At 41.9% G+C, this 107,082-nt stretch overlaps 10 protein-coding genes across 18 annotated transcripts in view; 5 read left to right on the top strand and 5 right to left on the bottom strand.

Moving 5' to 3' along the window:
* Positions 1 to 9,305: 9,305 nt before the first annotated feature.
* LOC119013560 (globoside alpha-1,3-N-acetylgalactosaminyltransferase 1-like) lies at positions 9,306 to 15,719 on the bottom strand. 2 transcript variants are annotated; one of them, XM_037088221.1, is made up of 11 exons: positions 15,550 to 15,719; positions 15,314 to 15,427; positions 13,324 to 13,356; positions 12,938 to 12,973; positions 12,272 to 12,325; positions 10,859 to 10,891; positions 10,636 to 10,770; positions 10,424 to 10,556; positions 10,018 to 10,213; positions 9,703 to 9,922; positions 9,306 to 9,613 (listed from the first exon to the last, which is right to left on the bottom strand). In XM_037088221.1, the coding sequence occupies exons 2-11, from the start codon at positions 15,370 to 15,372 to the stop codon at positions 9,472 to 9,474; spliced, it is 1,041 nt and encodes a 346-aa protein (XP_036944116.1). In that variant the 5' UTR covers positions 15,373 to 15,427; positions 15,550 to 15,719; the 3' UTR covers positions 9,306 to 9,471. The 2 variants fall into 2 exon arrangements, with proteins under 2 accessions (XP_036944116.1, XP_036944115.1); XM_037088220.1 differs by lacking the exon at positions 15,550 to 15,719 and having other exon boundaries at positions 15,314 to 15,508.
* Positions 15,720 to 16,589: 870 nt separating this feature from the next.
* Positions 16,590 to 32,091, bottom strand: fus (FUS RNA binding protein). Its single transcript, XM_037088208.1, has 16 exons — positions 32,067 to 32,091; positions 31,591 to 31,789; positions 30,868 to 30,892; positions 30,032 to 30,216; positions 29,748 to 29,934; positions 29,438 to 29,661; positions 29,082 to 29,268; positions 24,849 to 24,883; positions 21,720 to 21,755; positions 20,781 to 20,890; positions 20,413 to 20,542; positions 19,972 to 20,070; positions 19,219 to 19,393; positions 18,391 to 18,488; positions 18,174 to 18,306; positions 16,590 to 17,272 (listed from the first exon to the last, which is right to left on the bottom strand). Exons 2-16 carry the CDS (start codon positions 31,775 to 31,777, stop codon positions 17,233 to 17,235), a joined length of 1,851 nt encoding a protein of 616 aa, XP_036944103.1. The 5' UTR covers positions 31,778 to 31,789; positions 32,067 to 32,091; the 3' UTR covers positions 16,590 to 17,232.
* Positions 32,092 to 32,249: 158 nt separating this feature from the next.
* On the top strand, positions 32,250 to 36,774 carry LOC119013571. 4 transcript variants are annotated; one of them, XM_037088242.1, is made up of 5 exons: positions 32,250 to 32,459; positions 32,800 to 33,032; positions 33,122 to 33,280; positions 34,588 to 34,813; positions 36,587 to 36,774. In XM_037088242.1, exons 2-5 carry the CDS (start codon positions 32,889 to 32,891, stop codon positions 36,697 to 36,699), a joined length of 642 nt encoding a protein of 213 aa, XP_036944137.1. In that variant the 5' UTR covers positions 32,250 to 32,459; positions 32,800 to 32,888; the 3' UTR covers positions 36,700 to 36,774. The 4 variants fall into 4 exon arrangements, with proteins under 4 accessions (XP_036944137.1, XP_036944136.1, XP_036944139.1 ...); XM_037088241.1 differs by having other exon boundaries at positions 32,797 to 33,032; XM_037088244.1 differs by having other exon boundaries at positions 32,445 to 32,518; positions 32,797 to 33,032.
* Positions 36,775 to 38,177: 1,403 nt separating this feature from the next.
* arl6ip1 (ADP-ribosylation factor-like 6 interacting protein 1) lies at positions 38,178 to 46,140 on the bottom strand. Its single transcript, XM_037088237.1, has 6 exons — positions 45,980 to 46,140; positions 44,823 to 44,956; positions 44,089 to 44,208; positions 42,047 to 42,164; positions 41,552 to 41,636; positions 38,178 to 39,241 (listed from the first exon to the last, which is right to left on the bottom strand). Exons 1-6 carry the CDS (start codon positions 46,013 to 46,015, stop codon positions 39,123 to 39,125), a joined length of 612 nt encoding a protein of 203 aa, XP_036944132.1. The 5' UTR covers positions 46,016 to 46,140; the 3' UTR covers positions 38,178 to 39,122.
* Positions 46,141 to 47,127: 987 nt separating this feature from the next.
* srrm2 (serine/arginine repetitive matrix 2) lies at positions 47,128 to 56,938 on the top strand. Of its 3 annotated transcripts, none has more exons than XM_037088180.1 (15): positions 47,128 to 47,370; positions 48,416 to 48,667; positions 49,433 to 49,528; positions 49,979 to 50,164; positions 50,344 to 50,427; positions 50,513 to 50,578; positions 50,671 to 50,700; positions 50,972 to 51,088; positions 51,654 to 51,792; positions 51,910 to 52,562; positions 52,629 to 54,149; positions 54,784 to 55,485; positions 55,636 to 55,707; positions 56,259 to 56,366; positions 56,514 to 56,938. In XM_037088180.1, exons 2-15 carry the CDS (start codon positions 48,420 to 48,422, stop codon positions 56,566 to 56,568), a joined length of 4,077 nt encoding a protein of 1,358 aa, XP_036944075.1. In that variant the 5' UTR covers positions 47,128 to 47,370; positions 48,416 to 48,419; the 3' UTR covers positions 56,569 to 56,938. The 3 variants fall into 3 exon arrangements, with proteins under 3 accessions (XP_036944075.1, XP_036944074.1, XP_036944073.1); XM_037088179.1 differs by having other exon boundaries at positions 51,910 to 52,595; positions 52,662 to 54,149; XM_037088178.1 differs by having other exon boundaries at positions 47,129 to 47,370; positions 51,910 to 54,149.
* A 2,161-nt stretch (positions 56,939 to 59,099) lies between these two features.
* On the top strand, positions 59,100 to 67,335 carry si:dkey-16l2.16 (ras-related protein Rab-35). 2 transcript variants are annotated; one of them, XM_037088247.1, is made up of 7 exons: positions 59,100 to 59,420; positions 60,783 to 61,689; positions 62,853 to 62,903; positions 63,581 to 63,704; positions 63,799 to 63,923; positions 64,578 to 64,702; positions 65,501 to 67,335. In XM_037088247.1, exons 2-7 carry the CDS (start codon positions 61,635 to 61,637, stop codon positions 65,648 to 65,650), a joined length of 630 nt encoding a protein of 209 aa, XP_036944142.1. In that variant the 5' UTR covers positions 59,100 to 59,420; positions 60,783 to 61,634; the 3' UTR covers positions 65,651 to 67,335. The 2 variants fall into 2 exon arrangements, with proteins under 2 accessions (XP_036944142.1, XP_036944143.1); XM_037088248.1 differs by lacking the exon at positions 59,100 to 59,420 and adding an exon at positions 60,521 to 60,660.
* A 408-nt stretch (positions 67,336 to 67,743) lies between these two features.
* anapc2 (anaphase promoting complex subunit 2) lies at positions 67,744 to 74,164 on the bottom strand. Its single transcript, XM_037088198.1, has 14 exons — positions 73,624 to 74,164; positions 72,741 to 72,990; positions 72,331 to 72,652; positions 71,732 to 71,864; positions 71,407 to 71,644; positions 71,078 to 71,197; positions 70,762 to 70,879; positions 70,397 to 70,575; positions 70,170 to 70,311; positions 69,976 to 70,051; positions 69,525 to 69,728; positions 68,958 to 69,090; positions 68,400 to 68,641; positions 67,744 to 68,302 (listed from the first exon to the last, which is right to left on the bottom strand). Exons 1-14 carry the CDS (start codon positions 73,720 to 73,722, stop codon positions 68,093 to 68,095), a joined length of 2,466 nt encoding a protein of 821 aa, XP_036944093.1. The 5' UTR covers positions 73,723 to 74,164; the 3' UTR covers positions 67,744 to 68,092.
* A 1,241-nt stretch (positions 74,165 to 75,405) lies between these two features.
* Positions 75,406 to 79,983, top strand: rnf25 (ring finger protein 25). Its single transcript, XM_037088212.1, has 10 exons — positions 75,406 to 75,487; positions 75,751 to 75,822; positions 77,128 to 77,224; positions 77,384 to 77,451; positions 77,549 to 77,618; positions 77,749 to 77,820; positions 78,027 to 78,173; positions 78,250 to 78,339; positions 78,467 to 78,604; positions 79,053 to 79,983. The coding sequence occupies exons 1-10, from the start codon at positions 75,471 to 75,473 to the stop codon at positions 79,734 to 79,736; spliced, it is 1,455 nt and encodes a 484-aa protein (XP_036944107.1). The 5' UTR covers positions 75,406 to 75,470; the 3' UTR covers positions 79,737 to 79,983.
* Positions 79,984 to 80,809: 826 nt separating this feature from the next.
* Positions 80,810 to 85,546, top strand: kat8 (K(lysine) acetyltransferase 8). Its single transcript, XM_037088210.1, has 11 exons — positions 80,810 to 81,225; positions 81,763 to 81,837; positions 82,035 to 82,213; positions 82,311 to 82,364; positions 82,482 to 82,646; positions 83,008 to 83,097; positions 83,205 to 83,345; positions 83,477 to 83,570; positions 83,848 to 83,998; positions 84,100 to 84,254; positions 85,341 to 85,546. Exons 1-11 carry the CDS (start codon positions 80,907 to 80,909, stop codon positions 85,403 to 85,405), a joined length of 1,488 nt encoding a protein of 495 aa, XP_036944105.1. The 5' UTR covers positions 80,810 to 80,906; the 3' UTR covers positions 85,406 to 85,546.
* Positions 85,547 to 87,802: 2,256 nt separating this feature from the next.
* The window catches only part of LOC119014553 (xylosyltransferase 1-like), a 32,679-nt gene continuing 13,399 nt past the window's right edge, over positions 87,803 to 107,082 (bottom strand). For both annotated transcript variants that reach the window (XM_037089843.1, XM_037089844.1), the window contains exons 3-11: positions 106,482 to 106,654; positions 105,945 to 106,147; positions 102,868 to 102,948; positions 102,405 to 102,621; positions 100,283 to 100,459; positions 96,927 to 97,195; positions 94,428 to 94,623; positions 93,496 to 93,832; positions 87,803 to 91,983 (exon numbers count right to left, since the gene is read on the bottom strand). In XM_037089843.1, the coding sequence (XP_036945738.1) occupies positions 91,661 to 91,983; positions 93,496 to 93,832; positions 94,428 to 94,623; positions 96,927 to 97,195; positions 100,283 to 100,459; positions 102,405 to 102,621; positions 102,868 to 102,948; positions 105,945 to 106,147; positions 106,482 to 106,654 (1,976 nt within the window). In that variant the 3' untranslated portion in view covers positions 87,803 to 91,660. The remainder of the gene's footprint in view (positions 91,984 to 93,495; positions 93,833 to 94,427; positions 94,624 to 96,926; positions 97,196 to 100,282; positions 100,460 to 102,404; positions 102,622 to 102,867; positions 102,949 to 105,944; positions 106,148 to 106,481; positions 106,655 to 107,082) is intronic.

Raw genomic sequence — 107,082 nt, 5'->3', positions numbered from 1 at the left:
GTATCTGTACAAACAGTTTCCACAAGTCTTCAGACCAGTTAATGACATTGTGTGTTTCCAGTGTGAAGGACGAGGAGGGAGGAGGTTTTGTTCCTAAACGTCTTGGACCCCCCGGACGTTCTGAACAATGCTGACAGACTTCAACAGACTGACTGTCGTTAACAAAACTCACCTGACGACATTCCTGCATCTCTGCTCAGGTCTCCTCTCAGCCGATCTGTCAGGTGGCTTTTCTTCTTTACACCTTTCAGGTTTGAGTTCATCTGTGTACTGTTTTATGTGTTCTCATCTCACAAATCATGTGAACTGTTTTAGAAGAAACTTTTTGGACAGATCTCTGTACCTGTTGTCAGGCAGCGGCAGAACAGCTGGACCATGACATTTAATGTGCTGCTGAGTGATTTGTGACTGTTGGCTCATGAACATGAGACCAAACTTAACGAAGAGATGATGATAACTTTAGTTTCAACTCAACAAAATGACTCGTACTGATCAACCTGACAGGTCAGCCATAAAAACAGATATATTATTGTAAACAGTGTGTTGGAGTATTGATATTGATTATTAATTGTAAGCAAACTCAAACTACTTTCATCTTTGAGCGTTTCATTTACACAGCTCATCATGCCAGCAACATCTGACCTGACACAGTGACTAAAGATGTAAATAAAACAGTTAAGAAGAAGTAAAAGTAACACTGGAAATATTCAAGCAGACTAAAAGAACACCACTGAACTGCAGTAACTGTGTGAATGTTGCTGTCAGCGTCTGTATGTACATTATAATTATCTGATAACACAGTGATTCATTTTATATCAGTGAGTCAGACGTGATCAGCTGAAACCAAACAAAGGAAACTGACCTCAATCCTCTGACCTAAAAACACGACATGGTTACTGTTAAATTAATACATAACAACAGAGATGGCAGCATCATTTCATTGTGCACTAAACCAGTGGTGTCAAACTGATCCAGTAAAGGGCCGCTGTGGCTGCAGGTTTTCATTCCAACCAAGCAAGAACACACCTGATCCAAATCAGATGTGTTCTTGCTTGGTTGGAATGAAAACCTGCAGCCACAGCGGCCCTTTACTGGATCAGTTTGACACATGTGCACTAAACGATATAATAATTTGGATACATGCAGAAGAAAGAAACTAAAAGAATAATTAAGTGAAACATGAACAACGACACAAAGCAAACAGGACAAACAGAACCAGGTCAAAGAAGAAGAAGGAACTTACAATCAGAAACAAACTATAAAGAGTAAACATAAAAGACTAAAGATGTAAAATGTCTGAAGTGAATCAAAGGTCAACAGTCTGTGTTTTAAATGTAGAAGTGAACTTTCCACCGACACACAGGCAGGAATGAATCCTGCTGCCACTCCCACACTGAGTTACTGGAAATAAATGAACTGGATTCAATGTTTTGTGAAACACAAACAGAGTCCCGCCTGATCCCAGTTCACCTCTTACACCACTGTTTCTCAAACTTTTTCAGATCGAGGACCACTGAACCAATAAATCCCTCCTGACAGACCTCTCAACTTCCCAACATCCCCCAAAACAGTCGACTTAAACAGAAGTGAGTCTCAGGCCTCGTCCACACGCACCAAAACGATCTTTTTAAACGAGCTCTGTAGCCCGGACATTGAACTGCTAGCTGTGGGAATGTGCCCGTATTATTTAGCGAGAGAATTCAAGGCTACCATCGTCATCGCTGTTTACATCCCTCCGTCAGCTGATGCAGCGGTGGCCTGTGAGGTCATCAGCTCCGCTGCTGCCAAACTACAGACTGAACACCCGGATGCATTCATGGTTATTACAGGTGATTTTAATCATGCCTCACTGGACGAAACGTTAAATAACTTCCACCAATATGTTGACTGTCCCACAAGAGACAATAAAACGCTGGATCTCCTGTATGTTAATGCCATGGATGCATATGATTCCACAGCCCTTCCCCCCCTCAGCAGGTCAGACCACAACTTGGTCATGATGACTCCCAGATGTTCGTCTCGTGAGAAGGCAGCCTGTGCACACCAGGACGAGGAGGTAGACACAGGAGGCTGCTGAGGCACTGCAGGACTGTTTCGAGTCGACTGCCTGGGATCTACTCTGTGAGCCTCATGCGGAGGACATGATCTGATGACTGACTGCATCACCGTATACATCAGATTCTGTGAGGACACCAACATGCCAGCGCGGACTGTGCACTGCTCCTCCAACAACAAGCCCTGGATCACCAGTGACCTGAAGGCACTTCTGAACAAGAAGAAGAGGGCTTTCAGGTCTGGAGACAGACAGGAGCAGAGGAGAGTGCAGCACGAACTCAGAGAGATGCTGAGGACATGTCAGGAGGAAGCTGGACTCCAGCAGAACAGTGTGAGAGATGTGTGGACAGGAATGATGAACATCACAGGGATGAAGGGGAAAGACAGGCAGACATCAGGGAGCCTGGATAGAGCAAACCAGTTCAACCAGTTCTTGAACAGGTTTAGCTCATCTCCTGCCACCCTGCCACAGTTTGTCCGTCTGGCCAGTGTTCTGTCTGATGTGGTGGTCAGTGATACAGGAGCTCCACAGGGATCTGTGCTTTCACCCTTCCTCTTCACCGCTCCACCCTGAGACCCGGTTTGAATAAAGTGCGTTTTCAGGCGCTGCATTTTCAATATCCGTGTGGACGGTCGGCCAAAACCAAGCAATACGTGTGCGTTTTCGCAAAAGACCGTTTTCGTGTGGAGGTTTCACAAGCCTGCTAGTGATGAGATCAGTGTGTGAATACAAACTAAATCAACTTGTACATAAATTCAAACATTATTTTCAGATTTTGAAGTCAGGCTTCAGCAATGTAACATTTAGTGATTGTATGTATGATTTGTGTCAAAAACAATCAGCTGTTTACGGCTCCATGAGACTGACATTCACCACCCTGACCTGTGTTTACTGCAGAGGCAGCTGACCGGGTGTAAATGCAGAGTTTACACATTGGCATTGCACACATGATCCTGATCTGAGCGGGTTTCATTGGGACTTTTGACCAGTGGAAAAAGAGTTCTGATAACTCATCACCCTCCTGAGTGCCTCAGACTTTTTCTATGATTCTGAAAGAACAAATCTGTAAATCTGTAAACCCGAGCAGCTCTCCTTCTCCTTCTCTAGTTTGACCTTTGAATACTTTTACTCTGACGCCACAACCTGACTTTCAACCCAGCAAACGGAATTTTTGAAAAAAGTTTCTTCCGTATGAGTCATGATGACATACTGAAGTTAACGTACACAGTAGGTCTGTTCAGAGCCGCTGAATGAAGCCCATCGATCTCTGCTGACAACCAGACAGGAAGTGCTGGCTGCTCAGGGTGAACTGGTCAAACAGCATCTGGCCTCCAACCAACACACGAACTCTGAGTTTTATCAGATATTGATCGTAAAACAACAACAACCAGGAGAAACTTTCAACAGCACCGAGGCCAAACGTCTCCGTTAACTAAAGCAGTCAGCGTGTGACGAGTGTGTCGATCATCTGAGATTCAACGAGACCCAAACGCCTCCAAAACTAGATATAAGATAACTGGGATGTTTCTGTCGTAACAAACAAGACAGTGACTGAGGGAGGTTTGGTTCGTCTCACCTGATTAAACCTTTCAGAAGAAGAAGTTCAAACATTTTTCTTGAGTTCAGAAAGTCAAAATTCTCTGTTCAAATTCATTAATTTCTCTGTGAACGTGCAGAGGAATTATCAGTTAATTGTCCTGTAAAAATGCTGGCGGTGTTCTGACTCCATGTTCGTCATTTCTTACACAGTGACTGAACTGAAACGAACTGAACTCCACTAACTTTGTTTTCATCACTCATTTTCTCAGAGTTGCTCTCAATAATTCCCGACTAGAAGATGATATGATTATTATTATTCTGTTGATGTTGAAACATAAATGTTTTCTAGCTTGCAGGTTTGATTCCTGAATCAGTTTCCCTCAGTTCAATAACTTCAGTAAATTAAAACCACTTTTTGTGGCCTGAGGAAACCTGAAGACACCCGGCTGGATCGAAGGCTGATAACAGAGTCTAACGGAGCTCGTTTGCAGTTGGACGTGTCCTGACACGGACGACTGAAATCACCAAAATCAAAAACAAATAAAGACAAAAATGACTCAACACATAAATGAATATGCCATTGGGTGCATTATCAATAACTAACTAACCTCTGGAGAATTGTATTTATTATTCCGCGGTGTTAACTGCCCCAAACGTCTGATATTTAGCACATTCATATTACAGTCATCTGAATTTCCCTGCTGCACACAGCTGATCTTTAACTCTCAGTTGTATAGATGCTCACAGGGGAGAAGAGGGATTAGTGTTGTCATGGAAGTGTGTGTTTTTCCATGAAACTCACACAACATTGAACCATGAGGGCAAACTGGATCAGCCAGTTAAAGACTACAGGAATCTCAGGCACATACGCAGAAATGTAGAAGTGCAAAGTCATGCAGGGGAATCACACAGTACCAGGAAATGACGTCATGGGAGACAGAAACGATTGAGATCTGGACAAACCAGTGAGCTGAACTTATAATAAAAGCAACAGTCTAAAGAATAAAGAATACTTCAGAGACACGCGGATCAAACAACAGAGTGCTGTTACCAAGATCTCCAATATCTGACCCAGCTGGTGACGATAAGATTCATCCTCTGAGGACCATGAATCCTAGTAGGCGGACTGTGACAGGTATGTGTTGCTGGCACACCTGTGCTGAGAAGCCAATACTGTCTAGGATTTAATTTGAACATTTTACAGTAATGACTCATTAAAAGGAAATCATTTAATCATTAAAAGCCTGAGGTGACATTTGGAAATTAACTGTTTAACATAAATTGAAGTATCCAAATAACTGCTCATTAAATTGTTAAAGAATTTCATCAGGTCTGAAGCTAAAATCCTCCGCGTGGGGCCGAACTGGCTCTTCAGTGCAGTGATGTGAGGGCTCAGTGATCAGCGCCGTGGTTCTGGATTCAGTCGGAGTCAACATATGAATCCTGTGAGCAGGTTGAATTCTGAAAGTTTCCCTCAAACTCACACAGATGAAACCTGCGTGTCTACCGCTCTGAGTCGAGCTGCTTTTATTTCAGCGTTTGGGTAAAAACACACTCAGCAGACGAGTTGAGGTAAAAGACTTGAAACTCTCTCTGTGCACATCTGAGGTTGACAGCAGGGATGTGTACAATAGTTAACTGACACCCGTTAAGAAGCTCCACCTCCGGCTTCATTGGAAAAGCTAATCTCTCTGGTTTTGATCTGGAAGAACCTGTTTGAAAGGTTTCAGACTTCAGGTTACAGAGTTTACTCTTCCTGAGAATAAAACACTGCAGTCTCTAAGATCAATGGCCGAATGACTCTTTGATCTGAAGCTTGTTTTTCATAAGTAAAGAAGAAGATGGAGTGGACGGACGTCAGCGTGTTGACTGGCAGGAATAAGAGCAAACACAAAACACAGCGAGTCATGTTTTCCTTCACTCTGAATAAAGAGGACCAAAGTTTACTAAGTTATATAAAAGGTGAAGTTGTGGGCCGGGCCGGTGCTGCAACACTTCACCCATGGTATCTGTACTGAGGTGGGACGGGGGAGACTTTGTCCTCGAGGCACCGCCGCTTCTGTCGGCAGTCAACTCTGTAAAAATCAACATATGGATTACACAATAATCATCCAGCCAGCAGGTGTGTGTGTTTGAACAGTGGATGATGTGCTGATGGACAGAGAAACACCAGACATTCAGCTCACATCCACCCAGAGACGATGGGTGATGACTTCAGACTGAAGAAACGTGATTTGCACATGGGAACCATGTTTCATTTCACAGTGTGTACGTGAACCCCATATAATAACCCTCATGTGAAACCTGGATTACAAATTAAACCTATGGGATTACATGTGAAACCTTTGGCATTACTCATGTTAAAGCCGTCAAATTGTCCTTGTTGTGACGTGGGAGATTCATGTGTTTTTTCCAAGTGTTCAAGTTTTCAAAATTGAAACACCTTCGACGATGTTCGTTGTGCTACGTCCCGACACATTTTGAAGGATGGTCTGAATTCTTTGGCACCAGAAGGTTAATCTACCTGAGTTTCTGGAACTGGATTAACTTCCCCCTCTTTAAAACAAACAGTTTAAGTAATGAATAAAAACCATTACTGAACTGAAACCGGCCGAACCCTTTTCCAGTGATCTGATCACAGATCAGTTTTCCTGGTACAGCAGGTGGAGGATGACTCAGCACCTTTCATCCTGCCGGTGTGACTGATATGAACAACTGGCAACATGCAGCTTATCTAATGTCTTTAATGTATTTAACAACTTGAAAATCAGGTCTTCATTCATAAATGCCAAGTATCTCTCTGAGTCCACAGATTAAAACCTAAATTGACTAAGGCCGTGCCTCCACCTCCATCCACCCAGAACATTCTGGAGACTAAAGTATGAATCTCTGCATTTTGACACGACCGATAATCACTTATGGAATAATATCAGTGGCAGCACGTTGATGAAAACTGGACTCAAATTCAAACAGAAGAAGAAGAAGAAAGGAACAAATATGGTCTAATAGTGGAGCAGATACGGCCATTTTTCAAGATGGCCGAGTTTAGTTTAGTTTAGTTTTTTTGGGGGTTTTTTCAGCCATTAAATTTGTCAAATAAATGCTAAGGGGTGGAGAAACAAAAACTGACAATAAGGACAGATCCTGAGGCTACAGGACACAGCCAAGGAACCATGACAAACAGAGAGTATCTCAAACAGGAACTGTTCGATATAGGCAGTGGAAGCAATGTCACAAACATTTGACAGTAATACGCTGGTGACAAAGTAAAACATGATGCGCCGATGTGGCGAGAGGAAGCCGAGCTGCAGGCCTACACCTGAAAACACAGAGGACAACAGGGAATAAAACTGGCAACAGAAACATGCAAACAGGCTCTTGCAGAGTCCAGAAGACTTTCCACTCCTCGTCCTCTTCCACCCATCCCCAGTCGGATGGGCTCGGCATTTGTGGATGTCGCTTCAGTGCCTGTGCTCACATGTATCCAGCCTCATAAGAAGCACATTTGGCAGGTTCTGTGAGTGCTGCTTGAGTTGGTGGGATCGAGTCATATTGTCTCTCTGGCAGAGAGATCAAGCTCGGCCTCGTTCACAGTCTCTCCAGCACAGCCTGTCAAATCCAGGCGCAGCTATCTAACTGTTTTGGGGTAAATTAAATAGCATTTGGGATACTAACTTTCAATTAGCTGACACTGAACTCTGAGTTTAACAGCAGTGATATATCACCCGTGTGCCCTGGCAGTGCAGATATTCACTCTTGTCTAATATATCTATGATCAACAAATCAACACAACTGTATTTTGATGTGTTAAAAGTTGTTCCTAAGCATAATCTAAAACACATAAAATAAAATGACACCAAATCGTCCTTAAAAAAAACAAAACACAATACATTTCTCTGAGAAAATGTATCTTTTGAGGATCCAGGGGGCGGCCATCTTGAAAATAGAAATTTCAAGGGGCTGGGAGTGTTCTCTTGTCAAGCAAGACTGTTTATGCCAATTTACATGCTTGTGTCACTAATTAAACAATTATCGCTTAACTGCTCCATTTAGGTGGTGGCCATCTTGAAAAATGGCCACCATCTTGAAATTTCAAGTAGCTGTGGGTGGCTTATTGTCAGGCGAATTACAGAGACGGCTCATGCCAATTTTCATGTTTGTATCACCAAATAAACCATTATATCACTTAACTGCTACACTAAGGTGTCGGCCATCTTTAAAAATGGCCGCCATCTTGAAATTTCAAATGTCTCGGACAATTTTCTTGTAAAGTGACCCATAGAGACTGCTCATGCAAACTGTCACGCTTGTATCATCAAGTGAAAGATTCTGATGAAAATTAGCACTTAGCTGCTCCACTATTTAATGAGGTTATTTGGGAAAAGTGAAACAGCTCTTAAAATGTAATTCAAAGGTTAAAAACAGTTTCAGCTCTCTAAAGGAACCAAATGATGTTTGTAAAGGAACAAATAAATAGTGTCTTGACATGTGATCATGCTGATGGTACAGGGAGTCGTGTCATTCAGAACAGCTGGTCTATTGTTTCATTCAGCACTTTGTTGAGTTCAGTTCACGGCACAGTGTGCAGAGTATCAAGTTACAGGTTCTTGATAAAACAGCTGTGCAATCAAACCAGTTCTTAGACATCAGATCATCACTGAGCAACACGTCTCCACTTCCTTACACTTCATGAACATATAAATCAACCTCTGATGTGACAAACAACCTGCTGAATCTTTTTTAATTTGATCTCATTCTTTTTAATGATTTAACACAGTACGGGTCACAACTCATAGAAGACTGTTCTCATATATCTTCATCTGCTGGACACGTTCCAGCCACTGATCACACCTGCAGTACCTGAGGTTTTAAAGACAGATGAGCCTTTTCTGTTACCGGATGTGTGTTTTGTTACGTAATGCTCAGAGATCGCTGCATGTTGGTGACCTCGTGGTGGAGGAGACTCTACATGTATTCTGTTTTTCTAGTGACGTGATTCTCAGTTGACGAGAAGAAGACATTACACTGATCTCATCAGAACGTTTGACCTGTATTTACGTTTGTTGTTGGGCAGATTAATCATTGATCGGCTTTCTGATGTTTGATAATAGTGATAGATATGTTACGTGTACGTCTACAGCGCTGTAATGATTATGAGCTGTTCTGATGCTTCTTGGTCTGATGAGTGGGAGACTCACAACATGATGTTATTGTTTCATGATATGTTTTAATTAACAGATGCTCACATTACAGGTTAATTAAGATGCCAAAAGTATATTAAAGGGATATTCCGGCGTAAGTTTAATCCATGGTCTAACACACCGTGACACCAAGTAAGACCCCCCACCCCCCCAGAGATCAAGTTTTCCGACCTCTATCTTATGTTGTATTAGTAACCTCAAAAAAGACAGCACGATAACAAAACACTGCAGTCTATGCCTCCACCGAGAAACCGCCATCAAAAAGCCACAAATAATGCTCAGAACAGCACCAGACTTCAGCAACAGTACAAATAGGGTCCCAGCAAAGAGTTCAAGGCATCAAACAACTGCTAGCTTAGCTGGATTTCTACTGAGTAGAGAACACAGCTCATCACTGTCCTGCAGCAGCTTGCTCGTTGTGGGGAAGCCCTGACGAGTCGATTACCGATTTCCATTTGTGCATTAAAAATATTATTTTATGAAAATTTAGATAAATAGAAAATACACAAACCAAATAATATGAAACAAAAGAAACAAAAAAAAACACTTAACAATACAGATAGACATGAATACATGTCAATAAAGACAATAACATGAATGTGGTCAGTTAAATCCAAAGAGGAGAGAATCTTCAGTTACGCTGTGAAGAAACACAGGCCACTTCAGTCAGGACTCTCATTTGTTGGGTCGGATGTCAGCATAGTTCTTGACAATTCCAGAGAATCTGACGATTTGAATCTCAGGTTCTCTAGCCGCAAAGTCCTGCCACAGGTACTCAGGTGACAACAGCTTACTAGGTTTGTTAACCCACATGTACCTGAACACAAAGGGACAGGAAGTATTCAGTAAGTCATCAGAGAACACAGTCAGGGTCATCACCTGCTCAGAAGACTCTCTCCTGCTTACCTGTTCAGGTGACTCTCCTCCTGCCAGATAGCCTCGATGTTTTCCTTGGCGTCAGCCTTGAAGTTCTCGTAGCAGGTTTTGGCGAGCAGGCGCACTTCCTTCAGGGAGCCTCCAAAGGCCCCCCCACAGTAATAGAAGTCCCCCTCTTCAGGAGAAATGTAGGCTCTGGATGCAGGCCTCCGCTCGTAGTCTAACCCGCCGCGATCAGCTTTGAAGTAACCTGCAGACACACAGGTAAGAGGGAACAAACTGCACACATGGCGCCACGTTTACAAATGTGATTTTGGTGCTGGAGGGCCAGTTCTGTTTACTGACCAGGATGGATCACAGCGACCAGGTCACCCAGTGACTCGGTCCCCCAGCGGGCGTGGAACAGAGAGTCAACGTCCAGACAGAAGATGTAGTCGGTTTGGTCAACCAGCTCATCCTCAATCAGCTTCTGTATGATCTCCATCCTTCGGGCAGAGATCTCCTGCCAGCGGCTTGAGCTGGGCACCAAACGCACCAACAGCTGAATGGGGACGAAGACAAGAAGGAAATGAAAAGTTCAGAAGAACTGATGTTCTTTTTGTGATAACTCATCTCTGAAAATAAACCAAAACTCCAAAAGGTAGAAGAGTTAAAGAGCTGAGGTGAGTGTGAGGTTGTTTTTACTGGTAATGAATCTGTTGAACCTGCAGTGGCTTTAGTAACTGTATCTTTTTATTAAACGTGTGTTAACCTGTCTGCCGGCGGCCATTTTGACTGGTGGCACCTCCACTGGCCGGTCAGTGAACACATACATGTTCACATTGAAACCAACGAAGAAGTGCTGCTCTGCCGTCTCCAGGAATTCTTTCAGGAACTTGACGTATCTGTGCAGGACACAAGCCGTCACCAGAATGCTGCATTTAGGGTGGCGTGGAAACCACAGCGTTATGATTTTAAACTTACTTCCCAACAGCAAACACAGTGGCTGCGACAGTGATGTTGTGTGGCCTGTAGATGTTGTCGAGTAGAACCGGGTTAAAGGTTCCCTCCCAGATGACAGGAGCCAACCAGGGCGTGATCGTCATCACGTCGGTACGACTACGATCAAAGACACAGATTGACATTACCAAGATACAAATGTCAACAACATGGAGACGCTCAGACAGCAACAGCAGGTGATGCTTACCCCTTCACGACACTGGGCTTTTCATACTTCTGCCTGGAACACAAACAGAACCAGAATCTGAGGAGCTGTTCACACTGTTAGCTCTGTTAGCATTGTTAATGCAGGAACACACCGGCCCAACCGTTGGACGTCTGACGCGTTTGGAGAGACTCGGACGAGGTCGGGAACAAATATGTTTGGTGTGTTCAGCTGCGTTGGAAGCTTTCAGAGCCGCGCGGACGATGTCTGATCCGATTCAACATGCGAAGTCTGAGGAGGGCCGTCAGCTGTCTGAGCCATTGGACCCTCTGATTGGTGGTGTGCTAGCGAATCAGCGCGGTGTGTGGGAGGGGCAGAATACTGTGTGTGCATTGGTTTTCTACGCACTCCATTCTGTCATTTCTTGTTTTGATGTTTTGCAGTACTGGCATGAGACTAGTTGTAATTATGTCCGTCCAGGACAAAATTAATCTGTGTTCGTTTGGTAATGCCTCGCTGCATGTTTAGTATGGAGCTGTTTTTGTCTGAAATAGTTAAGTTGGATGTCTGGATGGTGTCTGGGGGCCTTTAGCTCCATTAGCCCTTAACCTAATGCACCAAAGTGTTGCAGGACCCTACAAGCATATTTCTGTTTCACTGCTAAGGATTTCATTACCCAGAATTCCTCGATACTGAGAGGTTTACTTCAACAGATAATACAGAGTTGTCTCTACTGTGTTTATGTGATGTCGCAATATTTAGAATAATGTTTTTCCTCTAATCAGAGCAACGATTTGTAACATCAGAGAAAATTTCACACAAGTTCACATGAGGCTGAAACATGGCGGACAAAAGTAAACATTGGGTTGATTCTATTGTATGTATTTGTAAAATATATTCCACGGCCTACATGATCCCTTCATGATCGTTGCTCTTCTTTGTCACTTAAATACAGGACACAGCTGTAATGACGGCGTTTAAATGATCCGAGCGATGAACTGCAAAACATCGTCCATGACACTCCCACATTCTTAACCTACTCAGCATGAACTCACAGAATGACAACCCTACATAATAACTGGTTTCAAACTTGTAAATAGTTCATGTCAAGATGGGAACTCAGAGTTTTAAGCGATTCAGCTACCAGGGCTCTCACTGGAAAGCAGAGGATGTAAGCAGCGTGGGATGTTTGTCTTCACTGTTTAACAGCCATTGCTGATGAAATCTGTCCGAAATGTTCACCAAAATGTTCATGGACAAGCTAATGTTTATGTTATGTTCGCTGACTTCCGTTCTCTCTCTCTGACCCTCTCCTGGAAGTTATACCGACGGGCGACCTGAGGAAACGCAGCTTTACCTTGAATAAAATTTAAGTTTCCAAGTTTGAACATTGTTGAAAACATTTGAGATAATGTAAGAAAACAACTCAACAAGGATACTGAACAGAGCACTTACTGGTCAGCAGCCACGTGGCGGAAGCTGCGACTGCTAGCATAAAGCTCAGCATATCTGCAGGACACACACACACACACACACACACACACATACGATCATCAGCATTAGTTTGTGACACTTACATATTGATCATTAATAACCAAGGGAAAGTATTGTTTGTATTTCAGTTTCACAGTTGAACAGTCCTGGTTGAATCAGACTGCAGGTAGTGACAGAGGCAGGTTTTGTTTCCTGACGTCAGTGAAGCTCTCTGTGACTTCAGGAACATCTCAGTGTTTGTGGTTCTGCCATCTGTCACCAGGCGATCACACCTCAACCTCAACCTTGCTTTCGACTGACTGCTGTTTATGTTAAATGTACATTTTATTATAAATTACCAGGAGACCTAAAATCCAATAAAAGTCAGATATGTGTCATTCAGTCAGTACAGGAGAAAATCTCAGCACTGATCTGGAGGATCAGAAAACATTTTCATTAAACAAAAAGCTCGTCAACTTGTTTCCTGCTTCTGTCTCTTCTGTGTACTTTGTGTCTGGAAAACAGGTTTCTGGTCGTATGGAAATATGCTGCTAACACTTTGCATAAGATGCACACAGAAGTACAGTGGAAACGGCTCAGGTGAACACATAGGACCTGCACAGTGATAGGAGCGTGTCTGTCACCAACCTGAAGATAGCTGGTATCTCCTGCACATGGGACTCTCTGCAACACACACACACACACACACACACACACACACACGCTCTGTCACAATCTGTCTGTGTGATTAGTTGTTAGAAATTAATTAGCAACTGTTCGTACAATCAGTTCAATCGTTTTTTTATATTTGATGATTTCAGACGTTCAGCTTTTGGCTTCATGATATTAAATATAAACTCTCAGTGTTTCAGTTTAAACAACATTTTACTTTTTTAATCATCAACAACTTTAGAGATGTGAGAAGCTGAATATTCTGTGTCGACTTTGTTCTTTAAATAAAGGGGATGTAAAATATACAAAACCTGAATACCTTATTACGTGTGTGCGTGTGTGTGTGTGTGTGTGTGTGTTACCTGTCGGACTGAGACATGAAGCAGTACAACACTCTGTGAATTGAAACAGAAACAATCATTCATCATCATGTAGAGGATCACTTGTGATTCATGGCACAATTCAAACAGGAATTGTGTATAAGTGTGTGTGTGTGTGTGTGTGTGTGTGTAATATATATGACAAAAACACTTTATACAAAAAGACTTTATTCTAGAACAGAACCCGGAAACACCACAAATGCACCTGAGCAGAATCACCTTTTCCATCTGCCCATATTAAAATGTAGAAGGAAATCTTTCGTTTCACATTCAAATCCGGAATGAGCTCATGAATGTGTGGTTAACGTTATGTAAAACAGTCACAGTACCAACCCTGGTGCTGTTGTTTGTGACTCACTTTTCAGTGTACCGTCTAATGGCTGCTGCTCAACCAAAAGATTTTACTCAGGTTATCAACATGTTCTGAGTTTACTGACGACTCGTCAGGTCCAACCAGCGACTCTTCTTTTAAACTAGTTGTTAGTTAACATGTCTGTTGTCTCTCCTGTTATAAAAGTACACAGTTCTTTGGCTGAGAGGTTCTGCTACAGAAATAAGTAAATATAAAGTATAAAGAAATAAAAAATATCTTTGGTTCGAACATAACTGAAATGCTGTTGCCCGTCAACACTGCCAGCAGCACTGCTGTAAGACATGCAACCTTAAAATAATTAGAAAGTGTAACGCAGGTCGGTAACAGTATTAGAAATCACAAGGTGTAACATCATTGTATTCACAATGAGTAAATACAAAGTGTAAAGAAATAAAATAATGGGGAAAAATAGTGAAAATAAGGTATGAGGAGATGGAGATCAGCTAACATGTTCAAGTAAAGACAGCTGAGGCTCTTCATCCCTCGAAAACCAGGCACGACTGTAAACGAGGAATCCAGAAGCCTGACATGTTGACAGATGATTAAACAGACTTCAGTACTTGTTCATCCAGTTTTAGATTCACTCAGACATTTACAGTCAAGAGCTGCCGTGTCTCATTTCATCTGAGCTCAAATGAGAAATTCATTAGAAACATTCAACATTATTGAATGATAATAAAATGTATTACAGGCAGAGCTGTTGCAAGAGTTTTAGAAATATGATCAGGAACAATTTAATAAATCGTAATTATTTTTATTTGTAAAAAACATTTGATTTATTCTTTAACTGTCCGCCTTCATTTTCTGTGCATTTCAGTTCCCGTCTCAGTGACTTCACATTCACTTTTGTGCCATCAAAAAAATCCAGTTCCAGCATCGTGACAAGGCATTTCAATAACCCAGTGGATTTTCCAGTTTATCATTCACACAAAGTTATCAGATAATTCCATCAACCCATGAATAAACACCAGTCACTCCTTCATTTGTTTGATTATTGTGATAAAACAAGTCAGATTTCATGTATTTTGTCTAAACAATACTGCAGTGAGCCTGAGGGCAGGTGAACTGCATCTTACAGAACCGCCTTATTTATTTTATTTATTGAAATAAATAAACCAGAATGAGCCGATAACTGATGAGAGAACCAAAAAGTTTAATCATCAACAACTCTGATGATCGTTTTCACTCATTTTTCTGGCACAAATGCTGAAGATTTGTTGGTTCCAGCTTCTTCGAATGAGGATTTGCTGCTTTTCTTTTAAAGAACGAAAGAAATAATCATTTGGGTTTGTTCACTCAGGGAAGACGTGACGAACATCTCACATTTGTTTTTAGACTAAGTCATTATTTATCAATGATCTGTGAAAATAACTATCAGATAAATTGATGTTAAACTCACAAGCAGCTGATAATTAGTTTATTGTCTGTCTGAAGACAATTTGTCCCAAAAAAATAATGGGACAAATTATGGATTCTCATTAAGAACAGACTCGTTCAGCCCTGTTACTATAATAACATGATTCTTAATTAGTCCCACATCAGGGGACAAGTAGTAGCAGAAGATGCAGTAACAGTGGCAGCAGTCGTACATGTACTCACCCCAGCACCACAGCTGACAGCAGGACCACAGTCAGAGTCTTGGTGACGATGAAGTGCATCTCAGTGGGTCAGACCAGCACAGTCCTGAAGAAACCTTGATCCAGATAAATTGTTCTGTGTAAATCAAAAGGCCCCACTTCAGATAAAGGTTTGCTGAACAATAAGAAATCCCCAGAAACCTGAGAAGAAGGAAACTCAAACTGCGGCTGTGCAACTGTGGCAGCTGACTGTATTACCTGAGATGTCAGGTTAGCAGGGTTTCTGTCCCCTCCCTCCTGTCATACAGGTATCACGTCCTCCTTCATTCACCTGATTCCAACATATCAGCACGCACTGACTTGCAGAAGTTACATCTTGAAACAGTTTGAAGTCTGCAGTAGAAAACAGGATTTTAACACTAACAGTAAGTGAATTAAACTTTAATTTCAACCTAAAATGGTGCCATAGGGTTAGAAAAGAGTTCAAATCACCTTTTCTAGAGAAACCAGTTAACCCATTACAGAGAACAATGCTGCCGAACAGGCGAGAAACATAAAGCTGCAACGTAAAGAAATGTTCGGAAACGTGTTATTCTGGTTCTCAGTGTGAAGAAACAGTGATGGACACTTAGCGTGAGTCTCAGGTAAACTTTGAGATAAGTCATCGTTGTTAACACTGTGAACCATGATGAAGTTTGCTATTCACTTCAGTCTTTAATCCCACAAGTTCAGGTTAATAAAGCAGCTGCAGCGCACCTGAATAACCCACCTGTCAGAGCAGAGCTGTGGGGCTGCTGCTCCACCAAAAGATTTCACTCAGGTTATCAACATGTTCTGAGTTTACTGACGACTCGTCAGGTCCAACCAGACTCTTCTTTTAAACGAGTTGTAAGTTAACATGTCTGTTGTCTCTCCTGTTATTAAAGAGCGGTTCTGCTACAGAAATAAGAAAATATAAAGTGTAAAGAAATAAAAAATGTTTTTTTGCATCTTATTTCCACCTCATCACTGGTTAATAAGTTAATAATAATATTTATCTAATAATAATAATCTTGCCTCAGTTTTTGGTTCGAACATAACTGAAATGCTGTTGCCCGTTAACACTGCCAGCAGCACTGCTGTAAGATATGCAACCTGTTGACAGATGATTAAGAGGATTTTGACTTGTTCATCCAGTTACTGGAACGGTGTCAAGACCAACATTACCAGAAAGAAGTGATGTGTGAGGCAAACATTAAAACGCTGTTGCTTCAATCTGATTAATGTACAGCTGAAACAAAGAAGAGTGATTCTACCAGTCGAGCCTGTCAGACATTTTATTTGGTTGTTTCAACACTTTCATCTGAAAACCAGCACATGCACAATACAAAACAACTCATAAATAATAAATACAACAACAACAGTTCTATCTAAACATCTGCAGTGACATGAGACCTCATTTAATAAAGTGGATTTACTTGATCATAAATTATGATCTTTTCCAACAATATGCTGAAGATTTGAGTGAGAGTATTAAGAACCAGAGTGATGCTGCTGATTTATTGAGGATGGAAACAGTCGTTAGTTGCTGCTCTTACATGTAATCCTGCTGTGAAAACTACTGAAGGGATTTCCACAAAATTTGGCTGAAGGATGGAATAAACTCTGTTAACTCTCTGATTGGATCCGGATAAATAAACAGATCCAGGAGGGCTTTGGCGGAGGTATGCACTCTACGAATATCCACTCTAGTTTTTCTAAATGAGGCCCCACTGAGCAGCAGAAGGAAGTGGACAGATGTGAAGAACACACAAAACAAAACACAGCCAGACACTTTTCTGCACACTGAATAAAGAGGATCAAAGTTTACACACAGTTATATAAAAGGTGACGGTTTGGGCCGGGCCGGGCCGGGCCGGGCCGGGCGACGGTTCACATATGGTATCTGTACTGACGTGTGAGTTAGTATGGACGGCCCCGCCGCTCCTGTCTGCGGTCACCCCTGGAAAAAACAACACAACGATGACATAATCATCATCCAGCCAATGAGCTGCGTCCACATATTGACAGATGTGTGTGTTGGAACAGTAAATAACACGCTGGTGAACAAAGAAAACATGACTTCTTCATGTCACATCCACCCAGAGATGGCAGAGTATTTAATCTAATTCGTGTGACTGTATCATCATTAAACAAACTCCGTTTTCATGATAGAATCATTTCAGATAAAACAAACATGGTGGAAACACGTTTGGTCATCAGGGTCTCTGGTTTGAGGTCACACCGAAAAAAGTGTGATGTAGTGACAATACTCTCTCAGCAACTGGAGCTTAAACACTGTGTACAACATCATACCTTCATATTAAAACAGACAAATCTAAATACATAATCATATGATATTCTGTGCTGATGCGCTACTTTCTACTACTTCTCTCACGACAATGTCACTTTGCTTTAGATGGTATTGCAGTTTTAGTTGAAGTACAACACTAGTCACCAGTGCTGTGTGTACTGTAACTGCCTGATTCCCTGCTGGAGAATCAATAAAGTTTACATTTGAAGCTAACTCACAATTAACAGACTTGTTAATTATATTCTGACAGAGGAGCTTTAATAAAACTGGATGGTGTCACACAGCTGGTGAGATACGACAGCTTCCTCCGTTCTGGACTGTCCTGCTCTGACTGTCAGCTCTGACAACACCAACTTATTTGAGCATTTGTTAAAAGTCAAAGTTGAACTCAATGTGAAAAGTCCGTAGAATATTCACTCACATAAATCACAAGTTTGGGCCATTTTATATGCTGCTGTGATCATCCTCATACAGGCTTCAGCTGGACTTATTTTTACACTACAGAGGACTGTGGAGTTTGTCCTCCGTCACTTGTGTGAGTGTATCTCACCTTGCGTCCATCTTCCCAGGGCCGTATCCTCCCCGGTCGCCTCCTCTCCCCCCTCTGAAACCTCCGCGGTCGCCACCTCGACCTCTGAAGCCGCCACGCTCAAACCCGCCTCTGCGCTCGCCTCCATAACCTCCTGACAGCAACAAAAACTTGGTCACGATTTATAAATCTCTGACAGAAACAGCCAGTTTTACTCCATTCTAATGACGCGTCTAACCTCTGTCCATCGGGGGCATCCCGCCAGCATCCTCAGGTTTCGGGGCCTTGCACTGGTTACACTCGTTACGCCACGAGAAGTTCAGGTTGCCACAGTTGCTGAAGAGACACAAAATAAAAATTGGAATTTGTTGTGCATTCTTGAAAATAACTTATAATTATATTAAGGGATGGGACAATAAAATAATTAATTGCCAGTCACTATAAAAAGCACTCTGAATTTCTTTGAATTTTCATTATCAGGATGATCATGAATCAAGGTAATGGTGAATATCCTCACATGCGTGACTGTAAAAAGCTGTCCAGCTCACTGACGTACAGACTCATATTGGTTTCCTGATTTATTCTGAGTTGCCTAATCCTGTCAGCACGACTGAGGGCTCGGCTTGCATTTTGTATCATCAACAAAAAGAGGTTAAATCTGATGTGTGTAAATGATACGAAACTAGCGAACAATGGGGAAATTAGGTTGCCACCATTTATCTGTGCAGGACAAAGAATGATGTGAATCCTCTCTGTGAAGCAATAACAACATTTGTTTCTTGACACAATGTGAAGTTTTAGTGATTCAAGTGTGTTAAAAGTGCATTTTTGAGAGTTTTAAGAAAATGTTGAAGTTTCTCTTTCATGTCGTCACATGCTGAATTATACTTTGTTTGCGATCTATCTGTCATGTGTTCTGTTACCAAAACAACACAATCTGTTTACAGTATCTGAATAGCTGTATTAGGAACACAGTTTCTGCAAATATAAACTAGTATAAAAAGTGAGATTTCATGAAAAAGACTTTACTTCCATGTCCCTCTGCAAGTGAGAAGTTCTGACTTACGGGTTTGAACACTTCCAGTCTCCGGCTCTCTGTTGGCCGCCTCCTCCTCCTCCACCTCCACCACTTCCTCCTCCTCCTGCACCTCCACCACTTCCTCCTCCTCCTCCTCCTCCTCCATTGCCTCCTGGGAAGCCTCCACCTCGACCCCCTCCAAATCCACCCCGACCCATCGGCCCTAGAGCAAAGAACCAAAGCAGTCAGCTGTTCTGTCAGTGCCACCAGTGATGCCTTCACATCATTAATGATCAGATGTTTACGTTTGTGATTTCCAAGCTTAAATTGTGAAGCTTAAAGTTCGAACAGTGTGTGACTAAAGTGGCCTGTACAGACGGACTAGTGAGTAGATGAGTCTCCGTGTTCGCTGTGAGGACGTTTAATGTCCCCGACAACCTCTGTAGTCTCATTCAGACACTTGTTAGCAACCGCTAACTGTTGTTAGCACACGGAGGAGTTTTATAATTACATTTTGTTGCACATTTAATGTTTTATCTTGTGTCATAGAACAAAGCATGTAAATATCTTCAGCCTGTGGTGACCACACACCTTATTTCACACATTTGAGGGACAATCAATTCAACAAACTCTCAGACTTTGAGATGAGGGAGCCAGATGTGCTTAAATGCTAACTGATTACCAGATTTAAGGACTACAGACTACACTGCTCTTTGTTTCCAGTGAGACAGGAGATTGTAAACACATCTTACATTACTATTACAGAAAGATAAAAACAAACAACAACAAAACCAGGCTCACCACCTCGTCCCCGACCTCCTCTCATGCCACCTCGGCCTCCAAAGTCAGCTCTGCGGGTGGCAAAAGACACCTTGATGGGATTTCCATTGAAGTCCTTGCCTGTTGACGACAGAAAGGAATCAGGCAAGAAATAAATGAGCTTTAAATCACAAAATGGATGAAGCACATCAGTTAACGCAATACAAGAAAAATGAAAATGTGACTAAAACATTTGTAGTTATGTCATTTAAGGAGCAAAGCAGCTGTGATCACCTTGAAGGTTTGAGTCATATACAGCATGTGTATGAAAGAAAAAAGCTTTAAAATGCCCCCATATGCTGAGAATGATATTTTAACCCAAATATTGCTAAACACACTGCAAATACAATGTTGCACTGTCTGCAATCACACATTAAGTGTTGAGTAGTGAGCGCACCAAAGTGATGAAGACAAACAGCTCACCATCAAACCAGTCGATGGCGGCTTTAGCTGAGGGGGGGTCATCGAAGGAAACTGTGGCCTCCCCCTTCAGCTTCCCCGTCTCTCTGTCTGTGTACAGGTTGATCATTGGCAGGCCCGTCTTCTTGTTGACCTACGAGGACGGACAGGAGGAGACAGGGACGATGCAGTGAGTGAATAACGTCACACGATAGCATTTAGGAGACATAAAATAAATGATCCAGGTGCAGAAACATGTCAGGTGCAGAGATCCAGGAGACGCTGCATCTCCTGGATCTCAGCAGCTGTCCAGCTGTTCATCTTGACGTCCGTGGATGAAGTGATGAACTGACTGCTGTGATCAGCTGCATATAATGCATAAAGATATATACCTTAATGATCCCGATCTGCTTAAAGAAGTCTGCCACTGATTCAACAGTGAAGTCATCTCCCAGGCCTTGCACAAAGATGGTGTTATTATCAGAGTTATCCTGGTCTTGCACTGTTGGAGGATAACAGGAGGAGATGTTAACAGAGCAACAAGAAGCCAACACTGGGCAGGTTTAAATGTTTAACTACGACTGTGTGGTTCCCCTTCTGACCTATAGTAACTGACTCACACTAAAAGAAAGTTGATTTTAGTCCTTAACTTGGCAGTAAGGCAGCATTAAATTATCTTTTTGGACCAAATAGGGTTGTTCCATCCACAGACAACAAACCTTTAAGCAAGGCACCAACAACGTCAACATTACTTCAGGAAATTAATCTGCCAGTAAGATGAGCTGTCGTTGGACATAACTTAGCTCTTTTTACTGTCATGGTTGACATTGGCTTAGCATTTTTGATAGTTTTGGGACATTTTGAGACTCTGAGGATTTCATCAACAACCTCAGATAATCAAATCAACTTTATTTATACAGCCCAAAATCAGAATCACATTGCCTCAGTGGGCTTTACAATCTGTACAGTGAGCGACATCCTCTGTCGATCCAAGTAAGGAAAAACTTGCCATACTGAAAAAATCATGTCATGTCATGTCTAAGCAAGTTCGAGAATTCGTTGTTGAAGATAACTGGTCTCTCTTTTGTCTTAGTGGACAACAGCCTCGCATTTTTATAAGCATTCGCCAACACTCAGCCACCACAAAGAGCTACTGTTGGGTACTGAATGTCGGGTTCCTGTACCAGTTCAAAAGTGAACAGTACCCACGCAGTCATCAATCACACTGATGAGAACTCGCATTGCCAGTGTTCTGTCAAACGTCACATGAATGGCTGAAATTACTGGGTGCTATTGCTGGCAGGGAGGAAAAGAAAAAGTACAAAACTTACTGAAGCCCAGCCCTCCAAGTCCTGGCTCTCTTGGTCCTTGAGAGGGCAAGGAAACAGAAATTAGTTGTGGAAAAGAGCAAATGATAAAACACATAAACATACTAAAAAGTCTTCTTCTTCCAAACCAAAACTGGACAGGTAACGTTTCTAGTCACTCTGTGTACAGTTAGGATCTAAGGTGCAGACATGTAACTGTCAAAATATAATCCACATCTTACCATTCTGTCTTTTAAACGTCATTATTTCACCACTTCTTTCATTTGCAGGACAATAAGTCCTTTACATTATCTTTAAATCCCAGGAACAGGTGTAAGAAACAAGATCGAACGAGATACTACCTTGAAATATTTGTGCATCAGGAAAACCACCAAAAACTCACATCATCACACTTCAATGGTTTGTTAGGTGTGTTTGTTTTTTGAACACAGCCATGTTTAACTCGATGACTCTTCATGCAGATCAGACTCCTCAGTTTGATCTCTTCAGTTTATATGCTATAAATAATTTCCTTCACACAAACATTGCCATCCCTTTGAACCACGTCCAAACACTTAGCAACACCATCCCCTTTTAGAGCATGTAGACTTTCAACCTGTCCATCAATCAATACTTGGTTTAGTTTGGTTTCATACAGCTTATCAAAAGATTCTTGGAAATTGTCCAAACACACATCTTGGACATGTGACCATCGTGTTTGTCATTTTGTAAAAGTGACAGATTTCAAAGCGTTTTGTTACGCAGGTCAACCGTGACGCAAACTTAAAACCAACTTCCCACATAAAACACCCCTCGACGTCGGCTTTTGGTGGACAGACTGAATTCCGTGTCATTGGCAGCTTACCAGAGTTTCTGGAGCTAAGCTGTCATCAGAAGCCGAAAGCCAAACCTCTTCCATCGTCACAACATTTGAATCACTCCCACAACCAATCAGACAAGAAGTGACTGAGAGCAGTGAACCTTTTTCCACAGCAACACGGAGGTTATTTAACTGATGATTCATCTTTACATCGAAGAATGTTACTCAGTAAACTGACCAGACAGCATTTATACCACAATCACTGTCTTTCAAAAGTGATTTCACGTGTTACTGCCATGTTACCATGGCTGATATGAATGTCTTTAGATTTAAAGCGTCAATTTCACTTGATAAATACATGTAATGTACAACAACCGTACCTGACATTAAAAGTACAGGAGGAGAAGCTTGTTTTCATGTGACCTAACTCATATGCTTGGTCCTGCAATGCGTCATGGAGGTTCTGGGAGTCAGTCATTAAATCTCAGAAAAAACACAAATCCGTATCCCACCATCTCCACACACAGCCATCTTTGGAAGATTATCCGTTGCCTTCGCCTCCTTAATATTTCTCTTTTAAGGCTCGGCTATGTGGTGTCATGTCCACTTTTGACTTAGAACAAATCTAGAGGCACTTCTGATTTTATTCTCACTGGCCATCATCATTTAGTTATTTTACATTGCTTTCCTTCAACTGTCTATGTATTTTGTATTAGACACATTAATTTTAACCAATGGATAACAATGCAACTACAAACTAAACATAGAATAGTTGTTCCATTCCAAAATTGTTGCTTTGAAGTCTGTTTCTCCTTAAAAGGAACAGTGTAAGGAACAGTAAAAGGTGGCTCTGCATGTGGTTCACATCTTGTGAACATCTTGTGAACCACATGCTAATCAAACCAGTCTTCTCAAACCGGTTTTACTGTTCACCTTTGAACAGTTAAAAGCCTCCCTCTAATCTCACAGGCATGCTTTACGTGGGAAAGTTCTTACATTCTTACACTACAAGAACATAAATGTCATTTCATCCACTCATGTGCGACACTCAACCTGCAGCATCCCATTTTTTATTTTTAAATCACAATTTTTTGTTGACTTGTCACACAAAACCATCAAACACAGCAAGATCACTCATAGAAGACCAACGCTCAGAGCTCGGCATTATACATACTATATCATTACTGTGATGCCTTCTATAGTTTGTCTCTTGTCACAGGTGTTGTCTGCTGGTTTTAGAGGCTACATTACAGTAAGGTGATGTAATTGTCTGAGTTTACCAGACTGTTCAACTTTCTGACCCCCTTCATTATTACATCCACATTACTGATGATTAATGATGAAAAATCTAATTGTGTTTATATCGGCACAATGCAGAAGCACCAAAACTACAGTTCCTCAAATGGCCACTTGAGGCTCCAAAGGTGAGTCGATCCCTATAAGAGCCCATGTAAGAAACAGAAACACATGATAAAAAATGAAATCGGTCATAGCCAAAAAACAGTTTTGGTCTCTATACCTAATTTATCCCTTCACGTCAACAGTGAAGGATGAATTTTTATATAATTCACTGGTTTAAATCATATGAATGCTTAAGAATGCACATAATTACAGTGACGTTGTGGAGCTGTTTGCTCAGCTGCACCTCAGATCATTCCCGTCACTTAACTGGACCTCTCGGCCGGAGACCGAGCTTCTGGAAGAATAAACACCCGGAGTCGACGAGAGTTCATAGTCTGGAGTGAGGCGGAGTGATGCACTGCCAATCGGCAGGGGCGGCTGACATCTGTCTGTTATTTTATGCAGTCAGCACTCTTGTGATATGATTTTAAGGCCACCTCCCTCGGCCCGACCCTGAGGGGTAGAGTTCTCAACGGGCCTGAAAATTACAACCTGACCCGCGGGTTTTTAAGCCCGAACCCGACGCAGCCCGACACACCAGCATGAATTGTCTGCCCGAACCCAACCCCCCCGGGCGTCTGCATTGTTTTCCTCATGCATTTGTTATCATGATCAGAGAGATAGCAGATGGAAATAGGCATGAATACATCACACAGCGGGTCCAGTCGGGTTTGTTGGGCCAGCCCGACCCGTTGAGAACTCTACTGAGGGGTCTTACCTGTCAGGCTTCATTATGTGAACATTACGTACCACACTCTACCTTGCAGTCAGTGCAGCAGCTTAAACACAACTGTACTTTTACTTCAGCCCTCTCTTAAATTAACAGCTCTTTCCACTCACATCATGCTTTATGTTCACTCATCTCCCCTCCTTTTAACTTGACCCTTCGAACTCAAACCTCTTTTATAATTGTGTTTTTTTTTGTCACTTACCACCAAACTTATTGAATCCTCCACGATCGCCCATTCTGATGAGGAGGAAGAGAGAAACGACACACATTGAAGGCTGGTGCTGACAGCGATTTCTCTCATTTCTTGCGGGTAACCTTCACTCTCACAGTCTCTTAATTAAACCCACCCCTCTTCATCATTTGGCACTTGTCCAGCTGAACCCCTGCTTATTCTTGTTCAGAGTCTCTTGGATGTACCTCGAGGACAAGAGGCCAGTTTAAAGACCTTGTCATTTTTTGTCACAAGCAGCTGAAATTTGCCATTGTTACCCTTCAAGTCTTTAAGTGACTTGTATACACCCATTTCATTTCATCAGATAACTTGATTTGGTGTCGATTAACCAAGCCAAGCATCGATGCCTTTGATCCCTTCATGGATGTTTTTTTTAGGTCTCAGAAAACCTTTACTCTATACACAAATTGCAGCAAATCCAAAAACAGGTCTTTGTTGAGACTTTTCTCATGATATCTCAAATTATTTTAAATAATTATTTTCTCCAGCTAAAAGAACGCTATTAACTGTCTGTAATCTTCCCCAATTTGGCAATTTCCCACATGGTGGCTTAAGAGCAGAAAGCCAGCCTGGAGAGAAGGTAAAAGCCTAGGAGAAGATTCAAAGATTGATTAAAGCAGAGTACGACACAGTGATGCTGTCAGGGCTGGTTGGGAAGGTGGTGGTAACAGGTGAGAAAAGCAGGCGATGGTAATGTATCGTGGCGTGTTAGCGTGTGGGCAGAACCAAGACCACAGTCTACTTGCCACTACACGACTCGTGAGGAGGAAAAACACCATTTTGGTTTCAGACTTTACAGTGTGTAGATGCTTATAAGCCAGGTTAGCTGGATTTGTATTAAACACAACGTTTCAACTGAATTTAGACTTAAGGGCCTTCCACAACAAGGACGATCTAATGATAACTACAACCCTAACGATGTGAACATCCACACTGACCAACCATAACGATTTGTAAAACAGTGGCGCCGAGCATGTGCTCAGAATCAGTTATCCTGGTGACTGTCAGAGGACATCAGTAATCATAAACACTCCTGCAACATTATTTTGTAAAACAAAGTGTCTAAAATCAAGCTCACTGATGTTCCTGTCGTATCAGATGGAGTTTGATTGGCTGTCAGTGTTTCTATGATCCATCCAATCTCTCTGAAGGTGATCTCAAAGATGTTGTTTACACCTGACAGCAATAGTTATCGTTATAGTTACAGTTGTTGGTGTGGACGGCCCTTTAATTTACACTTTTCTCATATTGTGCCTTTTATCAACAGTACAGACACATCATGATAACTACGGAGGTGTGGTAGGACAAGCTGCAGTCACTTGTTTAATCACACATGTTCCTCCATTATCAAATCTCCATTATAAATAAATGCTTTGTGTCGTCCGCCTTCTAAAGGATACTACCGTGACGGGGACTGAGTTCTAATTATCGTAATGGTGGGGAAGGTGATTTAAATATTGTCCATAATGGATGAGAGAACATACAATGAAATGACAAACTAGTTTGTCTGTGACCTCATCACCAACATTATGACCTTACAAACTACAAGAACCCGCTACAAGAAAAACAAAAACATCAACTTACCCGTGTCTGCTTCAAAGCTTTACTCATTCAGTGATGGTATGTTGTTGTATTACTTTTGTTCTGGGATTTCTTGGGTCTATATAAGTTTGTTCCAACCAGTCAATGAACAATTTCTCTGTATTTATATATGTTTCTTTCTTAAGTTGACTCAGTCTGTTTACTAAAGTTAAATGATCAAAGTCTTCTCTAATCACAAACTAGTTTCTGAAAGCACATTGTGTCACAATCAACTCTTAAGCTACACAACAACCACTACACAAATGAATTTGCTACCTTGTTGTGTGTTTTGCTTTTACTTTTCATGTTCAACAGATTTTAATTTATTTTCAAAATGAATTCATTGCAGTTTTGTGTCATTGCTTCTGTTCATAACCTAGATCTCATGCAGGTCATAACACAATTTCTGTAAAAAATATTTTGTCCTTTTACAATCTCTTTGTTCAAACATGAGAGAGTACCAAGCTAATTTTTGTTTTTTTGCGTGTTTATAATATAAGAAGGCAGCACGAACTCTAACAGGACAAATATTTTATATTAAGTGTAATACAGACTGACTGTAGAGGAACCTGCAGCAACACCACCATGCACCATATACAACACAATTTGCCCCATAAGGGATTAACAATTAATAATTAATAATACAACCAAATCTCCATGAAATACCACCATCATATGGTTAATATTCCACTTCAGTGTAAACAGGGATTTTTGGTTGTTGTTCTTGTTGTCTCTTTTTGTATAACATTTACAATGAGACACTTCAGCAGTGCAGATTATAGATATCACAAGCTTTAACACAAGTTTACTGTCTGAGCCTGTAAGTTACATTTTGAAATGTTGACTTTTCCATCATTCCTTCCCACATTTTGTCTTTCTGTTATTGTAAAGAATCATTGAAGAAGGACTTTCCTCATGACTGACAGTGAGCGAGGGGTCAGGTTTCAGAACAACAGTGTACTTTGTAAGATTTCCAACAGAAGCAGAGATTAAGATAATTAAGGGAGAAGGCCATAACTGAACTGCTGCACCCAATGCAACGACTTCTCCTGGGTGATGTTGTAGCGCTTTCATTCAAGGATCGATTTTAAATGCTTTACATTAGTCACACAACTGCCCTTTGGTGGTAATAATCATAATGAAGTCTCTGAGGATATGATTTCTGACCAGCATTCAGCCACAGGAACCTTCCACAGCAGACTCCAAACCCCGGCTGTATATTACATGTCAACCATGAATGTTCCCAGTTTAGAGACAGCTTGTCATTTAAAACACTGCACTCATGTTGTGATTGAAGCCAGAGCCCAGGTTTCCTTTGGTGAGCTCTTGGCATCTCAGATTTCAGATCAGCTATCAAGACATGAGAATAGGTTCAGTGTGTTGACGTCCAGTCGGCCTGGCAACATGTTTTACCTGGAAGTGGTATCATGTCAGGTTGATCTGACTATCGTACTTATGGTTCATCTCCTTTATGTGGTTTTAACAAATTATTCTAAGCAAACCAAATATAAAATGTTGCACAAATGAGTGAGTGGAGGTTCTGCTTCACACACTAAAGGTTTTCACAGATGAAATGTATAACAGGGAGCTGAAGTGACCAGGCGGTGGAGGAGCAGCTTCAGGGCTTCAGGGAGCATTGAGGATAAAGCTGAAGCTGAAACGGCTTAAAATAGCAACTTCATTTATTTCATAGCAAAGCTCTTGCTTGAGTAATTGTTTTATAGGTTCACTCGGGGTATTCAGGATGCCGAGTGCGTGAACAGACACGTGACACAGTCACAACCATGTCACCGTCAAAACATAATGGTGGTTGTTTACAGCACAAACAGCCGACTGAATGTGATGGAAGACAAATAATCATTTTGTCTGTATGTAATACTTAATCTGCCAGAGCTGTAAGGTGCTGGAAAAGCTTTCAAATGCACCTTGAAAATGCTCTAAAAGTGTTTAATTTTACCATTGATGATGTGTAGGAACCAGAGTATAGTACACAGAATGATTATAGAATTATTTAATACACTTTGAAGCAGAATCTTTTTTAATAAACTGAATTATTTTGCTTGTAAACCTCTCATTGTTCTCCTTTTTCAGAAAAAGAAAACATAATTTGACACATTGTCTTTGACCCCTTATTTCTTAAATCCTCTGCTAATTTTTCAACTCGGGAGCACATTTTCTTGTTGGGATATGAAAGTGTCAGGCCCTGATCACCACATTAGTTCAGAGAATTCACACATCTTTAGACTCATGTTTCACATTGCATGTGATTAAGTAATCAACTGATTATAAATGACTCAGTTTTAATTATAATGTACACAGTAGCTCATTGATGAGACATTCACCGTATAATACTGACACATAGCTTCTCCCTGTGTTACAGTCCAGTACATTGATGCAGTCGTCACTGCAGACACAACATGTTTAATTAGTTTTTGGCAATTTAAGAATCCCCAGGATTCATTTTCCTCAAAAGCAAGAGGGAGGGAAACGTTGTCCCATCAGAACACACCGCTCATGTGCTTTCGCAGTAGCTACAAGTGCAGCTTGCTCTTATTATTTTTAACCGGAGGGGAGGAAAACATTTACATGCATCACTGTACATCACTGCTTGATCACACTTACCCCATGCCTCCTCGCCCTCTTGGTCCACCTCGACCACCTCGGTCAAACCCGCGATCATAGCCGCCACCACCTCGACCTCCAAATCCCCCACGGCCCCTGCCACCGCGGCTGTCCTGACCGTATCCTCCGTCGGGACCACCATACCCTCCACCTCCTGCGCTCAATGGTGGGCTTTCATCTCCGTATCCTGAGAGAGAGTTGAGACAATCAGACCCTTTTGAGAGCTTTTCTAACAAAGAAGCAGTTCCTGTGACGCTTGAGCACATCTTTATCCTGTTATCAACTTCATTTCAGAACAACAGAATACAAAAACAAACACACAGCCTACACAATAAAAACATAAACTCATGCCTAACCTCCACCTTGACTGTATTGGCTCTGCTGACTGTAGCTCTGTGGAGGGGGGGAGTTGTAGCTTGGAGGCTGGTTGTAGTGACCTCCTCCGTGTTGGGATGGTTGTAGGTGGCTCCCGCTGCCTCCGTAACCACCAGACTGACCACCACTGCCGCTGTAACCACCACCACTCTGTCCACCACTCAGTGGCTGGTTGTAGCCAGAAGTCGGTGAGCCGCCATCATAGCTGATGAAGAAAAGTAAAAGTAACACAAATCATGAAGTTGAGTTTGTTAATGAGAAATAGAGAAGCAGAGGCTGATAGTGTCTCACCCTGAAGAGGACGAAGGTGGAGGCTGCTGCTGGCTGTATCCAGAGAAGGATGACTGCTGATTGTAGCTCATGTTGGATTGCTGGTTGTTGTTGTTGTAGCCTCCAGAACCGTAGGACTGACCAGAATGACTATAACCACCGCCGCCGCCACCACCGCCCTGGTTAGAAGATGGAGAACTGTATCCTCCTGAGAGATAGAACATGTAGTCAAAGTTAACGACACAACAACGTGTGACTGACAGTCTGACTGCGAGGTTTTGAACAGTTACTGAGTCTTCGTCTACCTGACGGGGGCTGACCATAGCCGCTGTACCCTCCCTGGCTGTAGGAGCCGGGGCTGCTGTCAGAGCCCTGGCTGTAGCCTCCATAGCCCTGCTGGCTGTAACTCTGTCCAGAAGACTGGCCGTAGCCCTGGTTAGCACCACCTCCTCCACCTCCTCCACCACCTCCACCACCATAGGACCCATAACTGCACGAAAAAACAAACATGAACATACTTACTGCATTGAGAATGAGCACTTTCCCATGACTTTCAAGGATATAAACGTTTTATAAATCCAACATGAACATACTCCTCTTGCCTTAAATCTGGGGGATACTGATACTGAAAATTCACATTTTTATTTTGTTTTTTGTCCCATTTTTGCTCCAATGCAGTGAGCAAAGATGGATGACTTTAATATTCTGTAGCTAAAACAAGAGTTGTTGAATTAAAACTCTTAGAAGTTATCTCTCCTCTCAGAACATGCAGTAAAAATAACAGTAATCTTGTCACGCTACACTGCATGTCTCTGCCCAGGTGCCGAAGTCCCGCCCTTTCCAGTGGACGCCATGGGACCCTATTTCCAAAATATTTTGTATGGTACTGAAAGAAAAGGTCAGGGGTAGAGCCAGCGTCTTGTTATCTGAAGGTCGCTGGTTAGATTCCCCTGGTCCTTGGGCAACATACTGAACCGCACACTTCCCCTGATGTGCAGGTCTGCGCCTTGCATGGCAGCCGCCACCATCAGTGTAAGAATGGATGAATTGTCAAATCTTTACTCAGGAACAAGCAAGTCTAGGAAATCTCCAGTCACCAAGCTAAGAAACTGTAGTTTATGTGTGATTTTGTGTCACTTACCCCTGAGAGGACGCTTGGGAATAATCTGCGGAGCAAATAAAATGGAGAGTTAATATATTTCTATCTCTAAAAGTCACTGGAATCCGCCTCAACAATAAAAGTACACTGTAGTGAGTGTAACAACAACATTCAGTCAGTGGGACTCTGTTTTCTGTGCTGTGGTCTAACCGAGCAGATATTAAATGAGCCAGTTTTTAATGTCACGTATTATTAAATAAAACCATCAGCTTCTAATGAACATTTAACCAGACGTGTAAAAACGTCTGACATTTTGAGCTGACATTTTAAACACGTCATCCTATCGATGATCGGATCTCCATCACCGACAGGCGGTTCCGCCTCCTCAAACTGGGTCAGTGGCACAAGCGACCTAAGCTAGCTGACAGCTAGCTACATGCTAACCGTGCCGGCAGCTGAACGGTAACGGTCCGTCAGTGTTAGCTAGCCGGTAGGTTTACCTGCCTCCGCTGGGTGAGGGGTGGCTGTGCGCTGTTCCTGTATTATCACCGAGGAGTTAGTTAGAAGTAGACAAAACGCCCGATATTTAAACAGAAACGACAGACAGTTAATAACTAACAGCAACCGACCTCATCGGTAACCGTTAACCAGCTGTTAGCATCTCGGCACCGGCTACTGTTACCTAACGTTAATTCTAATATTATCCGACCAGGCTGCTGTTAAAAATATCGATCGCATTGAAGAGAAGATCGTTGTTTTTCTTACCATTAGACGCCATCAAGACGTACAAGAAGAAACAGCCTGTAAACTGTAAACGAAATCTGTCAAACAGCCCGCTGTTTATGGACTGAACCGAGGAGGAGGAGGAGGAGGAAGATGGATGCAGCAGTCCAGTCCTGCAGTTCCTCCTGCGGCCACACGGGGCGACAGCGGCCCCTGTCCTCCGGTCCATGGATTCCACCTTCTGTTGTCATTTAACGTGTTAAAAACAGGAAGGAAGTGAATTCATTACTGAGGTCCAGCTGGTGTAACAATAAAAAATAACTAAAATACTCCCTATAATAAATGATTTTCCTAATTTATCCCACACGGTGGAAATTCACCTTTTACAACACTTAAAGATGCAACTTTTACAGGAAATCCAGTCAGACAAATATGCATAAAGTTAGATAGAAAATAAATAGAAAAATAAGGTGTAAGATAAAAGACATAGTTAAAACCAAGCAGCATGTAGGACAGACCTCATAAGTAACAGGGAGTTCATAAGTCAGGAAGCTTTTACTAACAATGAAAAAGTACAAATGTTTTGGTTTGGTTTAATTTTTTAGAACAAAATATACTGTGTATTTAAGAATATCCTTTGGAGTTTGGTGCAGCATTAGTATACAATACCAGATAATCAGAATACTGTGCCTAGGTAAATGTACTTAGTTACTTTCTACCATTATTTATGAGTAGCTTTTATTTATGTTGATTATCCAGTGAGTCTGTGTGATGATGTTCACAATAAGAAAAGAGTAGCAGGTAACTTTGGATCCATTTGTAGTGTGAATGTTTGAAATTCATCCTGCGGCGTTTCTGTTTTCTGGTCACCGTGACAACAGCACCCACAGACGCAGCGTCACCGGTCTCAGGTAGGTGATAGCAGGGCAGGTGAGCGAGGTGTCATCGCTGATTCACTTCATTTCTTCATGTGGGTCGAACTTTAACCCTCTTTATTCTTTACAACCACAGTCAGGTTCTGGTTCATGTTCATGTTTAGCGGAATTAGCATCACTAAGCTGAACTGTTCAGACTAAACTTGTAAAATATTGTTGGAAGAAAAAGCAAAAAGATTTGAGTGAATCAGTTGATTTGCAACAAACGTTTTGGAAGTTTAGCTGAACAACAAGGAGCACATTGCTGATCCATCCACACGATGAGGCAGATTCTTAAGATTTACAGTGTATGTTCACGTCTCCTCTCCTCCAGCAGGATCTGTGGACCCAGTTCTGTATGTTCTGGTTCACACTGCAGTCTGGATACGAACAGAGACCCTCAGGAGCTTTGGCTGAGGCGCTGACATGAGCAGCCTGATGGACCAGAGGTTGACCCACAGTAGTTGTCGCTGTCAAACTAGAGCAAAGATCAGCAGTCCGAGGCATCTGCATCAGAGCACCGCAGACTTTGGTGACATGGCTCCCTGCTACACCACCACCCACAACCAGGTCAGCCTGCCGGTCACGATCCTGCAGCCAGACGGATCCATCGAGGATGATCCTCAGTATTCATCATTTGGTGTCTTTGTGTTTGTCAGAGTTACTGTGGAAGGTCTTCTGACGGACGTCCTCTAATCTTCCATCTGAGGGATCCCAGCTTCCCGTCGCAGCACCGCACACGCCCGGACCGGAGAACCAACACCGACCCGCCGCCGTCACACAGCCGAGAAGTGACCGAGCCCAAACACACCACAGCGGTAATCCTGCAAAACTCAACATGTGGCCATCATCTGTACATCACAATGTGTGGATTCTTTCTGCGATGAATTCTTGTAGAGATTTTATGTTTACATTTCTGATTTTCAGCCTTGAAAATTAGATTTTTATATTTAAATGTTAACCTGTTAACTATTAAAGGTTTCCTGTGGAGTTTTACACCTTCAGTGGTGTTACGGAGCAGTTTCTCTGTGTGGGCTCAGCCTAACTTAAATGTACTAGTTACTTTGCAGATGACATGCTGCATCAGAGCCAACGACTACAGCATGTTTTAATTAATTGGCGATCAAAACAAAACAAACAAAAAAAAAAAACCCCACCGATTCTGATAATCAGAAAAATGATGATGATGAAAAACATGATGTGAGTTCTGGTGTTCTGTGATCAGCTTCCTCCACCACAGTTAGTTCATTCTGTAAATTAAATCCCTTCTTAAGAAACAAAGCAGCTGTGAGCAAAAAGTAGTTTATTCAAGTGTACTGCAAGTATACTTATTTTATACTAAAACAGAGACAGTATACTTGAAGTGTACTTTTTAAATACTATATTTTTATATACTTAACAAAAGTATATTGAAGTATACTTGGTTTATACTTAAAGATATAAAGAATAGTCTAAGACTAAGTACATTTATACTTAGACTTACACTTATACTTTAATACTAAAGCTTATACTTGTACTTTAGTATACTGTAACGCCCCTTGACTGTGGCGCAAAGACTCTTGGGTATTCTGTTGTTGGTGTAATTATGGTTGGCACCGTGAGTGAAGCGGTGTTTTCTGAGACATCCCGTCTGTTCAGTTGCCAGCATGCGTAATGATAATTAATTAATGTTTGATTAGAGCTTGTTGTTAATAATAATAATAGTATTTGGTATGTCCTGACTGAACCAAGAATAAGGTGGAGCCCTTGACTTGTGCTTACATTTACTTTAGCACAGTAAAACTTTTCTACACACGTTTGTTTCAGGGTATTATTCCTGTTACAAACTTACATGTTAATAAACTAAAATGTGGACTTTAAGTATATATTTAGTACACAAACAGTATTTAGAAGAGTGTACTTGTTGTATATTTGAAAGTGTACTTCTGTAAACTTAAAATGACCTCAGAAAGTATACTTAAAGTATACTTTTATAAACTTAAACTGTTCCAATTTAGTCCAAAGAAGTATTAAATTAGTATACTTTCTAGTATGCTACAAGTACATGGTCCATAATATACTTGCTATACTTATACTCAAACATACTTAATAAAAATGAACTTCAAGTATACTACTTTTTGCTAAGGGAGCTGTCGCGTCCTGGTCCATCAAACCTTTCGGTACCGACCCCAAGAAGGAAAACTGGGCTCGGTATTGCAGTGGGCAGGCTGTCAGAGAGATCACCAACCCACAGGGTCCAACTGAGTACCGGACCACCCACAGAACCGAGCACACTCTCCCAGTACCTGACGGCTCTCCACAGCTGGCAGGTGGCAGACCGACACAGTGGCACCAACACAACATACTGACAGGTAGTGTGATCACTACACAGACTCACACATCAAGTCACAACTGGATTAGTTTCTGACTCTTAGTTTGTGTCAGCTGGTTCTACACGACTGCGATCAGGTTCAGTCACACAAAGAACTGAGAAGAAGAAAAAGTCAATTATTATTTACACTTAAACAATATAAACACAGCCTTTTAATAAATGTGAATTTATAGATTTATTCACTTTTTTGTATTTACTTGGCAGAATATCAAAAACTTTTTTTTTTAGGTTTTTACAGGAAGTGCTTGTTTGTTTTTGGGAGCTGACCTGAATGTATTCATGAGTGTTCATCGCCCCCCAGTGGCCACAGTGAGGAACTGCAACACACAGAATATTAGTTATTATCGATCCATGAGCAGTGTTGTATTTTTAAACAATTATTATACTCAAAAATGCACCATCATGATCAAATAACATATGATGTGATTATTGGTATTATTGTCACTATTTTCTGAGACTTACTCTTGTGCTGCTTTTATTTTTATGAACTGAAAAACAATCATTATGTAGACAAAAGTGCAGGTAAAAATAAAAACGTGCCATGTAGATGATCAAAGAAGAGCTCAACTGATTCTGGTATTTACTGGTGCCGATGCCGATATCAATATTGCATAATGGAAAAATCAATATATTGATATGTTGATGGGTATTCTCATGAACACACATAAAACAAATATTTTGCAATGATCTGACGCTGTTGAAAAATATGTTTAACAATAATTGTAAAAATTGTAAAACTTAACTGGAAATGTATTGATTTACTTATTTATAATTTGTCTTATTTTCACACACATAAAATCAGAAGATGGCAGAAATTACAGATGTTTCAGGAGAGGTGAGGAGTTCCCTCCATCAGAAACCAACAAATACAAATGTACAAATCATAATTAGGAAAATACAACAAATTCTAAAACAAAAACAAAACAAAAACAAAACAAAAAACACACACAATAAACAGAAACACTGATCAATCAATAGAAAATGATCCAATAAAAGCACAGAAATACATAAACATATTTATATAAGGACATAAACAAGAAAACTTTAGACTTCATTCATTTCATGTGAGAACAGTTTTCTATTATAAATGGCTCATATCAGCCAACATCAGGCCGATACTGATATATCTGTGATTCATCTGAAAATATCTCTTATAACAAATTAGATAATATATCTGTGATATATCTGATAATATCTCTGATAATATATTAGATAATATATCTGTGATGTATCTGATAATATCTCTGATAATATATTAGATAATATATCTGTGATTCATCTGAAAATATCTCTTATAACAAATTAGATAATATATCTGTGATGTATCTGATAATATATTAGATAATATATCTGTGATGTATCTGATAATATCTCTGATAATATATTAGATAATATATCTGTGATATATCTGATAATATCTCTGATAATATATTAGATAATATATCTGTCATGTATCTGATAATATCTCTGATAATATATTAGATAATATATCTGTCATGTATCTGATAATATCTCTGATAATATATTAGATAATATATCTGTCATGTATCTGATAATATCTCTGGATCAAAGGGTCAGAATGAGGTTGAAGGGCTGCAGTCGGCCCAGTGGACACCAGTTGATTAGGTCTGGTTTAGTGGTTTGAATATATACAGATATTGTTTTAAAAAAACAAACAAACATGTAAAGTGTCTTATAATACCGTGACAATGTAAATAAAATGTCTTATTATTTATCGTGTCCACCTGTGTAGGTGAGCAGAGGCAGACGGCCGGTCCAGGGAATCCCAGCAGACGGTCCAGAGACAGGCTGCTGTGGGCGGCGAGGCGCTGGGAGACCGACTGCTGCTCACTCAGACTCTACTGACACACAATACAACATCTACACACTGTAGGGACTGACAGGAAACAACTGCACAATAAAAATATGCATATTTAATCATTCTTGACTCCTTTAAGGATGAACACTGTAAAGGTTAATGTGGAGAAACATCTTCTCATGTGCTGCTGGAAATTCTTACTGGGAAAGTCCCGGTGAAGCGCTCGTTCCTCCGTCTGTGACACAACTCTCTTAATATCAGAGAGAATCAGATGATTCAAAGATTAGATCAGTTAAATGCATCAGACTTGCAGCAGATTACAGAGAATAGTGTGGCATGTTAGCAGACGTCTCTCTCTAGGAACTTGTAAAAACTGGGAACAGCCCTGGAGGAAAACAACCAGAGTCTCAGTGATGATGTGAGCTCAGTCTGAACCAGAGGCCCAGAGAAAATATCATGTGTGGTTTATTCTTGTATTGTAACGAGTCTGTCAGTTCTGCTGTCTCAGGTCACCTCTGTGTCATTATTAATTATTTACAGAGTGATGTGACAGGTTATTCAGGCTGCAAGTCTTTGTGTTGTATTTGGTTTAGTTTCCACTGATGTCATACTGTTTTAAAGCTGGTTTCACTTCATGACATGTTTTGTCTTGTAACATCCTGCGACCAAATTAATGTTGGAATTAAGTGTTCTCAATTTAACCCATCATCCCCCTGATGAGTGTGTTCTGTAGATCAATAAACATGTCAAATCAAAGAGACAGGCTAAACATGTCAGCCATCTGGTGTCAGTATCATCTGACGTGTGTCACTGTTTCAAATGTCAAACTATTTTTATATTTTATGTTTATTGAAAAATACCATTTTCTGGCATTTGCTAAAACGTGGAATTGTGGTTATCAAACTGTTTACATTACCACTGTTCAGATGAGTAGAATCATACAATATAAATATAATTTAAGAAGAGAACCTAAATGAATAACTAAACTAACATTGCCACTTCGTAAATATTATAGCATCATAAGGCCGGTCATCATCATCATCATCATCACCACACAAAGCTTCAATTTTGAAGTAGCAGTGTTTCAGTTTCATGCCTTCATGAGAGGTTTTTACTGGGTTTGACATTTAATGACCATTTAGAATGTTAAATAAATCCTTATCTTTTGTTGTATATTTCCACATTTGCTTTTTCAGTATCAGCACCTGGTTTTGGAAAAGTGAAATTCACTCTACAAAGTAAAAGTATTAGTTTTAACATGAAGGCCTCCTCCTGATTAAAGCTCATACAAAAACACTTTTATCCACAGAGGATTGCAATAACTACAAATTGTACCTGTTCTTTAAAGAAAATTAAACTCTTTTTGCACATAAAAACCAAATAAATTCAAAAGAAATGAAATCCAACAGATGACCTCTCCTCTAGACCACTCAGGACAAAAATCTAAATTTTTAGACCTTAAACCATTAAAGCCATGAAAATACAGCTGCTAAAACCAAGAAAATAACACAAACGAGGGTAAAACTTCATTTAAATCAAACTTTATTCACTTCGTAAAGATCTCCAATAAAGACAAATAATGAAATGAGTTAAAGACAGTGATGAGACCATAAACGAGGAGACAGAGGAGGAAAGAACACAGATAAATAAGAACAGAGGAAAAGATGACTGACAGGGACAGAGTCAGGGAGAGGTCTATTTACACAGAGACACCCCACACCAGTAACACACTGTGGGGTTGTACAGAAGAGCTAATAGACCACAGAGTCCAGCTAGCAGCGGTACAGCAGTAGGCTTGTTTCTAGACACAGTTTCACTCCTGACGAGCTCCGCTTTAAATCCAGTTTAATTGTCAGCACTATTTTTTTTTTTTTTAAAAACAACCAAAGCAGAAGTGTAAGGTAGGTACGATTTACATGACCTGTTCTTATGTGACAAATCCTGGAAAAAAAAATAAAGAAAAAATTACTGTGAGGCATCTGAGAGGTTAAAATGATGCAGTAATGCTACAAAAACTGCTCAGTAGTCACTTTGTCTAAGAGGGAATGGCTTACAAGCATTACTGACATCTTAAAATGAAGCACACTTAAACTAGGAAACAGAAGGAAGATGTAACCTTTGTGTACGTGGCAGGGAGCATGTGTGGTTCTGAGCATTTCATCGTTGTGCATGAACGTGTGACAGCATCAGATAAACTTGTGGTTGCTGCATGCATGAAGATAAATTAGAAAAAATGATTTAAAAAAAAATAAAGTGGGTGATGAGGCTGAAGTGTCAACAAGTGGGAGGAGAAATGAAACTTATCCAATGTGTGAAAATAAAATAACGACGTGTGTCTTCCTCTGTGGCAGAGACCAAGCGAGTGGAGGCCCTTTAACTTGAAACTCTCCTCTTTTCTTCAAACGACTTCCTTCCACCTTCCTTTTCATGTCGTGGCTCATCTTTCAGAGATTCCCATCCACACTTTCGTCTACTCGTTCTTCTTCTCCTTCTGTTTGAGCAGTTTGTTGATCTCCCGCTTGGCCATCGATGCGTACTTGGTGATGACGCCATGCTGGTTCAGGCCAGGCAGCAGCAGGAGGAAGCTCACTGCAGGGGACAGAAACACCAGCTCAGTTTTTAAATCATAGGAAGTCATGACCAGTTCTTGTAAATGTAGACTTTCATTAAAAGTGCTTGACATTACACTGAAATCTGCATAAAGCCTACATCAATATCTGGGCATATTAAAAAGGGCAAACACAGTTCATTATTATACAGTTTAAGTTTGACATATATGCATCTTTAAAGCAGAGTCCAGGCATTTAATACAGACTTCTAATGGCATCCTAAAAAATATATAATAAATTAGAGTAGTTAGTGGGTGATGAAGCAGATCATAGTCAGTCACGATCCATTCGACTTCAGTTAGACAAACACTGTAAGAGTTTCTTAAGTTCTCTCTGGAAAATAAACAAAAAGCAAAACAAGACACGTTACAATGTGTTGCCAAATATACTCTGGCAGCCATGAACATACCTGGTGGACCCACCCAAGTAAAGTCTATCCCTGCATTCCAGTACCCATACTATCATACCATCTAGTATGCCAGAAAAAGATCAAGTATGTCCTAAAGATTTGGTGCCAAGGCTGCGACAGATATAGAAGCAAGACCGTTGAGGGTCAAGGCGCACCAAGTAATATGTCCCAATTGTATGCAAACTACATGCAACAGTATGTACTTAAAGTAAAGCGAGTTATGCAATTATGAACACACCCAACGGCATCAGAGCCTTCTGTCTGTATGTGATCAGCTGATCGAATCAGTACAGGCTGGTGAACACACGGATTCTTTAATACAGAAAAACAGAACAGCGGGTGAACCAAGTGAGCCTCAACAGAAACTTGATCTGAGATTAAAATAAAGAACACTTTGTTGTCTTGAGTCATGCTCCCTGTCTCAAGTCATTTTCTCTTCAAGGTTTTCCCATCATTTGAATATTTAACAAGTCTCAGCCCATGTAGCTGATGACTGGCTCCCAGACAGCCAGCCAACCTACTGAGTCACCAACTGTCCTTCTCCCTGCAGGCACCTGTGCAGAGGTGACACCGCTCATCCTAGTATGAGAAATAATCCTCGAACTGCCCATCATCCAGGGGAGGCTGGTGGTACTCCCTGTGATTTCTCCTCTTTGAGTCTCATTCATTCACACGGATCTCCTTTTCTCTGCATCCTGCAGATTGTTGGAAACAGTCTCTCACCCTGAATGGGAGCCAGATTACTGTAAGTGCCCTCCACCTACACAATCTTTCATGCAGATGTTTATTCAAGAGGTGAGCAACTATTAACCTACCAGGATGTTAACTGGCCAAAATAAAATAAAAAGGTACAGATCTGTGAGCTGATCTGGCAGTTGCCATCGTGATCTCACTTTGCAGTAAAGTGTGATGAGTTAAATGGTTTCCTGAGAGCATGTCATGAACAATGACCACGCTTACTGAATACTACTGTTCCTGTCTGATGTCTCAGTGATGCAAGTATTGATCTACATTAACGCTGCACTTCTGAGTCACTGCAACAGGAAACTTTGTAGTCATGGGCAGAGCTGATGTCATGGGGAGGGGAAGAAAATAAAAAGCCTTTCAACAGCAGGAATTCTGCAGTTTGTACTCCAGAGTTACAACATACACGCATAACAGTGGCCTCTGAACACACCAACTAGAAACAGTCCTGTTTAGGACTCACTCAGATACCAGCCACTTAAGACTGATTTTTTTCAACCAAAATCCATGTAGTGCTCCCTGAGAAAATAACATAAATGTTGCAAAATGCACCATCACACATAGTAAAAGAAAGTGAGAAATGACTCAAAGTTATTGGGGTCTATTCTAGGCCAAGATCCACACTTTGAAATTAAAACTCATGACAAGCAGTGACATTTGCAGCTGACAAACAACTATCGCTTCCTGTTTCTGCCACATCATGTGTGACTTCTGTCTGATCTGTCATAAACCACAGAAGACATTTTAAAAAACACCAGAAGCTCATCAGTGTCAAACATTTTACTCTGTGTGCTTTAAAATCTCATTGCAGATTTCAAAAGTTTACACCTTCTCGTAACCGAACACTTGTAACCAAAACCCAACGACCTGAAAAATCTTATTTGCATTTTGTGTTAACGACAGAATTCTGAAAACATCTTTAAAAGAAAATGACTGGATGATGATGATGATGATGATGATGATGATGATGATGATGATGATGATGATGATGATGATGAAGATCAGGTCTTTTAACAGCAGGATTAGATTGATTTTGTCTTTGATGCTTTCTCATCATACTCACACACTGTGGCATAATTAAGTGAAAGAAGACATTCAATAAAACAAAAGTCAGTCCAGATACGATTACCAACTCACCAATCAGGTAGGTGAGGAACAGGTTGTGCACCTGCTGTCCAATCCAGGCGACTGCCAGCAGGCTGCTGATCACTGAGGCAAAGTACTGTGGACAGCAGAGAGATCACATGACAGTCAACCTACAACACACCCGACTGCACGCACATAATCATTAAATGAGTTTCAAAGAGTCATTCCACAGATGTACTGCAACATAACTCAATTAGCAGAACATTCTGAAAGAACCAACAAAGCTGTCATTGAATTCACGACCGTGTCTAATAGTGTTAAAGCACACTGTGAAAAACCCGGTTATCACAGACTCTAACCCAGTTTGAGGGTTTCTAAGTGGAGCAGCAGAGCCACATCAGCTGAGGATATTTTTATCCAGGAGCACAGAGAAAGTTCACTATTGTGAAATGAACAGGAAGGCTCCATTTACTGCAAAGCTTTATGGGTGATTTCTAGTGTGTGCTAACCAACAGATTAGTTTCAGTTTTATATATTTTCATTTACCATTTTGGGCTTCTCCTCCTTGAGGGCACAGAGACGTTTCCACCAGCCCACGACCCGACGCTGGGTCTTCACCAGATTACCGCAGATCTCATGGAAACGCTGCTGCTGCTCGGTGGTCCTGTGAACGGGGGAACGGTTGCAGGCTTGATTAAAAACACAACTTGATGCATCCTGGCAGAAGCGATGGATGTTTTTCAGACCAACAGCTCTTAATAACCTCTTCATCAAGAGGAAACTGATGAGTTTATCAAATCAAGACAGCTTTCCTCACTTGTTAACAGGCGTCAAGTTCGTTGTTGCATTAACCTTTTAAACCTCATGACCACATAAAGAAAACTCCCTGGTTTCATCAGACTGTTCAAATCATCTCCACTTGAGCTAAAATGATCAGTTGATTAGTGAATTTATAGAAAAGTTATTTTGTTAATCAATTTCTCTTTAATTTTAAGAAAGAGTGCAAGAAACTCACTGGCTCTGAGTTCTTAAATATGATAATTTGTTGGTTTTCTTTGTCTTTAGCACAGTAAGCCTTTTTAGGGGCTTTATCCTGTTGATTGGACAGAACAAACTGGAGACAAAAGACCTGACTGCACAGTGTTAATTCTTTCTTTCTTTCCTTACAAACTTACAGGGACAGAAGACATGCTGCGTTTCTATGTCACAGTGCTGTGAGACTACAGTGAAGGAGAGTGAAGAGTTATGTCTCGACTGGAGGACAGAAGGAGAGCAGCTGGGAGAGAAGTGGCCTTCACTTTCTGCTTAGCCATCGTTCCGTATTTCTGTCCTTGTTGTCAGGGAGCCAAATGGGGACCATGACCAGACTTTAATAGCTCCGTTCAAACAGACTCACACTCCTGCGATGCAGCGACTCTGCTGCAGGCTCAGTGAATCAGCAGCGTGAGGTAGGCAGCATAATCATAAACTGTCTTTAGTCTGTACTGAACAGCTACACTTTCCCCACATATCTAAAAGTAAATAGTCTATTAAACTCATGTGAGTTACTCATCGGCCCACTTAACTTCCTCCATGACTAAACCCTGACAAAAAGGCAAGTGCTTTTGAATGACTCAATTCAATTAATGTCAAGTATAGCATACAGTATAATCTACCAATTATCTAAATAATTAACTGCTGCTCCTCCTTGAACAGTATGTCTGCGGTTTGGAATGAGCAGCAGTGCAAAAGGGTGCAGGTCACGCTCTGCTGATGAAGGGATATATATTGAGAGGCTGAAGGCGGCTGATAAGAGATGGATGTCCACGACACTGTGCCAACTGCAGGCTGTTACTCTATCCTGTCCAGGGTGTCTGATTCTCAACATCACATACACACAGCTGAGTCAAGGAACTATGTAATGTCAAAGCAGCATGAAGTGGTCAGCTACCCTGTGAGACGGTATTTAGGTGAACACACTCAGACCATCACATTAGTGATGGCACCAACTCCCATTTTCTTCCAAAGCGAGTCTGAAATGGCTCAGAGCAGACGAGAACTGAGATCAAAAGAACCGAGCTAATCTCAAACTGATGATTTAGCTCCAGTTTAATATCCCTATTAACGGCTTTTGCTCTTGGTACCACCGAGAAAGCAAAAGAACAAGGCTCAGATTTCTCCTGCAGCTTCATTTCCAGTACGCTGTAGAACTACACTTTCCCCTCAAAGCGCTCCTTGCAGAGTTTGTTCACACCGATTGTTTTTCATCTCAAGCCAACTGGTGTAACATCCAATCATAATGCATTTTCTAATCACATGCACCATAATATAAAAATAAAATCAGATGGGTTAATCCGTTATTTCTTAGGCCAGCAAAGCCATCCCAAATCTTGCATGCTTAGCGCTTGCAACAAGGTTTTTGTTCTGAAACAAGAAAATCTAGAAAGATTTGATTGGATGCTGCTGCTAGACTTCACAAAACGTTTGGAAAATGACCTTGAAAGCCAAAACAGGAGGGCACATTTTATAGGTGAGAAATAAACATGTCTTTATGGTCTGATGGAAAACCCATTTAATCCCCAACATGACTATTATTCTCAGGCACTCACCACTTATTTGAGCCAAAGACTCTGGGTGCGAGGGTGGGCACCAGGTAGTCGGCCAGGCAGAGCAGCATGACGGAGCAGGACAGCCCAGTCAGCACTGAAGGGTCCAAGTAGTAAATCAGCCTGGGGAAGGAGGAAGACAAAGCAGGCGGTCATGAGTATGAACCAGTACTATGGAACAAAGAGCATTTTGTATAATCCAGGCACGGATTAAAACTTGTTCACTACTACTGTAGTTTCAAAATAGCTGCCTGTTATGAATCAGAAATCCCTGCATGTGTTTGCTGTAATGTTACAAGATGATACACTGACTGATCCAGAGGTAAAGAGGCTCAGTTACATTTTTACATTCCTGTTTAGGGAAATAAAAAAAGGATTGTTCAGTAACCACACAGTGTTAGTGTTCTAGTTATTTCCTGCAATGTGACCCAAGAATTGCTCTGACAAACAAAAGAACTTTAGAATTTACAAAATCTAATCTGGTATAATCTACATGGGTTCCTTCCAAGTTTCAGAGTGTGTGCGCAAAGCTTAACATTACAACCCAGCTGTTTTAACACTTTCCTCCATCTGTGATTTGGATTTTGAACCAGTGTAGAGCAACTTATTGATGTAGGATACACTTTGTCTTGTTACAGACGTGTCACTGCTGAGAGGGAGGAAATGTGTGTTATGCCAGCTATGTGCCCCTGTGTGTGTGTGAGCCTGCAGTGCAGCACACAGTAAAATGGACTCACAGGAAGAGCACGGTGGTGCCACCCATCAGGGCTCCAGGGAACCAGGGCTTCTCCCAGCGCACAACGCGATCCCCAGCCAGGATCACCTCACCCCAGCCCTGCAGCTGCTCCTCCAGCTGGGCCGTTTCCTGAGCCTCAACATAAAATCACAAACATCACCAACTGTTCCTCAAACTCAACATTTCTATAATGTCAGCGCAGCTTGGGAGTGAAGAGGGATCTCTCATATTCATTCTCGACAATCTGCAGTAGACTCTCCTGAAAAGGGGGATGAATGCTGAGAAGTCTCTGTCCAACATTTCCTATTTTACATAAGCATTATCAAACTGTTTGGATGTCATATTATATAATTAATCCATTTTGCTAATCTATGATCTTACGGTGCATCTCATGGTGAAACCGAAGGCAATTTTCACATTATTTGACATTTAAGTTTTTGTAACCTCTTTAATTACAAAAGGGGGAATTAAGGTAATATCCGTTTGCCTTGTTGCAGACATTTGTAATTCATCGTCGTAAGTGCTCGTGAAAACTAGCTAACGCTGGCTGTACCACTGCAATATGTTCTGAAGAATATCAATGTATTAATGTTAAAAGTCAGAAGTCTACGATGGGTGTGTGCCTTTACCGATAAGCAAGGGATCGATAACGGCATTTGTCGTTAATGATGTGACTGTGCAGTTTAAGCCTCAACGCAGGGAAAAGGAAACGAGCAGCGGTAACCGCACCGCATCTTTAATCGCGTGGAATTGTAATTATTCGATGTCATGCATTCTATCTTAGTAGAAGGGCTAAAAAAGTTCGCGTTAGAGGCCAGCTGCAAGCTTGCGAAGGGTAAACGTCCCTGTTGAAGCTAGCTGACTAGCTAGCTTAGCTGGCAGCTAGCGTTAGCTGATGTTAGCTGACTTCGCTGTCACCGTCATAGCCTCGCGGTGGCACCATGACGGATGGTCGGATCAGCGATTAAAGCCAACTCGCTAGTTAGGTTGGCGGTACAAAGTTCACGCTAATTGAACAAATGTACACATAAAGGCCATCTTTGACTGCGTGAACACCATCGTGTTAGCAAGCACAGTTTATGCTAACTTTACAGTTGCAAACACACCCTTTAACACCGACCCCTTTAAATTCGCAGCAATCGTTTGGTTAATACTCACTAGCATATTTGCGCTTTTGTTATCGCCTTCAGCCATCGTTACTGATCCAGCGTCGGTTGGGATCGTATAGTGAATTTCTTTGTATATTTGGAGGAAAACGACCCCGCAGAGCAGCTGCACGCCTCCTTCACTGGCTTCGGCGTCACTAACGGTCGAAATTTGACAGGGTGCCTTTATCTCAAAATTTGCGTCAAAATTAGCCCATGGCATTCTGGGAAATGTAGTTTTGTGTTCGTTATGTCAAGGACAAGTCTCATGGAAAAGATCACACTAGTCTTTAAAGTCGCGTTTTCACTCAGATACAATAGTATAAATCTAAAAAAAAAACAAAAACAGATAAATATCACAAATACTGTTAAAAAAAAACAAGGCATCTTTATATCTCAAGTAGGTGGACGTTGAGTTATTTCTTTGCCACAGAGGGGCACTGTTTAACAATGTAAGGTAAGCCTTGATCAACACGACCAATCTGCTGCTGCTGCGGAGGCACCAACTAAAAAGGATCAGTCATCCTATCAGCTTAAAGTAACTGAAACAGCAATGACAAACTAATAGTAAAAGTTGCCTTATTTACTCGTACAATACTATCACGTATATTCTGCTTCAGCTTTACTGAATATGTGATTTTAGCCCTATGATACTAACACAAATTCAGATATTCCAACCAAACATTTTATCATCACATGTATGTAGATAGCTTCTGGTGCGTATTTTATTTTCAGTTTATTTAAGAATTGCAAATATACTTTACAGGTCTGTATAAAGAAAAGTTCAACATTCTTAGTGCAATTGAACACCAGCAAACGGCCACAAACAAAAAAAAGTAAAAGACAAATTTGAATTTAGAGGTCTCCTAAAGGAAAGGAGTTCATTTGAAATAGTAATAGTATTTGAGTAGTATCTGCCCATTTCTGTTTTTTCAGTCCAATCTTTTGTCAGTGGAAGTCAAACATGATTTGAAATCTGTATCTTTAAACATATAGCAGGAGGTCAATATTTCAAGCCACTTGAATAAACTAATATTCTGCTGAAATGATAATTGAATTAACTACACACATTTCATCTGGGGAGATCTGGACTGTCGGAGCATAATTTATGGATAAAAAACTTAAATTCTGATCCAACAAATTGTACAACTTCGCCCCCAACACGTGAACGCAGCGCAGCTCAGACGTCCTGTGCGCCTGACGTCATTGGGTTTTCATCGCGTTCCTCCTTTAGTTGGAGATCACACCAGTTAGCCGATAGCTAACTAGCCACGGAACTTGATTTGTCACATTTGTAAAGACACATTTGTTGTGAAGTCTGTTTCGGTTGCTGAATCTTCAGGACACTATCTATCGCCAGATTCCCCCGACATCGTTTTCTCTCCGTTCCCGGAGAAAACAGTGGTACGTTACAAATACGTTAGCTAAATGCAGCTAGTTAGCTTAGTTTGGAATTGTTCGCTACGCACAAGTGTGGTTTGGGGGCCTTTAGAAATGAAGCGTTATAGCATTGAATCCGTCATGTTGCTTATTAAACTAAATGATACCGCTGTGAATAATCCACGGGTCGCTTTAAGTAGTCTTAGATAATGTAAATTAGTATTTAACGTTAGTCATCAGAAATGTACTGCTGTAGATTCAGACGTAGCAACAGGCCCATTCTGTTGCACGTGCTAATGCGCGATAAAGCATATTTTATTTTGTGTTACCTCACAAAATGTGAACTTGGATGTGTATTTAGACCTGGATTAACTCAGTGTTTCATAAGACTTTCAGCATATACGGCACTTTGTATGAAAGGCGGGCCACACACCTCACACAAACTGGCAACACAATGCCGCTTGAATTTAAGGTGTTTCTGTCGATGTTTTAGTGATTTAAAGACTCTGCATTGACATTATCATTTATATAGTGTTGACAATTAACCTGATATAGCTTACAGTACATTCAGGTCAACGGTCGTTGTTATTTATGTCAGCCATTTTAGAATACCAAGTCCCTCTATTTAATAAAATGGCAAAGTAATAAACTTCAGAGGCTCGGGCTGATGGCTTTTAGTTGCTATACATAACATATATTTATTTTCTAGAATTAGAATTAATTTAGTCTTGATCCACTTATTTCTCTGTATTTTGGAGATCTTACTATGTGATGACTTGTGTTAAAAGTAAGATCCTGGAGATAATTATGGCTTCAAGCAAGAAGGATGATCACCAAATCCTCCCACTATCAGCCTGCTCATAGTCACTAACTACCACCCTCATCCGCTACAGAAAGACATGGAGGGTTATACTTCAAATCAAATTACATTTTCTTTTCAGGAAATAAATGCTGATTAATGCCCTTGAAAGTCCTTATGTCTTATTTCTAGGGTTTGTATTAAATACTGAAAAAGAGATGTTGTCAGTCTACCCGCATACTGCATCTCTCACCAGTGTTCTTTTTGCAGAGCCATGTACAATGGGATCGGCCTGACCACTCCGCGGGGCAGCGGCACCAATGGCTATGTGCAACGCAACCTGTCGAGCCTGCGGGTCAAAAGGCCGCGTGATGAGCGCGGTGGTGACCGTGATGAGAAGGACCGGGAGAGGCTGGAGAGTCAGCTCAACAGGCAGCCCAACGCCGACATCCTGGAGCACCAACGGAAGAGGCAGCTGGAGGTCAAGTGTGCTGAGCTGCAGGACATGATGGAGGAGCAAGGGTAAGAAAAATGCTGTACTAACAGACTACACAGGGTTCTGCTGACACAATGGAGTTGTAATCACCACGAGATAAATAAACCATTGCTGCTGCCCAGGAGTTCAACACAGTTATTGAAGTCCAGGCTGTAAATGGCTGTGTAGTGTCTTTAACCCTGATCCACAGCTATTGATATATTTCCATTAGTGATTGCTTTGTTGGTTTTCAAAATATATTTGGTCTCTCAAGTGTACGTACAAATTGTGTACTACAAGCACCAGAGCCGAAAGTATAATTTTCAGATCTGTCTTGTGACAAACCTAAATAATGAATGTATGCCAAGCTGCATGTCCTCTCATTGTGAAGGCTCTGACTTTGACTGAACTCTCTCGACAACCAGCACTTACAAAGTCAACAGGAATTATTTTCTGTATTTTATCCTGTCATTGTTAAAGCTCTAATGTCACGTATTTAGATGTTTTTATTATTATTAATTTGTGGATTCATCAGTTCAGCTTGTTAAAGCGTCATCTGAGTGTCACAGAACTAAGGAATTTGTTTTGACCTTTTCCTTTCAACCATGTGAGGCCGGCTTTCATGTCATTGTAATTTAATGATCATCACGGGGAAATCGGCTTCTTTAATGATTTACTCGTACAGATCTACTGTATAACAGGAACATGGAGTGCACAGAAGCTTTTTACCGGAAGACCCAAATAAGACCAGTAGCCAGATTGTTGCTTCTAATTTGTACAGTATTTAATACTCTTCTCTGTTTGATGGTCAGGTACTCAGCAGAGGAAATTGAGGAGAAGGTCAACAGTTTCCGTATGATGCTGCAGGAGAAGCAGGAGCCGGCTCCCACCACCAATGAAAGACCAACGTAAGCACAACAAGAAGCCACATGACTTGAATTCAAAGGGGGAAAAAAGACATTTCTGTTGGAATACAAGTTAATTATGGCCACAATATACTTTGATATTCTTGGAAATTGTTAATTACCTTTTGAATGATTGTGCAGCCCGAAAAGATGCTAAAGCCGTTTGCTTATATAGATTGAAAATATTTGAAAATGTTAATATTTCATTGCTCCCCTATAGAATACTGTCTCATCCTGTTTTAATATGTGCTGTAATAGTTCTTGATTTAAAAAAGAAAAAAAACAGAATACGTTTTGAAAACATGAAATGTGATTGTCAAAGTCTTTGGGCTGAAACTGCAACACTGATAATATCAAATGTTGTGCTGTGCCACATTTAGAACCTGGTGCATCTCATCAGTTCATATTGCACAGGGTCAGTAAAACAACGCTGTGTGGTTTGTTCTCTCTCAGGGCGACAGAGACTCATGCTCTGGCTGCAGCCAACCAGCAGAAGAACGACCGTCTTCGCGCTGCTTTCGGCATCTCTAGCGACTATGTGGACGGATCATCCTTCCAAGCTGACCGCAAGGAGAAAGAGAAGGAGAAGAGAGAGCAGGAGCGCTTGGAGAAGGAGAGGCTGCAGCAGCAGAAATATATGTGAGTATGATGAGCACAAAGCATACCCACAGTGCTGAATGTCATATCATATTAATGGCTCTTACTCATTTCAGACAAAGTAGAAAACTGTTCAAGTTCATTTACTGCAGTGAATTGTCACTCATCGCTCAGCATTGTTTCTGCTCCTGACTCAACGTCTGTTGCCTTTGTTCTTTCAGGTTGGTGGAAGATTCAGACAATTCTGATGCTCCGCCCAAGAAGCGCAGTCGAAAGAAGAAGAAGAAAAACAAGACCAGAGACAGGTGAGAAAATGAGCATGAGAGCAGAAAAAGGTTCTAACATCCCAGAACAGTCGGACTGACAGTTTTTTGTTCATTCTGTCGGCAGCTCAGAGAGTCCATCTCCCTCTCCTCGACGAGAGAAGAAGAAGTCAAAAAAGAAGAAAAAGAAACGGTATTCTTATATTATTCTTTCTTCAAACTTTTCTACTCATTATTTTTTCCTTTTTTGATACTGGTTATTCACTGCAAATTTTTCTGTTTCAGTGATGCATCAGAAGACGAGGAAGAAGACAGGTGGGTGTTTTTGAATATCTGTCCTGTCTCACACGCAATTGGCAGAGCATTGTTGCTTGGTTCTTGTCTGGGCAGGTTCCTACTTACAGAGTGTTGTTGGAAAGAATCTGAGATGTTTTCTTTTGGTCTGAGACCTGCAGCTCCAACTTTTTTATTGAATATCTATTCAGGACAACAAACCTTGATTTTGTTGCACAGTGACAAAACAAATGGTGAGAATAATCAGTCGTGGTTTATAATTTTTCCCCTCTACCCATTTTCCCACTCAAAGTTCCTCAGATGAGAAGCAGAAGGTGTCAAAGAAGAAAAAAAAGAAGAGTGAAAGTTCAAGTCCTCCTAAAGCAAAAGCAGTGCAGGCCAGGAGTGTGTCCTCCAGCTCTGCTCACAGGTACGACACTGTAACAACACGATAATGATATAATAAAAATCTGTTTTTGTTTCCTGGAACAAGTCTGATTGCTTCTAATGAGCTAGGTTAGAGGTGAACAGATCTCTGTCTGTTCTATTTGATTAGTCCGGATTTGACTTTAAGTTTTTGTTCGTTTGTGCAGTAAAATCTGTTTAATGAAATAATCTGCGTTCATTGACTGTGATAGCTAAACCTGACAGAGCTGTACAAAAAGTGCAGCAGTTTCCTCAAACCAGCCGGAAATTGTTGTGATTAATAACAAATGTATGAATAATGTTTGTGTTGAATTTAAAAGAAAAAGAAAAAATATTTTATCTATTGAAAAGTCTGGAAATTTGAGCCGTATTGTACAGAAAATGTGAAGGAACTCCTCGCATCAAGCTGTGGACTCCCTTAAGGCATCAGTATGGGGTAAATTTCAGAACTGATAACTAGCAATGATAAGAAAAAAAGAAACTCCAGGTGTGAAAGCAGCCTCGGCTTCGTGTTGGGACATTTGCATCAGCTGTTTTTTCACTGTATGTTTTTTGAATGGTATCAACAGCCCGTCTCCGGCTCCACTGAGATCACGTCAACAGGACCAAAGTGCAAGAAAAGCTGAGGAGGGTAGAAAGGGGAGGTCACCAGACAGGAGGAGACGAGACCACAAGGAGCACAGCCCGCATCTACAGGGAGGCGAAGGGGTAAGGCAAAGGTTTCTTTATCTCACAATAAACTAAATTCAACTGATTTATTTTATCACATATAGGTATTTTGATTCTGTGTATAATGACACAACAAATGTTTCCTCTGTCATCTAGAAGAGGCCCAATCTCGAGAGAGAAAAAGAACGACCGAGTGAGACAGAGAAGACCTCCGCCAAGAGGAGACATGACTCTTCGTCTCCTTCACCTCCACCACAGATGGAGAAAAGCAGGGAGAGGGAGAAAGGGAGAAGATCAAGGAGCAAACCAAAGGAAAGTGAGAAAGGGAGGCGATCCAGAAGCAGAGAGATGGAGAGGAGGAGGCGTTCCAGGAGCATAGAAAATGAGAGGGAGAAAGGAAGGCGTTCAAGAAGCAAAGAAAAGGAGAAAGAGAGAGTGAGGCGGTCCAGGAGCAGAGAGGTAGAGAAAGGGAGGCGTTCAAGGAGCCGAGACATTGAGAGAGGGAGGCGTTCAAGGAGCCGAGACATTGAGAGAGGGAGGCGTTCAAGGAGCAGAGACATTGAGAGGGAGAGGGGGAGGCGCTCCAGAAGCAGAGAGATGGAGAAAGGAAGGCGGTCGAGGAGCAGGGAAATTGAGAGAGGGAGGCGTTCAAGGAGCAGAGATGTGGAGAAAAGGAGGCGTTCAAGAAGCAGAGACGTGGAGAAAGGGAAGCGATCGAAGAGCAGAGAAATTGAGAGAGGGAGGCGTTCGAGGAGCAGAGACGTGGAGAAAGGGAGGCGATCGAAGAGCAGAGAAATTGAGAGAGGGAGGCGTTCAAGGAGCAGAGACGTGGAGAAAGGGAGGCGATCGAAGAGCAGAGAAATTGAGAGAGGGAGGCGTTCGAGGAGCAGAGACGTGGAGAAAGGGAGGCGGTCAAGAAGCAGAGAAAAGAGGGACAAAGGAAAGGAGAGTGTTCCTCAGAGGACCAGACATGACTCCTCCTCATCTCCTTCTCCTCCACCTAAACAGGAGACTAGGAGGGAAAGGAGCAGAGACGTTGAACGGGAAAAAGACGGGAATAAACAGGACAAAAACAAGAGACACTCCTTGTCCCCCTCACCTCCTCATGAGAAGGAGAGGGGAAGGAGGGAAAGGAGTGGAGAGAGGGAGCGCAGGACTGAGAGAGACTCACGGGTGCAAAATGACAATAGGAGAGACACCGGGAGGAGGCAGGAGAGAGATGTTTCTCCTTTCCAACATAAAAATGACAGGAGGAGGGACTCCCTGTCCCCTGCCTCTCGCTCACCTGTTCCTAATGGGCGTCAGCGACAAAGAGAGGAGGAGAGGAGAAGAGAAAAAGAGAGGGACAGCACTAAGGAGAGGGAGAGGCATCTGAACAGGGAACCAGATAGAGAGCGAGGTCAAGATGGAGGCAGAAGGAGAGAAGAGGCTCTCCAAACTTCTGCAGAAAGTAGGCGAGATGAATCTCGACCTGCGGAGAGAGACCGGAGACCAGAGATGAAGGAGAGCCAGGAGAAGAGGAGCAGCCCTCCAAGAAAGGAGAAACGTGATGACAAAGCAAAACAGGCTGAGAAAAACAAGGAGAGCAGCAGCAGCAGCAGTAGTAGCAGTGGCAGCAGCAGCAGCGGTAGCAGCAGCGATAGTGACAGTGATAGCTCCTCATCTTCATCTTCCTCTTCCTCTTCCTCATCATCCTCATCCTCTGATGATGAGGGCAAGGTGAAGACAGCCGGGCCAGTAAGGAGGGAAAAAGGTAGTCCCCCAAAAATTACACAAGCTGCCATTGGAGCTGCAGTCCAAAAATATTTAGCCAATGGTAGAAAGGAAAGTCCTGCTTCTGCTCCTGAGGGCGACGGACAGAGACGAGTCCAGAAGGAGAGAGAGGGAGGAGGAGACAGACATGAGAGGGAGAAACCTCCCCACAGAGCTCCTCCAGACAGTTACCCATCCCGGACAAAAGGTATGGAGCGGTACAGCCCCACACAGGTGGACAGTCCCTCTCCACCTCCTTCCCCGTCCAACAGAGCTAACACCAGCAGAGGCACCAACAGGTACTCTCCCTCTGAGGCCGAGACAGAGAAAACCAGGGGGGAGGTGAGAGTCAGAGAGAGGGAGAGGGATGTAGCCAGGAGGCCTGCAAGGTCACACTCTCCGGCCCAGAAAACCTCCACCGCCTCACCAGCCCGTCGCACTCCACCAAGGCAGTATCAGGAGTCCCCGGGTCGATTCAGGAGAGCTTCTCCTCCTCCAGCCTGGTCAGAGCGAGAGAGAGAGAGGGAGAGGCAGAAGAACAGGGAGAGGGAGAGAGAGAGAGAGAGGGAGAAGGACCGAGAACGTGAGCGTGTTGCCAGGAGGAGCAGGTCCAGAAGCCCGAGGAGGCGAAGCCCCCCCAGCAGGTAATATGAGAACCTGCATTTGCTGGGTCAAAGGTATATTTACCTGTAGTTGTGTTTATCCATCTAGATTGTTTTGTTATCAAAAACCATTTTCCAGAAATCATAATTTCATTACTTAAAGTGATCTAGAGAACACCCGCCACGTGTTTGACCACTGAGAGAGCTGATGTTACAGCTGAGGCAAGAAGGAAGCCATTACTGTTGTTAGCTCAAGCAAACAGTCACAAACTGTGACTCAGTAACTATAGTTGATGCTTTTACATATGTTGTGTTCTTCATTCCATCAATGGATTTAGGTCGTAAGGCGTTGATTTTTACCTTTGATTTTAAGTTCTCAGTTTGATCAGATTTTAGTTTTTCACATCTGGATTTGTAAAGATCTACAGATTATTGCTTTTATACATAGAAATCTCATTTAGGTATTCAAGTTTTTCTTGATCAGGGTATTTTACAACAAGATATTCAGTCTGTTACAAGTTCAGTTTCTCAGATAAAGAGTTTATTTTTGTCAGAAGAATAACATTTTACAAGCTAAGATTTTTTTTAAGTGAACAGTTAAGGGGAAGCCATAAGGGAGTACATTTTAACAGGCTGAAATGTAAGTTAATTTCCTCTGGCATGTTTTCCTCTCCAGGTCCCGTCGCTCTCCTTCTCCTCAGCGGCGAAGGAGGAGCAGTCGCTCCCTCTCCAGAGAGAGAGAGAGAGCGAGGGAAAGAGAACAGGAGAGGATCAGGCAGAGGGAGGTAGAACAAGAGAGACAACGGGAAAAGGAGCGTTTGCCACCAAAGGTTGTTCCCCAGCCCCGCAGGTCCTCTTCCTCCTCCTCATCTTCCTCTAGCTCCTCCTCTTCCTCTTCATCCTCACCTTCACCGCCACCAGAGAGGAAAGACACAAAGACGGCTCCACAGAGAGACAGAAGGACAGAGCAAGTGGATGAGAAGAAAGAGGACAGAGAGCAGAAAAGTCGCTCCTCTTCCTCACAGGCCGCCTCCAGAGACTCGTCACACGCTCCAACCTCAGGTAGACGAGGCTCCCAGTCGGAGTCCAGGCGCTCTGATGTCACCTCCAGAAGGTCTCCCGCCGGTAGCCAATCAGAAACCAAACAGCCATCACGAGATCCAAGCAGGAAGGAATCACCAGTGAAAGCCCCTCAACCGTCAGATCAAACAGTCAGACGTGAGAGCGCTGTCAACGGGAAGGAGGCAAATACCAACAAGAAAGTCAGCAGGAGCAGCAGCTCCAGCTCCTCTTCTTCGTCATCCTCCTCCTCCTCTTCCTCATCTTCATCCTCCTCTTCAGACAGTTCTGACTCTGAAGTGGAGCAAGTAGAAAAGGGGTAAGCAGGAGAAAGTTGAGATACATTAGATACAGGAAACACATTTTTATAATCAGATGATTATTAAACAATAAAAACGTATTCTGACTAATGAAAAACTATTGAATAGTTTATCAATAATTCCACTTGTTACTCTTTTCTTTATAACAGGACAGAAAAAGCTCAGAGCTCTCCATCCTCATCCTCCTCATCAGAGAATGAAAAGGAGTCAAAGAAAAAGAGGTAAGAAAAAAACTGAACCAGACTGAAATTTATCAGCTTTACTTGGAAGAACATTTAAAATCAAACTAAATATGGTTGGATGGAAGCAAACTGTAGATTCAAGATGCTTAAGAAATAATATTTTTAACATTTTGAACTGGAGCACATCTGTTTTTATAAAACACTGCAGTATCACTGGGTCATCTTCTATTGATTGGCTATGAATCAGCAGCTCTGAGGGAGCGTCCGATGTCAGCAGCTTTTACCTTTCATGCTGCGTTTCAAAGATCCGTCTTATCAAGGATACTGTGAGTCTGTGAACTTTATCTGAACAAAGTCAAAAAACAAACACAGTGAGTGCTGCTCAGGTGTGGAAAATGGCGTCCCTCTGGTGCTCTTCAGTTTGGAGATCTTGTTTGTTCAGAATCGCTGAAAAAGTCTGAGGCACTCAAGAATGTAATACTGTGTTAAATCATAACATCAGTAGAAAGATGCCTCGTGGTTTCAGCCATTAAGGCTTTCATCAGGACATAGTTATTCACCAGATTTTAAGACTTGTGTTTTCCTCTCAGCCCTGCCAGGTCTGGTAGGGTGCCTGCTGATTCACTGAGAGATTCTCGCTCGCTCAGTTATTCTCCTCCAAGACACATGAGAGCAGCTCTGCCCTCGCCCAGTCGCAGGTCTGTAGCTCTGCCATGTTTTAACTGGAAACCTCAGACATTAAAGTGATGGAGTGTCAATCAATAATTTGACGATGATGCTGTGATAGTGATGCCGCTGCACCGAGTCACAAACTGATTTATTTTCTTCTTTGTCCGTCCTGGTAGGAGTGGCAGCAGGCAGTCACCGAGCCGCTCATCAAGCAGCAGACGAAGGAAATGAGCTGACAACTCGCGACGCTTCACTTCTTCTTCTGTGTTTGTTTCTCTGGTTCTGAGCCACCACACACGTATCAACAATGTTTGTTTTATAAGCAGTGACGACCAGAGGCTGGCTTGTACATTTTTTATGAGCTGAATGAGAAACGTAGACATTCAAAGACACAAACACAGCAAAGTAAAACGTAACTCTAACAATGTCCCTCTGTACTTGTACTGTTGGTTGCGTTCTACCCTGTAGATATGAGCTGTCTGTATTTTGGTTATTTTCATGTAACGGATTCGATTTCCATTTAATGTGAGCAGAAACTGAAACGTGGATAATTTCTTTGTTGAAAATGGTTAATAATAATAAAATGCAATTGTACATTTTATTTGTGTTGAATTTGTCCCTGTTGGTTATTGAAAGATGTTAAACTTAAAGGATAAGGTTTGGTGATATTTAAGCCGGCTAAACTAGCAATGAATATATCCTACTAACAAGCATTTTGTGTTTATCCAAATCCTTGGACATGTTATTCCTCTCTGGAGGCTCACTGCTGAACTGGGCGACATGTTCTTTCATTAACAATGAACTATAATTTAGTTTGACTCAACACACACACTTCACCATCCTGCTGTCACAAATGCTCATTTGATCACTCAAAAGTCTTCCCATTTGTCTTGAAACTACCTAGAAATATGTATTATTATGCCATCATGTAAAATTGCATAATTTGTGTTGAAAGACTCAGTATCATGTTAGTTTTTTGTATCAGTGGGATTTATTTCCAGTAACAGAATTGTAGAATATCACGAGGTTTGATATTTCTGAGTGTGAACAATATATAGCTCACGTTAACTGTTGACACGGCAGATACAGTGATGCTCTGTAAACGGGAAGTTTTTTAACTTTCATCTCGAGGTGACCGAGAGGAATTATTGTGAAAATCCTGTTTAAAGGAGTTTTGGCTCCAACAAAGCCATGTGTTAATATTGTCTCTGCATTACATTTAAATGTATTCTAAAGTAATTAAATTCAACTGCAGGTTAAGTCAGCTTCACATTGAAACTGACGTCAGAGAGGAAATTGCATTGGGAGTTAAAATGTGGTAAGACTCACAGAGAGAAATGGAAAATTGACATTCGATCAATCACACTATGGAATCTGGATTGGTGATGTTAGTCCAATATCTCGTAAGTGAATTACATGAGTATCGACACCTGATAGTGATATCAGATCAGATTGTTCCCAACTTTTTATAATTATATAAAAAACTGGAAGACTGAGTTTGTTCTTCTTTCATCCGTGTTGATCCAATATTAAAGAAGTGTCATGTGTCAAAGGAAGATTTTAGGTCTTGTGCTGCTTTAAATCCTTAAAAAAGAAGAGTAGATTATCACAGTTTTATTTGGGATTCATTCTAAAGTAGCCCCTCTAATGTATTTCTGACAGTTTTACAACTTGTCCAAGCCGTTTGTGTGATGGTGAAACAGTTCTGTGGACGGAAAGATGACTCAGTGCTGACCAGTGACCGGACGCTGGTTTTTGCTGCTGCTGCAATGTTGAAACTGGGATGGCGACATCAGTGTTAGGTGTGTCTTCATTGACAGTTTCATCGCAGCCCTTTTGGAATGATCCTGGTCTCATAATGATGACAGCAGTTTTTAAATTCAAGACTGAGATGAGATAAAATCCTCTAGTTCAACAGGAACAAAACAAAATCCATCAAATGTGGTGCACATTTAGAATTAGAGTAAATGTCTTAAAGTATCTGACATTGACTGCACAATTATCAAAAGTATTTTTGTTTGTCAAGAAATGTACTTCAGTATCTAAGTTACAAGTAAAAGTAAATTATACTTATGTTTACATGTTTGCAAACCAATTATTGACTTGACCTGTGTGTGTTTTTGTAATTACAGTGCAAATCAACTAAATCAGTTAGAAAGTGCACGACTGGTACTTTGACTCTGATACAGGCTGTAATCTATAATGTAACTAGTAACTAAACTTATCTAATACATGTAGTAGAATAAAAGGTCAATTGTTGGATCCAAAATGTAGCGAGTGGAAGAATAAAATAGCAGAAAATACTCAAATATTCAAAATTGTTCTCATTTACAGTGCATTACATTCCATCACTGCATGTACTCCACATTATGGCACAGAGAATCAAGTCCATGATCTTAAATGAATAAAAAATAATGATTCATAAAAAGAAATACAAATTATAAAAAGGAAATAGAACTGATGGAGAAACAACATAAATAAAACATGATTCCTGTTACTGTATAGTTCTGTTTTTTAAACCTGTTTTAGTAACTGTGTGTAATATATTCTTACGTGATATTATCAAATAAAATCAACACATTTACAATGAATTCAGTGTCATGTTTATCATGCTCAAAATGTAAAATGACACACATACAGTCAGTTTTGATATCATGATTCATTTGACATAATATATAATTTTCCATCCGTGTCCAGAAAGCAATCGGATGTTAAGAGTAGCAGAATAAGAGCATGAACGATAGATTTGCTGGATATATTTTTTTATTTTTTAAATGCTACGTTTGTTTGTTTTGTTTTTTTCTTATGTGTTCGCTTCTTTAAATCTATTGGTCATTGAGTTTTTTGGCACTCGGCGGTTGTCGTGGTTTTTCCCACATGACGTGAAGGCAGCATCAGATGATGACAGCGGGTCATCAGCAGCACACAGGCAGGTGTGGTCGGTCGGTCGGTCGGTCGGCGGGGAGACATTCCGACCGGAGCGGTGATCCAGACGCTTCCACCGGGACAAAACACCGTCTGCAGGGCGCGGACCTGAAACTATGACCCACCGACGGAGCACCAGGCTCACCACAACGACCAGAGTAAGTGTTTTTAAAAAATGGCCGAGCCAAAGTTTCTCCAAGAAGTGGGAAGTTTTCTGACGTCTTGGCGCAGGGAGCGAGTCGGTGGCAGGCCAGGGTCAGGCCCGCAGACCGTGGCTCCAGACTGGGTAAATACATCTGGAGGTTTTAAAGTCTTCTCGCTTGTTAACGCCAGGACGCGTCTAATTAAGCTCGAATTTAAAATCGTATCAAGAGTCGTGGTCTCTCTGGTTCTCCGGTTGGAGTATTCAGCGCCCAACTTGAAGAAATGTTGATTTAATTCGCTGTGTCGTGCCGCTCGTATAGCAAGACGTACGGCCGAAACTTCAGGTGACAATGCAAATAAACGACACCTCGGCGTCCGGACACGTCTACATCTGTGTGCCGAATTAACGAGCAGTTGCAGTTCGGTATTCGCAGATACATACAGGTGATTTCACGGCTAAGAGAAGCGTCAGTGACTCGGATTTCCCCCAAAAATGTAGGTTTTCGGGGGGAGTTTGGCGTATCGTAGAACATGTCAGGCAAGGTGAGTTTTTGGTCGGTGTGGCACAAACCACCGGACTCTAACAGCTCAACTACAGCCAGGTTAACCAAGTCCAGTTCACTGTAGCCGGTTCTCCTCAACACGCAGGTCCACATCAGGTTAACGTCGACCTTCCGATGACCAACTGACGATGACGTCTGTGGAATTCTACGACAAACGACGTAAAAAAAAAAAAAAGTCAAAAACACTCAGATGTGTTATGTTTTTATTAAATCAGGCACATGTTGGGTGACACACAACAAAGCCGAATGAATGATGACTAAAAATAAGACTTAACAAGATTCGCTGTAACGTCCTGAGACGTGTTTTTACCTTTGCTGCTATACAAACAAACATTAGATCGAAGATTTTCAAGCGCAGATTCGTGTTCGGGTCTTGACACGCAGATGATAAACTGTTGGGGCTGGATTAGCTCGCATTAGCAAGGTCTCACTAATGACTTTCAAAGGCAGTGGCAACCTTTCCTGTTTTCATGGAAAGCTGTGCCAGTCATCCAGCCAGTCATCCAGCCAGCTCCACTGTTTTACTTCCCTGTTTATCTCGGTGGCAGTGAGGGAAAGACACCGAGCTCCACAGACTGACTCTCAGGGAGCTGCTGCTGCTAACTGCTCAGTTATAGGATGGGGGTGGATAAAGCAGGATGAGGAAGTTATATTTAGTGACTCAGCTGTCGTTTGAGGAGCAAGGAGGGAGGTAAGGAGGGGCACACAATGCACACAGCAGTTAAATTAACTCACAATGAAAGTGGTGAGCCGCCCGATTGATGTGATTTCTCTCTAACTTCTTGTCATTTCCCCTCCTCTTTCTTTTTTTAGCATCTTTTAAACCTGGGCTAAAGAGGCAAGAAGCGAGAGAGCCCTCCTCCTGTAATGAAACAGGGAACGGTCGACTTTTCACCCAGCCACCAGAGGAACCGAGGAGAGATTAAGTGGATCAGCTTAAAGGAACCTCAGCAGATGTACCCACTACTGAAAAAGAGGAACGCCTCAGTTTCTCACTTCTTCTTTGAAAGGGATGGAGTTGATGAGTGAGCGGTGGATACGTTCAGGGCAATAACTGGATTTACGATAAGCTGTCAGAGCAACAACCGCACAATGTCACGTCCCTCAGCTTTGGCGCTTTAGATGTGTGACTGTCGGCGCTTCGACCCCTGTGAAGACGTTGCATTCAATGTGGGACTGTGTCCAAAGGAGAAAGGAGGGAGTGTCCACGCTGCACTGACACAACTGTGAATTTAAAAATCAACGACCGAATGTGAGAATCTGAGTCGTTGGAGTTGGAAATCCCCTGCAGGAGTGTCACTGGGTTGAACTGGAACTAAGGTGGAACCATGCGATCACGCTCAGCCGTCAAGCATGAATCATAAAGCTCCTCACATGCATTTTGTTTTCTGCTGCTTGCTGTGGTTTCACTTTGAAACCAAAGAAAGTGATGTGATCGTTTGAACTGAAACTCGAGCATGAACCCAAAATAAAACGTGCCGAAATTCAACTGGAAATGTCCTCGTGTTGGCATCGGACTGCCTGTGATTTCTGGACAAACTCTTGTGCTGCTCTGAGCTCGTAGCATCGGGAGGTGGAAATAAAAACAAACACTGGGGAGACTGGGAATATCACCTCCTCCTATGAGACTGATTTTACTTGGACATTCAGTAAAAGGTCATCAAGATGGCGGGGAAGGACTACAATCATCTCTTTAAGCTGCTCATCATTGGAGACTCCAGTTAGTACACTTTCATTAATCTAAGGTTCATTTACGGAGTTCTCAGAGGCGACAGATGTGTGATGTGTGAGCTGCGAGAGCTGAAGGCAAAGTTTTTCTGTCGAGCTTTCAAAACACAAAATCTAATGTCTTTCTTCAGCTCCACACAATTCTGAGGAGGCCAGTAACTAAAGTGGCAGCGCTGAGTTTTATATACGGACACTTTATTGATCCAGAGAGAAAAGCCTCCAGCTGTGTACACGACACACACAAGAAAATAATAATGGAAACAGAAACAAGAATAGTTCACTGTCACGTGTTCATGTTAAAGAGCAGTTTGTAAAATGTGGGCAGAATTTGAGTAGCAGAGTGTGAAGAAACTACAGTTTGCATCATATTAAAGACGTCTCTGTTCTGTGTTGTAGAGATGTCTGCTGAAGTTAGCATGCTAACCAGCTAGCACCAGCCTGTCCCGTCCCCTCACACCACTTTATAGCTCAAGAGCTGATGGGTAGTTTCAGCCGGGAGGTGTAAGAACAGCCAGTTCACAACTTGGCCTAATAAGTCAACAAAGTAAACTCACAAAATGTGAAGAAAGGAAAGATTTTGACACCTTTTTTCCCCGTCAGTTAATTGAACTAAGACGGGCTTTATCTCCTCGTTAACTCACTGTAAAACACACTTTATTCAAACTGCACACAAACTGAATCAAAGTCACCAGCAGAGTGTTGGTTTGTCTCCACAATCACTTCTGGTTCGGTCCAGATAAATCCTCAAATCCAAGACGTGATGTCCGACTGTCTCTCTCCCTCTCATGCATTTTGACTAAACTTTGGGGATTTATTCACACAGGAGGTGAACTCCTTGTGATGTTATCAGAGCTTTACAGTTTCATGGAGGGAGGATTTATTTCTTCAGTGGACAGGTATTTGCTGTGCAGATTCAGATTATTGATGCGTCGTCATTATTTAGATTTTAGTTTCATTGTGATAACACAGTTCAGTTTCACTTTTGGTGCGATGTGTATTTACAGTAAGTGGGCTGTCACTCAGGATGGGACGGTCTCGTCTCTCTGAGAATAAACTCGGCCATAACTGGTTTGACTGATCCTGATTGGTCACATTCATTTCCTCAAAGCGAGTTACCTGCTAATCTTGTCCCTCTGATCTGTTTCTGTCTCTCAGATGTGGGGAAAAGCAGCCTTCTGCTTCGCTTTGCAGACAACTCCTTCTCTGGTGAGTTAATACAGTTTGCTGCAGGTCAGATGTCAGTGAACGCCTCAGCACCACGGCTTATATTTATCAAGCATCCAAGAGTAGGAAGTCCGTTCATACTGGAATAAAATCATCAGAGTCACATTAGACAAAGAGTTGGAAGCATTTTATCAAGTAGAGTCATCTTATCTTCTTCAGTGTTACGCAGATCTGTCCTAACCTGTCAGGAGCTCGAGGAGGAGGAAACAACATAAAGAGAATGACAGAAATCTTCCTCTAACATATTGACTGAGTTAAATATCTAACATCCACAAAGCTGTGCCCATTTGGAAGGAAGCACATTTCTTTCCCTTCACACCAAACAGATGTGAAACAGGGCTGCAGTTAAGTTAATTTTACAATTAACTGATTAATCAAATGTTGGAAAACTGAAAAAAATGTTCACCGCAATTTTCCCAGAGCCCAAAGTGACGTCTTCAGATCACTTCTGTTGTCCAACCAACAGTCCAAAACCCAAAGACTCTTTATTTGGCGTCTGTCTGCAAAATGTATTTAATGTATTCAGCCGATGGTTTGGATGATAATCTTATCTGATGTTTGAGGTTGTTTGCTGTCTGTTGTTCATGTTTGGTGGAAATGGCGGTCAAATCGCAAAAATACAACCTGGTTCGTAAAGATTGTCGTCTGGTCTCCTGCAGGCAGCTACATCACAACCATCGGCGTCGACTTTAAGATCCGAACAGTGGACATCGACGGAGAGCGAGTGAAGCTGCAGATCTGGGACACAGCCGGGCAGGAGAGGTTCAGAACCATCACATCAACGTAAAAACCTCCAGATGAAAACCGCTTTCATGGTCACTTTGATGATAGCGTGGTGGTGTATTCAGTTCATTGTGTTTCATCTGTCTCCCTCCAGGTACTACAGAAACACACACGGTGTCATTATTGTTTATGACGTGACAAATCCAGAGTCGTTTGTAAATGTTAAGAGGTGGTTGAATGAGATCTCCCAGAACTGTGACAGCGTCTGCAAGATCCTGGGTGAGTCAGCTGCATTCATGTGAGTTTAAGAATCGTAAAAAGATAAATTTGCATCGTTATAGCAGCCGAGGAGGCAGAAAAAAAGAGATATTGTAATGTATGATGCTGTAATTAAGGAACAGCATCGTACAGTGATTTAGCAAAACTCGTTTACACTCTTAACATCATGTCGTGTGTTCAGGCTGCCACAGCAATTAGCTGCACAGTCTCAGTTTCAAATAGAGGGGCAGCAACTAATGATGAGGATGTTTTTTTTGTACTTTTTTATTTATTTTCTTTACAATTGATCAATTTAAGCAGCTTTCAATGACTGTCAACATCTTTAATTTAGTCAAATAACATGAAAAATACAGACAAATAAGAATAAAGTTCTTGAGTGAAAAGGTTCCTGTCTGTTCTGTATATCTACAATGTGAGAATCTAAAAGCAATCACAAAGTTCAACTTGTTGGTTTTTAATGAAAGAAATCCTAATATGACTGTTTTGTGATATTTTTAGACATTTTTGAGTGGCAGAAAAATATTAGTTCAGTCAGGCTGTGGCGACACTAAACACTCAGAGAGATAAAAGATCATAAAAAGTTGAAATGGAACCAGCCTGCACTCGTCCTGAAAGAGTAGAAATGAATATAAATGTTGTTTTTTACTCTCTCAGTGGGAAACAAAAATGACGACCCTGCCAGGAAGCAGGTGGATACCCAGGATGCTGTGCGTTTTGGGGAGTCGATGGGAGTTCGGGTGTTCGAGACCAGTGCCAAAGAGAACATAAATGTAGAGGAGGTAAGATTTATATTACTTTATACAGAATTCCCATAAGATCATATATGACATTTCTCATACATAAACTGTCAGAGCTGCACGTTCTCGTCTGTGTCTCATCAGCTGTGACCTCAAACTGGGATTATTTTTATTTTTGATGGTGACGGCTGCTCCTCTCCTGTGTGAAATCAAAAGTGAATGAGAAAAAATCTATAGAACAAAACTCTAATTACAGGTGGGACACGAACTCGTTGCCCTCTGAAAAGTCATTTGTACCGTCCACTCAGCCAGCTCATCATACTAATACTTCTCTGATTGAGCATTTTTATACTGTATTTCCTAAAGCCTGATTTTTTTTTACAAAAGGTTTTAAACAGAAAATCTCTCATAAAACCACACAAACAGTCTTGCAAGACAGAATAACACCTTCCATACACAAAGATGAGGTTAAATACACAAACGATTGAAAATCTGGGCGGAAGACCAAGTTTCTGGAGTTTTTGAGAGTTCTGTTACAGGACGAGTCTGTAAAACAAATAAATACAGTAATGATGATAATAATAACACAATAAGGGGAAATTAACTGATGCTTATTTAATACACGAGTCCTTCCGTCAGTGTAGTGTCCTGTGTTTTAGTGGGGGTATGATCATATCCAACCAGTGTTAATTCTGGGCCTTAAACAATTAATCAGTTGTCCAAATAGTTGCAGATTTCTGTAAATCAGCTAATCAACAAATCCACTTATTGTTTTAACTCAGTAACACGCTCCAGTACCTCTGCAGACTCAGTCTTGACTTGTTCTGTTGCGTTCCTCAGATGTTCATGGCCTTCACACACATGGTGCTCCGGGCCAAGAAGCAGAGCCAGAACCGAGCTGAGCGGGAACGAGAGCGGGAGAAGGACACGGTCAACATGAACGCCCAGCGAGACCGAGACCGCAGGAAGAGAGGGAAGAAGTGCTGCTGAGGCCCCGACAGACGACGGCGCCGCTCATCGCTCAGCACTTACACAGAAAACATTGAAACAAGATTGGGAAACGGTGCCTTAGGACATCAGTGTTCTGTTTCAGACATGAATGTTTGAATATTAACTGCGCCAAGTTACGACACAACTACAGGTCAGTCTGCTCTACTGAGTGTAACGCAGGCAGGGGGATTAACAGTCTGTCAGCACTGACTGCACGTAACAGCCTGGAGGTTAAAGGATCATTCTGGTGTTTTTGAATTTTTAGTCCTTTTGCTACAGATCGTTGCTCGTTGGGCAGTGGTGCCTAAAAATGGAGATGTTGATCCTTCTAAGACATCTCTGCAACCACCTGCCGCTTTAAAATGACTTTCAGTTGATTCATGCTTCCAGGAGGTTGAATCCTAATATTTTACATTAGTGCCAATGGTTAACATTTCCACCAGAACACAAAACGTCTGTTGAGAACGTGACCCGTTATCCCAGCTCCCATCTCTAAGGCTCTACGAATGGCTAAACTATTAGTCTTTGTTGAACTGCAATTAACAATCAGTCTGTCTATAAAAAAAATATGAGAAAACAGTGAAAAACATTTCCAAGAGGCCGAGGTGGTGTCATGTTCTGTTAACTGGACTAACAGTCCAAAACCTAAATGAAATGGGTCGTCAAGGTTCAACCAGAACAGACTGCTGAAAAATAAAAACTGAGCGACCAAATCTAACGTTGAGATGTTTCTGACCAAACACCTCGATATTTACCTCCTTTTTGGATCAGTAATCATCAGTAGTGTGGATATAATGACTAAGTGGGCACCTAAGTTATGTGATAATATCCGTATAGTGTCATCACCATAATGATGTAACACCAGTATCTTGCCCAGTCCTCGTGTTGTTGGTGACCTCGAGCCTTTACTTTTAATGCATCAAATTACATTTTCCACTTTAACCCAAAAAATCTTAAATGTATTGAACAGGGGCCATTAACAACTGAGCGTCTCCATCCTCAGAGGATGAACCTCATCACATTTTCTTTCAAGCCAGCTTCTCTCCGGCTGTAAATGTGGCTAAAGTCGTCCATATGTTGATGTTCCACCAGTTTTTAATGGAGGTGTGTGACGAACACTGCAGCCTGTAGGCCTCGCTGAAATGAAATGTGTCATTCTGCCACCAGTTTTTAGCTTCATTGTGACATCTGGCTTGAGACAATCCATCACACAACATCATGCACAGATGAAAAGTCTCTGCAAGAAAACAGCTGCTGCTGGTGAGATTAGAAAAACTGCATTTATAACTGAAAAACACAACAATCCGCTCTGAAATCTGGTGGTTAGATGAGTGAGAGATACAAAAACACTGGAATGGACCTTTTTAACTGAGTGACTCACTGTTATGTGCTGATGTTTTCATTTAATTGTCTCGTCTTAATACAGTTAAAGTATGTTATTGAAAGGGAACTGGTTAAATGGTTAAATTCGTTACTAAACTGTAACAGACACATTAACCGGTGTGATGAGTGCAGTTTAAAGTCTGTCTGCCTTATTTTAGTTTAACGAGGCCGTAATCCAAGACTACAGGAAGTGTTCAAGCCCGGAATGTTCCTTAATAGTATGTGGTTGTTTTTTTTTTTTTTATGTAAATCTCTGTTGCCTAGCAAACGTGTCAAAATCCAAATAAAGCAATAAATCCAGAGTTCTTGTTTCTATCTGCAAATATTTCTTCATACAGAAATCAATGTGTGATTCGAAGGTTTACAAGAATATAAAACTAATTAAACACCTCCTGCCTTGATTTCACATTTGGATCCTCCAACAAGTCGTCTTAAATTGGAAAAACGGGGGCTGATAACACCAGTGTTTCAAAAATCTTGAACAGAACCAGCTGAAGAACCGGCGTTAATGGGTGAAAAAACAGCTTTAGTTAGCTCGGGGAATATAGGAGAAGTGTTTCAGTGTTGTGTTTCAGACTGCAGATGAAGGTTAGAAAATGTGCAGACAATGATTAGTGCTGTAAAACAGGAAACATGTGTTCTGCTTCTGACATGAAAAGAAAAATGGAAATAAAAATGTGTCCATGGTTGATTCAGCTCAGACAACATGAGACATTCAAGAGCTTTTATAATAATAATACATCAGTTTTATACGTCAGTGTTTGACACCAATAACCTTCATAACAACTTAATTTCCAGTTTCAGCATCATCACTGCGTGCACTGGTGTTTGTGTGGTGGTGGTGCTTTTATTTTGAAAAACCAAACCTTTCAGAGGAATGGTCCTCATAAATGATGCATTCATATAAAAAGGAAAGTCCATTTTGACACGCTGGCAGAAATTCTGCTGGATCACCCCAAGACTGAAGAACTTCTTCCCAACAGCTGAGGAGAACAGGATTTTCCCATATTTCTCACGGCACGTGAATGCAGCGTCAGATTACAGAAGTTCTGTCCATCATCAGTTGGATTTGGGGAGCCTGTAGACGCCTGCAGACACCATCAGCTGATGCTCCCTGACCTTCCTCTGCAGGAAGGCCTCCAGCTCGTTGACGTCCATCTCCGTGACGACGGGTCCCGTGGCGACGAACATCCGCAGCATGGAGTGGATGCGGTCCAGCGTCATGCTGTCCAGGTTTGTCAGCATGGCCTGGATGTAGGCCCAGAACAGCTGCAGGGACAGAACAGGCGGGTGAGATTCTTCTTCAGTCACTGTGCATCTAGTTTACTGTGTGTGTGTGTGTGTGTGTGTGTGTGTGTGTGTTCACCTGCAGCTTCTCCTCCCTCTGCTCTGACTGGGTGGTGGTGTTGGAGTCTCTCTCCTCGTCGCTGTCGATCAGCATCACGCCTCTCTCCATCTTCTCTTTGGACGAGCCCGTCTCCACCACGTAGTAGCGTCCTCCCGCCTCCTCCCTCAGCACGCCGTGCTGCTGCCACAGAGCCAGCTTCCTGTGCACCAGCTCCTTCGGGGCGCCCAGTTTCACACTGAGCTCCTCCAGAGTCCAAGAACCTGATGGTCGACAGACAGTCAGGTCACTGCTAATTTTACCTCCACTTACATTTTCAAGACTTCATTAGAAAAAACATTAACTAGCTGAAATGCACATGGAGGTGGAGTGAAATGTTGAAAGTCACTATAATTTGGAGCAAATATTCTCGTCACTTCACGTGCACAAACACAAAAGCATAAAAATCTCCAATTAAATGATGCAGGTTAATAACTGCTGTGTTATTAAGACGACAGACAAGAACTGTTAAGACACAACATTTCACAGCTGTTATAATCCTGGAAAAGACATGAATCAGTTTGAATCGAGAGGTCGTACTTTTTTCCTGGAAGTGCAGGATGATGGCAGCGTGGATCGGGGAGACGGTGAGGTTGGTGAGGGTTCGGTCCTCCAGCTCCACGTCCAGAGTGACTGAGCCCAGGTGAGGCTTCCAGCTCAGCGTCCTCATGGCCTGAAGCACACAAGACAAACTGCTGTTAGTGTCTGTTCACACACAGGTAGGTAGAGGTAAATTTACACACACAAGGTAAATTTACACAAATGCTGCAGAATTTTGCATTGCTGCAACGGGCATTTTGTGGTGTCCAAAACAACGTTGAAGTGTGACTGTCGGAGCAACACTGACATCAGGAAAATTATGTTCTACTAGTTGTTTCTTAAAAAGCAAAGTCTGAATGGTCAGCTGTCGTACTGTCCTTGAATGCATCAACTGCAGATGTTTTCAACAGAGCCTCTTGAGTAAATAAATGAAAATAAAGACGACGTCACGTTGACTGTATTTCATATCCAAAAGACACAGAAATAATATAAAAGTGATATTTTTGAAATGGACAGAAATTCAAAAGCATCCTGGTTCGACACACAGCGACTCGCTGTAAACTCCACCTTGAGTTTCTCGTAGCGGTGTGTGTAGGCCTCCATGGCCTGCAGGACGAGTGGGGGAAGCTCCAACTTCTCCTCCTTCAGCGGAGGCCAGAACTCCGAGGACAGGATGATGGAGGACAGGGACAGCGGCGGCTGCTCCTCCTCGCTCAGCCTGGACTCCTCCTCACGGATGTTACTGTTGATCCTCCGAGAGTCGGCCATGTCCTGACACAGAGAGGGCTTACTGATTATTCTGATTATTTATAATGAATCCAGCTGCTGCTATCAACACCTTCTATTGAGACACTTATCATTATTTATTCATTTATTCTTGACGGTGCACTGAAAATCTCGTACTGCTCAGTTTTACTTCACCAGTTGTTTTCATATTTTATCCTGTTTTATTAACATTTTCAATCTGATAATTTGATAACATGAGTGCATGAGGATGACAGAAACCAAAAGTGTTTACCTTCAGCATGACCTCGCAGTAATGCATGTGAGACTCTCCGAACCGGAGCTTCAGCAGCTCCACGTTACGGATTTCCCTGCAAACACACAACAGAGGACAGAACCACGTGAAGAACAACAGACGGGGACACTTTGGACACAACCTTTGTCAAAACAACCAGTGAATGTGAGCCTCTGGTCAGAGTTCAGTCGTACCTGGCGGTGTTGTAGTTGAGCTGGTGCAGCAGTCGGTCAGCCAGCACGGCTCTGTACTCATCGATGAAGATGTCTTTACTGCCGTAGATGCTGACCAGCAGGCTGATGATGTCAGACGAACGGCGTTTGGAGCCCATTTTATCTAGAAAAAAAAAAAAAGTCAGTCAAATCTAAAATCGAATCAAAATCGAACAGGCAGGAGAAATAACACTTCCTGTGTGTCTGACCGGGGACGGCGTCTGTCGGATCTGGCGTCCAGTCTTCTGGGTCGTTGCCTTCTTCGTCACTGTCCTGCATCTCCAGAGTCACCGGGTCTCCTCTGGACAGCTCCGAGGCCAAATCTGTGCAGCCCTCTGCGTCTCCAGTCAGGCCGGCTACGATCTGCCTCACGGTGTCTTCTCGAGTCCTTGAACACACCACGGACACTTGTGATTTTAACGTAGAAGCTTTTGTCTTTTTGTTTGAAATGTTTCCTGTGGATAAATAAAGTTTGATACCAAACTAGAGCACAAAGATTAGAAACGATTAAACTACAAACACTGAACTATATTAAAAAGAACGTTTAAATACCTGTTAGTGTGAACTGACTCACCTGAGGTACTTGCGGATTGGTTGGCAGGCGACCTGCAGGATGACCATGGATGGGTCCAGCTCCCTGAGGGCCTTGATGGCTGAGATGTAAACCGTGAGGATGTCCGACGTGTGAACTCCTGAAGGCACCAAAGACCGGATCATTTAAAGGAACAGTTCACCCAAAAAGTCCAGTCATTATTTCCCCCACATTATCACTTTATATCAACATGTGGGTGACAAAATAATGACTGATTTTTACATTTAAACTCAGTTTTAAACTAGCTGTATTAAACCAAACCGACACTGAACTGTGTCTCTGTGAGCTGCCGACTGACCTGGGTGCAGCAGTCGGCTCTCGAAAGCAGATTTGAGCGAAGTGAGGAGCTGCTGTCTCTGATTGGTTCTTTCCAGACAAAACTTTAAATCTTCAATGGCCGCTTTGGATTCTGGGAAATCTGAAAAACAGAAAAAAAAGAAAAGTCAGGAAACACAAACATTTCTGATCCAAACACAACGACTGGTGCAGAGATAACTCCAGGATGTATTTAGCCTAGCTTAGCACAACAACTGGAAGCAAAGGGAAACTGCTAGCGTAGTGAAACAACTGCAGTCAAATTCTGATTATGTAAAGAATTTAATAACCACAAGTTGTTTTGTGTCTCACCTCTAATGATACTGAAGAGCTCCTCGATCCTCATGTTGACGTAGATCCTGCAGAAGAACTGGTGCATGTGGCACCTCCACTGCTTCAGGACGGAGCTGGCAGGCTGGCCGGCCTGCATGCTGGGAACACTGGGAACACTGGGAACACTGGGTACACTGGGAACGCCGGGAGCAGCTACGTCTCTGTCCGCCTCACTTGCAAACACTTTGCTGAGCCAGCCCAGCACCAGCTCCAGCCACTGCTCACACAGAAAACATTTAAAGTGAGGCTGACGGATTCATCCAGAGCTTCAGGCTGCTCTGATCAGGACGGACGGATGTTTTACCTCCTGGAACTCCAGCAGGAAGGAGCGCTCGTATTCGCCCCTGCAGTGCTGCTCCATCCGCTGCTCGATGAGCTTGTGCAGGATGGAGGTGACGGCCTCGGAGCTGACCCACTCCAGCAGCTGGAGTTTAGAACTACACACACATAAATAAACTTAACAAATCCTCACTTGAAGCACTAAACAAATTCATGACATGCTCTGTGTCGTACACAGTAAGTCTGACTGATGCAGACCACCTGCTGTGCGTTCCTCTCCTGCAGTTTGTTGTGTGTTTTTCTAGGGTTTAATTTTTCAGTATTTTTCAGTGCGAGATGTTGAGTCACTGCCTTCTCTCTTAATGCATATAATGAAACTGTCCATCAAGTCAGTAATTAAATCCCACTTCTATTGTTTACATAGACCTGATTGTAGTTAATTTGGCTGCAATGTTAATTTTAGAGGGTTTTACATTTTATGGAACCTGGTGGTGATTTTAAGTTTTAAGCATGTTCAACTTAAATTAAGAGTTGTGGCTCTTCTCTAACTGTGTCTGTGTGCTGGTTTGATGAAGTACTGATGAGAAGAACACTTCATGTGTTACTAAAGATTGTGTGACTCACAGTATGTGGCTGAGCTCCTGCAGTTGTTCCAGGGCCTCCTGACACCAGCACTCCTGCGTCGGGACCCCGCAGCCCCGACAGTCTCCTCCCTCGGGGCCATCAGGAACCTCGGCCCCGTCCTCGGCCTCCCCCTCCTGGTTCATATAGACAGAGAAGGTCCTGCTGTAAAACTCCAGCACTCGCTCCTGGAGGACCGGGGAGGGCGAGAAGAGGAGGAGTGCCCTGATGATGGTGAAGGCCCGATCCTGGAGGCCTCGGGGCCCCGGACCACAGAGACTCCCTCGGCCCTCGTCCTGCCACTGGCCCAGTCGCTCCAAACCACCTGTGAGGAGAAAACAGTCGATGTTTGAATATCGTTGCTGATATAACTAAAGAGCTGAACTCATCCACTCATTCTATTTTCTACTCACACAGGAAAGGTTCCAGTCGGCCTAACAGAGTCCGAAAGGTGGTGAGGAGAACCCAGGCCCTGCCTCTCTCCTCCAGCTCGTTCTCCGGCTGTTTGAGTCCAGACCAGAACTCTGGAACCACCGAGGAGGACAGACGCATCTGTAACATCTCCAGCAGCCAGCCGCCCAGCAGCCGACCCAGACCCTGATCGCACAGAACACCCAACGAGTCTGAGAGGTTCTGCTCGGTCACCGAGGAGCCAGGAGACGTCTGAAACATGGAGCAGGAGGAATGATCTCGTCAGACACACATGCAGTTTCACAAACTGATGTCAGGCTTGTGTTTTGGTTCATGCGCTTAACTTTGGTCAGTGGCTTCACCCAGATTACTGTTGAATGTGTAACGGTGTCAGTACAACTGATCTAAAATGAATAATTTAAAGACACCAGGCCAAAGAGATTTCATACATTCTTGGACATCTCAAAAGGGTTGACTTGAATCAGAGTAGACTGTTCTGAGAGGAAGAGGGAGAGGATGATGATGAGGCTGGTAACAACTTCTTAATATATCACAGTTAACATTAATAGCAGGCAGCTTTCTTTGGGTTGTGCAGAGATCAGCAGGCAAACAGCTAGCTAGCAGAATGTAGCAGACAGATATACCAAAAAACAATCAGGAAATCAAAGCAAGGCAAATAAAAAGTTTCATGTAAGCCGAATGAAACAGAATACCAAGACTAATTACTAAGTCGTCCAAAGTAAGCTCCCCCCGGTATGACCCATTGCTGAAAACGAGAAAACATTAAATCTTATTATATTTGAACGGAATTCAGCGGCCACGGTTCACTCCATATCGACTTGCGTGTCAATTTGCTGCTTGAGTCCAGTGATAAATTTCTCTCACCAGCGCTGCGGTGACAGTCTCCCAGGCGTCAGAAACCCCTTGTTGTGTTGTGGATCCCAAAGGTTCGGCTGATTCCGATTCCATCACACTTTCCTCCATTTTCTGAGACTTTCTTCACCAACGAACGAACTAGCTAAGGTGAGTAAAACATTTAAACTTCGGGTTGTTTAGTCGTGTTGTAACGTCGCGCACGGTTATACACGGGTCCGCTTTTTCATTCATGTGGTTTGTTAATGTCTAAAAACGAAAAAAGAAAATCCTTTATAAAAGTAAAACTGTTCTGTTGTGATTATTTTAAATATCGTTACATGGTCTGTGCTTTGGTATCGCGGGTTTACTTCTTCTTCGTCTTCTTCTACCGACGAGTTTCCGGCAGGCTGTAAACTGCTAACAGGCTCGACGCTGCCCTCTTCAGTTAGCAACACGACGTACAATGGCGGAATCAACGCTTGTGTTAATAGCAACTTATTTTGATGCAGTTTCATATAATTTGATTACCATTATTAGCACTGTGAAGCAGACATGGCTACTACTTTGTATAGATTATGTCCCGTGTACATCTGCCCTCTAGTGGCCACGTTGGCTAACTACAACTGTACAAAAATCAAGTTAGATATATTAAGTATAGAATCACATCCGGTTATACCCTTCAGTATAAAAGTTTTCCAGCAGCTGTAGTTACGCCTTTTGTCCGCCAGAGGGCAGTGAACTCTCAATATCACAGCGAGTATTGGTAAAATTAATACAGCAGCTTTCAAACAAAATGCAATTCAAGGTGCTTTACAAGTGATTGAAAACAACATGGTATGAAGACAGGTTTAAAGATGGATGCCCATCAATTACAATACAATGAATAGTACAAAAAGGACAAAGAATAAAAGATAAAAACAAGTAATACAAATAATAAATGTGGTGGTGGTGAACTACATCTACAGCCCAGCAGCATCGAGTTAGACACAGTAAGTGTGGTAGTGCTTCCGGTTACGATACAAAGTAAAACGATTACAGTAGCTGTAGCTACATAGTGTGGCCACAGGGTGGCAGTGTAAACTCCTAAATTACAAACCACAGATATTATCAGTCAAGTGAAAGTGTGTATCTGGATCTCTTCATGTTTTTCACTCAAAATAAAATATGTTGTTGGGTTTCATTGACCACTAAAGAAATTATAAGAACAAAGCTAACTTGATTGGTTATATAATCAAAACTGTCAGACTTATATATATTAAAAAAGTAACAAGGCTGTACAAAGCTGTATTCTTTTTTGTTTTTTTTGTTTTTTTTTAATCTGCATAATCATTTTATTTACTTTTTGAAATACTGTGTCCCATATTCATTGTTATTAATCTAATGTATAAACAATACATATAATATAATAATAGAATAATTAAGAAAAAAACAATGTTATGCGGATTAAGGTCATTTTTCAAAATTCATAAAGTTAAAATATCCATTTAAAAAATAAATTTAAAGCAGAGCTGCAGTGGCGCGCTGCGGCCACCAGAGGGCGATGAACACTCACGATTCTTCTTCGCGACAACCGTCAAGTCAAACATAATGGCATGCATTCACTTCCGCTAGTGGCATTCAAAATAAAAGGGAATTATACAAACGGCCTAAAAGAATAACAATTTTAAATGGCTATACAACATGGATTCATCATCTGACAGTACGAATAAGGGTAATACACAGGTACCAGACGTAACGAGGTTCAAATTGTGGTGCTGTTACGTGATTTTTAGCGTGATGAATCGAGCTAGCGACAGTTCTCTGCTTGAGTCTTTTGTTTTGAAAGTACCGTGTCTACATGAGTCCCGCAGCTAACAGCGGCGCACAGAAGCGTCATCATGGCAGCGGAGAGCGAGTGAGTTTGTTGACAGCTCTTCAAAATGAACCCCCGAAATCCTCAAACACGTTTCATGACAGCCAGATTATCTGCTGAACCTCGTATTCATGTAGTGATCGTCTCGGTGTTCGGGGTCACATCTGATGAGACGTAGCAGCTAACGTTGATTAGCCGCACAGGCAGTGAGCTAACACGCTAACGTTAGCCTGGTTCGTGTGGACGGTTAGATAATAACACGTTAAAGCAGATGTTTGTGTGATAAAATGTGTTTTTGTCCGCAGCGTGCTGTCTGAAATCGAGGTGCTGCAGTCGATCTATCTGGACGAGCTGCTGGTGAGCAGGACGGAGGACGGGTGAGACAACAGCTCAAAGTATCATGACATCACTTTGCTTCATTAGCTTCGACTCAGTTCTGATTATTCAGTGTTGGGCTGCAGCTGGCAGAGGTCTCTAATGAAAACATTACAGTGTCTGCAGCGTTAAAGATGCTTCTAATCCAGACAGCTTCATGACACCCTTCAAACAAAACCACGTCAGTGTGGTCAAGTTTTATACTTGAATACAGTTATGAGCTCGTAATACTTCATATTTTGGGCTAATCTATAATACTGTACTGCAGTTAAGACGGAAATATTGCACTTTACTATCCACTGCATTCAATCAAAGTGCAGATTCAGATTAACACTACAAAATGGAATCAATACATAAATTAGGCATTATTATTATTATTATTATTATTATTATTATTATTATTATTATTATTATTATTATTATTATTATTATTATTGCTTAAGATTGAGACTCTATTGATCACAGGCGACCATACAGATGAAGCACAACACTCAATGAGTCAGAGATGTTGGGAGATGCAATAAAAAGTCAAATGAAATGTGTTGGATTGTTTTTGGGGACCAGAAATATTCACAAAACACAAAATGAGAATTCACATATATAATGTGGGTGAATGCAGCTCTACTGTTATCAGCTATAAAATGAAAGTGAATCAGTGATTAAATTAAACAAATAAGCCCCCAAAACTCTTAATTTACAAGAAAAGCAGGAAATCTTTACAGTTAAGAAGCTGAACACAGTTTCACCTTCTTACCTTGGAAAATGACTGAAATGTTTGATAAAACACGAGCAGTGGCTGACTGTCTGAATCAGGTGGCAGGATCTGGTGTGACAGCATCTCAGGAGCTTTCTGCAGCTCCGCTCTGCTTCTCCATCTGAACCACCAGCTGTCACATGCAACGAAATAATCCATGAAACCAGAACAGACACACAGATTTTATCTGCTGTGAAAGTAACCAAAGGCTTTGTGACGTCATCATACAGGTCTGTATTACATCATCACTCACTGTGGACGTCTTCAGATCCATATACAAGTTTGTTTGCTTTTCGATGAGTCAGGAACAGACTTTAGACGAGTCATCATAAATGAGTATTAAGGTCATTTTATTGTGAATTAGTGTGATTGTTATATTTCATCCAGATAATTTGGACAAATCTTTCTAACTAATGACATTTCTGAAAATATGTAAATAATATAGATGTTAAATCGACATATTTTTAAATGGAGTTTGGCACAGAGTGCCTACATGGAGCCGCTTGTTTTCTTGATATCTGATGACTCAGGACTTTACGTGTTGTGTCCTCAGGGGCTGGGAGGTGAGCCTGGTCTTGTACCCGTCCACAGCCGAGGACTCCGTCTCCCAGTTCGTCCGACTCACCCTGACTTTGACCCTCGATCAGCAGGTAATGCTTCTGTTATCGCCTCAGTGTGGGTGCAGGCTGAGACACATTCAGTGTTTAGTTTTGGTCATTTTGTGGATTTGTGCACAATGATGACACGAATGTTCGTCATCAGACTTGAACCTGAGTCATGTTTCACTCTCTGCTGTTGTGTCTGCTCAGTATCCATCGTCTTCTCCAGACATCTCCATTCATAACCCGCGAGGTCTCTCTGATGACAAGCTCAGCAGGTAACCAACTGAAGCTGCAGACTCGCTAACTGTCACTACTTTCATTTGTACGTTTCTATATTAATTGTATAATCTTTTAATCTTGTGTTTCTCTCAGTGTCCTAAAGTGTCTTCAGCTGGAGGCTCAGTCCTGTCTGGGCTCACCTGTGTTGTACCAGCTCATCGAGGTCACTACATGCAGTGTTTTCTTTCAGTATGATATTGAAGAGTCTGTGATCTCTGTGATATCTGTTATCTACTGAAATAATACATTTAAGTAAAAGATTTCTACCTGTTCTTCTGTTTTTCCTCCTCCAGAAAGCTAAAGAAATCCTGACTGAGAGCAATATTCCCCACGGAAACTGTGTCATCTGCCTCTATGGCTTCAAGGTTGGTAGTTCAACGTCAGTTTCTCCTCCGTTTCTTTTACTCCTCATATCGTCAGCTGACGTCAGACTCTCTGAATGCTTAAGATTACTTTTATTTCTTTTATTCTGTTAATGGACTTTGGTTGGGAGAGTGGCAGACACCGAAAAATAAAACATCCATTTATAGGATGTTGTTGCATCAGTGATGTGTTCTCTGTTTGTCTTCAGGAGGGAGAGACGTTCACTAAGACCAGCTGCTATCACTACTTCCACTGCCACTGCCTCGGCCGCTACGCCAGCCACTCTGAGAGCGAGCTCCGTCAGAGGGAGAAGGAGCTGGAGGAGGACAAGACCAGAGACAGGACCGACTACCAGGTCAGAAGAGTTCTGCTCAAAGAAATCGTTTGGCGTCTTTCTTTATTAGCGGTTTAATCACTGACTGGTCTCACAGGAGCTGACTGTGGTGTGTCCGGTGTGCAGAGAGCCTCTGACGTACGATGTCGATCAGCTTCTGTCCTCTCCTGCACCTCAGCTGCCCGAGGTAACACCATCGCTTCACTTCACAAAACAGTTCAACTGAAGCGGTTTTCCAACGTGAAAAACTGCAGTGTCGATCTCTTTTTCATTGGAAAAATCAAGAAAGTAAAAGTTTTGTGTTTGTTACTCAGCTGGACGAAGCAGCGATCGGTTCAAGTTTTCAGCAGAAGTGGTGTGAACTCCAGAAGCTTTTAGAGAGACAGCGGTCTAAAGGTGGAATCATCGACCCAGAGGTGGAATCAAATCGATTTCTCATCCACATCAACGAGGTAAGAACGGATCAAACATTACTGGGCCAGATTTAGCAAAGCTGCAAACTGTGCTGATGTCTGTGTGAGCAACATGTCCCACAGAGACCAAAGTTCTGAGCAGTAATATTGCTGCAAATAAGCTGAAGTGACTGCAGAGTTGAAATAAAAGGCCGTTTTATTCTGTTGACAGGATTAAGAGGGGCCGTCTCTAAGTTAAGAGTAAATGGAATGAAATTTGTCCCATTTGTTCACAAAATATTCTCTTTGATTTGCTTTGCTGAGCTGAAGTTTAACCACAAAGACTTCAAGCCACTTGACATGAAGGCAAACTCAGTTATTTTGGGAAATCTGTCCTTTGCTGTCAAACTCTGAATCAGATAAGAGGATGGATTTCCAGCACAGAGAGTCCTGAGACATTGTTAGTTTCATGTTGAACATTTACAGTGATGCTTCTCACCTCCCACAGACTCCATCTGTTGCTGAAAATGGAAACCTGGATGTGGATGACTCCCCTGGTCCCCCGCTGCCCTCAGTCTCCAGTATTTCCTCTGGTGAACCTGGTGTCAGAGCCGAGCGGTTTGCTCCTGGACTGACTCACTGCAGAGGCGGGCAGGGCCAGAGGCGTCAGAACCAGGTGAGGGGGCAGAGGAGAGGAGGTCGGTCCAGACCACAACACAGGAGAGCCGCCCCCATCACAGAGCACCTGGACAAACTGTCTCTGTCCTCAGACTGCACTGAGGGACCAATCAAAGCCAAAGCTCAGGGTAACCATGGCCATCAGATGCAAGTTAATGCAGAAGTGTGTGAGTCTAAGACAGGCAGGGACGTCTGCGCAGAGCAGCATGACACCGTGCTGTCTCCAGACGACCAGCCAGTGTGCCAGGCAGCCTCAGAAACTGAACACCCAGAAGGTGCTCCAGACTCTGCAGGCAGCCGCGTCCACCGTGGACGAAGAAGGGGTCCTCACCGACCCGTCCACCACTCCGGGGCCCCTGGGCCTGCACACTACCACTGGGACGGGCGAGGTTCAAGAAGCAGGGGAGGGCCCAATAACCTGTACAGCGGAGGAGGGGGGCCCCGAAGGGGTCATGGCAGGGGCTTCCAACACAAGGTGGTAGAGAGGGAGAGAGGAAGAGAGGAGGTGCTATGACAAAGGGCGACAGGAGGGCCAATGAACAAATGTATGTGTGCCTCCATCATCGAATTGCATAGATTAAAGCCCTGCACCAGGAACGACCTTCACTGTAGTTTCCTTCACTCCTCTACATCGCCGTGCTCCTGGTCTCTGGTTTGCACTTTCATGCACACTAAACTCAGATACAGATGGTTGTTGCTTTGTCTTGTGGTGCAATATGACTTGAAAGAACTACAAATTAAAAATTCTTTGGATGTCAGTGTGTCTGTATTTCCTGTTAGTTTATAATAAGGTTCTGTTCAGTTTCACTGACTGATGCAGCTTTAATATTTCTTCTTTGAATTATGTGTTGAAGTTTGGAAATGTGTTGACAATGATGCAGAAAGTTTAGTTCAGACAGAAAACTGAGACGAGAGCGGTCTGTGGGACAGTTTATTCTTTGAGTCCACTCGATTTAACAAAGGTTACATTTACCTGAACTCTTTAATTACTTGTGACTTTGCAGATTAAAATATAAGAAAAACCTTTAATGAGATTACACAATAGATTGCATAGTTATACTATAATTTAAACCACCCAACAGTAACTAAAAGCAGCTCCATCAATGTCAAACTAATAATAATCAGGTTGTACAATACAGGGACAAAAGAGGTTTAATTTTCCAAACCTCAGAGAGTTTGGTTCTGGTTCTGATCAGGATGATTTTGTCCTGAGTACTGTATGGCTGGGACACTGAGATGGTGGTTTTCTATCAATACTGTAACTTTTTGGGCCCCAGACACTCGGGCGGTCCTGAAGACTACACATTTATGGTCTGTGTGTGTGTAATTTGATGAATTACATGTTGTTTAATCCTGAATGTTCTATACTAATCACAATATAAACAGTGTTGGAGAGGGCTGTTGAATTAAAATCATAAACTGTGTAAATGCAGATGCAAATAGTTTTCATTCTATAATAGTTTTATGTTGAAAGTTGAAATCTAATCAAAATAGTGCAAAGACTCATGGGAGTTGTAGTTTGTGAACGTTGCATCGTAAGAGAAAGTGAGGCGGAGTCAAAGAGGGCGGAGCCTACGTCCCACCGGCGCCATCTTGGCAGTTTTTTTTGTTGGGAGACCAGCCCCTGTGAGGTATCTGCGCAGGGTCGCAGAGGCGTGTTGTTGTTTTCAAAACGACCGAGGAAATGACTGGCGGGAGCGATTTTCTCAAAAGCTACAATAACAACAAGGACTCTGAACCCAGGATGGACGTAGACATGGATTCCAGTCACATGGAAAGTGAGCGCGGTGATTTGGACAGTAGTATCCCGGCTGCGTGCTCCTCTAACGGCAGTGGCGGGGAAGAGGACGAGGCGGAGGCCGTTGGCCGTTTGAGGGAAGCCGGGGGCTCAAGTAGTCAGCACACGCCGGACGGAGGGGGAGTATATTGCGGCGGCAGGGAGCAGGAGGTGTCGGTCGAAATTGGAGAGACGTATTTATGCCAGCGAGCCGACAAGACATGGCGTGAGTGTTGATTCTGTTCTGCTTTCTCACAAGCACTCCAGTTAATGCTAGCAGGTAAATGTTCGTTGGTCGAGAGAAATTCTAACCAAACTCCATCAGATATTATTAGTGTTTTGTTATATTGAGTGTTTTGAATGATGACGGTAAGACGAAAGTCGATGGTTTTTGAACTACAAATGCTTAGTTGGTCTTTCTAGAAAATTCGGCATAAGTGGTAAAACGATAACACTGCCAACAACAGGAGAACCAATTCTAAGATTAATATATCACCTGGTGAAACGCGTAGTAAGTCGCATTATGTTACTGCCGAACAGTATAATGGCTCAGTATACAAAACACCACGTTTTCTCAGGCGGAATAACAGTAAGAGTTTTTGCTAGAAAGACAAAGATGTATCCGAGTTGTAGAAGTCTGAATGGAGTTTGGCGAGACGTCCCATTTAAGATATAGCCTGCAGGTGTATGACATAAATACCTGTGTATCACCGCTTTGTTGGACAAAGCTCTCACTAATTGATGGACTTTGCTCTCTTTTCAGACACAGCAGAGGTTATTCAGTCCCGGCTGAATGAACAGGAGGGCAGAGAGGAGTTCTACGTTCACTATGTAGGATGTGAGTATATCACGAAATATTGACGTGCTCATCAATGCAATACACATAATCTAAGTTGTCTAATTTCACCAAAACTATCCCTGCTCCGCTGTTGTCTGGCTTCCTTTTTTACCTGGTCCTAATTTGGCCACCTGCTCTCCATCTTATCCTCTACCGCTATACTAAGTGATCTTCATCTGGTGTTCTTTGGCTTGCAGTCAACAGACGCCTTGATGAGTGGGTAGGAAAGGCCCGTCTGGCACTCACCAAGACAGTGAAGGACGCAGTGAGGAAGAGCACGGAGATCGGAGGTGTTGGTGATTTGGGTGAACAGCCTGAAAGGAAGATCACTCGCAACCAGAAGCGCAAGCATGATGAGATCAACCACGTACAGAAGGTGGAGGCCTTTTATGTTACCTACTGATTTCATGCTGTTTCTGGTGACACTCTTTATTTGGTGGTTGATATTTATCTAATGGAGTTTTCCTTTGCAGACATATGCAGAGATGGACCCAACAACAGCTGCCCTGGAGAAAGAGCATGAGGCGGTAAGGTGGCTGAGTCATGTGGTGGAACTGCCTTTTGTATTAACAGTTCATGGTTTTTGACGTTTTGCCATCGCTGTGAAGTTAAAACAATCTCCCTCATTCTGCTGCCTCCTTCAGATAACCAAAGTGAAATACGTGGATAAGATTCAGATAGGAAACTTTGAGATCGATGCCTGGTATTTCTCACCGTTTCCTGAGGACTATGGCAAGCAACCCAAGCTGTGGATCTGCGAGTACTGCCTTAAATACATGAAGTACGAGAAGACCTTCAGACATCACTTGGTCAGTTCAGTTCTTACTTTGGTTTAGGATGTAAGAAGATTTGTGCCTCCTCGTAGAATCATCTTTTTACATTTGAAACATTGGGTTTAAGCAAAGAAAGATTATTGTGTAATCTTTGTTAATCTGAGAATGGAAGCACAAGTTTTTTTTTCAATATTTACTGAGTTTTGGTGTCAGGCAGAATATCTTACATGTTTTCTTGTACATTTATGAAGAAAAGCGTCCTTTCTCTCTGACTAACATCTAACATCAATGCATTTTTTTTTCACCTGTGAAACCTGAATCTTACAAAGTTTGGTAACAAGATGAACAGCTGACAGTGATTAATGTTCATTTGACCTTTTGACTTTTGTCTCCTCAGTCTCACTGTCAGTGGAAGCAGCCTCCAGGCAAAGAAATCTACAGAAGAAGCAACATATCTGTGTATGAAGTGGATGGGCGTGACCACAAGGTGAGCACACCTGAGAATGTTAGAAGATATATATTCATCTGTGTCTGATCAGTTGTCTCCGAAAGATGATTGTTGTGATGATGTTCACTGTTGGTTTCTGTTTGCAGATCTACTGTCAGAATCTTTGTCTACTAGCAAAACTATTTCTCGACCACAAGACACTTTATTTTGATGTGGAGCCTTTTATTTTCTACATCCTCACTGAAGTCAACAAACAGGGAGCGCACATCGTCGGCTACTTCTCCAAAGTAAGGCTCATTTCTGATGTTTTTACAGTAAAGTGGACTTCAGTCCTAATAACAGCTTTTAAACCGGCATTGTTTACACCCAACCATCCATTTTCTGTTTACTTTTATTTTGTTTTATTTATTTTTTTCAGGAAAAAGAGTCTCCTGATGGGAATAATGTGGCGTGTATTCTCACACTGCCACCGTACCAACGCAGAGGCTACGGAAAGTTCCTCATTGCTTTCAGTAAGTAATGACTGAATCTTCACTTTATGATGAAGTATTTGTTTAAGCAGGCATGTGCCTTTATTTATGCACTCACCTTGGTCTCGTGGTTGGACTGCAGATCCAGCTCACGGTTTCTCACCTCACAGAGCCGAACTCTAGTCCATAAATCATACAGAGATCATGTCAAATACAGAACATCAGCTCACTTAAAACACGGTTTTTAAACAAATACATTTTAAGCAAAACACTTATTTGCCAGTGTAATAAACATTTATTTTTGCTGCTGTGTGTGCAGGTTATGAGCTGTCCAAGCTGGAGAGCGCCGTCGGGTCTCCAGAGAAGCCTCTGTCTGACCTGGGGAAGCTGAGCTACAGAAGTTACTGGTCCTGGGTTCTTCTGGAGATCCTGAGGGACTTCAGGGGAACGCTGTCCATCAAGGATCTCAGGTAGACACACAAACACTGTCTGATAACAAGTGACATCATCAGACACCCAGCCATCGTATCTGTTTAATGAAGATTCCCCTCCTCCCTCTTTTCACCTCCAGCCAGATGACCAGCATCACGCAGAGTGACATCATCAGCACGCTGCAGTCGCTCAATATGGTGAAATACTGGAAAGGTCAGCATGTTATATGTGTGACACCCAAACTGGTGGAGGAGCACCTGAAGAGCGCCCAGTACAAGAAACCACCAATCACAGGTAAGTCTAGATGTTTTGGATTTTACACAAACCTCCATTAATTATATTCTTTTGGGGGGTTTTTTATGTTTCGCTTGGAAGAATTTATCTTTTTTAGGAGGCTGAACTTATCGACTTATGTATGGCGTGAATAACTATTGTAGCACTGAGATTCAGTTGGTGGGTTTTAAAAAAATATTTTCTGAGATTCTGCAACAATTATTTGATTATTTGGAAAACATAATATGCAGATATGAATTGATAAACAGAACATTCCTCACTTGAAGCCCTAATCATAATGTTTTCACAGATTTATGACACCCACACTCACTTCACACAGGAGCTTTTTGGGTCACTATTGTTCGCACAGGATGGATGTTTTTGTAGCAAAATGCTGCATCCACACAACATCAGCAGCATGAGAAGAACAGAAAAACCTCCCATTATTCAAACCTTTGAGTTCATTCACATTATTCCAAAATGTTATCACCCTCTCCACTTTGTTGTCACACCATTTAATTAGCCTATTTTAGCTCCTTTTACTCTGTCACGGTGATATGATGATGATGATGTAGTTAATGTAGTTCTACGAAACAAGTGGGCGATGTCATCACTGGTAGAAATTACAATATCTCGGAATCTAAATTTGGACTAGGAGGCTCACCAGAACAATTTTCCATCTGTTTTTTGTTGAATACAGTCTGAACAATTGGCTGTGAACGCATCAAAAGCGGCGCTGTTGTCGCAAAACACAGACACGATGGTGCGAGCTCAGGGTTTACTCTCTTTTAAACGGTCTCAATCTCAGACTCGTCAAAATGTTCCTGTAGCTCGAGGGATGGAACCAACAATTACTGTTTTACAAAATCAGGAGATGTTAAAAAAAGTCGGTATGTGTTTCCAAAAGCGAGAGATGACATCCTTAAATGTTTTGTCCACAACCCACAAGATAGGAAAGAGGAGGAAAGAAACAAGAAAATAATCATGTTAAACAAGCTGGAAGCTGTGTTTTGATTTGTCTCCTAGCAACAAGACAACATGATGGAGTCTTAAAATACTCCTCCGTTTGTTTTGTGTCACTCATGGTTTGTCTTGTCTCTCTCACAGTTGACACGATGTGTTTGAAGTGGGCGCCACCGAAAAACAAACAAGCAAAGTTATCCAAGAAGTGAGAGGACGAGCCGGTGACGTCACATCTGTCCGTCTGTCACCTGCAGGCTCACCTTTTCTCCCGCTCGGATGAAAACTCCATGTATATAGCTGTTCGTAGCATCCGTCAGTATTTTCTTAAAATAAACATTTTAAAAAATCTACACTTGTCTCCTGTTTGTTTCTTGGTTAATCAAAACATGTCCCAGAGGTCTCACTAATGAAGGCCGCATTCCATTCAGTTGTTTCTGTTCCAGGGCTCCATGCTGAGCATACAGCGCTTAACTGTCAAGCTAAATGGGACGGAGCCATTTTGAAAACACCTGATTCTTCTCTTGTAATCACGAGTGAACATGTTTGCTGTGAGGAGGGTGTGCAGAGGTTTTTGGAGTTTTATTTAAAATCAAGTAGTAGTAAAACTCTTGTTGAAGTGGGTTCATTGAGTCCATGTTGTGATGTAACTATGGTGATGAACACGAGGGGGCAGCAGAGCTCTGACATCAGCAGAAACTCAGTGATACTGTGAGAACTTCAGATTTCTCTTTAATGAACTTTAAATAACTTGCATCAGTTTGATAACACATCTAAACTTTATCCCCTAAATAAAGAGGAAGAAATAACAATCTCTCACAGTAGATGTCGTGAACACTGGCTGGAGTTTGAGTTTGGTAATTTATCTGAGAGAAATGACATCAGCTGTTTATCAGGATGGTTTTTTTAGTCATTTTTTTGGCAGTGATCCGTCAAAGAGATGAACTGATCCAGTTTATTTTAGTGTAAGTTATTCTGTTCTTGTGTTTTTACTTGGCATTTGTTGTAATATTTATTAGTATTTTTTTTATTGTTTGTTGTTTGTCTCTGATGCAACACGTAATCTGCAGGTAACTAACTGGAGTAAAAAGTACATCATGTCAAAGTATATAGCAACAAAGAGATAAACTGATATTTCACACAGTGTTGCATTAGTAACTAGTAACCAAATATATCAAATGAGTATAGTGGAGTAAAAAGTATAATGTTTGTGTCATGGAAATATGAAGAAGCAGAAAGTGGAAACACTCAAATTAGTACAGTTACATCTCATCACTGGTTTTACATTTGAATAATATCAAAGATATTTATTTCAGACAGCAGTTCAGGACAGGTTAACCTCACCTGATGTTTATTTCTACAAATAGGAAGAAAAACAAGATGAATACACACACATGCTGCACATGAACGTAGCCTGACAAGTTTGATGTGTCATTGACAGTGTGGATATCTAATTCTTAGACTGGACTGTAAAGTGCTTTAAAGATTAACTGATCAGGTGAATCTCGATATATAATAATATATAATAATAATATAATATAAAGAAGGTATATCTATTTAAAAATGTGAAACTTTGTAATGTAATCTGCAAAGTAACTAGCAACTAAGTGGAGTAAAAAGTACAATATTTGTCCCTAAAATATATATAAAGTGGGAGAAAATTTAAATAATCAATAATTAAAAGTGTTCCAGCACAAACTGACCTGCTGCAGATACTGTATATTTGATCAGCCAGTATCGTTCACTGAAACACTGGTTGCGATGCTGCTCCAGCACATATTTTAGGTACAATTTGTAATTTTACTTTTTGGGTGCATGTGTGACCAGAACAGTTGCACCCTGAAGCTCTGATATAATTAAGTAATTAATCAATTAAACAAACAGTTTGAAGATTGAATTATCAGAGATTTTACATTTCCCTTTCAAACCCGCTTATTACCTGATGATGTATCATCAGCTACAGCAGTCACATTTCTGATTCCACTCCCAACTTCCACTTCCGGACGTGTTTATCTTTGTACAAGTGCAAAGAAAAAACCCTGACCAATCCTTCACTGAGTGACCGACGTGATAACTTGATATCTGAGGTCGCTGTCGCACGCCGGCTGACAGCAGCTAACTCTTCTGCCACACAAATAATAATTAGCTCTGTCCTTTTAGCTGCGCGCCATCGATCAGCTGTATTGATGATTCCATCACCGCTGGCTGTGGGTGCTCTTCACTGCAGATACGAAGCGTTTGTGAAAGTTCAATAAATTAGATTTTCGGATCTTTTCAGTTCTAACAAGGCAGGAAAGACCTGAGTCGAGATTTAACAAAGCAAGAGCTCTTAAAGGCTGCTGATGATCGATGTTAATATCGTTATTAAATGCCTGAAAAGATAAAAAACAACAATCTATGTGTCCGTCTGTCAATACTGTCTGACTTCCTGAGAACGTCAAAGAGGTGCATTTGTTGGGACTATTTTCAGAGGCGGATTAATCCACATTTGGTGCTCTAGTGAGTAACTGTGGCTTCTGTAAGTTCTCAGATCATTTACTTAAGTGACAAAACCACTGTGCTAAAGTACACAAATACACAAAGATGGAATAAATCACACAGGCACAAAGTAAAGGGAAATTCTGTTTTTATTTTCAAAAGTTGTACTTCAAAACCACTAAGGTCATTTATAAGGCATTCACAATAATTCTCTCTTGTTTTGGTTTTTGGACATTTGAGACAGTTCTTGATGCTTTCAGAGAGGATTTCCTACAACAGGAGTACAGCTAAGGCACAGCACTACTCCCAGAGAGAGAGAGAACAACAGACAAAACCAAGCACACAGCCAGAAAGACAGAAATGGCACTGGGAAAAACAAACCGAACAAAAAATAGGTTGGACATAAAAGTAACAGAGCAGGCAAAAATAAAAAAGTATGGAAAGAACAAACCTGTGGGATTTTCCTCCAGAATCTGAAGACTATCATCAACATCTAAACACTTTCACACCATCAAGTTCCTTTAAAAATGATCACATCACAGCGTCCAGACAATCGGACCTTTCTATGTCATTAACTTAAAAACTGTACATCATCTGAGTATTTTACAAAATACTGATTTACATCGACTCATGGTCATATGAAAAATACTTATTGGACATTAAATGGCTCGTAATTTTCAAATCAACTTTGAGCACAAAGAAAAAAAATAAAAAATAAAAAGTGAGTTTTTCGTCATTTTAAAAAATATTTTCCTACAGTTTTTTAATGTTCAGGACTTCCTTGAAGAATCTGAAAAGACCTCAGACACAAAAACAAACAAACAAAAAAACCCAAAAACAATTACTATGATCATGGATCAAATTACGACAACTTTGGGCGACTGCAGCCGTGACGATCAATGTTTAAACTTTATGACGAGTGTTTCTGACCGGCATCTGGGGTAAAAAAAAATATTAGACTTTATCCCATAATTTCAACATTTAATCACATCAATTCATAATTTCAAGACAGCATCTCATCACAATGCTCTAGTGGCCGTAATCTTTATTACAGCAGCAAAGGAGGAAGTCAGGTGAAGTTGCATAAGGCGACAGATCAGCGCAGGAATCATCCTTAATGTAAACGCGGTTATATTAATGCTCTGAATGTTTTGGTCCTGTGCACTGAGACCATGTGCTGATCCACAACCCAAACATCTGGTAACATCTGCCCCATGCCTCCATCATCCCACACAATAAATTATATAATAGTTACAATCTTTTCTTGAATAAATATGACGTGCAGTTCATGTTTTTACTTTAAGTGCCAACTGTTCATTCTGAGTTTCACCCTCATGGTAAAAAAAAAAAAAAAATTGGAAAAAAAAATGTTGAAAAACTAATTTTCAACAAACTATGAAGAGAAGAGTTTTGATGTGGGGTTCAAGTCATGCTGCAGAGATATTTAGTTTAGTTAGCATGCTAACCAGCTAGCCTCCACCTCTTTTTCACTAGCTGCACAGCTAACAAGCAACAGCAGCAACAGTTAGCAGCAGTTGGCCGTTACTCCGGGGACATGCTGCCCCCGATCTGTTGGAAATCTAATTTCAAGAGGCAGCCAAGTTTCTTTCTTTTTGAAGATACTTTAATGAGTTGATTTGTGGTCGTTTACCTTCAGACAGCCAGGCTAGCCTTTTCCCACCATTTCAAGTCTCCATGCTAAGCTAACGAGCTGCAGCCTATTCTTCTACTCTAAAGTCATGAGTGGAGTCAATCTGTCTCCAGCTACTTCAGTTGTAACACTGTTTTGCTGTGAAGCTCCAGAAATGATCTGTGGACTATGAAACTTCACTTGACGACCACCCATCAGTGTGGAGGGAAGAGATATGAAACATCAGTTTAAAATAAGCAGCTGTACTTGAGCGCTGTGGTCAGATAAAACTCGTAGCTGTGAAATAGTTCAAAATGGGCGAGGATGCTGCTCAGATCCCCTCAAAACATTTACCATCAGTCCTGACAAACACTTGAAGGCCTTTTAGAAACAAAGGCAGATGTTTTTGTCCAAAAAACAAAAAAGTCACCCACTGCACCAAATATCAGCATATCAAATAGTAGTCATTGACTAAAAAAAAGAAAAATGTTTCTATAAACTTCTGAATAAATAACTTGCGTACGTCGCAGTTGCACGCTTTGACACAGTCACATCAGATAAAAAAAAAATGTGTGTGAAGTAAAAATAAAATAAAAACAGGAGGTGAATCTCTTCTGAGTTCCAGCATAGCGGACGTCTCACACTTCAAGTCTCAGGCGGTCTGAAGGATTCAGACATGGCACGGCAAGAAAACAAAGAATCAGAATACAGAGCTGTCGGTGTCAGGAGGGAGATCAGTGAGTCCTTTATAATAAAACTAATGTTGGTGGCTGAAAGAAACTGAGCACCTTCACTAAAGTACAAATCTAAGAAGTACGTGTTCGACTAATAATGCGCTTTTTACTTCTGACAGCTAAAGTTAGTTTAGTTAGTTTGTAGATTTGGAATTCACATAAAACAGTAGCACTTCAAAATAAGATGGAGTTTTAAAGATAACAACCTGCCAGTAAGTAAACATCCTAAAAAATTAGCACTTTTGCTTTGTAATACTTCTTTTACATTTGTGCATTTCTTCTGGTGGCATTTATGGCTCCAACTAACTGTTACTTTGATTTTATTTGATCTTTCAAGGTCAGAAAATTGTGAGAAATGTTGATTAGTGTCCTCAAGTGTCTATTTTTGTCCACAACCCAAAGATATTCAGTTTATTGTCAGAGGAAAAACACAGAAAATATTCACATTTAACAAGCGGACATCACAGAATTTAGACTTAAAATGACTTGAAACAATAAACTGACCATCAAAATAGTTAGAAAATAGGTGAATATTTTAACAGTTCATGAGTGATCAATAATCTTTGCAGCACTAGTTGTATTTACAACTTCAGTAAAGGATCTTCGTACGTATTCCACCATTTCAGTGTTTTTTCTGATCTAGTTACAGTCGAAGTCGAACGTGATTTTTACCAACTTAATCTGTGGATGTAAATTGAAAGAATGATATAAATATATTACGTAAAAATTGATCAGAATTTCCCTCTTGACACACAGCTGGCTGTCTGAGAACGTCAATGGTTGCTCTTGAGTTTTTTGAGGCTCATTATCTCAAAACGATGAGAGCTTTTTGTGTAGTTTGAAGCCTGTTGTCCCGAGATTTAATCATGTAAACTCTCAAGAAGTCAGACACTGTAATGTGCTGATAGTGATTGACTATCAATTAACAACAAGACAATACTTAATAGAAAAGTGAACACCCTGAAAGTGTTTTGTTCTCTTGACATCAATTTATTGTTGTGAATTTCGATCTGAATTTTAACTTGTGTTTACTGATTTTTAGCTTGGAGTTGATTTTAAATACGAGACTTAAAAACAAATCTTTTCCAAGTAACTAAATATTTTGCAGGACACTTTAAATCCGTGTAAATTTTTAATGTCAATGCAGATGTGCTTTAAGAGATTTCTGGATCATTGGAGACCTTTAATATTTTATCATATTATTTTAGACCAACATCACAATTTTTAATTCATCTTAAGAGTTTTTTGCTATAATGATCCTACAATTGAGCAACCATGTCCGTTTTCATCATCTGAATGTTAAAGAACACTTGTACACTTAAACTCAGGGAAACACTCACAACAAGAGGTATAGATTTCTTCTCTCACACACACACACACACACTCATGGACGGACACACACACCTCTGTAGTCCGACAAACGTTGAGAGCAGCCGACTGAATGAGGACTGAGCGTTTAAGCCAGTTTCTCATCTTCCTGTCGCTGCCTGTAAAGTTCGATCCATCCGTCTCCTTTCACTCCGACGTTGCACAAATTAAAATAAATAAATACCAGACACAAACGGGATGTCAGCCCCGTGTCTTCCTTCATTTACTCCTCTCCTTTATCTCCGTCCGGCCGTCTGCTACCTGATCCGTCCGTCTTCTCTGGGCGGGGTGAGTTCAGACTTCGGGTCGGGGCTGGCCGAGCTCCACACGGTGAGACCGCAGCGCTGCATGACGGGACAGGCGCTGGGTCCCATCGAGCAGACGTCTGCGGCTGACCAGTGGCCCTCCAGCAGCCGGTCCAGCCAGCGACGCAGCGGCGCCCCCGTCAGGCCAGCGTTGGCCTCCGCCTCCTCCACCGCGCCCAGGCTCACCGGAAGTCGCAGCACCGGGTTCAGGCCGTGGAAACTCTGCTCCATGTAAGAGTTTCTGGGCGGGCCGCCATGCAGCCGCAGGGCGTCCTCTGGAAGATGGAGGGGAGAGAAGAAAGGAGAATTTAAGATCAAATTTAAAAGCTGGAGAGGACATTTAGAAAACAGTCGTCAAAAAAAGAAATGAATGTTAAGCATCATCATTTGTGACCTCACGGTGAAATCTGTGGCTAAATCAGTTAAACCTGTTTTTCAAGTTGCTTTGATACTTAATGTTACTATTTATTTATTCTCAGTGTGTTCAGGACATTTCAGTGCACTGGTGTCATTTTGGATTATACATTTATTATAAAACTCAAACTTAAATTTGCTGCTCGTTTCTCTCATCTCTGTCACAAATGTTTGCTAACATTAAAAAAAGCCTCTATCAGAATATATTATTTCCCAATATTGGTCTCGCCAAAAAAAAAGTATTGGTTGGGCTCCAATTTAAAAACAATTCTATCATTTCATTTTTGCTTGTTTTACAAAACAACGTGTAATTCTCAATTAAACTGAATGTTTTGGTTTGAAGACACTTTGAAATTCCTTCAAATATCAGCAGTGATTTTGTTAAACGACCTTCTGGGTTGTTCCAAGAGGCGAACGTGTTGTGTTTTAACATACAGGCGCCGGTCAGAGGCATGGATACAAGAGCAGATAACACAACAAACACACTCCGATCACATCACGTCACATGCCATCTTCACTTTATGAGTCTGGCCAATAAAAGCTCCCCGTCTATTAATGAACCAGGCTTTACTTAGAGGTCTGCAGTGATCCCCTGCACACACACAGAGGCCTGCAGAGGTCAAACAAATCAAACAGTAACCCAGAGGAGGCTAATTCAGAAAGAGGTGACCCTGTGTGTGTGTGTGTGTGTGTGTGTGTGTGTGTGTGTGAGTGGATACTGACACTATAAATATGTGTGCATGGCGCTGACAGCTGTGGCAGGAGGCCTCTGTGTTTGTAATTTAAGTATTGGACCTGCTATTGACACACACACGACAGTAACTAAAGCTCTTGAATATCATTTCAACAGGTGTTTCCACAACACGCTAAAGTAAGTAACACTCAACTATGTGATATTGCCCAAAATTGCAGTAATACTGAAGCAGTATTTTACACGTCACTAAATAAATAATGTTTCAAGTAAACTGGACCTAGTCAAGTACAGAGAGGGAGTTAGGAGAGAGAGTTAGGGAGAGAGAGATAAGTAGAGGAGGAGGTAGGTAGAGAAGGCCAGAGGTAGGTGGTTAGAGAGAGGAAGAGAGACAGATGTAGGGAGAGGGAGAGACAGGTACATAGAGGGGGAGACAGGTATAAAGAGGGGGAGACAGGTACATAGAGGGAGAGACAGGTATATAGAGGGGGAGACAGGTATAAAGAGGGGGAGACAGGTACATAGAGGGAGAGACAGGTACATAGAGGGGGAGACAGGTATAAAGAGGGGGAGACAGGTACATAGAGGGAGAGACAGGTACATAGAGGGGGAGACAGGTACATAGAGGGGGAGGTAGGTGAACATTCTTGCGATAATCACTTTTCCTGTGTTTGCAGCTCACCTTGCTGTAGAGGCTGTTGTCGGTGGAAGTCCAGCGGAGCCACGATGAAGCTGGTCTGACCCAGCGGGTTCCAGTGGTGCAGCACCTTCAGCGTCCACACGCCGGGCCTCAGCGGCGGGGTGAGTGGCGGGCGGTAGTGGGTGACCTCAGCGGAAGCGTCCACCAGGATGTCGTAAGTGGCGGCGATGACGTTGGTGGGGTCGACCCACACCACAGTGGCCGTCAAGTTGCTCTGGCCTCGGCTCCAGCGCTGCACGGCCACTGGCTCGTCCTCGGGCCCCACGAGAGCCCCCCAGTTCCTGAAGAGACGCTCCTTCGGATCCCAGTCCGTCCCGACCTGAGAGAACAGGAATGGAGGATGATTTTAAGGTTTAACAAAAGTTACAGTTTTACTTCAGACTCGTCTGGCCCCAGTATACATTTGTCCTCACCTTTAGATCCTGCAAACAGAAAATGAACTTGCTATGACTTCATTTGAATCCCTTCTACAATCTTTAATCTCTACATTCAGTGTGCAGTCTTCAGTGTTTCTGTGCCCTGACACTTCTCTGTATGATCATTATCATTTCTGTTATTTTATCACAGTGGCATGTGTCTTTTTTTAAATAGGGTTTTGTTAGATTTTCTGTGAAGGATGTCGTGACTTACTGTAGAGCTGAACAAATAAAGCTCATTATCACAATAACTGTGACACAAACCTTGCACTAATTTAATGTGCAGACAATTATCAATTTGGAAGCAATTTATTTTCTCAATCTGGGGAAATTTCACCTTTTAAATGGCAATGATTATGTACATGTTTAGGCCTCATGCAACAGTTAATAGCCATTAATGATATAAATCCTTTTTATAAGTTTGACAACATTTCTTTATATCATGAGCTTAACAGCTGTTTGAGCCCAAAATGTGCTGGTTATAAAACTGTGTCTGACCTGGATGTGCTGCAGCCTGTTGGTGGGCTGGGGAGGGCTGACCAGGGTGAAGTGGTCTTTGGGCGTCACCCACGTCTCCAGGCTCTCCAGCTGGGTGGAGGCTCGGTTCGTGGCTGCATGACGCACCAGGTAGCCTTGGAACTGGTCTGACAAGAAGTAGAGGTGGACGGACACTGGGTGGCCCATTGCCATGTACCTGAGAGAGACACACAGAGGTTTCTTATATTCTAAAATGGTTCAACCAGATCACCAGACTCCCGCTGAATTTTGTGAGCTGTCGCATTGGGAGAAACTTCGCAACGCTGTCTCTGGCAAATTCTGAATCATTTGGGCCTTTTTGTAAATTCAGCAAATGTTCTACATCAAGTCCTTTTTTTGCATAAAAAACATGGTGTCCCAGTTATGTACACAGGATTTTTTATACTGCGCGGCTTACAGCTGTCCACTTGATGTTAATGTCAGGTCTCAATTTCCTCATAAAATAAGTGCCAACATGGAGCTGGAGGCAAAATTTGGAACAGCCTCTGTTAGAGTGCCGACTCCGCACAAACACACTGCTTACAAGTTTGTGACAATAATGCCCAATTTGGTGTCTCCAAAGTAAAAGAGGAAGAAGAGAGTTCATGGTTTTCTTCACTGACATGCAGGCTGTGTTTTCAAACATTAACAGATTAGCGTGGACGTGGTCTGAGATGTTACTTACATGAAATCACAGGTTGAAGGGAACAGACTAGTCCTGTTTTAACTCCCCCTTCAGCCCCCCTTCACACACACACACACACACACACACACACACACACACACACACGCACACACACACACGCACACACACACACGCACACACTTCCCATAAAGCTGCCCGCACCCATTCAAGCCACCAATCCCCACCCGAACTCCAACAAGTACCTCCTTGTACCTACTGTGGGTCTCCACCCCACACACACTCACTGCTGGAAAAACCCAGTCTGTGCAGACACTGTGGCCCGATTGTACCCCAGGACAAGCTAACGTTATCTTCATATGTAATTCGGACTCACAAACACACACTGGTGGTGAGTTTAGTGGAAAGACACATTTCATCTGCCAGTCCTCCTCGCTGCTCTAACACAGTTTCTCTCAGCAAAGAGGACAAGGCCCAAATTTATGACCCAAATATAAATCACCTAAATACACTTGGGACGAGTGAGAATTGATACCTGTGTATATTCGCCTGACAGCCAGAACCAAATGTAGCACAGACTTTTGTCCTCACACCTGTAATTCATTTAAATTGGTCTGTGTCGTTTCCTGTTCACACCAACTAAACCAGAAGCCGTAAACTTCAAGTCAAGACTATCAGATGACTCACTGATTGTTTTGGTGACTGTCACATGAGTTTTTATTTTGTAACCGTCAGAAAGTGAAGCTGTACTTTACTGAATCTTATTGGATTATGCTGATGTTGCAGTTTTACAAGGCAGCGCACAAGCTAACACTGCAATTCTAATGCTCACTTTCTGATTTGTCTTCTGAACTGGTGCAGTTTGTTTCATGTGTGAAAGCAAAAAGATTTGGTCATAGAACGAATCACTGGAACCAGACCAGCAACCCACTTCTCTGCAGTGCTGGTTTAGTTGTTTGGCTCACACCAGTGTTCGATTGGCAGCTTCTAAACCAAACTAAACAACCCAAACTAAACAGAAAAACACACCAGTCTCTGTTTGAGATGAACCAAACAGGTTCTGCAATAAAGAATAACATCTCAGACCACCAGGGGCCACGTGGGAAGATACATGAACCAAAGATCTGATGTAGTAATGGTTTGTCTGTGTGTCCAGGTAAAGGAACATACTGTTTTTTAGAACTGGTCACCTGCTTGCATAACCTCTCCTCAATAAAAGTTGGATGGAACTATTGACTCCACTGCACCTCATGACTACCAGAGGAAATGAACACAGAGTCCAGACAGGAGTATCCACATCTATGGTTGGGCATGAATCAGCCTTAACTGGGAAAGAACTTCTGCACCCATAAACCCTGTTCACAAACTGCTGGAGCCTGGACAACTGATAGTCTAGGGCATGCTCAGGACAAAATGATCCCTAAAGTCCCTCCCAGTCCATCATTTTAAGGGTTAGTGAGCCCTTTTGATCCTACAGAAACTGAGAACCCCTGGAATGTCCCAAAGCATTCCTCTATAACATTTAAGAACCTCTTAGATCATCATCAAGAACTGTCACAGCCTGAAAAAACACACACAAGAGCTCCTTAACAAACCCCTGGAACCACATGTAAGCACCGTCCACACCAAGAACCATGATGATGTCCGTAACAATGTGAGCATCCACACTGACGAACATCAATGTTCTGTAAACACCAAGCACACACTACATGCTCCATCTGCATCAGCTTTGTACAATGGATATTGATGACCTGCTGCTGCTGTACATTACACACAAACACAAAAGCCATGCCACGTCCAGCTGTCAATAAATCCACATCTGGTACTGATGCTCATACCTGCAGCTGTTGTCATTGGGGTGTCCCTGCAGCGAGCTGGCAGCGCGGGACAGTCCCATACGAGTGAAGGCGTGGTAGTGGGTGAGCGCAGAGTCTGATAGGCTGGCAGGGCCGTCTGTCTCCTGCTCGTAAATGTTTTCCCAGTAGGCCTGGAGGCCCGGGGTGCCTGAGGCATAGGTTCCATACAGGTAGGAGTCCAGCTGGTTGATGATCTCCTGACTGACGCTGGCCTCAAACTTCCTGGCAAAGAAGGTGGGCCTGGATGCTTGCTGTGGTCGGAAAAGACAGAGGGAGACGAGGGGGGTTCGTTACAGTGAGACCAACTTTGACCTTCAATAAAAAGTTTAAAAAATTAACAGACAAGACAACAAAGCATGAAACTAATCAACAAGCGAGTAGCCCACAAAGGACAAGTCATAAAATCAAGAAAATCATTAACAGAAAAAATGATTAACTGGTTCAGAATACAAGAAGGAAGTCCATGAGTGGGAGATCAACTCCTGCAACACATTAACATGAGTAGGAACACTGGTAGCATTGATTCAGACTGTAGTGGAATTTATTTCTGTTTGTCCAAATGTGAAACCACAGAGTCACAGTTCATGCAAGTTCAAATTAATCTCCAGAATCCAGTGAGGACACTCTGAAAGATACAAGTCTAGCCAGATTTAAAAAAAATATATATATTTATTTGTTTGCATATCTAAATATTTTTTGGAACTGTTGTTTTTGTCATGAGTGCTTTCACACAGCAAACATTAAGAGGAACTAAGTTGATTTTTCTGAGCGTTCCTGTCATGAATGAAGGCATCAAACAAACAAAAAGTATAAAATGCAAATAATGCCACAACTCATGAGAATGGCAGACCTGTTAATAGTTTGTATGTCTGCATCACCCTGTATTATATCACAGAGGACACAATATAATAAAGACGATGTGACATGTTCACAATGTTCTTGTGAAGAAAGATGAGGTCAAGTTATTATTCTAATATCTAATAATATTATTACCACATGAAAATAAAAACAAAAAAACTGAAAGACACTTCAGATATGAAAAAGAACATCTGAGAGCCGTCTGTCCTGCATCTCCTGGAACACCATAGTAAGGATTAGTCAAACACACACACACGGTCTGAAGGGAAGGAAGGGCGTGGTTTATGATGTCACAGGGAGGGTGTGACCTCACTAAACCAGCTCTTGGTGGCTCTTATTGGCAGCACCAGTGAGCCGGGAAACCTCCAACATAATGAAAACCACGAGGACTGCCCAGGCTGCAGCGGAGCTCTTTACTCAGCAGGACGATTTTATCTGCAGGGTTATTCCGAGTCTGTACACGACTAAAGACAACAGTAGAAACCACTAGTTACAGGGCCAGGAACCATTTTTGTTTCCTTCATCATCAGATCACAAGGAAATTATATAAAAGAGCCTTTACTGTATGTTCTTTATGTCTCTCTGCTCTTTCTAAAGGAGGCCAGCAATATATGATTACAGATGCTGCTGTCTTGTTGGAGCCGTTTCAGTTTAATTTGGTACATGCTACCTTTTTTTTTTTTTTACTTGTCTCTTTAGGGATGTTTCAGTTTACTATAATCTTACAGTAAAGCTTTAAATAATACCCATTTTCATTATTGAGATTTTATGTTTGGCCAATTAAATGTCTGGAAATTGCACAAAACGCTGCTCACAACTTCCCAGATTGAAGGATGAAATCAATATTCAACTTGTCTGAGTGACAATTAAATAAGACAACAGTCAGATTTAAGTGAAAACAGGGTTTTTAAAAAACCTATTACATTTATATTATATTTATTAAGATATGTTTATTGTTGATTTATCTGCTGATTGTTTTCTCAATGAATCAATTATATGGTCAATGAAATGTAAACAAACAGGTGCTGAAGCCCAAGATGACATATTCAAACTACTTGTTTTGTACAAAAGCAGTTATACAAAATATACAACTTCACTGTTATAGACGGCTAAGAAAAGCAGTAAATATCTATATTTAAGGAGCAGGAACCCATAAACCATTTGCATTGAATATTATCCAAATCAATAAATCGATCAAAGGGGCACTGTTTCACTTCAGTGTTGGGCTCAGACTCTTTCCTCCCTCTGCTGCTGCTATATCGCCTGATACTGGTCAAGTAGAAATCTCCAACTCCCCCCTTGCTCACGCTATAGATAAGAGAGGTACTTAATTCTGCCAAACTGGAAGGAATTAGGAGCATAATTAAAGACTCGCTCTGAAAACTTTGTAAAATGTGGGGCCCTTTCCTCAAGCAATGTACAAGAGAATCAAGTTACTGATTTTTTTATTTTTTGTTGACTCAGAGCAGAGCGACTGTTTCCCAAGCTGTCACTCTTACTTTCTTTTGGAAAATATTAACAAACACATTTTGCAGGGGGAAAAAAACAAACATAAATCATATCATCAGGTCTCCAATTTTTAAAAAGATACCTACGAGTTTCAACTAATTCACTAACAGAAATAAAGCGTGTGCTGTACATGTGTGTTCCGACCCTTACATTCAGGAGCCTCTTTCTCCCTGGCAAACCCTGGCATTATGATAATGACAACCTTAAAAAGCTCAGCGGCAACCAGCTACAAAGCTCTAAAAATACCAAGTGCCTCAACTGTACAGCTGTTTCCAGGATCAGCTCTTCTTATAGAAACCATCAGTAGCTTGACCACAGACGCTGTCCTCAGGTCTTTCGTTACAGGGAGCCAAGCGCCGCCCGCTCTAAGTTAAAGCAGCACCGCTAATTTGCGAATACGGAGCTATTCTGGTCGACAGCCGCCGAGGCTCTGAGTGGGAAGGGTGGACAGAATGGAGCGGATGGAAGCTCACGGTTGCTAACGTGATGACTGTCATCTTAAGGCTGAAGCTGTGCTCGGCTGTACCAGCAATTACAAAGATGATCACCTGCAGAAAGCCTTCTGACGACTGAGAGGGTGAAATGAGAGCAAATAATAATTTGTTCAAGAAATAATTATATACATCATCTAATGATGAAACCAGAGTCTAGCTGCAAGAAGACGAAGAAGAAGAAACACAACGCTGCAATACCGCTTTGTTGTTAAGCTCCAGAAATACTTTGTCGACTATGAAACTTCCAATGACTTTCCATCAGCAGATAATGACTGGATTTACATTTATGGGTGATCACAACAGTCTTAGAAAAGACCCTACCAAAAACACAGCTTTTTATCTGGACCAGTAGGGCGGGTGGTAGAATTTCAACAACTTGATGCCATTTTAAAGCTGGTAAACCAAGTGATTTAGTCATGCAAGTGGAGGTATATAAGAAACAAGACGTTGCTAGTCACAGAGGAAAGTGTTTCTCACCTGGAAGCGTGGCAGATCAGACGGCTTGAAGTCGTTGGGTGAGCAGCCGCACCAGTCCACGATGTGTTTGTACTGACATTTACATCCCAGTTTGCGGTTCCAGTTGGTGAGCCTCAGGTTGTTGTCCACCATGGTCTCACAGTGAGGGCTGTTCTCCAGCACGGTGTGGAAAAATGACTGAAAGACAGAAGTTTATTCACATTTACCTTCTAATCTCAACATCAAGTTTTAAAGAAATGTTAAAGCTGCAAATAAAGTTTAACTTCAAAGCAAGTCTAATAATAATTTCTTTGACTGATAAAGGACTGTGATGTGTTATCTCATTCTGTGAATAATATTTGTCATTCAAGGAGACAGTTCCTTGGTTGTTTTATTTAATTTCTAAAATCACATTTCATGTCATGGACTTAGAAAAATAAAAAAAAACCTGTTAAATCATCTATTAAATTAATTGTAAAATCCTATAACTGTAATCAAAATACTTTCTCTGTTTAAGCTAGAGTTATAAAAATGTGTCCCTCTGAGCTGAATGTCATAATTCCAGTGATTCTTTGTATGTGTACCGTCCAAGTCACAAACTACTGATTGTTCACTGGACAGGATTCAAATTTGTCCTGAACATCCAAAAATTTATAACATTAATTATGTAATAACTGCGTGTGTGTTTTATTCAAAAGGTAAAGGTAAATAAAAATGTCAGGAACATCTTTCAGCACCGTCGCCAAGACACATTTTGCAGCTATATTTTCTACACATCATAAGCAAGGCACTGTCTTTACATTTCCATAAACCGTGTCATATCAAGTTCACAATATATATCCATCAACATACTTTGCACCCACTTGTCAACAAACATGGCTGATTTTCAGGAGACCCAGCTACGTCAACGGAAGTGTTTGTAGCGCCCAAAACAGGCAGCCATTTTAAATCAGAACACTGTTCTTCAAACCCAATCCGATTAGTTTCTGTGCTTAAAACTAAAACTTTGTGACTAGACAGAAAAAAAACATCTTTTGTTTGAAACTGACGTTAGCAAAGTAGCTACTTACGACGTACAGCTGACAACACAAACATCCCGGAAACGGCTCAACAAACACTCTGCTGAGCGCCGACGTGTGTGGGCTACAGGTTGATTGGCAGTGGACCAAACCACTGTGAGGCACATGGAGGGGGGAACCAATCTTTTAAAAAATTAAAAACACTTTATTTCGTGTCTTTAAGTAGCACGGGTGTTTTTAACGCATGCTACTGTGTCTTTTTAAATTGTATATTTCACTGATATAGGTCATTGAGGGAGACAAATCTCTGTTTTTCCCAAGAAAGTGGGGTTCAAACCCCATATACCCCCGGGATTACCGGCACCCTCCCTCACGGGACCTTATTTCGGATCATATTTGTATGGCAGTGAAGGAAGACAGACTGATTTATTGATCCCGCTTGAATTGTGTCATGAATCACACACATAGTCAACATGGTCACAGCTTGTCATAAAACTCATGAAATGTAACAATGTAAAAATATGTAATTATAATCATTAGACAGCCACTAGAAAGGGCGTGACTTCAGTGCTGGGTAGTGCCGAAGTTACGCCCTGAACTTATTTCAGAAAAAATTAAATTGTGTCTTGAGTCACACATATGAAGTTTGTCAGTTTAAAGGGTAGTATTCCAAGTCAACAACTCAGTTTGTTATCAATAAAGTAAATATGACGTAGACAGAATTATCTTTTAATTTGATTACCATCATATGTGTCATTCATGGCGCAATTCTTGACCATTGTACACATTTCTTATGAAATAAGTGTCATATGAGGTCAACCGGCAAGGACGTGACCTCGGCTCTCTTTTTGGTCTTGAATAAAAACTTGAGTGCCACAGATCTTGCTTGAAATTTCACCAGAGCTGAAAAACCTCATGCTGACTGTCGTTTTTCTAAAAAATCCACGATATAAACTGGACAAAGCTCATTTGTGGGTGGGGTGGCATGGAACGACCCAGATGCTTAAAGCAGATTCATGAAACTAAATTGCTCAAGTGCACAAGTTATTTGGCTTCATATGCATCACCACCGTCCTCTAGTGTAATGTGCAGTCTAAAGGGTTACTTGAGTGTGTGCGTGTTACCTCAGCAGGCAGCAGTGTGTAGGCGTAGAAGCGCTTCATGCTGGTGACCAGCTCGTCTTTGGAGTTGACCACATAGTCAACAAAGGGCCGGTTGACCAGGAACCAATCAGAACCTCCGTCCACCGCGATGCCCTCTGGGATCTTGCGGTCCCCGAGCCGCCACATGTGGGTGTCACATTCATAGAAGAGTCGATCCAGACCCTGCTTACGGATGAAACTGAGAGGACACATGGCACACGAATCAGTGATGATACAATATGTCTACCTGGAGACAAATGTGCTGAGACAGACAGGTGGACTGTGTTTCTGTGAGATCACTGTCCAACCACTGATCAGTTACTGAACTGGTCAAATCCTGTAGACTTCGGTTCTGAAATAACAGCAAACTACCACTAAAATTACGTGAGTGGAAAAATGATCATATGAAAGGGAGAAAACGACTGTGATAAAGAGACTCTCTCACCGTGCGTTGTCTCTGCCGTGAGATTTGATGAAGTTATTGTTGCGATACTTGGACAGGAAAGCCACCAGCTGTTCATTGGTCCTGAGGGGAGAGAAAGCAGCTGTCAATCATCAACTCATCAATCAGCTGCAGATCTGACATCACAGAAACTCACTTCACATCACTCTGTAAACTCAGATCAGACTCATACGTCACTTTAGTGATCTATAGACAGTGATACTGTTGTTGTAGCCACCCTGACTGAGTGGCTAAATATACTCAAAGATCTCAATCTCTCATCTTGGACATCCATGATCAGGATATGAATGCTGATCACTTTGTTTTAATAGGATCATAAAAAGTGTGTTGGCAGTTGGATTTTTGACTTTAGATGGAGCCAAGCCAGCTGTTCATGTCTTCATCTTCTTATCTAACAAAAATCCCCCCAAACAAACAAACAAACAAAAACAGGAAAAGCTGATTTTTCAAACTGTCAAAATATTCTTTTAAGTATCTGAAGTTTAAACGCACCAAGACACTTGGAAAGATCCTAACTTCCCAGATGAGAAACATCTTGTGAGACATATAACCAGCTGTTGAAAGCAGAACGGCCTCAGTCAGATTTAAACATGTGTGAGTTACTGAACACAAACATGCCCACAAACACACACATGCACGTCTGCGGCTCGCCCTAACAGCTGTAATCAAATGTAATCAAAGCGATCTGTCTGCCGTCTGTCCTGTCTACTCATTAGGACGACACCGGGCTCGAGCCGTGTGCTCGCAGTACGTGCAGGGCGTGGCTGCGTGAACGTGCTGCGCTCTGCTTCAGGCCACACCGGAGCTGAGCGGCTCTCTCTCAGCTGGAAGAGGAAGACAAATAAACCGGTCCAGCTGTCCCAAACAGAGCGACATGGAGTCACTTTAATTACCCTAAATGGAGAAATGTTTTGCATTGTATAAAAGAACTGGATGCATCAGTCAAATGTCAGATTGCATCCTGCCTCAACATGGATCCATTAAAGGAATGAAATCCCTCTAACACCGACTGAAAAACAAAACAAAAACAACTACGTGGAATGTGAATTGCGTGAGTCTGTTTATGTGTTTTTCTTCCTCTTTCAGAAAAACACAGATGACGACACGTTTAGATATTTCAAGAGTTTGAAAACACAACATAAAAAATTAAACATGGACAAAATATGAGGTTGAGAGTGGACGTCTTAAAGGTCCAGTGTGAAGGATTAAGGAGGATTTACTGGCAGGAATGGAACATAACACACATGATAACACTTGTTATATTTTCATCATTATCACCTGAAACTAAGAGCTGTTGTGTTTTTGCTACCTTAGAATGAGAATGGATGCGTGAAAGTATACGAAAGTAACAGTCAAGTCAAAGTAAATCAATGTAGATGATTGATCCTCTGAACCTGAGCTGATATTCTGTTTCATATTCTAAAAGTTAGAGTGACCTTCCTTTAACAGTTTAGAGAGACACGTTCTGTTGCTAACAACACACACACACACACACACACACACACACACACACACACACACACACACACACACACACACACACACACACACACACACACACACACACACTCTGTTCCATTGACTCGCAGTCCATGTGCAGCGATGACGTCACAGCAGCTATTGATGGCTGTGCAAATGTTGTGGCTGTGTTATGGATTTTAGCTGGAAGGGTGTTCAGACAGTCGCTTCGATAGGAGGACAGAAGAGACTGGACCTGTGTGTGTGTGTGTGTGTGTGTGTGTGTGTGTGTGTGTGTGTGTGTGTTCATGTATTTATATCTACACATGTCAGCCTCTAATTGTTAGCACTTCTATGATTTGTGTTTTGGGGAAATTGGGCAGTTTAGGATCTGGCTTTCAGGTGTTTGGGGTTAGGGATGGAATCAAGATTAAATCATAGTTACAGTTTAGCATTCAACTTTATTTTAACTTCATTCAAGTGAGACTTTTCCTCAAATTTTCATCCAACACTAGTGGAAATCCAGAAGTACTAGTTTCAATGATGCAACGGAATTGGCACAAGTCGGCTTCAAATCCGTTCTACTATCCAAAAACAAAAGAAAACTTGAATTAACATGTTTTACCTCCATGCTAAACAACTGCTAGCTGCATATTAGAATAAGAGAGTGAGACCGAGTCTTGGCAAGTGTCTCAGGGAGAAAATAACATATATATTCATTCATTCATCTCATGAAAAATTAAGATTTGTTTGAAAGTAATACAAGAGGCTGAGGAAGCAGGCACTGTTTTGAATGGACCAATGGACCAGTATGCAGGGACTGCATACTGGGGCTGATTCTTGGCTAAAATACACATATCAAGCTGCTGAACAACAGGAACAAAGCTCACATGTGATCCTCCATTTCCAGAACCCAGCAGAGTTCACCGACACTCAGGCTTTCAGGAAAAGACACAAACATATCGAACATCTCGGCACCAGCTGAGCCAATCACGAGTCACTATATTGTCCATAAATCTCTTCATGCTACCTCTTTTCTTCACTGTCGCAGCTACAGCAACTAAATCACCACACAGTATCTCCAGCGATCACAGCCAAGCTCTTTCTTTAACAACGCATATCCCCTCAAATCCCCGAGCAGCAGGACAGCCGTTAACAGCCTTCAAAGCTACAGACTCCCGTTCCATTCAGAGTCGATGTTATTCAGGTCTACTGGCTGCGTAACCTGATCCATAAAACCTTAAACAAACCAAACACGGCCTGCAGGTCTGCGAGGCCACTGGTTAGTGGTCGTTAGCTGACACGGTGCTTTAACAGATCAATGTGCTGTGTGTTTGGCAGCAGCTTGACATGATGGGCAAATCTCTGACTGTTTTCTGCAGTGAGACAAAATGGTGGACAATAGAGGGACTTACAAGCAAACCAGAGTCTGTTTCAGTGAGATGTTTTCTATCTAATCTTTGGGCCTTGTTAGCTTTAAATAATGTGAATATTCATCCTCAGATTGTCCTGATAATAAATTGTTCATGTCAAGTACACTGAAAAACTGGCACAACTAAGAGGTGACAGCTCTGCTTCCTGCGTCTGACCCAGTTTCTCACCTGATGGGGTAGTCTGCAGCGCTGAGGTTGATGAAGAAGTCCCAGGACCAGTCGGCCATTTTGAGAAGGTCCTCCATGCTGCGCAGGTACATAGTCAGCAGGCTGGCTCCGCCCCAGATGGTGGACATCCGCCAGGGAGTCACCCGGATGTTCGGATAACGGCCAGCCAGAGACAGAACCTCTCTGTGGAGGTAGTTGGACCTCTGAGGAGGGAAGACGACAAGAAGGAAGGTCATTTTCTGTCGACCTGGGAGTTCTTAGCCGAAGCAGAAGCTTTAAGTAACCTGCCCAGCTGTGTCGTTTACATTTGTTGCCATTTTTAATTCCCCTATTTTTCTGTCTCTGGCACTGGAAGATGATGTGTTAGTTTGTAATCTCTTGCTTTCTTTCCTCCTCTGTGACAGTAAACTGGATATCTTTGGGTTGTGGACAAAACAAGACACCTGAGGACGTCATCTTGGGCTTTGAGAAACACTGAACGAGAAAAACAATGAATCCAGATAATAACTGACACAGGATGACAGTCAGTGGTCTCACCTGGTCTACATGGATGTAGTAGTAGTGTGACGTGTGGTAGATGGCCTTGAAGAGACGCTGGAACTGACGCGAGGCTCGGCCGTGGACGACCAAGACGAAGGCGATCCGTACAGGCACGAGCTGGGCAGCCTCTGAGGGGTCCTCTTCCCACTGTACGTTCACATTCGCCTTACCTGGACAGAGCAGAGAGGGGCTCATGACGCATACAGCATTGTAAACATATTTAAGTGGCTTCTGCTTTCACATCCTTCTTTAAATACAGCTCTCATCAGCACTAAGGTGGTGAATATAATCGTAGCGCTCATTTGTTTCTGCACAAGGGATGAAATGTTTTATTGATAAGTGGATAAACAGGAAATTAAGCAGGAACCATTTAAAAACCTAATCACTTTCGACAACACTCTCTTGTTTCAGCATCTCAAATGTGAGAGCTTGCTGCTTATATTTATCTTATATGACTGAAAATGTAATATTTTGGTCGTGGTCTGTTTCCTTCACCTCTCAGCTTACCTTTGTGATTTTCCCACCATTCTTATTGTTGACCTGGCTCTTATCAGCCTTCTGTAGTCTACGTGTACATTGGTATTTTTGGAAACTAGGT

Source organism: Acanthopagrus latus, chromosome 23, assembly GCF_904848185.1.
Source record: "Acanthopagrus latus isolate v.2019 chromosome 23, fAcaLat1.1, whole genome shotgun sequence".
Lineage (NCBI taxonomy): Eukaryota > Metazoa > Chordata > Actinopteri > Spariformes > Sparidae > Acanthopagrus > Acanthopagrus latus.
This window is presented reverse-complemented; position numbering and strand designations above follow the sequence as displayed.

What these genes read in the sequence shown, in the direction of transcription:
- LOC119013560 (XM_037088221.1), bottom strand. Translation starts at nt 15,372, where the DNA reads ATGCACTTCATCGTCACCAAGACTCTGACTGTGGTCCTGCTGTCAGCT. An exon ending in TTCATGTCTCAGTCCGACAG is followed by an intron (nt 12,974 to 13,323) that starts GTAACACACACA and finishes TGTGTGTTGCAG; the next exon opens with AGAGTCCCATGTGCAGGAGA. An exon ending in AAGCCCAGTGTCGTGAAGGG is followed by an intron (nt 10,771 to 10,858) that starts GTAAGCATCACC and finishes CTTTGATCGTAG; the next exon opens with TCGTACCGACGTGATGACGA.
- fus (XM_037088208.1), bottom strand. Translation starts at nt 31,777, where the DNA reads ATGGACCGGAGGACAGGGGCCGCTGTCGCCCCGTGTGGCCGCAGGAGG. An exon ending in ACTTGGAGGGCTGGGCTTCA is followed by an intron (nt 20,891 to 21,719) that starts GTAAGTTTTGTA and finishes ATCCTCCAACAG; the next exon opens with TGCAAGACCAGGATAACTCT. An exon ending in CGCCATCGACTGGTTTGATG is followed by an intron (nt 20,071 to 20,412) that starts GTGAGCTGTTTG and finishes TGTCGTCAACAG; the next exon opens with GCAAGGACTTCAATGGAAAT.
- LOC119013571 (XM_037088242.1), top strand. Translation starts at nt 32,889, where the DNA reads ATGAGCAGCCTGATGGACCAGAGGTTGACCCACAGTAGTTGTCGCTGT. An exon ending in ACACCACCACCCACAACCAG is followed by an intron (nt 33,033 to 33,121) that starts GTCAGCCTGCCG and finishes TGTGTTTGTCAG; the next exon opens with AGTTACTGTGGAAGGTCTTC. An exon ending in AGCCCAAACACACCACAGCG is followed by an intron (nt 33,281 to 34,587) that starts GTAATCCTGCAA and finishes CTTTTTGCTAAG; the next exon opens with GGAGCTGTCGCGTCCTGGTC.
- arl6ip1 (XM_037088237.1), bottom strand. Translation starts at nt 46,015, where the DNA reads ATGGCTGAAGGCGATAACAAAAGCGCAAATATGCTA. An exon ending in ACAAAAGCGCAAATATGCTA is followed by an intron (nt 44,957 to 45,979) that starts GTGAGTATTAAC and finishes TTTTATGTTGAG; the next exon opens with GCTCAGGAAACGGCCCAGCT. An exon ending in GTCTTTGGCTCAAATAAGTG is followed by an intron (nt 42,165 to 44,088) that starts GTGAGTGCCTGA and finishes CCCCGTTCACAG; the next exon opens with GACCACCGAGCAGCAGCAGC.
- srrm2 (XM_037088178.1), top strand. Translation starts at nt 48,420, where the DNA reads ATGTACAATGGGATCGGCCTGACCACTCCGCGGGGCAGCGGCACCAAT. An exon ending in AGGCGAAGCCCCCCCAGCAG is followed by an intron (nt 54,150 to 54,783) that starts GTAATATGAGAA and finishes TTTCCTCTCCAG; the next exon opens with GTCCCGTCGCTCTCCTTCTC. An exon ending in GTGGAGCAAGTAGAAAAGGG is followed by an intron (nt 55,486 to 55,635) that starts GTAAGCAGGAGA and finishes TCTTTATAACAG; the next exon opens with GACAGAAAAAGCTCAGAGCT.
- si:dkey-16l2.16 (XM_037088247.1), top strand. Translation starts at nt 61,635, where the DNA reads ATGGCGGGGAAGGACTACAATCATCTCTTTAAGCTGCTCATCATTGGA. An exon ending in GCTCATCATTGGAGACTCCA is followed by an intron (nt 61,690 to 62,852) that starts GTTAGTACACTT and finishes TCTGTCTCTCAG; the next exon opens with ATGTGGGGAAAAGCAGCCTT. An exon ending in AGAACATAAATGTAGAGGAG is followed by an intron (nt 64,703 to 65,500) that starts GTAAGATTTATA and finishes TGCGTTCCTCAG; the next exon opens with ATGTTCATGGCCTTCACACA.
- anapc2 (XM_037088198.1), bottom strand. Translation starts at nt 73,722, where the DNA reads ATGGAGGAAAGTGTGATGGAATCGGAATCAGCCGAACCTTTGGGATCC. An exon ending in CAGGAGCTCAGCCACATACT is followed by an intron (nt 71,865 to 72,330) that starts GTGAGTCACACA and finishes ATGTGTGTGTAG; the next exon opens with TTCTAAACTCCAGCTGCTGG. An exon ending in CCTGCACTTCCAGGAAAAAA is followed by an intron (nt 68,642 to 68,957) that starts GTACGACCTCTC and finishes GTCGACCATCAG; the next exon opens with GTTCTTGGACTCTGGAGGAG.
- rnf25 (XM_037088212.1), top strand. An exon ending in CTTTGACCCTCGATCAGCAG is followed by an intron (nt 77,225 to 77,383) that starts GTAATGCTTCTG and finishes GTGTCTGCTCAG; the next exon opens with TATCCATCGTCTTCTCCAGA. An exon ending in CTGCACCTCAGCTGCCCGAG is followed by an intron (nt 78,340 to 78,466) that starts GTAACACCATCG and finishes TTTGTTACTCAG; the next exon opens with CTGGACGAAGCAGCGATCGG.
- kat8 (XM_037088210.1), top strand. Translation starts at nt 80,907, where the DNA reads ATGACTGGCGGGAGCGATTTTCTCAAAAGCTACAATAACAACAAGGAC. An exon ending in TGGATGGGCGTGACCACAAG is followed by an intron (nt 83,098 to 83,204) that starts GTGAGCACACCT and finishes TTCTGTTTGCAG; the next exon opens with ATCTACTGTCAGAATCTTTG. An exon ending in CAAGAAACCACCAATCACAG is followed by an intron (nt 84,255 to 85,340) that starts GTAAGTCTAGAT and finishes TCTCTCTCACAG; the next exon opens with TTGACACGATGTGTTTGAAG.